At 37.1% G+C, this 112,292-nt stretch overlaps 2 protein-coding genes across 2 annotated transcripts; one reads left to right on the top strand and one right to left on the bottom strand.

Moving 5' to 3' along the window:
• Positions 1-27,873: 27,873 nt before the first annotated feature.
• On the top strand, positions 27,874-44,895 carry LOC119775940 (G-protein coupled receptor 26-like). The gene is made up of 3 exons (XM_038274098.1): positions 27,874-28,834; positions 29,977-30,090; positions 41,359-44,895. Exons 1-3 carry the CDS (start codon positions 28,167-28,169, stop codon positions 41,585-41,587), a joined length of 1,011 nt encoding a protein of 336 aa, XP_038130026.1. The 5' UTR covers positions 27,874-28,166; the 3' UTR covers positions 41,588-44,895.
• Positions 44,896-59,191: 14,296 nt separating this feature from the next.
• Positions 59,192-95,157, bottom strand: cpxm2 (carboxypeptidase X (M14 family), member 2). Its single transcript, XM_038274056.1, has 14 exons — positions 94,655-95,157; positions 91,552-91,653; positions 84,859-84,968; positions 79,019-79,158; positions 72,433-72,517; positions 71,421-71,571; positions 69,193-69,281; positions 67,323-67,446; positions 66,954-67,150; positions 65,198-65,377; positions 62,979-63,276; positions 62,634-62,773; positions 61,306-61,405; positions 59,192-60,363 (listed from the first exon to the last, which is right to left on the bottom strand). The coding sequence occupies exons 1-14, from the start codon at positions 94,920-94,922 to the stop codon at positions 60,107-60,109; spliced, it is 2,241 nt and encodes a 746-aa protein (XP_038129984.1). The 5' UTR covers positions 94,923-95,157; the 3' UTR covers positions 59,192-60,106.
• Positions 95,158-112,292: the final 17,135 nt, after the last annotated feature.

Raw genomic sequence — 112,292 nt, 5'->3', positions numbered from 1 at the left:
TCTTGGAAAGAGTATCTTTATCTTTAGAGATTCTTTTGATACTTCAAGTTCATATTTCTAGACAGCATTTGATGAAGTGAGGCGAAAAGGATAAATGGTTTCCTTTGTTTAGATACATCCCTTTAAGTATGGAGCTAATTGATCTTTATTATTAGGGGAACATGGTGGTGGCAGCATCATGCTTTGGACCATTTTTAACGGAGAGCGTTTTAGTATACGACGGAAGTAAGGCTGTTTAAGAGGAACAAAATGAGGCTATCATGCAATCATCTAATATCTATAGATTGAATTTAAATATTAGAACGACATTTAATGTGAAATAAAGTAAGCAAGAAACACATTTTTTGGTTTGTGCAACAGCATTAATCAAATTTTCAGTGTCCAAAATTGTAATGAGTTCAACTTTAAATCTGCATCTGAAACAAATAACTTAGTAGTGCCAAAGTAATCATATTTGCAAAAATAAGAGCAAGAATGAAAGGCTGTAGAGAGCAACACAAATGATATGATTTAGATAAGCAGAAGGATGAGATGCTCAGGGAAAATACATAAGACTTGGAGTTGAGAAATTTTAATAAGTTGCAACAAATACAAATATTGTACTTGCTCTAACTTGTGCAAGGACAGAGAAGAAACTGCTTTGGTTTGTTTTTAATCTCATTCTTATGGATCGTCTGTACAAACACATGCTGGCAAATCAAACATGAGCCTGCAAAGAGGATATTACAAAAACGATGAGGAATACTTAACTCAGTAGTAAATACAGTGCAAAAATCTCAGTGTGATGACAAACAATATCCGGAGAGCAGAAAATGCTGGGAAAGAGCTTAATATCAAAACCAGATAGCCAAATCAACTCATATGGGCTCAATGGAAGGCAATAAATGGAGGCACTCCGCCTCTCCTGACCTTCACTTCTGGTTTAGATAGAATCGATAAAAACAGGCACAACCTCAATAAAACCAATACAATGAAGTGAAATAAATAGATATTAAATTAAAGCAGAGGCGATAGGGCCTGAAATGCTGCAGGAATTCAAGGAGAAAAGGCCCTTTGTCCTTTTTAATACTGTGTAGAATCAGCGCCTCATGATATAGCCCCAATAATCTTCATCTCTTTCCTTCATGTATCAACACGTATAATCATCTTCTGTTTGAACTTGCAAATGACACATATATGAGATGCAGGCCATGCTCCAACAGTTCAGCTCTTCTGTTGGCATTGATATCAGATTCATCATCCCTCTTATCGCTGACCGCCTGCAGGGTGAATTTAGGATGTTGTTTGTTTATTTCAACATTTTCTTCATATTTTCTGGGTGCACTTTAATAGGTTTATAAAGTTTATTTGGATATAAATGAAATTTTTTTTAGAGATAACGTGCAAATAATTTTAATTTTCAGACTGATTAAAAAGCTGGCTCTTGGCCACTGCATTCTCAAAGTGGCACCTGAAGCAATTCATCCGTTTCCTGAGATAATTCAGTTTTCATCTAATGCACCTGAAGAGCTTACCGAGTGCCTGAGGGACAGCATCAAGGGAAATTGGAACTAAAGTGAAAATATATGGTAGATATACAGCAAAGAAGCTATATAATATAGAGAAAAACAATGATATACATGATCATTTCTTATTTATTTATATCTATCTCTTCACTTTTGTGGTATATAATTAGAGAATGATTACAAAACCATGAACAGAACAACTGGTGGGAAAAATACGGGAAACACCAACAGCATAAAGCATATTTTTCAATCAATTTAATCAAAATGGTCAGGACAAGAACAGTCTGTTAACTAAGTCAGGTGTGTAATGATTTTATAAAGCATGGAAAGAGAAGTCTGTTTTTTTCCCATTGAATTTAACCCCTTTGTACATATCTATTGTCATATTTCGATTAGGCTAAATTTTTTCCACCATGTTGTTTAACTAACAGCTTTTACAGTAGAAATGGGTAACTGCTCGCTCTGCTGCAGTGTCAGGTCCACTATGGTCTGGATCATTAGTCAAGGAATTAAGAAAGTGACTTTCATCCAAAAGTAAAAAGCAATGGACTGAAGTAACAGACTTATTTGCTATATCCATCCCTCCATCCATCCATTTTCTAACACGCTTAATCCCAAGTTGGGTCACGAGGGGTGCTGGTGCCTATCTCCAGCTATCAATGGGCAAGAGGCGGGGTCTACCCTGGACAGGTCGATTGTCCATCGCAGGGGAACACAGAGACAAACAGTACAAACAACGATTCATGCACACCTAAAAGGAATTTAGAGAAGCAAACTAACAGTCATGTTTTTGGACTGTGGGAGGAAGCCAGAGTACCCGGAGAGAACCCACGCATGCTCAGGGAGAACATGCAAACTCCATGCAGAAAGACTCGGGCCAGGAATTGAACCTTCTAGAACCTTCTTGCTGCAAGGCAGCAGTGCTACCCACTGCACCACTGAGCAGTCCTATTTGCTATAACATTTTCTAGAAAAGAAAATAAATAAATAAATCCTTGCAGCAGCTCATTTCTTAAAAATATGTTGAGAACTTGTACATCATAACACATGCTGCACACTGTATACAAACCTAAAATATTTCTTTGATTTGAGGGTTTACACATTTATTGCTACGGGCAAATTTATACAGATGTTGATGATTAAAAAACTAACAGTTAAACACAGTTAAAATACCAAAAAAATATTTAACTGTAGAGAAATACTGATTTAAACCCATATTACTGACATAATGTAAGATTTCAGCCAATTCAGACCTGCCTGTTACCAGGGGTAACAGTTGAGGGGGATGATATGAATTAATGACAGTGGAAAAGAAAAGGAAGATTTTTTCCTCCAAAGATGATATTTCCTGTCATCTGTCTCATTTGCAGAAGAAATGTCTGCATGACATTTTTTCTTCCAATGCTCGCCTCACTTATTTCTGCTCATTTCCATTGAATTATTAACATAAGAGATTCTGCAGAAGCTTCCACATGGGGCTATTTATTTTTGAGCAAATCAGCACATTTACTCTGACTGATATCAGGAGTCTAACTTCCTCAATCGAACAGGTCGATTTCCTACCTGTCTGATTGCAAAGAATAACTTTGCAGCAGGATGAGCTTAAGTGAACTGTATACACATAATTAGGGTGTTGATGATTTGGGACCAATGCAGCAAAAATACACACAGGCTATAAAGTGTTCTCTACATGCGGAATTACAAAACAGATAAGTGGCATTTCCTGTCACACTATAAATGTGAGATAGTATTACTTCCAGAGAAACTGTTATGAATTTGACCTCAGAGCGCTGTTTTTGTGTCCAGCTTGCGTCCATAATGAGTTCTGCCAAATGAAGAGCTAATTAGTATGCTAAAGTTTAATTGTTCAATTACAGCTGGATGTAAGTGGAGACCTTAGTGCCCTTTCCTCGTGTTTGAAAACAGTGTGGAGCATCCCGTGCAGCACATTGTAATTGCCGGCAATTACACAGAGGGCCCTCAATGTAAGCAAGGCCCTGCTGAAAAGCCTTTTCCACCTGCTTCATGCAGCTGTGTGCACCAAGGACAGGTCCCAATCAGTTTCAAACAGTGGCCAGGCTCTCGATGAGGGAGAAGGAGCGCAACTAGCTGAGAAAAACAAGCAGCACAAGTACTGCAGAGTACTATGTGTTAAAATAATATTATCACAAAGTAAACAAGAAAGCAGGAACAGAAAACTGTGTGCACTCTATTGTTAAGCGACGAGACACAGATTTTACTTCGATCTTTATAAGACTAGATTCAACAAATAAGAAGTATGGAGAGTCTGCAAGCTCCCAGTTTAACCATTGAACTTATAATTCAACTAATACGAAGTATTGACTAATGCCATTGTTTGGAAGAACTTTTAAAGATAACAACACATAATATGCCGCTCTCTATTTCGCAAGACCTTTATTGACTACCATTCATTTCTAAGGCATTTTTGGAGCATAACTGTGACCATTTGACACCTTATTACCAAATATGATCCCTGGAACTAAAACAGCAATTCCCCTTGTGGGGTCCAGGCATCAAACCACACAAGGCGCAGTAAGTCAGAAAGAGACATCGATCTTAATGACTTGATTTTTGCTGGTTGAATATAAAATAAATAATAAAATAATGTATTTAATTTGAAGTGTTCAATATGGCCCAATACACATGAATGGGCAAAAGTGATGTAATTTGTATTAGTAAGAAATACATTTCAGATATCTGAAATGTTCATTTTAGAGAGGATCAATACTATTAAAGATATCTAAAATACATATCCGGTCAAGCAAATATATATATTAAAACGGCCACTTAAAGTGAGTAAAGATTGGTAGATATCTGAAATGTAGTTCTTCATAGTACAAATTTGATTCAAAAGTACTTAAAATATAATTTCTACGGGTAGGAATATAATTAATGTTGTCTAAAATACAATCCTAATTGTGACTAGGTAAAATACTTTGGTGCTATCTCTAATACAAATGTGACATTTACTCGATTAACCTTTAAGAAAGAGATTTTTTTTAGTTTAACAACATATTTTTTTACTTCCACTTTAATAAAAGTATGATACAATATTACTGCTCTTACTTGGGTAAAATTTTTGGCCAAATCTATTGTGTGTAACTTCACTTAAAGAAAACAAGCTTGCTCTAAATGAATATGCAACATTTAGAGACACCTTTCTTATTTTTTGTACTCAAAAGCTTATTAGTTGTTTTTTTTATATGCTGCATCTGCGGTAAACAGTATATAGTATCCATCCATCCATCCATCCATCCATCCATCCATCCATCCATCCATCCATCCATCCATCCATCCATCCATCCATCCATCCATCCATCCATCCATCCATCCATCCATCCATCCATCCATCCATCCATCCATCCATTGTCTTCCTCTTATCCGGGGCCGGATCACGGAGGCAGCGGTCTAAGTAAAGATGCCCAGACTTCCTGATCCACGCACACTCCCTCCAGCTCCTCTGGGGGGACCCTGAGGTGACACCAGACCAACTCCGAGACATAGTCCCTCCAGCGTGTCCTAGGCCTTCCACAAGGCCTCCTCCGGATGGGACATGCCTACCTTTCCAGTATATGGTAACTTAACTTATTACATAACAATTGATTTTGGTAATAGTCCAAGCATTATTTTATTGTACCATTTCCTTTAGTTGACTAATCTCTGCAACAAATCTTGTTCTAGACATGTAGCAGTAACAGAGCACCTCCTTGCTGAATGATTTGTAAAAGTTATGACATCTTTCATTTCTCCAAGCAGCAAATGTCTCTTTCATATTCCCCCAACCTGCTCTCACCATCTGTAACACAACTATAACTGTGGATGTTACCAAACAATGACATCTTCTTCTTTCTTTTATTCCTAGAATTCCTCATATCATCTCCACAGAGACGAGCAATTTGTCTGTCATGACGTCTCAGAGGATTGGCCGACTCTGGGCCTATTTTACTGACAACACTGTCATTAGAGGTAAGCCGAGCCTGCGGTGAATGAATCTCCTTCTGTTCAGGAGGCTGGGGCTCTTTTCAACGATTAATTCGATAAATATATTAATTATGAATCTGGATGACAGTACAATCAGATTGTCAGGCTTCCAGACGTGGCCTTTTGTGATAATACAGCTTTGAGTTCAGGGTCTCCTCAGGTTTCAGGAGCTATCATTGCCTGGGCTCAACCTCTTATCAGCACCTGACCCATTCACTCAGTAATTTCCTGTGTGTTGTAATTAAATGGAGGCTTTCTGATTGTAAGTGAGTCCCTTTAAGAGGTACTTCTCCCGTTTCAGGCAGAAGGAACGGTCAGTGGTCTAGCTGTCTCCACTCGTCCTCTGCTGGAAAAAAAGGGAAAAAGATTATCAGACATGTAACATACCTTACAAAAGGATTTATCCCTCTTGAACTTCAATGCATTTTACTGTGATTTTATTAGTCAGTACAAAAATACATTTTAGTCAAATCAAATAAAGTATGTTATCGTTAAATATCTAAAAATCATGCATTTACATTCAGTGAAGGTACACTGCAGCTGCAACTCTTGTGGGGTATGTTTCTACCTGTTTTTACCCCCAAATTATTGTGTTTCTTCTCTTCCAAACAGCTCTAACAGAGCAGAAAGTGAGAACCTATGATGTTTGATTTTCACTGGTCTTATCTAAGTTCTTTCTAAACACTCAATTTCTTCTTTAGAGGCCAATTGAAAGCCAGGATTAACAGAGCTCACATGTCACAGAACAGCTGTTTGTAATATCAAGGTTAAATTACACACTTGTAGTCTTTTGTAGCTTGGGGAAGTAATAAAATCAAATACAAAGAAGAAAAGTTTGTGGTGGTAAAATGGCAAAAAGTTAATAAACTCAGGGAAAAATCACAGAATAGTTCGCTGGGTTTTATTGAATGCATTGGTTTTATTCCATTTGATTATGTTATGAATAAGTTGGGCCTTATTTGGCCACATTCAGAGGGTCATCTTTTTGACCTAAAAAATTTGCTTAAATTTTATTTACTTCTTTCTGAGACAAAAAAAAATCTACGGAGCTACTCCACTATTCCCTTAGAAAACATAAAAAACATAAACATAGAAATACCATACCCATAGAAAACATTACCAGATTATGTTCCTGTGTTCCTTTTGTTTCTCTCCATGGCAGAGGGCTGTTCAGCCTAAGCTTGGTTCTACTGAAGGTTTTTTTTCCTATTACAGAGGAGATTTTATCTCCACTCTTATGCTTAGTATGAAATATAGCTGCAAAGTTAGCAGCACAATGGGAGCAACCGTCTGTTGCCACATACTCATCCAGGAGCAGTGAATTCTGTAAAGTGACTATGAAATAAACTGGGTTACTGTTTAACCGATCTGTCTGGATGTTTTGATAATGCTGAATAAATTAACTAATAAAGCTGAAAAATTGTTGACAGACACCTGTTGCTGGTTGCAGCAAAAAAACAGCTGGCCCCAAATGGTGGATGTAGTTTTTGTAATACATTTCTGACATTTGAGTAGTTTGAAAGATGGACTTAAAGCCAGACAGGAAAGTGTGTATTACAGCCTAAAGTGTGTCTAAAACCATTAAATCATTGCATGTCCTCAAATGGTATATGTAAGATGAAAGGATAAATCATTATAATAAGGCACAAATTATTAATCATGTTGAGATTTTTTCACACAGCTGGTAAAGTTCAAATATTTATTTCTGAAGTGTTTTATGATTATGACTTTAATATGATAAAATAAGATTAATTTTATTTTCTTAAGTTGTGGCATTTGTCCAGTAATTACTGTAGACAGACATTGACACAAGGGTAAGTCAGAAAAGGCCACATAGCTGCTCAGACAGCACACTTTTTTTATTAAATAGTTTTTCCTTTGACTAAACTTTCCATTTATACGCCTTTATGCTCTCTCGGGAAGTTTTTTCATTTCACCTTCTTTTTGAATTATTACAATACAGTAAGTGTCTGTTTAATGAGCCATAAGGTAAATTTTTTCCATTACTCTTTATTTTTTTTGGCAATTTTGGGACAAAATAAATGTATTTCTAAATACATTAGGTTTAAGTCTTAATCGTGTGTGATAAGTTTAAATAAAGCTTCAACTATATATTAAGCTATCGATATACACATCTGCCTCTTCATTTAGTTTTTTTTTTAAACAGCCCTGAGGTGAAGTCCAGCAGCAGAAATTAGCTCTGATGAGCAGCCCATGATGACACTCAGAGTTTCCCTGCTGCTCTCTTTTGCCACTCGTCCTTATAATTAAACTCCCTTCTTTTCCATGCGACCCAAGAGACTCATTAATTCAGAAAATAGAGCCATTATGGAGGTTGCGACTCCCAGGGTAGCATTGAGAAAGAGGTGGGGCAGTGGCTCTTTAACATTAATGGCCCCCCAATGTGTGCTGGCTATTAATCTCAACAAGCAGTAAAGTGGCTTCATCACAGCTGCAGGAGCAGGGCCATGTTCCCAAAACACTGAAAAAATGAAATGTTGAGTCTTAAGTCCTTTATCATGACCTCTGATATTAAATCAGCTTCCATGTGCTTTTATTTTATTACAGATTTAAACAGATGCTTTGAAATAAGCGGCTTGTTTTAATGATTTTGTGTCATTTTATCAACTTGTTCCGATCACAGCACTGCTAAAATATTTCAGCTAATCAAGCTACCCCTTGACTGATCTCTAAGATTACCCTTTATTCAAAGCTTAAAATGATTCATGCATTTATAGAATGCTTGAAGGGAAATTTACAAAAATAATTCATTAAACAAACAGTAAATTACATGAAACTGAGGAAATTTAGCATTGGTTTGTTTTTACACAAGGTGGAGCTGCAGATTAGGATTTTAGTGAATTCATTGGAGCTGTGATTTGAGGTTTATGTGTAATACTTTAATGTAACGCTAGAGGGCATAGCTGAACTAAAACAGAATTGAAAGGATCACCTTCTTTTTTAAATAAACTGCCCACAAAAAAGGAAAATCTCTAACTATGACAAATTTTCTTCATATACAAAGAAGATCTTACCCTTCAGGGAATGGGTCAGGTTGCATCTGTAAGCTGTCACATGTGTCACAAACCATCATATCTAAATCAAACAGCCGCAGTTTCATAGGAGACACTGAAACCCAAGGGGCCTCTAAAGAGGCTTTAAATTGTACAAGGGCAATAGACCTTAATTACCTCTCGTTTATGTGTAATCATAATAAATTAATTCCCTGACATGAAAGTCTGCTGTCATCTTCCATCCGAATATGTCTGTGCTGCCTAAGTCAGACAGGTCACGAAAGAATACTGAGGAATACTGATTAAATGTTTTTATTTTTATTTTCTTAGAGGTGAAAGGAGGTAGTTGCAATTCTAAATGATCTATCAAAGTAAGTAAATTCAAACTAAATTGGTGTATTAATCCTTTTGGCAAATTAGACCAGATAACAGTTTTACATAAAGAATAAGGATTATAAGGGAAAACGACACAATTCAAGAGTTATGAGTTTAGACCATCAGTTTTGCATGTAAAAGGATCTGGACATACATCCATCTGGAATTGAACCCAGAAACTTCTTGCTGCAAGGTAGCAGTGCTACCCACTGTTCCACTGTGCAGCCCAGAACTAGACATATGTAGGACAAATATATAAAACATATAAGATGTGGGGGATTTTAAAACTTTTCTTTTCTTCACTTTTGTTGAACAGGGACAGTGAACATCTACAAAAACAGTCAATAAATGAAGAAAGTCGGTTTACTAAAAATACAATAAAAAATTTATTTTGAAAAAAAGTGTCAAGATCGAAATATATAACTTAATCAAAAAAAAAAAATAGATCAGATCAAAAGCTAAAAGCTCCCAGTTGTTTAAAATTTCCTTTGCAAAATTAATTATTATAATTAGTCGAAGACATTGCATTTAAAAGCAATGCCAAAAAACTAGAAAAGCACATGGAGACAGCAAATTTCTGCCAAGCAGCAAAAGTTTACCCCAAATTGTGAATTATTCCTATTGCTAAAACTGACCAAGGATATGGATATTTACCAAATTCTAACGAAATGTTCCTTGGCATGACGCAAACCTTAAAACATGTCCATAAAATCCTTTCATAAATTTTCAAATTAACCTGCCAGCAAACCAACCAAATTCCCTTTTCTTGTGTTTTTGTCTACAGTAAAATACCTCCTGACTTTTTGTGTCCGATGCTGAAACTGTCAATAGTCAATGCTGCCACCCTCTGGTTTAGTGGGGAACTTCTTGTTCCGCAAGATATCCCTATCTCACAATGTTAAAGAATCTTTAAACAAAAAGTTCCTGTATCCAGATTATGATCTGGTTCATCACCAACTTTTACGGAATGTTATTTGGACTTAGGTGCAACTTTGGTGTAAATTTAATTAAAATCCGCTCATAGCTTTTCAAGTTATCGTGCACACAGACAGACAGACAAACTCTCCTAAAAACATAACCTCCTTGGCAGAGGTAAAAAAAAAATAATAATAATAAATAAATAAATTAAAAACTACAACAGAATTTGCTGTTACCCTAGAAAAAATGGATAAAACGTGTTAGTGTTCAATATGTTATTTAAAGAAGATTTGAATTTGTTATAATGTCCAACTCATCTTTTATATAATGTCTATTTGTTTTTTTGTTTCATGTTTGTTTGGTTTTCCCTATCCTGTCTTGCAGTGTAACAATCAGAATTGTTTGCTCAGTGCCAAAAAGAATTGCAATAGATTAACTCTTACAAGTGTAGTATTACAAAAATACTTACAATATTTTTTATTGTACAATATTCAATATACAATATCGTATATATAAAATACTTAAAAAAAAACTCTTACAGGTATAGTTGCTTATGGTATAATGCTTATGGTATAATGCTATTTTGCTTGATATTTCCTAGCAGGTACTTCACGTTGATGTATTGGTGAAATAATGTTAAAACCCAACATTGGATGACCATTAGATTATGATGCGAAAATGAAAGTCGGCTTTTTCTTAAAATCCTTTCTTAATTGTTGAGCAGACATTGGATATTGGTTACTAGCCAGCACAACTTTAAACCAAGGAAAATGGCAATGTCCGATTGATGTTAAAATCTTCACATTTAACTGACGTTACCTTATGATGTTGCATCGCCACCGGCTTATCCAATGTGGCGACCCTTATCCAACCAAGAACCAACATAAATACAACGCCCAAAATGTTTGATTTTATATGAATAGATAATTTGCTGTACAGTCCATTCTAACCTATTGATTTTCTTTTTCATTTTTCTTGTTTGTTGCTTTATGCTCCCATTTGGCGACTTTCTTTGCTGAGGAAATCCCACAGTGGGACAATGAAATATATAATCCTATTCTATCTAAAGATTTAGGTCTTAAATGTGATTGGGCCATTTTCATATGTGGATAAGCTCAGTCTATCATAGTTAAAATGTACATTCAAAATTTTTGTACTAATAAAAGATTAAACTCTTCCCCAGTTTGTAATCTTTTGCAGCCTCTAATATGTATTCTTTTAGTATCTCCCTGTATTTAGGTCCATCCATCCTTACAACAGATCTAACCAGCTTCTCTATTCAAGCAGGACTGCTCACAGCATGATGGAATCACCATTATGATTCTCCATGGACGAAAATTCAGGGTGATGTGCTGCTCTATATGCTTTTCTATGTGGTTTCCATCTCTTTTACTCAGCTTAGCTTTTTACCCATGTTATGTATTCTAGTTTGTATGTACTGTATGGCTTCTGTCTCTGTGTTTGACACTGCCATTCCCCAATTTCTCTACAATAAAGATATATATTTCTATTCTATTCTATTCTATTCTATTCTATTCTATTCTATTCTATTCTATTCTATTCTATTCTATTCTATTCTATTCTATTCTATTCTACTCTATATTACACAAAACAGCACCCAGCTGAATGCCACTACCAATAGAGCTAAAACAAAATTTTACAAAAACATGCACACAAAACAGGGCCTATCAATATATAGATAAAATTATATCTTGAAAAACTATTAAAGAGGGGAAACTAGATGCCTACATCTCACACAGAGAGACACTTTGGGATTTATCTTATAAAAGGTTTGCATGTATAAAAACACATGCAAACTTTGATCATTGAAGATCGGGCCCAAAGAGTGTCATCTCTGGAATAAAGTGAAATAAAGCTGTGAAAGGGGTTTGATTCTGAGTTTTTTAAAGAGCTAGAAAACACTGAATATGTGTTATAGTTTGAAAAGGGTGGAAAGGCCCATCCTAAATAAAACAGCAAACTACAACTCATTCCACCTTTTTTGTTCTGTTTTGTCCTGCAGTTGTACATGTGGCTATAAATATTAGACAATTTTTAAAATCTGGACAGCAGATTCTGTGACAAACCTTTCATCCAAACTCTGTGACAACAGCTCAACAGACGTTTTTCAAACAAACAAAGCAGCTTGAGGTGATATCTCCCCACCCCTAATAAAATATCCTGCAAACGCTAAGCTCTTGTAAAATTCACCATTTTGTAGCTAACAGCACGTACTGCCAGCACTCTGCAGAGGAAATGAAACTGAACGTGTGTCTGGTAAGTGCCGACTATGAACTGTTGATGATGAGCTTAGATTGGGTGCTGGGTTTCTTCAACTTTGCCTTGGAATACAGATTAAAAGCAGGGGTAAAGCCTTTTATCAGAAAGGATTTTTGTAAATGCATTATTTGGGTTTTATTTGATGGTAGGATATTTAATGTTGCAAATGAAGCAGAAGCAAAGATTTGGCAAAATATACAAAAGTCTGTTTGGTCCTTACTGCAGCATCCATTTATAATTCTAATTGTGAGTCTCAAATGTACCTTACTTTTAGTAACTTTATACATTTCCTAATACATTATTGTTACATCGGTAATATTCCAATCTTTGCTGTAGAGGGTAATTAAAATGTAAGATTTATTAGCATATGGTTTCTAATTGTAGGTAGAGGAAAAACAACAGTAACATGTTGCATTTAAAAAAAAAAATGTGCAAAGAATCCTAGGTCCTCCATCATACTTCAAAGTGAGTGAAATGTGCATTTCTATACATTTGTTTTACTTTTTTTTTTTTTCAAGCAGCTCAAAGTTTCTCCAACTGACTGGAGCATAGGGTTCAGTTTAGAGCCAAACAGAGTTTATTACAAGTCATATATTTACATTTATAATGAGGAGACAAAAATGGAAAATGTGTCTAACCGCCGACATGGAGACTTGGTGACCGGACGATACCTCATTTGCTCCTTTCCTCTGACATTAAGCTTTGAGACCTGTGTTGGATATTATGACAGATTTGCTTTACCTCCCCTATCCTCTTTCAGGGTTAAACAGTGGCCAAACGGCAAGAGCCTCTGCATCAGATCCTTATACATCAGAGAAACAGAAAGTCATAGTATGTAAACTGAAAGATCCTAGACACTTGTATTATGCCTAAAACAGCAATAACATAAACCTTTGGCATGCATGCCAATGTTTTAACAGCAAATTATGCAGCTTTTTTTGTTTTTTTTTTCTAAATGGGAGTTTTTCCTTCCACCTTTGCTGCATGCATTCTTAGTAGGAGAAATTGATGCAAAATCAATGACAGAATGTGCAAATTGTTGCTAAATGTTCTTTCAGAGAGGCTGAAAGCGGCAAGTCAATAATCTGATGTGATCTCTCAGAAATGTCAAAGGAAATTTGGCAATATGAGCGTCACAACCCTGAGGAAACATATATAAAGCACAATTGATCCACTGGATTTAGAATTTACAAAACATTTTTAAAATGTTGCTGAGTGATTGAATTATTATATCTCATGCTGAATTATGCAGACACTTTGATTCACTCATCTTTGCATACTAAGGGCTTGGAAGGGTTCCAACCCATAGCAACCTGACCTACCTTCTAAATAATTCAGGTAACTCACTAAGCAATGCAATTTATTCCCCAGATGGTCAGTAGATCTTTAGATCTAGAGAAAAAAAAAAAAAAAAAAAAAACAACAACAACACGGTGATCTCACCAGCCTGGCTTGCCAGATTGACTTACGCCAGTCTGGGCAGAGCCCATTTTCAAAAGTGGGACCAAGGGGGACCTAACACAGTCTGGGCAAAAAATATTAGAACCAAACTGATAAAAACTTGAAAATGTAAAAAAAAAAAAAGAAAAGTATTAAAGTAAGAAAAGTAAGCATTATATATATTATACCAAGCTCAATCTGGACATAATGGGTTCTCCTCCTATGCTGTGATTGGTCGGAACTGTTTTAGACCATAGAGTCTGAGCCTTACGCAACATGTAAGTCAGTTCACCTGGTCAGGCTTTGATGTCAACACAATAATGATGTATTTATGCTGTAAAACACCCTGAATGCTCCTCTTTAGTCAAAGAAGGACAAATAGATTTCAAATAAATTTCAAAATGGACGTGATTTTCTGGGAAAATTTGCTTAATCTCCTCATCTTATGCTTATCTTATTGTTATTGGTGATGTTAGTATTGCAATAACAGATAAATTAAATTAAGGTATATTACTGTCGAATAAGGGATGCTAATAGGTGTAACGGCTGTAAATAATCCCAATACAGACCTTCTAATCATTTATTTTATCTCAACATGATTACATTTCTTTGTGATTTCCAAGAAGAAAATAGAACCTACACCTTTAAATCGGGTGTATGCTGGAAGTGAGATTATATTTTTGTTTAGTAGCTGAATTGTAAAAGATTAAAAGGGGAAACAGCATAGCTGTGCCGACATTCAATCATAGGAAACACTGCTCTGTGTGTCTAAGATAACATATTTATCAACAGGAAGAAAGCCACATTATACAAGTGATAATAGGGTTGATCTTCAAAGCATAACGCTGTTGTGGAAAAGCAACCGTGTTTTGTTCAAACAAGCAGTTAGCGTCAATCACAGGATGTAATCAAACACAAAGACACATCTAAAGGTGGCGTTTCGAGCCTTTCATCTTCAAATGGATTCTAAAAGCTTCATCAAGCCAGAAGCTGTCCTGCTCTTTTATTGACTCAGTCCATCTCTAATCAAGGCATCTAGAGCAGCTAGTGGGAGATGCCACAAAAACTCCACCAACAGTCCTTCCAAACTCTACTGCATGTTTTACCTTTATTTTTTTTATTGCTGGGAAATGTATTCATTTGATGCCAATTAGTGAAATATACTGATCGATTTGAATGAACTATAGCTGCTTAGGAAATTTAACAGTTTATAAGAGCTATAACATAGAGGCTCAGGCACATGCATGCCCATTTGGATGGCTAAGCCAGGAGGAGCAGGAAGCTGACCTCTCAGCATCATCGTAGCTGTGTCGACACCTTCACTTCTGCTTACTTACAGGCTGATATTCCACTCATTTTATATAAAGCTTCTTGTCTGATTGAGCATCTCTCCTGTCTTCACCACTGAAACCTTTACATGGTGCATGAATGTTCTGCTAACAGCGCAGGAAATTGGCAATTCATGCTTTATAAAACATACAACATATTTTGCTTGTATTTTTACAAATCTAAAGTATGATTTAGAAAGCTTTCTAGAATGACACTCATCTTATAACATGTTGCAAAGGTTTTCTTACCTCTTGAAATTTTTCATGTTTTGTCACATTACAGATAATCAATAATACTGGTATTTAAAGGGATTTACTGATCTCAGTAGCAAGGAAGCACAGTAAAGTGACAATAAATGAATGTGTGCTTTTTATTTTATTTATTGTTTACTAAATGCATTTTTTTTACATTTTGTTTTTAGAGCCACCTTTTTGTTGCAGTTAAAGCTTTGAGTCCTTTGTGGTATGTATCTTCCACACTTAAACCTATTCTGAGCCTATAAGTTCCATACGAAAATCAAATTTCAAGTTCTGCAACAAATTCTTTAAAGCATTAACATATGGTCTTAATATAGGCTTTTAAACACATGATTTTAATCAGCTTTAAATTTTTCCATCAGCTCTAACAAGATTCACCTGCTGAGCTTGAAAAAAACATTGCACAGCATGGTGCCACCATCACCATGTTTCACCGTGCAGCTGCTGTATTCTTGGTGATGTGAAGTTAGTTTACTGCTACAGTATTTGGATTGTCGGACAAAATTTTCTGCGTGGATCCCATCTAACTAGAGCACTATTTTTCACATGGTTGTCATTTACCATGCATGGATTGTTGGATACTTTGAGGACTTCTTAAGACCCTTCTTACAAAAACCACGTCCTTATTTTCATTCTCGAGTGAAAGCAAGTTTTTTGCAGTAAAAGGCCAAAAGTAGCTCTTTCCACATATTTCTCTTCCTAGGCTGTGGATCTCTGCAGCTCCTCCAAGGTTACCATTAACATCTTGGCTGCTTCTAAGATTAACAATCTTTGCTCAGCCTGTGGATTAATGGGAACTGAGATGCTTTTGCAGATTTGAAATAAAGATACCTATCTAATGTTTTCACTTCTGATAGGATTTGTTTAAATTGGATATCTATTATATCATCAATACAATTTCTTTTAAGAGGCTGTCATAAAGTATATTATGTATAAATGTAAACATGTTTATCTAAAAAGGCAGCATAAGATCAGTATAATGTCAGATAAAGAAAGTCATAAAAACAGTAAATCATGTTATTAGGAATAACCTTTGTTATTATTTTAACAGGAAAAGATGCATCCTGAAAAAAAGTACGCAAACTGCAGAGGTTAAAGTTGACTGCATTTATCAAATCAAAGACAGATACTCATAAACTGCTATTTAAGATATTTTTTTTTTTACCTAAATATATTTTAGCAATAGACTAAATACATTTGCCCCAAAGTGTCATGATCTTGGCGCTAATGTCTGGTCTGATTTCTTATTTTTAATCACCTTATTATTTCCACCCAGTTCTCATTACCTTTTATCTGATCCTGCAGCTTCAGCATGTATTTAACCAGCCTTCAAACCAGTCATCAGTGCTAGATTATTCTTGCTTTTGGTGTAAGTTCTGTACCTGAGTGTTTCTGATTGGCTGATCCTGACCTGTTCTGCCTTTGGACTACTGAGCCTGTCCCCGCTCTGATCTGTTTGCCTGACCTGTCTTTGGATTCCTGATGGATTTTTGTCTATCTGTGGACCAAACCTGTAACTGTTTCCCGACAGCGTCCTGGATTTAGCTTTGGTACCTCTTTGGCCATCTGATCTCCTGGCTGTGACTCCCGAGCAGGTGTTTGACCCAAGCCTTGGCTTCGCCCCCTGGATTACCCTGCCTTCGTTTTTGCTTGGTTCTGATCTCTTGCCTGTTCTCCGACCTCCAGGATTTTAGCATCTGGGACTCTCTGGGTTGGCAGCCGACCAGCTGGAACCAACCTCATCTTCTGGACACGGACTAAACTATAAGACCAGGTCGGTGCCTCACATGTTCATTTTCATCCTCCGCCTTACCGATGTGGTCCCTAACCTGTTGTCTCTTCCTGCAGAGGTTCCTGCCCTAGACACCGAGGCTGTTCTCTATAGCTCCGTTTCTAATAAACATTTTGGCTGTCTGTCCGCCTCTAATACTGGATTCTATTGTACGGAGATTGACATAAAGGATCACGCACATATTTTACCAATACCTGATCGAGAATTTCCTTAAATATCAGCACCAAAACTGATATTAATATTGCATAAGTGAATCTCTAACTTAAACTCTACAGTTGCATTTTAGTTTTTTTCATTTTTTTGATAACCGGACAATGCTTTTTATATTGTGTAACTGTGTTTTAAACCTGTTAACAACTTTCTAACTGACCTGTCTACTTTCTTCCTTGCTTTTTATTATACTTATCAGATTTAATGCTTTGTAGCAAACCTTTAGACCTTTACAGGTCGCAGAAGTTTTTATTTACGCTAAAACTGGATCACAGACCAGTGTGCTCTTTTATAAATTAGGTGACTTTTAGAAAGATTTTGTAAAAAAGAATTTTATGAAGGGAGAATCTGATATAAAGAAGGTACAAATAAAGCAACAGAGAATTTTTTAAAGAAAATCAAGACTGGAAAACTACGTGCTATTACGCTATTTTTCTTCTACCACTTTGTTCTGGTTTATTATGTAAAACATTTTAATCCTCCATTATATTACAATACAAGTTGTAAGAGTGAGAATGACCTAGAAGTGGAATTGTACAGCTATAAGTTTAGATTTTTTTAAAGTTTGCCCATCTGAGGGAAGTCGAGTGTGGAATGAGAACTGGCAGGAAATGTAAATCTACACTGATGCAGCCTGAAGGAGGAGCCCCACAGGCACTCTGTCGTTCCACAGTCAGTAACGGTCAAATCCAGCGTTTAGTAAATACTCTGACAGGAGTCGTTATCCTCAAAGATCGACAGATGCTGCATCTTCTTATCAAAAAAATAAATAAAGCTTTTCATTGTATTTAATGTCTCTAGGTAATAGAGACAAGATGTTTTACATAAAATATTTTTGACAACATTTCCTTACTTGAGAAAACTAAAGGTGAGGGCTTTAAGAAAGAGACAACTATATATATATGTGTATGTATGTACAGTATGCATCTCTCTAAAGTATAGAAACTAACACTTTTAAAAACATTTTCAAAGATTTTAAATTTCACTACCTTTCAGTTTTTAAAGATATCATTTGGCATATTTAGATGTTTGTGCAATATATGCAGAAATGATAAAGCAGCATGCTTTAAGATAACACCTCCACATGTCTTAACAAAAGGCAAGGCGGTGCAGGATCCAAGGAATAGCAGCTTTTAATCAAGGAAATTTGGTGTGGAGGTCAAGAGGCTTTGGAGGACAGGGAGACCCCTCTGAAGAAGTTCTGATGAAGGGCTCCCTGCAGCACAGGTTAGAGAAGGTCTAAAAAATAACCATGGGCCAGATGATTGACACCAACCGTTTACAGGATGAATAATGTGCAGAGACAGCTTGTTAAAGGCTCCTAAGAGATTTCTGGTACTGTCACTGTGAGAGGCAGGTTGACCCTGATACTTTGGGTGTTAGGAATCCAGTTTGTGTGGATTGTTTGTGTGTTTTTTTCTCTCCACCACCAGGTGGCGCCCCGTCCTCGTTGGGCCTCCCTGCACACCTGCGGCCTGTTGGATCATTATCTGGAGGAGTATTTGAGCAGTTGGCTGTCACTACCTTGACGCCAGAGTGTTTGCCAGTTTTGGGTACTCTAACCAAGCTGAGATTAGCTGGGTCTAACCTGAGTCTTGGTTTCTCTGAGTCTTACATTGTTTTTGTCTTTGCTCTTCGGCAGGAAGCCTTCCTGTGCAACTGGATGCCTGACCTTCTCCCCCTGGAAGGATTAACTGAGTTCACACTGAGCAGGGGAAAACATCCACATGAGCCGTTCAAGTCCCTTTCGGGAATCCAAGTGACAGTCCACTCCATTGCTCCTCCGGGTCCAACGAATGTCTACCTGTCCGCTCTCCATTGAGTTCCCTCTTCTCTGGATAAACCCACACAGACTGGATTCAAGGATAAACAAGAACCCCCTCAAATGTGAGTCCCACTCCAACAGTATTACAAGCTTCAGTCAACTTTCCTACGGTCCCTGAACTGATCACTGTGATCTCCCCTCCAGACTTTCCAGTTCCGGTTCACCAGTCCATTGAGTTCCAGATCCAACTCCTGTACTCATTCCCTCAATAAACCTGTTTAACATTTCCCCTGGTTCTCTGAGTGGTTCTCTGTATGTGGGTCAGATCTCTTAAAACTATCATGACATTGGGAAATTACAGAAGCTCTGTGAGGTTGGTCTCCCTAGGTTCCTTCTGAACACTTAAGAGTTTAAGTAGGTGGGTTAGTCGTGAATGCTTTCTCAGCTCAGAAACCTAACCTGTGACATGACGAGCCTTTAGGAGAAGTTAGGGCTCTGAGCAGTTCAAGTAAAGAGAGGGGTCTGAGAAGGAGGAAAACATTATACTGATAGTGATCATGGCAGCTCTGAGGGGTTGAGAAGCCAATTAGGAAGGATGCTCCATTGGTCAGGAGGGTCTGGAAACACTGATTATGGCCACTCTGATGATCATGATAATGATAGTGATGCTTGCAGCTCTGGATATTTTTTAGATCCAGGCTGGGGGAAGAGAGGTACATCAAGCTCCAGTGATGCCATACTTCAAAATACACTAAATGCAATATTGATCAAAACGTGTCTTCGGATGAGTAGGATGGTGATTTGGGACGCTTTAAAAAGGTTGATATAAAGAGAGCAGCTCTGAGGTTAATTAAGTTTAAGAATGAATGTCTAGAAATTCGGGAAAGATGGTACTGCTCCCTATAAAAAGTGTTCCCTTTACTGTAATAATAATAGGTGGACTGCATCAAGGAGTGTTGGATATTCTGTGCTGAATGACAGGAGAAGTTAAGAACAAGTAAAAAGCTTGGAGCACTGCTGGATAGTGAAATGAGGCAAGTTGCCAAGTTTATAAGGATCACAGGTGACAAGCAGAAACATATGAAAATCTATCCATCAATCAATATTTTTTTATAGAGCTCTTTACACACCTACAAGTGACCAAAGTGCTGAACAGGTCCATGACTTATGATATAACCAAAAGAATTAAACGATTATTAATAGACAAACAACTAAAATGAATCAACATAAAAATAAGTAGCTCAAATCAGTACATAAGGAACAATATTAGTAAAGCAATCATAACTGAAAACACACATTAAAAACAAAGAGCATGAGAGGATAGACTCTCTGTAGAGAAAAGGGTAATCTGGCTAATAGAGAACAGGGTAATCTGAGAGACACCGAAAACAGAATAACTCCAAAGTAAAAGGGAATTAAAATCAGAACAAATCCGTTGAAAGATACAATCGAAAACCTGAGAAGCCAAACCGACTCAAGAATTAGAATCATATTGCAAAAATAAAAATAGGTGATCAAAACCATGGCTGGCATGGCAGTGGACATCAAGGGAAATAAAGTTATTTAACTGCAAGGTTTTACACCCCTCCACAGAATTACAATCTTTATCTTTTATAAACTGACAATTGTTTTGATATTACTATATGCCCTTCTTGCTAAATATCCTCATAGAATTGTTTAAAGGAATGTTTTTTAATTTATGTTTTTGCAAATGCACCAACACAAGGCTATTTATATCATAAGTTATACAATAGAAAGAGCATAGGACAGAGCTGAACCATCTGCTCACTAAAAGAGGGGATTTGATGATGCACCGAGTAAAACATTATAATTTGAACTGTTCTCAGCCTAGCAGATTACGTCATGATCTTGGCACTGATGACTGGATTATTGATTCATTTCTTTCATCTCCCTAGCTCTGGCCAGTTTTCATTTTCACTCATCTTATTCACCTGTTGTGGTTCCTATATAAGGTGCTTGTTTCCAGCCATCAGTGCCAGATTGTGTGTAGGAGTTCTCTAGCGTTCCCAGGGTGAGTTTACTGATTACCTGAGTTTTGCTTGCCCTTGCTCTGGTCTGTTTTGCCTGATCTGTCTTCAGACTGTTATCTAACGACCTGGGATTTGTCTCCTGACCCTGGCTTTGATTTGCTTCGGTACCTCTTCGGTTCTCGGATCTTCTATCCTGGAAATGTGCTCCTGCATTGACATCGACTCTGGAATTTCCTTGCAGATACTTCTGTTCTTCCTTGTCTGCTGGCTTCTGCTTGTCAGTCTGCTTTTCTTCACTCCTGGAACTCTCTGGGATGCTGTGGAGAGATCATCTGGCTGGATTCACTCCTTCCTCTGGGCTCGGACTGAACTTAAAAACAAGAGATTCTAGTCATCCGGTCCAAGTTGACGAGCCGCAGATTACAGAGTAATCAATAGAATGTTTAGTTTGAAATCACTTCTGTTCTGTCTGCCAAAATTCTGGGTCCTTCATTCTGAATCCTTAGAGATTATTAGCTTCTAAGCTAAAACAAGCTCAGGTCATATAGTCACCGATTTGAATGGAATAACGTATAGTTTTGCAGGGTTTAATAGCAATTTTTAGTCCTCTGAAACACATTTTAATGAACAATTGACTTCTCCTTTTTAAATTCATTGAATCTAACCTTTCTTAGAGCAAGGCTCTAAACTACCAGTATGATAATCTGTAATCTTGTATTGCATTAAGAGAATTATGCAAAGCCCTCCAATCATAGAGGATGCAGAAATCACCCAGTTTAGACGGTTTACAACCAGAATTTTATATAACATTTCTGTCACACTCAGGTCCACTTTTGCTGGATATGATAGGGTGGTTTGGTAAAAAATTGTTCTTTTTCTCAGCATACCAACATCACTCTCATCTCCTTGAAAATGGCAAGGACCCAACAAAAGAAAACTAAGAGTCAAATGCTTTAATGAGGTCTAAATTTATTGTTATTATTTTTTTACCTATTATTTTTTGCTGTTGCAATCCAGTTTGCGCTACAGCTATGTGTTGTGTTTTGTTCCTAGTGATTTGAATTATTATCACATTATTCCTACTAAAATTTCCACACAAAAAAAAAATATTACAAAAACAAAAGCATAAGATAGTTGTTACACTTGAACAAATCAACTAGTAAATTACATGATGGTACTATTGTTAAATGTTGTTACAGCGGTTGTTAATAGCTAAACTATACTCAGCCCTGAATACTAAATTTCAGTAAATGTATCTACTTTTTGTTGCTAATTTCCAATGCGTGTGAGTCAATTTTTCCTTTAAGTTTGCATATGAATCAGATAATGATCATGGGTCCAAAACAGTATACTGAAAACATTACAATGCTTAGTTTTGCAAATCTTAAACATTTTCCATAAATGTAAAATCTTAGACTTTTAGCATTGATTTTGTGAACGAAGAAGGCTGATACTGCTTTCAGTTGTTAGATTCTCCAAATGCATTTTGTCACCACTTTCTGGAAAGATACAATATAAAGCTCCTTTCAACTAAGATGAAAAACTATGTGTGTTTATATGAATATATCTCTAAATGCATTTGTATGCATGTGTGCGCCTCTTAGGCAAAAATCTTTATAGCAAGTCTAAAATCAATCCATTACAAGCCATGTTTTCTCACACATGCACATTACATAATCCATCACTCATTATCCTCCGAGCTACAGAGACTAGTCACCGGTGCTAGTGTCTGTGGGGCTGACATTTAATCATGAAAAGAATAATCAACGAAACGCCTACAAATAGGTGCACTTGTGCCTAAGATCACCTGGTATCACCTGGCTCTGTGTTGATAAGGCCTGACAAGCATGACAGTGCCTTTTTTTTTTAGATTGATATACCCACTGCTTGTTGAATTTATGGCAAACTGTCACAGAGATCTTAATCTGGTGTTCTGCAGGGAAGAAATTAAGTAAAAACAACAAAAAAGGATTATAATATGGACACAAAAATTGAAATGCATATTGGATCCAACTCCTTTTTAAACAAACACATACATTAATTATAACTCTGTTATTCCACTTCGAAGAACAAGGTGTAGAGACCATAAAGGTCATTTCTGTTTCATTCTATGATCTCTTTTATTTTGAAAATCTAAATGTTTTGGTGCCTCCACTGTTGCACACATGTTGGGCAAAAAAATTTTTTTTTATTTTTCAATATGATACTGTCTTTAGTTTAGTATTGAAATAGTCATGTCATTTTCTTATTGGATTACTGGTGTGAGCATTTGCCCCAAAAACATAGCACTAGGCTGTTAAAGTAATGCTTGGTTGGCATTTAGTCTGAAAGCTCAAGGCTTGCATCTGTGGAAAATCCTATTTTCTTCAAGGATTTGCATTGGTGCCACAAAAATAAACACTGATGTGCACAAGTTTCACTTAACACTTATTTAAAAAAGCCAACAGGTATATATTTTTATGTTCAGAGGTAAGGAACAAATGCCATTGATTGTGAATGCATATTTACAGCACATGTAGGTCAAATGTAAATTGGTGTACATGCACTAGCTGTTCTGAGCTTGAATTTTCTTTAAGGTCATGTGTGCAGAACACAGTTTTGCACATGCAATCTGAGGAAATTAGCAACAGGCTTCGTCTAAAGACAAATGTTTTATTTTTCTGCTGTTTCTAAACAGTTCTCAGCTAAAAGCAGACAGGAGTCACATACTAATGAAAAGTCACGTTTTTTGTATTTGTAGCAGTAACAAAACATTTTTTTCAATTTATTTTTTACCTGCATCACCCCAATTATCACAGCCTCAGCCATCACCTAATCTAGCTCCAGCGCCTTATAGCTCACGTGCCTGAGCGGCAGCAGCATATTACTCTGATGAATCCCATGCTTCAGAGGACAGATTCTCCACGCTTCCAGTCCAGAGCGGCAGCAGAGTGTGGGGGCGTCATCCTGCTTCTAAGGAAAAGGAAGATGCTGCTTCTTATCAGCCTGATGAGGCGGATTTAACAAGAAAAGAGAATGTGATGGTAACGATGATGAGCAAGTGAAAAGGAATAAGACTAGTTTGAGCCACTCAAATATGAATACGAGAGGTATACAGCAATCAGTATGACTCAGTCTGATTAAATGATTAAAAGGATACTGTAACAAAAAAACAACAACACTTTTTTTGTTTGCGATGTCTAACAAATCAGACACATTTCCTTGTAAAAATAACGAAATAATGCAGATAACACTGCAGAATATGGTAAAAATAAAAAAAATACACATTATTTCATGGACACGGTTCAGAATTTTAAGGTGAGTAACAAGGTTGTGAGCATTTAATATCTCATCTGCCATAAACACACTTCTACACCAGTATACCTCTACTTACTGGTAGAATATACAGAGTATCAAATAAATGTAAATTGAAAGGAGCGAATTGCATGGTTTTAAAACCCCTTTGTAATAGCATAGATCCACAGTAACATTAACAGACAGCATCGAAAGGACCAAAAAACATCAAAGAGGAAATGTACAGTATAAGGCTGTGGAGAAGTTTTAAATAGGCTTCAGTGATAAAACAATGTCTCATACTTGGGAAATTTTAAGAGAGCTTTGTTCAGTCAATCTTTTGAATGCTCTAACTCCAAACTATACATCCAAAGAGTTTCCCTCTCCCAATACGTAAAGAAAACACTGACAGCTGTGATGATTTCAAAGTGTTGGTCAACAGCTCACAAATCACATGGGGCTGAATAAACTGCATGGGATATTTGAGATTTTAAAGAGACGTAATATGAGTTTTTACAGAAAAATATATCTTTTACATAGCCTTTTTATTTGACCTTTCACAATTAAAACTTTGTTTGACGAGCAGACTGACACCCCAGTAGTTCACTGCCAATGCATCTATAAGGTTATATTCCCTGAATTTATTTCCGGTCAGAAGTTCCAACTCTGTTTCTGCGGATGTGACCTTAAGAAAGTCCATGTTAAATTGGTCCAACCTAGCAAACGATGGAAGCATGATATTCAAGATGGATTTTGTGTAGAGGCCGGCATCCAGCTGAACTCTGACACTGGTGGCAACTAAGGAGAAAAAGCAAAAATTAAGACAACAGAAAAACATCTTAAGTAAGAGTGCATGCTAACAGGACAAGCAGAAGAGTACTGCAGTTCTGTGTTTTGGCCAAAAGTGGCAATATCATTTGAAAACTCTGTGATGCCTGTTTCATTTCTATAAAATTTGAAATTATAATGATAAGTTCCATTTAAAATTATACACTACTTTGAGTCGGTCTTACAGACAGACAGACCAAGTTCATGGGACATATGTGCTTTTGCAAGGCACAATAGCTCACTCGGCCTCATTGGAGTATTTTGTAAAAACAATGGGGGGAAAAAATGAGGGAAAACCAAAACAGACTTCTGACATCCTGTCTAACAAAAAATCTGTGGTTTCTGAGAGAACAACTTAATGAACTTTTGAAATGAAGCTCTAGCGGAAGTTCAATTGAAGAAACTCTGGCTTACCTCCATCCAATCAGAAGCCGATCCGTCTCCGAAGCGAGCCAATCAGCTTCAAACTACTCCACCACGAAGCCCAATCAGCGATCTGCTTTCACTTTATAAACTCTCCAAATCCTCATCCCAGTCCCGCTATCCTGCAAGCACTATGTCGGATTTCGATTCAGATGACAATTCACCCACCTCCATCCCCTCCTCCGCCATCGCAGCTGGATCGTCCTCCATGACACGACTTCACCTCAACCTCATCAGAGGGTATTAATCCCAGTTGTCACCATCCCTCGCCTCACTGCATTGGTCCGGCAGAAGACCACCATGTTGAGCCCGGTTCTGCCAGAGGTTTCTTCCCAAAGGGGAGTTTTTTCTCTCCACTGTCGCTCATGCTTGCTCATCATGGACAGTTCACGGCACCTGCATCACCAAGCAGGACCTCATATCCTGAGTCTCTGAGTGAAGCCCCGGCGTCAGCTCCCTCAGTCTTCTAGTCCCTCAATTCTGCTCAGCAGACCACCTCATCAACCAGCTCAATTGAACCACCACCAGTTTCAGGCCAGGGGGAACATCCCTATTCTCATTCATCTACTCATGCATGTTAAGCATAAATCAGCATGAATGTTCCTGCCGAGGTCTGAGCGCCAAAGACTATACCTTCTTATCAATAAAACTCTTCTAATTATTCTTTTTCTCTCTGTGAGTTTTTCAGATTGAACTGTCTTTGTGTTTACACATATTATTTGTATGTTGTAAAAAAAAAAAGAGAGAAATGGAGCATCCAGTTTTTAGTTTGAATATCTGGCTATGAAATGAAGACTGCCTAAAAACCAAGTTAACATTTGTAAAAGAAAGTTACTTTAATAGTACAAACTCCACATATTCTGCCCCATGTAAGGGGTTAACACAGGATGCTTCTTGGCAACATAAATGCCTTAAACGTCTTGTCCAAGTAACCTTAGGCAGATTAAGTTAACTTTTACTAAGCCATAACACGAATTATATAATAGGTTAATTTTTGAAAATATATTTTTACGTACTTTGTATAAAATGTGACATAACTCCCTTTTATTCTAAATTAAATCAGAATAAAGTTAGTGTTCCATATAGTTTATGAAAAAATTAATTATTTCTGTTTGTGATGTTCCTAAATAGTGATAACTTTTTTCAAAGTTAGTTTTAAATACAGGTCTATTTTTTCAGTATCACTGAAGTTTTGAGTACCTTGTACAAGCTTCTAAGTGCTGTAATTTTGTCCCATTCCTGCCTACAGAAGATATATAACTAAGTCAGGTTTGTAGTGCACACATCTTAACCTCTGTCAAACATTTATTTTATGGGATCATTTTGCATTACAAAGACCAATGCTGTCAAAGTGGGGTGGAGACAAAAAACTTAAGGTGGTTACTTGAATGTTTAATTAACCAAATGTTCAACAAAAGCAAAAATCCAAAAACATAAATCCACAACAATCCTGAAAACCAAGAATACTCACAAGAAGAAGGGCACAAAGTAATGACGACAAACCTGAACAGGAGGCGACTATATGGGAGAGAGAAACAAAGAGCAGGCTAATTAGCAGATTGGGAGCAGGTGTAAAAGAGGCAAGAAGGGAGCTAGGGAAAAGGAGACTGTCAAAAGAGGGCAAACAGGAAATAGGGCTATCCAAGAACTCAAATATAATCAAAGTACTACCTAGAACACAAGAATCAAAATAACAACAATGAAAACTCAAAATAAAACTTGAACAAAACCAAAACCATGACAAATGCCGAACTCAATTTCTTCATGATGCCTTATATTTTTTGAGGTACATCATTCCCCCTTTCTTTTTTTAACCAAGACATCACGGAAATGTAATACAGTCACCAATATTTAATGCATGTTACAGCTGGAATGATTTTCAAATTCTTGCAGGCTTCCACGATAAAAGGATATTCATATCCTTTTTTCTTCTTTCTACGCCTGCTCTTCAGAAAGTCTGTCCAAGCCACTGCCAAACAGTTAAATTACACTTTTATTATTAACTAAAAACATCATTGCTGTGGTTTTTGGGACATCTAAATAATTTAGCCAGTTTTAAGTCTCCTGAAAGGGGGAAGATGTGGTTTTGATGTCACATCTGAGAGTGAGAAACAACTTTGTCTTTAGGAAAAAATCCGCATCTCGCTTTAGATGTGAACGCTGAACTGATTCCATGCGCATTCATCCATCCAGACTTGAAAGATTTCCATATTCAATTTGATTTAATGTGTTTATTAAATCAAAAGAAATGTAAAAATAATTAGACGCATGCATCAATCAAATGACTACTAAGATTTAAATTCATATCTATATATTTATATTGAATTTACTATTATTTGGTATATTATGATCATTGGAAAAAAGCGCTTGACGCGCACAATGTTGTGTGCATGGAGGGGTGATGCCTGGAGAGCGAGGCATCACAGGATAAACTCCCCACTGCAGGGCGCAGCAGCTGTAGAACAGAACAGCTCTGGCATGAGACGCTTCCCGCAGCTTACAAAGGACACCTATACTTTCCAATCCCAAGATTTCCTTGAAATATACCGGAATCCCTCCATCATCTGCGAATCCAATACAATGTAGGCTGGTTGAGAGGGAACAAATGACGCATCTCCAAGTCTGGAGATATTTGAGAATGCATCGACACATGGATGTTGTTCTTTTAATTATTATTACTGTTATAAAGCAGTTATTCAGCTGCGAATGGGATTTGGATATGCGCGCTAAAAGTGTGGAGAAGTGAGTTTTGGGGGCCCACAGGATGGACACTGCGGAGGTAATTCTCTCCGTGTTGGTAGTTGTGATCATTATAGTGTCGCTGCTTTCCAACATCCTGGTGCTGATCTGCTTTCTCTACAACCCGGAGATCCGCAGGCAGGTACCCGGACTGTTCAATCTTAATCTAACCTTCTGCAACCTGTTGCTGACTGTGGCGAACATGCCGCTCACTCTGGTGGGACTCGTCAGCCGGGCTCAGCCGGGGGGACACGGCTTCTGTCAGATCGCGGGATTCCTGGAGACCTTCCTGTCCACCAACTCCATGCTGAGCATGGCCGCTCTGAGCATTGACAGGTGGATCGCGGTGGTTTTCCCCCTGAGGTACCATTCCAAGATGCGCCACAAGGACGCAGCTTTAGTGCTCGGCTACACGTGGGCGCACTCCATGTCCTTTTCCACGGTGGCCGCCTGCCTGTCCTGGGTGGGCTACCATCGGCTTTACGCGTCCTGCACCTTGTCCAACTCGAGATCTAACAACAGGACCCAGTTTATTGTCTTTACCGTGTTTTTCCACTCCTTCACCTTCCTTCTGTCCTTTATAGTTTTATGTTTCACATACCTCAAAGTTCTTAAAGTGGCTCGGTTTCACTGCAAGAGGATCGATATAATAACCATGCAAACTTTGGTGCTGCTTGTGGACATACACCCCAGGTGAGCTCCTGTCTTCCTTTGTAGTAATGAGCTGGTTAGAGTTTGTTGGTGTGGAGATGCATGTTCAAAGTGTTTAAATCTGCTTAGATTGTTTTTAAGGGTAGGCATCTGTCTAATTCTACAAAAAAACAAACAAAAAAAACAAACAAAAAAAAAGCAGTTATATGTTGATGCACTATATAGACTGTATATATCCCATGCACCTTTTTCTTCCTTTGGCACATTCTTCTTCTCCATTGACTTTTTGAGCCTATGTAACGAGTAAATTTCTTCACATTAGATCAATAAAGCCAATCAATCAACCTAAGTCATGTAGGGGACTACTGTACCAATGGGAAAGCATGTTCTCTGATCAAATGAGTCAAGAGCACAAATAATTGTTTGGTGTAAGCCCATTAATGTTATTTGCAAAGAGAGAAAAACCAAAAACACCCTAAATACCACTGAGATTAATTCCTTCAGGATTTAGCCACATTTTATGCTAAAACAAAACAAAGAAAATTTTTTGCACGTATTGGGGATTTTAAAACAAGATGGGGGTTCGCCTTGCAGCCTGACAGTAATCATAAACATAAAGCCAGAGTTGGGCTGAATAAAACATAAAAACATAAACTACATTGGAATGATAAAAGCTTGTGTGTTTGCAAGAATGGTCTAATCAAAGTGTAGATCTAAGTGTAAAGATGTGTGGATCTGTGAGAAGACCTCGCAGCTTATAGAGACTCTCATTCCAGTCTGACTAAAGTGGAGCTGCTGAGCTGACAAGGATTGAGAATATTGTCATTCTCTTAATGTTAAATGTTGGTAAAGATATATCTGCTACTCTAGCTGCAGTGAAAAGTGCTTCTACAATATGTTTGATCAGGGGAGCTAAAAGCAAATGCGGGCTGCACTTTTCAGAGTTTTAATTGGAAAAGAAAAAAAAAACATCAAGCATTTAAAGCAGTTTGGTTTCACAATCCATTCAAATGCAAAGAAAGCATCAAAGCTTCACAAATTATTCCACTAAAAATGTCACCTTGTTTTGAATAAGCAGCTTAACTCATGTTGAGTCCTGATGTGTAATGTCCTTATGATACAGAAATTCAGAATCCCCTCCTACTCTGCCCCACTGACAATAAACCAGCTGTCTTTCTTTCCAGTGTCCGTCAGCGTTGCCTTGAAGAGCAGAGGAGGCGGCGACAGAGAGCAACCAGGAAGATCAGCACCTTCATCGGCACCTTCATGCTTTGCTTTGCTCCCTATGTGATCACGAGGTGAGTGCTGTAACACAAACTAAACCTGACAGAGTTTTTTTGGTTACCACCCTCTTACACAGCAGCTCTTCCACTTCCTGCTTGTTTCCTCTCTATATGAGCTGAGTTTGGAAGATGAGAGTGGCTGACCTTGTGATAAGTAATATGCCTCTGTCCGGCTGTTGTTGCTGCTGCATTGGCACTTTCCTCCTCAAGTTCGTCCGGTGCATCCCCACTTTGATGAATTTACTGGCATCAATCACTACTTCAAGAGGGGATGCCAAAGAAGGCCATAGGAGAGAGAAAGGAGGATCTAAATGATGCAGGTGAAAGGATGGGTGTCAAAAAGATACATTCGTATAATGGAAAGAACATTTTTATCTATTTCTTCTTTGAATAATTTAATGCGTAAAAAAAAAAAAAAAATCAAGATAAAGACCAAATAAGTCAGTTAAGCCTCTGTGCCCAGTGAATAAACATTTCCTGTGGTTAGGTCTTGTCTGGAACATGACCAAATATAATTTATCTGTGGTTTTGTGTCTGGAAATAAATTTGATTTGTCTCCAAAGGTTGACTGTAATTTTCTGAAGGACAAACGGGAGTCATAGGGTCTGTTTTACAAGTGACCTCTTAGGACATTTACATTCCTCAAAGATCCTTGTCAAAATACCAGTACCAAGGCAAACCAACATTTAAATGTAACAGAACTGCTAACATCTTACTCCATATTGTTGCTATGATTAAATGGAAATGCAGTTTACTAAGAGGCCATAGAGAGTGCTGGGATGACTGGAGTTATCTTCTTCAATATGGAGTCTAATGCTTGAGGGGATGGCCCCTATTCCACCTATTGCTCTGCAGTGCTTGTCAACTGTCTAAATAAAAGCTGCTATAATTTTCTCCTGCCAAAATGGACTGTTTTTTATAGATTTTATTATAAACACACATGTTGAATCAGCATATCACCAAAGAAAAACTCTCAGAGAACATGTTATAAACAAATGTATCCTTTGCCCTTGCTTACCTTGTACACCACTACATAACTAACAATGACCAGACCAGGGGCTCATAATTGGATCACAGAGCAGTGCAGGGGCGATCCTAGCCCATCTGGGGCCCCGGGCAAACTACACCCTTAGCGTCCAATCCACCTTGCATCAGTTAACATACCAAAAAATTCTGAAACGGTACAGTACCTATTTACTGTAAGGGTATTGTTACTTTAGGACATTATCACTTATCTACAAGTAAAAATTATTTTGCGTTACGACTATTCTTTAAAGTGCAATTTATCCCAAAAATTATTCATCACTGACTTGCATCTTTTTTTCTGTGTTCTTTGCCACTAATTAATATAATCAAACAAGCATTATTTAATAGGTTTGAATAAATTACACATCTTGCTAGTGTTTTCAGTATATTAAGGGGTCTCTTGGTATCAAATGGCTGTTCTTACATTTCCACCTAGAATTAGACCAACTTGTTGCCTTACCCTGTTTATCACCCTTCTTCCCTTCTGTCTCTCCTTCTGCATCCTCACACCTGAACGAAATGAGTTTTAGCAGTCTTACTGCATTTTGGTCAGTAACAGAATTATGACATCAAACAGCCTTAGAACACTTAAGCATACATTATGAAAGGGCAGTAGGGTCCCACCTGGAAATGATTTACACATTTCAGACACTTTTTTAGGTTTACATGTTTTAGTTAACATATATCATCACCATTCCACAGAAAAACAACGTATAAAAACATTACATTTCTATTCAGATTATATTTTTAATGGATTGGACAATGCATCTATTTAGACTTATCCAATATATCACAACAGCACTGTAGTGTTATATCAGAATTAGGTTTAGCACATTTTGATTTCTAAAAAAAGAGCACACTCTACTTTGACATAATACTCAAAGTTTACTAAAAGATAAAATCTAATTTAAAAAATATAATTAAAATCTCCTCACTGTCATTATAAAGAACAAAATGAGATCTCTCTCTCTATAGTCTTCTCAGAAGTTAATAAACATGCTTTATTGTACCTAAAATAATATCTTTAACAAGTATCAATGGTTCAAAAAAAGGAAATTAAAAAGAAGAATCTGAAATCAAATAATTATACACTGCTCCAAAAATAAAGGCACAATATACAGCACCAGTCCACCTGGACAGATGGAGGAGGGTGTAAGAGGGCAACAAGGAGGAACAGGAGAAGCATTGCGAGAGCGCTGCAAAATGACCTCCGGCTGGCCACAAATGTGCATGTGTCTCCACATACTGTTATAAAACAAATCCATGATAATGGTTTGAGGGCTTGATGTCCACAGATGGGGCTTGTGATCACAGCTAAACACCGTGCAGGACGCTTGGCATTTTCCAGAGAACACTAGGATCACCACTTGTGGCATGTGCTCTTCTCACGTAAAATTTGGTTCTGGCTGAGAACATGTGACAGTCTTGAGACACTGTGGAGAGTGATCTGCTGCCTGCAACATCCTTCAGCAGGACCGGTTAGGGAGTGGGTCAGTAATGGTGTGAGGTGGTATTTCTTTGGAGGATCAATCAGCCCTCCATATGCTCACTATAGCCAGCATGACTGCCATAAGTTACCAAGAAGAGATCCTCAGACCCCTTGTGAGACTATATGCTGGTGTGGTTGACCCTAGGTTCCTCCTAATGCAGGACAATACTAGACCTCATGTAGCTGGAGTGTGTCAGCAGTTCCTGCGAGATCAAGGCATTGAAGCTAAGAACTGGCCCGCCCTTTCGCAAGATCTGAATTCCGATTGAGCATATCTGGGACATCATGTCTCCATCCATCCACCAACGTCATGTTGGACCAGCGACTGTCCAAGAGTTGCTGGATGCTTTACTTCAGGTCTGGGTGGAGATCCCTCAGGACACCACCTACTCAGCAAAAGCATTCCCATGCATTGTAGGGGGTTCATACAGGGATCTGGAGGCAACACATAATATCGAGCCTCATTTTGACCTGTTTTAAGGACATTACATCCAAGTTAACTTTATTTGCGACTCCAACTCCAATCCAATGTCATCAATTCAGAAATAGGATGTTCAATTTAATTATTCCCTTTTTTTGAGCAGTGCATAAATTATGCTTTTCTTGTATCAGTATTTCTCTTTTGAACTCCTGATAACTTCCTTTTATACGAGTCCATCTTAAGCGCCATGTAAACACTCGCTCCAGCTCAAACAGTTGCAAGTGCTCGAAAGAGTGAACGTGGAACATCAAGAGGGAGGCACTTGGCAAAGGTGCCTTGGGCTGTTACTAATGTTGCCCACATCAGACACCGCCACTGGGTGGAAGGGCTGGTGTCCTGGACTGATGAATAATTTTTTGAATGGCATTACGTTTACCTGTGGATCACAAGGCACCAGGATGCACTGTGGAATGTATGCAACAGGCAGCTTTAGAAAACTGGTCTGCTGAGAAACCTGAAAAATGTGCCCTTGTTGCTTACTATGACTTGTACAATTTTACCATTGTTGTAATGTACAAACTTTCATAGAAGCATAGCAGCATGTTTAGGAAATGCTGGGAGAGTTCTCGCAAAGCAATCTGAGATAAATCTGCTCGTCTAGTGACCATGGATGATCACTACTTTTTAAGGTGCAAATTTGAAAATTTCAAGTCCACTACTTTTTCATCCACAAGATGTTCAGATACATTTAAAATGGCACAACTTATATAAATATTGCCCTATATAGTTATTAGGGCAGATGTTCCGACACAGCCTAGCTGGAATTTGGCAACGGGTGTAATAGCAGGCCACTATTATATTGGAAAAAATACTTAAATGTAAGTTCAGCTGTTTTGCTGCATCTTCATCACACCGATACAACATCAAAATTTAGGGACAACAAAAAAGACGTTAATTCCAAAAAGAAAATGTGCACTTGGAAATTGTTTTATTTGAATGTTTACATATATTTTTGATAAATGGTCAAATGTTTGATTTCAACCTGCACCACAGAGCTACAGCCGACCCACATGGGGCATCAGTGTCTAGCCAAAGCAATGGCCTCTTTCCATTTCCATTGGAGGGCATCCCAATTCCATTAATTTCCCCCCACTTTCAATCAAGATGCCCTCCACAGCTGCAAGTATGACTTCATTGGGAGTGACACTCCATAGTAAAGGGGTAGTGCATGAAGGGGGGGCTTATAGAATATTCTGGAATAATCATCCAACTGGGAGCAGATGTGCAGAGAATAGACTAGAAGGGAAATAAAGGGAAAGGGAGAATGGCAGCAGGGAGCGATGGAGAGCAAACTTGAAAATACAACAGGAGTGAATGTTACTAGAATAAACTGACACAATACAAACAGGAACAGAGACTAAAGGGGCTGTCACACCTTGACGATTTAGCCAGCGTATGCCAACGTACAAAAAATCTGGCAAAAATGCTGCCATAGGTGGATAACTTATGGGTACTGTAGGAGACATAAATGGAAATGTGGTGTATGGTGTGCCTGGGTATGAATGTATGTTGTGGAGATGGAGACACAAATAGAGGTGGGTTTGTGCACCAAGGAAGTTTAGAACAGAATTTAACTGTGTTGTCATTCCACTGTCACAAGTACAGAGCAACAAAATTAATTCTCTGCATTTAACCTATGCCCTTTGGGAGCAGTGGGCTGCCATTGTGCAGTGCCCGGAGAGCAGTGTGGAGTTAAGGGTCTTGCTCAGGGACCCAGAGTGGCAGTCTGTGGGAGTGGGGGATCAAACTAACAACCTCAGGATTTGAAGCCTTATGCCCTGACCACTAGGCCGCTACTCCCCCATGGATGTGTACATAATTTTCTTTGACCGCTTCAACTCACTATGCTTCGTTTCACTTTGTTTTTTTTTTCAGTATTCATTCGTTTCCTATATTAATCTACTGATCTGACGTCATTGGCTTATTCATCCCTGCTGCGCTGTGCTGGTGCTAATTAATAAACCAAACAAATGTATCCTGTAGGTACGTTTTATCTCAGTTCCGAGCACGCTGAAGCATGTCGGCTAGTATGTCAAGACATTTTGACGTAAAATAGACGTATGCTGGATGTGATGGTCCTTAGAGGCAAGTATCTTGCAATCCTGAAATGTTCTCCTGTATCAGGCGCAGCTGATCTAACCTCTTCAGAATTTTTACAAGTTCTGCAGACAAATATCAGAATTCTAGCGATTTGATTTTAATTTGCCAATATAAGGAAATGCTAGCTCAGTAAATTAAAATCAAACTATGCAAACACTGAATTTACATGGTTGTTGATATCACAAATAAACACATTATACATTTTAGCATGAGTGTGATCCTCCTTCCATTTTGGGTTTCAAGCTTAGAGCTGGTGAGAAATCTTATTCTTTTATAGTTTATAGTTTTATTTATAGTTGAAATTTTGACTTTGGTGTTTCAGAATAATAATATGTAGCACTCAGTTGTAGTTCAACACAGTATTCATCTGGGACTGCTTCCATGGACCCCTTCAGCTTCGGTGAAGCAACACCTCGTGCTTCCCTACCAAACTTTGGTTATAGCCAAAGGTCACATGAAATACAAGCCGAAACCAGAACTAATGCTGTTACATTCTTGCTGTTTGTCTTTCTGAGATTAAATTGTAGATTCTTAAAAAAGATGTGATAGCAGCAGCTCTGAGAGCATCCTTCTGCTCTTCCATACTTATTTTGGTCTGTCTGTGGGCTCAGAGGCTTTTGTGTTAGTCACAGCTCTATGTCCCGACTTAAACCAACGTAGCTGAAAACCCGTTTTTGGCAGGACTTGAAAGATTTAGGTTGAAGTGCTAAGATGGGTAGTAAGTAGTTATATTTACTCAGTTACAATAATTATAGGAAGTTTAAAAAAATAACACTTTTAGGAGTAGTTTTACGGCATTGCACTTTAATTTTGCTTGAGTAAAAATATGATATATCAAATTACTGGCTACTCCATCCATTGTGAGGAACTTCACTAAATGGAAACAGGCTTGTTTTAAACATGCACCACTGAGAGACACACTTTCTTCTTTTTTGTACTCAATTCTTATTTGTTACATTTTATTTTCCATCTGCTGAGTGTAAGTTGGAGGTTGGTTTGAAAATACAGTGAACAGTTTATTGTAATGTAATCTATTCTACATACCGTAGCTATTCATTTTGTAAGTTTTGTAACCCAAAAACATATTTTGAAGAGTTTTCCTCCCTCCTAATTGTTTTATGTTTATTTATATCTTATTATTTTGAAACACCAGAATGTGCATATCAATTCATATTTTATTTATTTTAATTATTTTGTAAAGCACTAAATCAGTTGTTATGTTCATGGGCAGTGAGTAGATCAGTTACTCAGTGCTTCAGTATGTGTCTTGAAGTTGGTGCAACTCTTAAATGCAATTTTTGGGTACTCTACCCACCTCTGCTGTGGTGTTACAAGATGGAATATCTTGTGTTCGTGAACTTTTCGCGAGAATTCAGCTTGCAGGTGAGGTTAGTTCCAGGCGACTTTGATATCTCAGAACCCTGCAACCCCAGCTTCTGAGTTCAAATAGAGCAAACATTATAAAGTCTGTTACATGTCTCCCTTAAAGGAAGTACAAAAAAAAATAGCCATTTTCTCAGAGGACCAGATGTTCTTCCATGTCCAGATGGCTTCAAAAGAATTAGATTTTTGTCATCACAGAATCGGACAACTTTGCTTTGAGCAACTTTTGCTTCATGACATACTTTTCTCTATTCTGATCTTACTGAAACTAAACTAAACATTTTAAACTATAGTTTAAAATGGAAAATATACATTTCATACCTTTTTTTATTTATGATAAATCTTCTTCAGGTTTGTCGACTCAGTGTTTTCTGTTAACAAACTAAGTACACTAGAAGTTCAGATGGTTAATAAATATAATCTAAACAATAAAAGCCAAAGAGACCAAATGAAACCAATGAGTATTAAAGCTACCTTATTTAAAGCGAATATGCTCTGAAATGCTTTATAATGCAAAAGGAATTTCAAAACATTTTCTTTGCCCTAATGTTATGGTGTTTTCTGTCTAGATCACTGCTACCAACTTGCTGCGCCTCCTGCAATAAATATTGTAATAAACAGGAAAAATAACTTTTTTCCCCCCTTTTTTCATTTCGATTTACCGCCCATGCCTAACTTCTTTGGCTAAAAAAAAGTCCTCTCAACAGATTGTTCTAGTTCCCCCCGATATAGAGAATACTGGCCTTTTGGCTTTTTCCTCATCAAAGCTGTCCCTATCGGGCATGTTAAATGGATCTGCTTACATTTCTTTGATGTTGGTTTGAGACTGTGAAAAGCATTATTGTTTATTCTATGGCCAAAGACCCCAATTCTCTGAAAGACCCCAGTTATTTACCTCTTGCGGTATTCTAGACAAACCAAATTCGCATTTACACTTATTTAAATAAAAACTCAGCTAAAATAGCAAAGATAAGCATGGAAAGCAAGAGTTCCTGTATGTGTGTAAACCATGGTAAAATAAAATAAAAAAAGGGTTCTCAGTAGGGCTGTAACAATTAATTGAATTTATCGTGAATAATCGATTATTGAAATAATCGTTAATTAATTTAGTAATCGATTCTTTGTTAACTTGAATATAGAGACTGTAAAATATGCTTTTTGCTGACAGAGCAACCCTCTTAGAGCAGAAAATATATCTAATTTAAAAAAAAATGCATTGAAGATAAAACACATTTTATTCTCCTGCCAATATTCTTTACCCAAAACCCCTCAAGTGGAAAAGTTTTAGTTTCACCGGGCTTAATTTTGTTTAAAAAAAAAAAGATATTTTTTAAGGAACATTTGGCTATGCAATTATTAATCGGTTAATCTTAAAAATAATCGACAGATTAATCGATTTGCAAAATAATCGTTACAGCCGTGGTTCATTGATTAAACTATTAATTTGTATCAATTGCTTTCATAGACATTTTTGCCTCCAGAGCAGCTTCAGTACACTGGTACATTTGATTTTTTTTTTTAAAACATGCTTTACACCCCGCTTTATTTTGGTGATGGCGGAAGGAAGTGAAGCTTTTTGAAAATAAATTAGCTTGGCTTTGCTTTTAGATTAATACAGGCTTTCCATCTGCTAACACAATCAGAAAATGTGTTGTGTTATCGCATTCTGCCAGTTATGAAAAACACATGTTTTTCTGTAAATGGTCAATTTGTTTTTCAATATTAATTTGACATGTGGAGTTTTACTTAAATAATGAGAGGAAAACCTAAACCAGAATATGCCTTAATCCTTTCTGCCATGAAGAAACTTTGGGTTGCCCCACAGCAAGATGGGGAATTTCACTGAGAGGGTTTCCCTCCTAGATCTTTTCCTTTTAGACTTGCTACCTCTGTGACCCGAAATGAGATTAAGACTGACTACAGAGGATGGATGAAAGCTCATCTACTGCCTCTCTAGTTGTCATATGATTTTAGGGTCACCATACCAACAGTTTTTGGCCTGGCAGCTGATTTAAACTCCTCTGGGGTGTAGTGAAGCAAGCGTCCGTCAAAATCTCCTGGCCCATAAGGCCAGCTTTAATGTGCTGACAGAGCTTTACTTTGAACACAGTAATCACCCAGAGTGCAGTCACTCAGAATCCCTCATATTTTCAAAATTTAACAAGACCACATAAGAAATGTGAAAAGCAGTAAAGCTGAAGAAAGTTTTCATGTTTGCTCACTGATATGGAAACGACACAATTAAAGTTAATGTTTGTCCCATAATTACTTACTGGCATATTTTTAACTAGTGTATATAAACTGCTGTCAATAACCATTTTTCAGTAAAGCTAGCCAATGAAGAAATAGATTTTGTACTATTATCACATTAGAGACTGGGTAAATCCTGAGTGGATCCAAGCATTATTTTTCCTTAAAATTAAATGGTTTAGATACATATACAAAAGTTGAATAGGTCTAGGTGATCTATGGCATTAACCTTTTTTTTGTTTTTGACAAATACCTTTAAACTGCGTTATGTACAGCCATTCAAAATGGCCCTTCCCAGTCAAACTCCAGCCAAATGTTAGCCCACTTCCCTGCAACTCCTAGCAAAATCCCCCTTCTCCTGGGTGTGCATATTTTTTCAGTGAAAAAATAATAATTCAGTGAAAGGGCTCCACCCTTTCACTGAATTACAGGGTCTGACCAGGAGAAGGTTCTTCTCTTTAGATTTTAATGTCCACAAAATCATGACAGAAAAAATATTTAAGTAGAAATGTTGATGTTTAAAAAGGAATTGTAGGGGATCAGCCAAGTACTGTCATGAAAGGTCTATGGACTTAACCCACATGCAGAAACACCACCGGAAGCAAAGTAAAAGTTTAACAGAGTTTATTGAAAAACACACAGAGTGATTATGAACTTGTTCTGGTGCAGGTCCGGGACTGGAATCTGCAGAGATGGATAGTTTGATTAGCCAGGCAGCGAGATGGCTTGTCGAGTGTGTTAATTCAGAATGTACCTAGATGAGGTTCTGGCAGATCCTTTGAGAGAGGGTGGGAACCGGTTGGGTCCAAGGACTGTAGATTCAGCAGGGAGCTCAGCGGCAGCAGCGTCTAGCTTCTGACTCATGAGTTTCAGACCTTGACTTGGTTTCCTAGCTCTTCCTTGAGAGCTGTTGGGGAAATCCAGACTGATGTCTAAATCCATCTTATTTGTGAAAGCTTCAGAGCTTTGCAGAAAACATAAAGCAAAATGCATCATGATGACCAAGGAACAGAGATCATATGGAAGGGATAAGGTTTCTTTTTTTGAAGTTTTAAGAAGTATGGGGTTATATTACACTATTCCAATTTTAGAAAATTACTGAGTGAGAAAAACTTTAAATCTGAGAAAAAACTAAAGAGAATCTGTGGACCAGACAACCTTTACTATTATTATTAATAAATCTTCCTACAGTATATGAAAGAGTGGAGAGAATGATGCTATTGTTGAAACCCCTCCAAAAATCATTTGCATTGCATTTAGCCATAAAATCAAGTGGGTGTCACACCAAATATGTGGAGGACGCTGCTCCTGTCAGATGACAGTGAATGTTTCCTTTTGGATCTGCTATTAATAGTGAAAAAAAATGCAGTCTGAAAACACACTTACCACCAATTAAACATGGCGGTGGCAGCATTACTTCATTGAGATTGTTTTCTCCAGTAGGCACAATGAAGCTGGTTTGGGCTGTTTAAAAAAAAAAGATGGTTGAAACTAAATATAGCAAAAATCTGGACAAAAAGGACAGAATTAACAACATAAGAAAATGTTTGGGATGGGGAGGAGATCCCTCAGTTCTAAAGACCTTCTGCTGCTCCTCCATACTGGAAGCAGCCAGTTGAGGTCACTCAGAAGCTATGTCTTGGCCACCTCCTTTTGTATTTTTTTCGACACATAACAGGCTGGAGGGGCTATACTGAAATCAGTGGTGGCTACTCTCTGAAACAGGGGAGCCTCCGTGATGTTAATTAAATCCGAACATACCTTATTGCATTAACAAATATTTAAACACATAAAACACATTACTGCAACGGGGGAAAATTGCTGTTGTGAACCATGGCAAGAGTTCAACATACGATGACTTTTCTGACTGAATTAATACGTTTTCCTCTCGACTCATGAGGAAAACCTTCTCGTTGCCTGGCCGCAGCATCGAGCACCGAGCTTCATGACCTGCCCCTGCTCCATAGACTGTCTCAGAGGTTTAGCGTCACCTGAAGTGACTTATTACCTGTTATCCAATCAGGGCCCTACTTTCTTGCTCCTTACTTCAATAGGCCAAAGCTCAAACCTCAAAAGGGATTTCTCATAGACCCTCCCTAGTACTCAATCAGAAATCACCACTGATTGAAACCCCTTTTTTCCTGTTACATCCTTGGGATCTTGCAGAATGAACTGCAGAGTTTCCCTGAGGAGACTAATATAGGCAGAAGGAAATGGAACAATAATAGATTTGTCACAGATTATTCTTCAAATGACAACAACAGTAAAATTTGGATGATAAAAAAATGTTATTGTTTAAAATTAACACTGTGGGTTGTAAGTGTTACCGTAAGTTAAAATTTGGAGAAATGGAAACTTTAAACATAAGTTCTTACTTGAATTAATGGAGTTTTAAATACCAGGATTAGTAAAAACACACTCTTAACTTTCAAACTGGTTGAACAAGTATCTTTGCAATGTAAGCTCTGGGTATGCATACCTTTTCCATTATTGCCTTTTCACCTCCTCCTCTCATCACTTTCATCACCCATCTCTTTTGTCTCTCCGCCCATAGGATCGTGGAGTTATTTCCAGCAGTGCCTATCGACCATCATTGGGGAATTGTCTCCAAGTGTCTAGCATACAGCAAAGCAGCCTTTGACCCCTTTGTGTATTCCCTGCTGAGGCATCAGTACAAAAAGACATGCACGGACATCATCAATAGGCTGCTAAAACGGAGTTCGCTAAATACGTCTGGACGCCGGCCGGAGCAACAGGGCAACAGCATACCCACAGCTGAGTAAATGAGGTTGCATGGCAGCACAGATGGAAATACCAGCCTGATTCATTGCTGATGAAGATGAGGAACGATATTGCTGTTTCATGTCCATGCCTGCTTAAATTTGGTCCGACATGATAAAAAAGCAAGGTAAATAAAAAATAACAAATCATCCATGGCAAAGGCAAACCTCACTCAGGAGTACCAGTGAGTGCCCAGAGCTGCAGATCAGCACGGTGATCTTGCTGTGAGGACAATAAACTGCAGATTTTCTATTTACCTGAAATGACAGATGTGTTCGTACAGGAAGTACTGTCAGTTTTAAGAATTATTATTACATCTAAGGTAGGATTCCACTCATGTACAGTTATAAAGTGACTTTGTTGTATATTTCCTTTAATATATATATTTTGAAAAAAGTAGTTGGATGTCAATGTAAGGTGCTGAAAGTGACAAAATTATAAACTATTTGAGTAAGTATGTAGCACTGTAGTTAATATTATACTTTTCTCAGAAGTATTCTTGTTGAAAACAAACACAACAGAAAACATAGCTGCTCTGCTAGTAGACTCAGGAATATTGGCCTAATGGTGGAAATTTTAGAAAAATCTGGCACTTTTTTGTCCTTTTTCAGTTTATTTTGTTTACTGTTTCACATTTTTCTGAAGGTCATTCTACCTTTTTTTTTTTTTCAGTGGTTTTCTGTGAATGCCTCGGTGAGTCGGCCAAACTGAAGTTTGTTACCGTATATGAAACGTGTCTTTCTTACAAAATCTGGTTATTTTTTAAAACCTTTTTTAATCTATTTGTCTGCATCCATTTTTGATCCCTGAATACTAACCTAAAATTGATTAAAAAACTTTATTTAAATAAATTTAAATTACCTGCCCAAAAGAAGGTAAATGCCTGTTAGACTAAAGTGAATAGCTTTAAAACAGAAAGCATCCATGCTGTAACCAAAAGCCAGAGTCAAACGAATACCAGCAAACATGTAATCTCCAAATGACAGTCTCTGTGGCTTTTAGGTTTAAGTTTTCATTTTGTTCTACATCTGTAAACACGTTTTGCAAGTCTCTTAGCTAACTGGTCAAACTGAATTTCTTGAGGCATTATTGTGCAAATGTGTGCATGAATGGATGAATTACTAAATGTTGATAAAGCGCTTTGGGGTCTTTGGACTTGATATATATACAAGCAGAGGTCACTTACCATTTTATCATTATTACACCAGAGGCTTTTATGTTTACTGTAACTGTCATACTTTTTCAATTGCTTTTCTTAGTTTTGAACATCAGCTGTCTTGCACACATTTGTGCTAACAGTGGATTAACATTAACCTAGTAAAAGTAAAAAGCATATAAGATTAGTTCTTTTTTTTTGGACTCAACATAAGGAAAATAGTCCCAATAAATTTAAATAGTTGAGGCCCAGATCAAAGGGCAGCTCAGTTGGGGAGTGGGTAGAACTGCTGCCTAGCAGCAACAAGGTTCCGGGTTCGATTCCTGGCGGAGTTTGCATGTTCTCCCTGTGCATGCGTGGGTTCTCTCCAGGGACTCACGCTTCCTCCCACAGTCCAAAAACATGACTTTTAGGTTAATTGGCATCTCTTAATTCTCCTTAGGTCTAGGTGTGTGAGTGGTTGTTTGACCTGTTTGTCTCTGTGTTGCCCTGCAACAGACTGGCGACCTGTCCAGGTTGTACCCCGCCTCTGCCAAATGACACCTGGAGATAGGCACCAGCACCCAGGAAGGGATAAGTGTGATTGAAAATGGATGGAGACCAAAATCAGTAAAATTCATTGGAATATATCTAGATCACCATTTTAAAAAGCCAGATTGTCTCTCAGACATGATCCAGAATTAATGAAATTGGTGACAGATAATCATATGATGACGCCCTTATGATGATTTATGTTTCTGTGATCAAGTGAAACACAGTACCTCACACCATCTATCTAAAGTTGATAGCTTCTATTGTTGATATACCCTGGTCCCTTAGTAAGACTGGGATACTCTAGGGTTCATCATTATCTGCTGTATGGAAGCAATGCATATTAAGGAAGGAGTTAAAAAGAAGGAAGATATTTCAGGATAATGGTATCTGAGGAGCTTATACAGGTGCAGAACAACATAACGTTAAGCTAAATAAAAGTGGCTCCACCAGTTCTAGTTGTCTGTTTTATTAAAGGCATTTGGGGCACAATATTTATGAAAAGCTATGTATTTCACAAATCTTGCACTAAGTAATCCATCTCTTGCACATCTTTTGACCCCTAGGAAGTGCATGGTGGTATATTTATCTGCACAGTCACCTAATCTCTCTGCATTTTCCTTTATCTGCTTATTTTGCTGTGTGCAGGTTTTTTTGCACAGAGGCTGTGTAAGTGTGAGAACAACTAAAGAGAACGATTTAATGAACCAACTACTCTCAGTTTCATCTGCAGTTTTTTTTCTGTCATACATGTCTATACTTAAACATAATTAGTAAAACTAACTCATAGTTAGTTTGAAGTCCCCTTTGAAAAGTATCCTAGTTTCCGCTGTGTTAAACACATGAAAGCATACGATAAACCCAAATCACATATAAAAGGACTGAAAATATGTAAACATCTCAAATGCCGTGCGATCCTATTGGAAAACTTGAACAGGTGCAAAAATATTCAGATTCCTGGAATCTCTTTAGATTTATTTACATTGGTGAATTGGAAGAAACACAATACAGTAAGTTTTACCTCTTTTAAATCTAATCATGTGAAATGTATTTAGCTCCCTGGGAGTTGAGATTCTGTATATCAACATTTTGCTGTAGCCCAAGCTGCAAGTCTTTGGGGGTATGGCTAGGAAGGGCTCGACACACAGCAGATAATGTCGCTTTCTGTCCATATATTTATTTATTTTATTTTGTATGAGTAAAACTTTTTTATGAGGTAACAGTTGCTTGATCTCCTCCAACCAAGTGACCGTGTATGGGAAAATCTAAGATCCAAATTCTAATTCATGGCTTATACATGTAGAGGTTAAAACACAGGCTTCAGACACGACACAAGAAAATAGAAAATATTTTATCTCTGTCTAACTTTCCTATATGATATGATTTAAGCCAGTTTGGGTAAAAACCTCTGGGTCTTCATCCTTGAAGCTTTGTGTGACAGACTGCTTTGAAAATATCCTATTTTATAATCATATATCATGGAGACAAGTGTCTCAATATTGCAATTATAACTGCTGCTGTCTCTGTTATATCCCCATTAATGTTTTATACTTTGGTGGCGATGATTGCCCATTGTTTGTTGTCCCCAATGCGTCTAGCTCATCCTTGTGTCAATTTAGTTTTCATCACGCTAATAATGAGTTCCTTCTTTTAGTACCCTACTTTTAAAGGTATGAAAGAGGATTTTTTCTCAGAAATTAAGAGTCCAAATTAATCTAAAATCACTTAATTGATGGCTCGCATTCTTGAACATATGGTTCCCTCCCAAAAAAATTAAAATCCAAAAATCCCAGCTGTGGTGGGGCCTAAAAACCATTAGTCACGTTGCCTAATGGTCAATTGGCTAATGGTTTGTCAATTAAACATTTTACATCTGTTATTTCCATATATTCCAAGCATAACTTATATGCTGTTTGGCTAGCGGTCCACCATTACGCCAAAGCACTTCTACGCTTGTTTCCTGGTGTTTTTTTTTCTTTTAGCTATTTGTTTACTAACAAATTGTAAATATAACTTCCAGTGACAACGCCGGCAGACATCTTCTTATGGAGATATCCTGCTGACTAGGTGATTCCTGGCAATTTGCTGCCTCCCTAAGTGAAATACAAAATTACCGGCAGAGCCATTTCAAGTAGAATACTTTTGCGAAGGAGGGGGCACTGACACATGCTCATGATTAAAAAAGCCATTGGACATATTTTCCAACACAGAATCCTATTTCCTGGCTTTAACTCAATGCAGAGTTTTCTAATGATACTGCCACCTCTAGCCAAAACACAGAACTGCAGCACTCTTCTGCTGGTTCTTGTAGCTCATGCTCAAACTTGAATAATTTTTTCTCCTGATGTGGAATTGCCATTTGTCTCTTAGTTGTGCAGGTTGCTAGTCTCTTGTGAGTAACACAAAATCCATCTTGAATGTAAAGCTTCGATTGTTTGCTAGCTTATACCCATTGAACATGGAGGCTTTTGATGTCACATTCGCAGAAACTGCGCAGGTACATCTGACCCAAAGTATTTCAGGGGAAATAGGTTAAAGGCTTAGAGATGGACTGACACTGAACTCATTTTGCCACCACCATGCTTCAATGTAAATTTGTTTTTTGTTAAGAAGACGTGCACAGTTATTTTCTGCCATTTATAGTGTAAATCAAAACATTTTTCTTTGTTGTACTTATCTAGTAGAGCACCAACCTCCATGTTTTTTTTTTGTTATCTCCATTTGCACCATGTTAAATCTTTCCTTTAACAAACAAAGGCTTTCATTTTACCTCTCTTTACCTCTCTTTCCACATAACTACTTTAATAGCTTTCCTTTTTAAAGATTCTCCCACCATAGCTTTAGATCTCTGCAGCTCCTCTGGAGCCCCAAACTGACTTTTTGACTCAAGTACTGTATAAATACTTTTGTAAAGCATCACAATTGCCAAAATCCCAGCCTGAGTCAAGAAGAGAAAGGCCACAGCAGTTAATTTGCAAATTACAGTAGATAACTCTTAAATAACATTAATATATATATATATATATATATATATATATATATATATATATATATATATATATATATATATATATATATATATATATATATATATATATATATATATATATATATATATATATATATATATAAAGATGTATATATATGTATATATATATATATATATATGTATATATATATATATATATATATATATATATATATATACATATATATATATTTATATATATATATGTATATATATATATATATATATATATATATATATATATATATATATATATATTTCTGACATGCCTCAGATATTTAAACAATATAACAATAGGAATATACATATTTTTATTAACTTTGTTTCTTTTCATTAGTTGGATGTAAAGTTGTGTGTAATTTAATATATAGTACATGCTGACCAGTTTGATTCCTCAAATATCTGTAAGTGAATATCCAAGAGGTAACACTATTTGGCTTTGCAAATATACGGATCCTGCAGTCTGGTTTTTAGTGGTGTGATTCAATGCTTCGATGTTCAAACAAGCATTTGATTTTTGTTTTTTTATTACAATAATCTTATTTAAAGGTTCCTTTTGTGTTAAAAAATTCTCCCTCTTTACGTTTAAATGTATGCTTCCCAACTAAATGGAATTCCGTGATAGATTCCACAAACCATGGATGTCTTTATTATATTTTGTAATCAGGAAAACAATGATAATATTAACTTTTTAACCTGAATGAATATTATCTATTTTGTGATTATTGATTAAGGGCCTTGGCTTCTTCCATTGCCTATCAAAGTTTCCTGGTTATGTCAAGGACTCCTATGTCAGTGTGTGAGTCCTCTTAACCTCTTAACCTTAACCTGTCTTTCTCTCTGATTCAGGAAAGAAGCATCTTGCTAATTTAAACAATATAACAGATTATTATAGATACAGTGCCTTGGAAAATATGTTCCTTCTTAAACCTATCAGCATTTTCAGAAGATACCAACACTAACCTATTTTCTGTATATTCTAGTGGAATTTTAAGTGATGGAACTAAAAAGTAGAAATGGATGATGCACATAAAATAAAAAAAAGCTTTTGTTTATCAGACATATATATTTAGACCCCTTTGAAGCTATAAAGCCCCACAGAGAATCCAGTAAAGTCTTTCCATTGGGTAATGGAGTGAAAAGTTTAGTCTCAGTAACTGTTGAGAGAAAACTGTAAGATATCCTGTATGAAGTTTGCAGGAAGCCTTGCAGGGAGCACCATAAAGATGTGGGAGAAGCCGCCAAAATTTGGACGAATAAAGGGAGAATTTTGAGAGAAAATGGGCTACCGACAACTACGTAATCACCCAGAACATTTGGCACCGTGAAGCATGGTGATGGCAGCAGCATGTTGAGGGCATTATTTTTTTAGCTGTCATAGGAAGCTGTGCAGAGTTGAGGGAAAGATGGGTGGAGCTAAATACAGGGGAATCCTTAAATCCTGGTATGCGAGTATGCCAGACTTTTAGCAGAATGTGCTAGATGTGTTAGACTGACCTTACCTAAACCCAGCCCCAAATCAATATGAAAACATGAATAAAAATGTTAAAATTATTGAGTTTTTTTGTTACCTGTAGATTTTAGATATTTGGTTATGAAACGGGAGTTCCACGACACACTGCTCCGTTGTGTTGATTTATCATATGCAAACTGACAACCTTGGTTGGCCCTGGGGCAAGATGACTGGATATAGCCCCCTACTAATGACATTCATTATTCTTTACCCAGCCAATCCCCCACAACCACCACACGAAAATCTATTAAATGTCATTATTATATATCCAAATTAGTCTTGAATGATACATTAATGTATTAATTAAATGGATAATCTAATAAAAATTCTAATCCAATATTTGGTCATATTCAGCTTTATAATATGAAGTTTTAAATATACTTTTTGGCTTCCTCTGCTAGAGAACATCAGCTACACATCACAAATCAGACTTACTGTGATTGACTTTCCTGTAACAAGAATCAATTTAATTATATTAAAAAAAAAAGATTGCATTCCTCTTGAGCTACATTATTATTTTCACATTTACAAATAGAGATGAACTTGATTTTTAATTTATTAAATTTGTGGCACTCTTGGCCTACCATACTTGCTGTAGTGGCAATTGTTCTTATTTGTAGACTTCTGCTTGTGTGACATGTTTAAATCTTAACACAAATCCCATGGTCAAAATTTTAGTGAAACAATTCTTCATTAGTACAGAAGATGAAATGTTGCTAATGGTATTGCTATTAATCAGTGATTCAAATATCAATCCAAGACTTTACTTTCTAAGTTTGGATATTTGTTTTAAAACTGAATTATTAAACACTGATGCTCTTCTTTGCAATTAAAGACAGGCCATGCCTTAACTCCTTTAAATGTGTTGAACCTTACATTTATTTTAACAAATGGGTATTTGTTCTGCGTTGCAAAGGAGAGTAAATAACTGCCTTATTTATTTCCCTGTATTTTGTGACATTTGCCTTGTATTTATGTGTAAACATACAATAACTGTCTTTATTTTAAAGGAGTTAAATATCCTATTTGTTAAAAGACTGAGATTGATAAAAGTATTTTTGAGTCTTTGATTTCTTTACTTGTTATTATTGGTGGACGTTTTACACAAAGTGCTGTTTCAATTGTAAATGAGATTTTAGTTCATGCATATTGTGTAATATACCTCAATTTGTTTGTTGGTGACTCACTGGACCGTTCATTGGACTTCTTTATTTATTAAAAATCTGCTAAATGCTGCTAAACATGAAAAATGCTAACAATAGTATTTATTTGGAAATAAGGGATATTTTTTGTTGATTGTGTTTGCTTTTCTGATAAAAAAATGAGAACTGCTGCTAGGAGGTACAATAACGCTTTTTATCTATCTTGATTAAAATTTAATAAAAAACTGAGAGATAATTCATAAAGTAAAATAAAAACCATAGCATTAGCTTCTTTTTCTTCTTTTTTCACATTAAAAGGTGAAGATAAAGATTTTCTTTGCTTGTTCTAGCCGCTCAAAGTGGAAAAACATAATTTAACACGGGGTGCACATGTGCACATACATTAGCTTGCCCCTTTCAACATTAATTTATCCTTACAAACATTAACATGCATGTCGACCTGATTGTCAATGTATATAAATCACTCTCTCAGTCAGATTAAAATTTCAATTCAGTATATGTATATAGTGCCAATTCACAACACATATCATCTCAAGGCACTATACAATTCTACCAGATCATACAGTCAAATTGATTCTAAGTTTTCCATCTAAGGAAAACCAGTTGATTGCATCGACTCATTGACTCGAAGGCAATCTTTCACACTAAGGAATGCCCATAGCGACAGTGGAGAGGAATTTCACCATAATCTGGCTGAATCCAATGAGAATATTCTACTTGACAGGTTTACATGATTCATTTTTAGTCCGATTACTTATGTACATGTAAACGCAGCTTCTATTTTTAGACATTTTTGGCAAAGATAATAAGAACATTTAAAATTATTCTTGTCATTCTCTTAATAAAAATCCTTATGCATTTATATTAACTGACCTAAAATTGTACATTCTTAAGCTGGTTTGACAGAAGTGCCTCATTTTTAAAAACACAAAGCTGCATTTTTGTAATTGGCTGACATAAATAAACGGTTCAGTTGTACAGTATTTTAATCTTTTCTTTTGCTTGTGTGGTTATATTTATGGCTGAAACTAACAATTATTTTGCAATTCAATCAGTCTGTCAATTATTGTTTTCATTCATCGATAAATAATCAGGTAGCTAAAGGTTTCTTGAAGATTATTTGCTCAATTAAATCAGGTATAACTAAAACTTTTCCACTTGACGAGATCTGGATAGAGCACTTTGACAGAGATTTAAAGAAAAATCTTAAATACAAAATCTTTATATTTTTTTTTACAATCTAGGCATAATTACTGCTCTAAGTGGATTGCTCTATCAGCTAAATGCCTGTTTTAGAATCTCCATACTCCAGTTAAAGATTAATCAATTGCTAAAACAGTTGACGATTATTTCAATAATAGATTAATCACAATTAATAGTTTCAGCCCAAGTTATATTACATATACTTTACCTTGTTACTAGAAATTTATCTTAATAAATAGTTTCCAATTTCCTTTTCTGCTTATACTGTAAGCACAACAAAGTAACATATCCTTCCTATCTAGTTTACAGAGAGTTTAAAACAATTGTCTAAAATGCATGGAAAATTCACCACTCACAGAAATTACTTAATGCACTATAATATCTTAAAATGCACTATACAGTATGCAAACAATTAAAAAAAGTTGTTTTGTGATAGTTGATTACTCATGGTTTTATCTCTTGGGCTTCCGTAAACCTTTTACTACTCTTGGTTACGTTGGTAAGACACCACTATGTAAGACAAAACTACAGGTTAACGTTACATATTATTTAAAAAAGTCTGAATGAGTTTGTTGCAGTCATGGAAATAACACCAACATCCATGAACATTAAAATTCAGAGATTTTTAAACTTTTTGGGGACTTTTAAACATGATTAATTAGCTTTTTTTTTTTTTTTTTTTTTGCAACAAACACTTTTTTTCTCACAATCTTTTTTAGATGAAATAATATGAATATGTTGAAAATCATGCCAGGTCTTGAAGCTGATTTGTGATACTGTCAGTCTATTGCTCTACCAAAGCTACCGGGAACCACTATTGGGTCTTTCTTCAGGGCAATGCAGGATAGTCTCTACCACCTATATATCCATGTGAAGCAGACTTGATGGTGATGGATTTCAAAGGTGACAAGTATCACCCTAATCGCTTCCATCCCTGTGTGGTGCTCTCAGCTGCATCGCTGCTGGGAGGATAGCTCTGCTGAAGCGGGTTAAGGCGGAACAGAAGACTGTAGTAAGCAGCTCTGTCTCAGAAGTCTGCATATGAAGATGGAAGGGGAGGGTGCTCCGCATCATTAAGGACTCCACCCATCATGTACAACATATGCTTCCTGCCTCTCCTCTCAGGCAGACGGCTGAGGAGCATCCAGAACAAAAACACCAGACTCAGAAAGAGTTTCTATCCAGCAGCTGTTGGATTACTGAACTTGAGCTGTACTTTAATTTTCTTGAATATTAAGGCTCAAAAACCTAAGTCCAAATTTCTTACCACAAACATGCAAATGTTTATTGATTGAATAATGAAATAAAACTAAAATCATTAAAGGTTTAACTGTATTTTTATCTTTGTTATCTCTTTAATCCTTTATTTTATACCTATAATTTTCCTCTTTTTATTGTCTCACTTCTTCTGACATTTTTTCACAAACTCCCTTCTGCCTCCACTGACTGCAGTGTTGCATGTTTAATCCATCTCTGAAGGATTGTGTGTAACAGCAGACAATGACCCTGACAAACACAAGGCTCGGTAACAACCTGTCGGTCAGCGATGGTTTCAGTTAAACTGCTATTTGAAGTGAAGGCATTTTAAATGCTTTCACCTTCTCCACAGTGTGCTTTCTATAATTTTTATGGTCACTTGCTCTTTTTGTCATCAGGTTTTTTTTTAGCGAAACCAAATGGATTTATGTATGACCTCAAAAAAAGTAAGAATACTTAAAACATCAAAAGAACTCTTCTATGACACTATAAAAAAATACTGGCAGGGATTTCAAATTCTTTATCTCTACAAGACCAAATCAGGTCAGAAAAAACCCTAAATTCTGTGAAAGAGTAGTATAGTTAAGATTTAGGATGCATAAGAGAAGACAACCAACAACAGTTAAGATAATTTAAAGAAGGATCTGAATACTTCAAGCTTCTGCAATGTTACAGGAACATACTGCGTGCTGTCATGTTGTGAAAAGAGGGCTGTTTTGTGTTACAAGTATTGACAGCAGGATTACTAATAAGTCTGGCACCAGTGTTAAACACATATGGCAAACATGCTGCCATCAATCCGTCCTTCTGAGAAACATTTATATGGGCCTTTGCAAACATTTCTTGGCCCCTATCTGTAAAGCCAGCTTGGCTCCTTATTTTCTGACCTTTTAACTTTATGCATTTTTGGGAGGGTTTCCTGGGTCAGGGTAGCAGATGCTTCTCAATTAAATTTGTGCACAGTAGAGACCAGGCTATGTCCATGGCAGACCAAATCCTAGGAAAACTCATTGTGTTTTCATGACCTCTGACGCATAATCGAGATTTCCTTATAAGTCTTTTCTTTCTGATCAGTAAGATAAAGGATATCTAGATATTGGTGTTCCTTATTATTTTATTATGCCTTCATTTTTTTTGTCTTTTTTAAAACACTGGTATTTATTACCACATGTATGTATGTTGTATTTTCTTATTTGATGATGATCCAATTTCAATGAGGAAAAAAGCAGTTTCAAGATGAGGTGAGTCTTCAATAATAACTGAAAGTTTGTTATGCAGATGCATAAAGGACTGAGATGGAAAACGTCAGGGTCCAATAATGGATTAACTAAAAAGAGAGCTTAAAATACCAAGAACGATAATAGAATTCAAACAGATGGGATTGCATAAGAGATGCAAAAAAGTGTCGCAAAAATGATCACAGCACTGATGTCTGGTCTGATCACTCATTTCACACACCTGCTTAGCTTAGCCCAGTTCTCATAACCCACTCATCTGATCCATCTGCATTACTGTCTATTTAATCAGCCTTTAGACCAGTCATCAGTGCCATATTATTTTCAACCCGTTGGTGAGCCTTTTTCTAGCGTTCCTGTGTTCTGACTGCCTGATCTTGACCTATTTGGCTGACCTCTGTTCCCGTCTGATCTGTTTGCCTGACCTGTCTTCTGACTCATGGCTGTTTTTGTGGACTGGAACTGTTTCCCAACCACTGAGTCTGCCTGCCTTGGTTCAGCCTCTCAGCCCCATTTTGTACTGTACCTGGAACTGTGACCTGAATCCGACTTGGATTCTCCTTCGGCACCTCATTGTATCTCTGGCCTTCCTGGCTTTGACAAACAACCACGTACCGACATCGGCTTTGGGTTCACCCACTGGATCATCCTCCCTACATCTGTCTGCTCGGTTCTGATCTCCTGCCTGCTACCGGTACATCAGCGTCTGGGACTCTATGTGTTGCAATGGCCGCAATCGCTACATAGCCAGCCGGCCGGAACCATCCTCTACCGCTGGATTCTGAACTGAACTATCAGACCATGTTAGTGACTCACTCTTTTGTGATCATCCACTTCCAGAAAGACGTGTGCACTAACCTGCTGTCTCCACCTGCAGCGGTTTGTGCCTTAGATGTCGGCGCCACTCACAACGATTCAGTTTTCAATAAACGTTCTGATAAATCGTTTGTTTGCCTTGAATACTGGATCCTTCAGTTCTGAGCCTGACACTGAGAAAATCTCCAGGCTGCTGAATTGAGAGGGTAAACTAATGATTAACTAATTATGGAATAACAGGGAAAGAATACCTTGGAAAAAGGGGTTATCAGAAAGACAGCATCAAAGAGACAAGAAACAAAACAACAGGAAGTCAAAGAACCACACAAAGTACAGACAAAGACAAGTAACAAGATAAAACAGGGACTCAGAACTAGACTTAGGTTTAGTTCATGCTTTACACATCCTGCTACCTCATTACAAAAATTTAGCACCCATTCCCCTTTGCACGGCGTCTACACAGCCTAAATTTTCAGACTAAGCCCCAAGAAACATTTTTAACTATGGAGACATGCTGAATAAAATGATGGAAGTATATAAACATTTAGATACATCTCATGACTTGGCCCTTAAATTTCACTTTGATCAACAGGTTATAAAAAACTCTTAAAAAGAAATTAGTCACTATTGGATAACATGAAGAGGCTATGTATATTGTGCAAATAAGACATGCAGACAGAACTGTTTAGCACTTATACTGTGTTAATGTGCCAGTGATATCTATCCCACAGACAGACAGACAGACAGACTGACAGACTGACTGACTGACTGACTGACAAACTGACTGACAGACTGACTGACAGACTGACTGTGTTTCTACAGGAACTGTGAAGCCATGTCAAATTTTAATTTGACATATTTGTGCTCTTCTTAAGTTGGTCTGTCACATATAATTGTAATAATATGCATTAAGTATGAGACTATTAATAAAAAAAGGTTATTATTACTTTTGCAATGTATCAAATAGTTGAGGAATTAATGATACCATATGAGATGCTGATTTGTCTTCAAATAAACCAGAGAGAGCTTGCAGAAATGGTTCGAGAATACTTATGTAACTTTTATATACCTACAGAGAATCCGCCTGCAATCATTCTGAGTCACAGGGAGGCCATTTTTCCCTACACTAAAGCCCAGGTAGTAATGGAACAACACCAGCGGCTTGCTGAGATAGCCACGGCAGGAAATGGTTGAAGTTCTGTACACTGATTACCTCCCCAGGAATCAACGATTATCCTCAGATGGGTGGCTCTGACCCTGACACACAGCTTAATTATAGTTGGCTTCAACAAGCTCGGACAACTGATCCCCCTGGGAGACAAATAGACCTCAACTCGAAGTGAAAAGTGAACACCTCTCCCTGTAAAAGAAAGGAATAGGTTCACTGAAGCACTTAATGCATCGAGACAAAACTCTAAACTCTGATAATATTTTATAACAATGTATTGCTGTGATTCAGGGACTCATTTTTTTTAATTAGTTTGAGTCTATCTTCAGATATTTAATCTCTTTTTATCATAAAAGTAAAAAAAAAATAATGGCAATAATATACACACAAGAAAGAATAACTCTTTATTTTAGATATTTTTATTTAAGATATAAAACTAGTTGTTTTTCAATTAAACAAAACACCCAGAAGTTTCTGTGCCCTACATACAGAAGAACGTTGCAGGTGCTGCTGACTCTAACACTTCTCCCTCCTTCTGCCGTATTAGCTTTCTGTTCAACTCTGTGGCTAAAAATGGGTATAATAAATTCTCAATATGCAGTTAAATCAAGATACTTGCATAAGCTGAGCAAACAGAAATAACTATTATTTCATGCTATTATTTCTATAGCATACATTTTTCTCGTTTAGGGTATACAAAATCATTTTCCTTGCTGTATAAAATAATAAGAGAAATATTTTTCTTTTTACTTTCTGAAACGTCCGAAGTTATGCATTTACTTGTATTGGAGTTTATTTGTGTTAGTAAGTTTATCAGTGGTTTTAAAAAAAGAAAACGTCACAGAATGAATAAAATAATAAAAAGTGAGCTAATTATGTATTTAATCTTTCAAACAAAAATGTTTACTTTTGACATGCATTGCATACTAGGTTAGACAAATGTAATTACTAAAACTAAACTCGTAGAAATAAGCTAATCAACTAAGCTCTCATTGTGAGACATTAACCATCTGAAACTGAGCACATCTAAATGTTTTCAATAATTACAGCTGCTAATCTTAAACTGAATGGAATTTTGATTTACTTTTTGGAATAAGAAGCACCTCATGCTTCTTGTTGGTTGACATTCGTGCTACGCAGTTAAGTGCTTCAAAATATCAAAGACTTGAGCAATATCCAAAGAAACCTGCCTCTATCTGAACACTGGGCTAATAGACTGGAAGAAGGTGAGGAGAGTAGTGAGAACTGCAGAGATCATTGGGACTCCTCTCCCCTCCATAAAAGACATTTCATCCCAGTGTTGCGTGTCCCAAGCCCGTAACATTAATCAGTGACCCCTCACACCCCCACCATGGGCTGTTCTCCATGCTGCCCTGCGGGAAGAGGCTATGCAGCATTCAATGCAGGTTTAACAGATTCCAAAACAGCTTCTTCTCCACTGCTATCAGACAGCTGAATGTTGAAAAAACTGGGAAAAACAGAAAAAAACTGAAAAAAGCTGAATGCTGAAAAAACTCTAAATCATGTCATACAGTAGTCTCTGCATCAAACTGACCTTATCAATGCGCTTTTCTGCTCCATGTTTTCTTTTTTCCCCCCAATGTTTACATTTGATCACTGCTACACTTTAAGAAATGGAAATGTCATGCGGCCGTACAAAACGAAATTTCCTTTTGTATACACTCTGTGTATACATAATGACAATAAAGTTTGTCTCAGTCTAAGTCTAGTGGAGCGACCATACTACCCAGACAGGATATTGCAGAACCCAGCCCACCCCTCCTTATCACCCCACCTCCACTGACAGCAGCTTTACCTACAGCTTACAATTGTCTGCAGCAGTATGGTAAATGTCGGGACAATAACTTGTCCTCTAGGCCAGGGGTCTTCAACGTTTTCAAGGCAAAGGACCCCCAGACTGATGGCGAGATGGAGTGGAGAACCTAAATATATATATTGTACGAAATTGTGTTATATCAAATTGGTCCTATAGTCAGTCTATTACATATGGAGTAAAGTAACGAAAGTAATTTATCCCTGGGATTATTAAAGTATTTCTGATTCTGATTGCTGGTTGATGGGACAGGTGTTGTGAATGAAACGGTGCCCAGTTTGAAAGAGCTCCTGTGTGTCGCTAAATGTGTGCATTGATGCCTGAAACACATATTCTGCTTACATTTATCTTTTTACTACGGTGTGTTGAATTCATGTTAATGCGTATTTAAAGACATTTCAATTAGTGGAAAAAATTGAAGGGGGGATATTAAAAAAAGTCTAATCAACCAAAACTTTTGTGACCCCATGCAGTACCTCAGTGGACCCCCTAGGGGTGGCAGACCCCCTGTTGAAGACCTCCGCTCTAGGCTCTTAGAACTGCTGAGAATAGACACTTTAACAGCATATGTTTTGTTTTAAACACATTCAGGACCAGATCTTATCCTTATTTTATCTTTATTCAAGTTGCTTATAAATAAAATCAGTCCAAATTCACAACAGTCATCAATTATTCTTTTTGATTAAATAATATTTTTGTTGGGCAGAAAAATGACCAAGAATTTTAGGAGAGCATTTTAAAAAAAAACACACAATTGTAAAGATTTTTTCTGCAGATTTTGTGTAACTGAATCATTATTGAAAGGGGAGGGTTCACAAAAACTGCAGTGTATAGTTGGGTGAGGCCCGTTTCTTTGTGCCAAGATGAGCACAGTCAGTTGATAGAGGTGACAATGAAAAGATTTCTGACATGCCGCTTTAAAAGTCAAACTTTAGCTCCTTTATTAGAGCTGCTGGTAATTAAACCTAGCTTTCTATTTTTGCTGCAAAAACATAAAAAACCATGATGTTTTATCACCAAATTAATATTTAATGACCAAAAGCAGAAAAGACTTCACTCTCCCTCTGATTTACAAATGTGTTTCTCTTGCCTCACACCCAGACTTTGATGTTGAGCTGCAGAAAGCATTGTAATATTAACACTCTGACAAGTCTCACACAGTCCAACGCTTTGAGACGATGACAGGTGTGGGAGGCTTTGTTCGATACATTTTTGAGGATGGATAAGAGAGGCTGGAGTCTTTCCCTAATTAGATGGTGGCCGTACAGAAGGAAGCCAGAGTTGTCAGTGTAAGTCAGTGATCCGTAAAAGCCCCGGCAGAGCTCTGATAATGAGAGTCCTTCGATTCTGACACTCCGAAGATGCAATCCCACTTCTGCAGAAATCATATGTGATCTTTTAAACTACCCAAAGTCATTACAGTCAACTTATGGGAACATTGCTGAGTTGCTTTTTCCAATCTTAAATGTTCAGTCAAGCAGGATACAGGCAGGATAAGTAAGAATTAATGTAAATTGTACTTAAGTTTGCAACTGCAAATGTATTAGCCCTGATTCATTTTCTGGTTTTGTTTGTAATGAAGTTGATCCAAACCAATGCTTAAAATGATATGCCTTTCGATATCTTTTTCAAAGGATCCATTAGTTTAATTTATCAAAGTAGCGCTAATTTAATAAATAAACAATGATAGACTCTCACTTACTTTTCACTAATGGTTACTGCAAAAGTTTAAATATATATTTTTGTAGCCATCGATTAGCTTTGTGAAATCAAAGTTTTCAGAGTGAAAATACAACCTTTAAACAGTTTTATTTTAGCCCACTTTTTTGTATTAAAACTGTCTATATCTCTGCTGTAATGTAATATTCTAGCTTTGAATGTTTGTTTCTCATTAGGAAAATCCGTTTAATAACCAGAATTAAAGATGTGGATTAAAGTATGTCTGCCTAAAAAAAGAAATACCTCATGAAATTGAGATCATTTATTTGTGGAATGAAAAAAACTTAACTTGCAGTATTTAAATGGATGGATTTCGGTTGCAATGTATGTTACTTATTGTAAAATTTAATCTCCTAACATTTTTTAATTCTGAATTAGGAAAAAGTTTGTTTAACAATTTTGGTGATTTATTATTTCTATTCTAATAAATAGAACTTAGGTTCCTTAACCACAGAGTCAATCATTAAATATAAGGGTTTTATTTTTCTCTTGTGATGTTCTACTCATTTTTCATTGAAAGCTTCCTAAGTTGGATCAGTTCTTATATCTAGAAGACAAAACTATACTTTTAATGTCCCTTTTCTCCCACTTCAGCACAACCATTAGATAAATTTTAAAATAGTATATAATAGTTGTTAAGCAAATATTAGAATATGAATACATTGTACATTAAACATTTGACAAATTGTTGAAGTATAAAGAACATAGAGTCCTTAACTAAAGCTTTTATATAATCACTTCTCATTTTTGTGATTTGAGCACATTTAAAAACCCTTGAAAGTGTTTATTGTGTGAAAGATTATTTGTCTCTTATATTTATTCATATCTTTTAATTTTGACAGTGTATACTTTCTTTGAAATAATTTCTGGTATTTACATCATTTAATAAGCTGAATGTTTACCAAAGAAATGAGCTGCAAACTAACTCTGATAGGGATAAATATCTTTTTATTAGTAAAATCAAAACACAAGACACATTTAGCTTCTTTCATTTGTGCAAATATTTATTAAAATTAAAATAAACAACTAAAGAGCAAAATGTTTTTAAAATATACAATAAAAAAGTGCAGATAGCAAAGCTTCTATGACGATTTAAATACCACCGTGTTACATAACTCAGGCACAGGTGCACCCCAATAAATGTTATTAATATTTGTTGAAGACATTTCATTCAAAAATATTAACTAGATATTTAATCTGCGATTGTTACACGCAAGCTTATATATTTCAAATGTTAATCTCAGTTATCCTTGGTTGTTATAACACAATGCTCAAAAAAGGCCAAAATCCAGTTTTTATGAAATAATTTAACATTACATAAAGTTTTTTTTTTTGGTTCTATGGAGGGAAAAAGTTTGGTTTAAACAAAGTAGGACAACCAACTGGCATAAAAGCATTTATAATAAGTTATAAGCTGTATTTGACAAAATGGACTGAAATAATACTTTAAAATTTGTCACAGTGTGTTTTGCACAATACTAATTTATTGTGCTGCACCTTTATGTACATACTGTAATTGCAAATTTGTGCTGGCCTTTCCATTGATCACCCACAGTTCATGTTCAAATAAAGAAAATAAAAAGCTTTGATGTGACTTTTGCTCCCTTGTTTAGATTTAGTTGCAGTATTATGGATAAGAATCATTTCACTGACTTTGACAGTGGGAGGTTAAGCATAGCTATTAGAAAGGTACTGTATGTCTATGAGAGAACGACAATCAAATACTGCTCACATTTAAAATCAGTCATAATTTGAATCTATAAATGTGAATTAATTTTGCATCCATTTTGAAAAAATTGGACATACTTTACTGCATTTCCAAACATCTGCCTAGACTCCCCCCCAGTCCCAGGCAGATGTTTTAGTCTAAATTCTCCCCATGCTTCCTCATGTTATATTTATGTTCCTAAATATCTCTCTCTGGGCCTGTGAGTCTGAAACTGCCTTACAGGCAACCTGATTGGCTGCTTTTTGTATTTTTCCATTATTTCTCTGATTCGGAACAAATTACTCCGTCCAATGGTGAAGTCACACCTGGTGGCCCCCATCGCATAGCCCACCTCGCACTTCTTTGTGGCCAAGCTATAGCCCTCAGCTCTGGCTGTTACGCTGTATTCTCCAGGGTTCAATAGGCGCCAGTAATCACCATCAGCAGCTGTTAGGAAGCCAGACAAAAAAAAAAAAAGTGAAAAAAGTTACACTTTTGGATTTTGGGGTAGCCTAACTCAGTTGTTCTAGAATATACAACTTAAACTGTCAGTTCAACCCATAACTCAGAAAAGAGTGTCATTTATTTATTAACAGGAAAATTGCATTTTTCCATTGTGGCGCTGTTTGAATAAAGTCTTAATGATTTCTTGTACATGATGGGCAAAACGAGCATTCATTTTTGCATAGAATAAACCCCCCATTTGGATTCCACTCATTCTCAAAACATTATTAAATGGTTCTTATTTGTAAACTGCTTTGAATTTAAAACCAAATCATCTGCCACTTCTTAAGTATTTGTCAGAAATAAGGTAAAAAAAAAAAAAAAAAACACTTCAATTTAACTGAATAAGAAAAAACAGCATTAGGATTAATAGGGTCTCAGATGAGGCTTAATGACGATGGAAATACTCTAAAGTTTTCCTATAGGAGGCTGGGACCTAATGTTTTCCCTTGGTTAATGTCTTTTAACGGTTAATGTCTTTTAAAAACCTGATTTCATGCTCTGAGTACAAAACCACTTAAGCTTTAATAAAGGGTGAATACTGCTAAGCTTTAGAAGAAATCGCCTCAACAACTCCTAATCAGTAGTTAAAATTCAGAGTCGAGAGCCTTCAGAAAGTTGGCTTAGATCACAAGTGGACTCACACCCCAACGTTTAAGCACATACCGGCTTTCGCTTATCCTGTTTTTTTATTCCACCATTGCCTGAAATGTCATCTTGCTAGAGGAGTAACCCTTTTCAGGGCCTTATCTTAAGTTTTTTTGAATACAGAATAATAAAAAGAATGCCAAAAAATGTCATGATAAAACTCCTTTGACATTTTCATGAGTGACCTTATAAAGTCACTATTTTCAATCAAAAAAATGACCAAAAACAAAAGAATACCTGTGCGAATATCATGACCAATCCCCTCCACAGAGATGATGGCGTTGGCTATTCCTCGTCCTTGCAGGTCCCTTACAACGCCTTTTATCCCACGATGCACCTATGTACGGAAAGCATGATGCACATATTTACTTACTGAGGACGGTTTCTTGCTTTGTCTGTTTTAGTATTCTTTATGTTTTATAAAGCAGTAAAAATCAGAGCATCGTATAATGCTCATAATGTACCACTTCTCACTCAGAGTCAATATTCAAATAAAGATGTTGAGGTAGGATTGTGAATCCTCTAAAGATTATATTTCAAGTGAGAATGCAACATTACAAGCAAGTTTCTTTAAAAGTTTTTATTTTTTACTTGTTGGAAGTGCAATATGACAATAATGACTCTCATTTTAATGCTTTTGCAGAAGAAAAAAAAATGTCAAGGCCAAAAAAAAAAAGAAGGTATGGAGATAAGATTGTGATTGTGGACTTCCATAGCCCTTCCACAAAATAATTATCTCCCAAATCTTTATTTTTTTTTTCATATTATGTGCGTGACTTAAAAGCATCTAACAGAGTAGTGTTTAGTCAATTATCTGAATAATGTGAGCTGTCCCATTTAAAGTGATATCAACTGATATTAATCTGAAATAGCTAAAAGCTCAATGGTAGGCTACAGAGATTCATTGTTCAGATTGAAAAAATTAGTTGCTGAGGGGACGGTGGTGGCAGCATGATGCTGTGGGATGCTTGTTCTTTAAAAAGAAGTCGGTTAGAGCTGATGGGACAATACTGAAAGAAAACCTGTCAAAGGCTGATTGAGTTTACATAGTTGCTTCCTATATTCTATTTTGTGTGAAACACACACATTTAATATTTCATTGTTTTACTTTTTATTTCTATTTTTTTGTATTGTTTTATCACAGCAACTGGTCTCAAACTGTTCAGAAAACCTTTGTTATCATTGTATCATGAAAACACAACGATAACAGAGGTTTTCTGATTCTAGTTTTTATAAAAGCCAATTGTGTTTGGAATAATCCAATCTAAACCTTAATCCAGAAAATGCTGCACGACTGGAAATTTTCTTTTCACAGATGCTCCCCTACCAATCCGACTAAACTTTAGGTATTTTCCAAAGAGCACGGTATGAAAATCTACGTATCTAGATGAGTAACACTGGTGGATTTCAGTTTTGCTCCCCAAAAAGAAACGGGGTACTAATGACATGGGGGGTAAATAAGGGGAAAATATAATTTAAAAAAATGATACATTGCATGGGATGTGAAAACATTAGCAAGGCACTATGATCAAGTGAGTATCAGGGGGTCTGAGTTGACTTGGTACCTGCTCCATGAAAACAAGAAGAGACTCTCGATTGTTCTCCCACTCCTCTGGCAGTTCGCTTTCATGGGGGAATTTGTCACAACCCACATACATGGACAGTTCGAAGCAGTTGGTGTGCAGGTAGCTGAAATCATTCATACCTGCCAGAAAAGATACACACATTTCTGGTAAGTATCTGATTACTCCCCTAAAGTCTAAAGCTGTGATTAGAATAAGGCAACAGAATGAATTTCAGATTAAGTTTTTGTCTGATCCGTTTTGTTTTTTTCTGGTGTAAACAAAAAAAATCCCTCATAACACTTTTAGAATAAGTGAGAAAAGCCGCTCCTGGATATGGACACTAACTGCCGGCCGCTGTGTGCCAGGACGCCCCGTTGATTGTTCCGTCCTCCTTGGCGAAGTCTTCTGTGTGACAGACCCGTCGGCTGGCATCAGTCATCAGGCGGTGGGTGGAAGCATAGGAGAAGGCCAGCCACCGGAAGACGTGTTCATCAGGGGTGGGAGTCTGCTCCCTGGTCACCCCCTGGGGGCGAGTTCTGTCATATGGGAAGGTCACCACAAGCTCGCCTCCCTGGAGGTTCCCACCCAGCACAAAGGGCATTTTCTCCATCCATGCTATCAGCGCTCGTGTCTCCAAGGCAACCTGCAACGGGGGCACACAAGAGGCATGGATAATATAATTAGTACGATCATTTCAGCTCTGTGATTGCTAATTTAACTCCCTCATGCTAAAATAATCTGTGCTCTCCAGGGGGATTGATAAAGATATCAGAGCGGCTGTTTACACACTGCATAGGCATGTCAAGAGTAAATATTCTAATAGGTAAAACAGAGCATTTGCATTTATCTCTAAGGCCCCGCCCATCTTGCTGGGGCTCAAGTAATGAAACCAGCATTCCTATCTGCAAGCCCTGCCAGTCAGTGGGGCAAACAAGGATAGGATTCATGGCTCTGTGTGCACAGATGGGAATCCCAGCTCTGCAGCTGCAGCAGCTATACTGGAGGCTCAGTGTGACTCATACATGGCTCCTGCTAACGTCAAAATACTCTTGAGGGTAGAGCTTTTAATAGCCCACTCTGTGTATTTCAGCTCACGGCCTCTTTGTCATAGACATCAAACTCATCATCCACCTCTCCCAAAATAGACAAGTGCTGATGGGGCCTCGTGACAGCTTTACCCTTTTCAAATGGACAGTGGTCCCCACTGTGAGATGTGTTTGTTTTCTAGAAGGGAAAAAAGCAGGAAAAATACACAGTGGCACCCTTGGGTGAGCCTTTCATTCAGCCCTCTACATACATATACATATACATATATACATCTATACATATGGTTGTTTTAACCAATGTTTTGGTTAAAACAACCAATCTAATTTGGTATATCTATATTGGTAAAAGGGAAAACCAACACGAATTGATTACTTTGACCAAAATATTGGTTAGTTAGTGTGACAACATTGAAAGCCGGAGTCAGGGTGTTAACAGAGCTTAACACCAAGTGTGCATGCTGTACATGTATGGATCAGTAAAACTGTTCTCTAGGTCCATAACCATTACACACAACCCTTGACTACAGTCAAACAGTAAGATCAGTAAACCAACAGTTACATTTTCAATTCAATTAGTTGATCTAAAACCAATGGCTTGGTCAGTGTCTGTTTGGTCAACCTAACCAAAATTGATTTACCCAACTAGATTGTATTTTTATCAAACTGATCCATTCTTTAAGTGTGTTTCGAAACATTTCTAGTTTTTAGAATATTGTGAAAACTAAGAGAGCACATTGCAAAAATGGTCTAGAAATAAGTGAAAATTTCTTAAATTAAGTGTATTTAATCTTCATTTGAGTTGGTAAATAAGATGATTGGCCAATGGAATGAGTATTTTTACTCTTAAAATATTATTATTAGATAACATGCGCTTGAAATGAGACAATGTAGTTGTTTCTTTTCTTATTTTAAATGTAAATTGTCTTGTTCCATTGGCAAAATGTCTCACTTACCTCCTCAATTCAAGAAAAAAATACTTATTTAGATTTCAGCTTTTTGCAGTGCACCTCTCTCACATTACATGCTATTTATAACCATCTTTGGTAAGCTACTTGCTGGCTGGCAATCAAGTTTTAAATATAACAAATTGGATAATTCAGCTTCATTGAGTGCAGTTTAATACATGTCCTGATGCATCACAATAATGTAGGTAGAAAACGTTATCTCTATTTACTCTGCAGACTAAAGAGGTCTCACAGAGAGGAGACTAAACATTTGAACAAAGATTGTTAACATTGTTTCATTAATATTTCATTGCAGTTTAACAAGACCATATTAATTACAGAAATTAGCAGCTTTTGTAAGGATGCAAGAGAAAATATGGGTGTTACATATCGGACATTGGTTAAAGAACTGTTGCGGGTCATGCGTTCTACAGAATCTCAGCGAGAACGTCACTGTGGGAGTGGGTTATGACAGCAAACAAAATGGATAGTCAACAAAGAGAAAAGCCATGGGGCACATGTAATTTTAAATAAAATATAAAGCACCGCACAACATACGCTCAATATGACTTACTGAGGCATTCTTGGATAAGTACCAATCAGGGGTGGGGATGTGATGGTTGAGCATTTTGCGAGGAATCCATTTCTTTGCCTCAGCCTCCCAGAGAATAGAGTTGAGATCAGGAAAGTTGTGGTGAATATCGATGCCGTCATTAGTCCATCGTCCAAGAGACCAGCCACTGAGCTCTGAGCCCTGAGTCAAAGGGTACAAGAGCATGGGAATAATGGTGGTCTAAGTGAATTGTGTGGCTTAAGGTTTATTCAAAGTAAGTTAAAGAGTGGTATCAGGTAATAATTGTAGGCATAAATTAACCGTTCTCCCTCTGTGTTTTGGAATCTGATAGCAGACCACCTACACCAGCAGATAGTGGAAGTGAGAGCTCTCTGATCAGCTTTCTCACTGTGTGGTGTGGAGGCTGCAGTGCCTCAGTCTGGAAGAACGTGACAAGAGTGGTGAGGTTCTACTGCGTCTTGCACTATATTTATTTATTTTGCACTGCAGTGAACCTTTCCATATCAAAGCCTTTTTCACCATGACCTTAAAGTGGTTTCCCTTTTGTCCTACACTGTCTATATTCATGATCACTGCTGCACTTTATAAATGGAAATATCCGTTTCACTGCCAAGCTGCTCATTCACTGTTGAAAGACTGTATGCATCAAAATTTTGTTTTGTATACACTCTGTGTATACAATATGACAATAAAGTTTGTGTGAGTCTAAGTCCAAAGCCAGGCATACACATGGACCAATTCTCCAATTCTCTTTATGGGTTGAGTCCTTTGAGCAGAATTTTTCAATCAGGCTGATCATGTGTTGTGCATCATGTAGTGTACAGGGTGGTAACGAGGGGCGATCAGCCTCTCATGACCGGCTCAGAATCAGGAACCATAATGTTGGAAGAAAATCAAACATGTTTAAAATTTAGTTGGCTGTTGTAAGGTCGCATCTGAGCGTTAGGCCGCACAGTGTAAGAATATTCATCATGAGCTGTGAACTTTTAAAACCTGCAGTGACATCTTACGGTTTGAGCTGTAACTGCGTACAATGATTGAAAATATTGCAGTGTATACCCTGCTTAAGATTTCTAAAGACAAGATCTCGTTCACCCTTCTCAATTAAATTCTAGATTAGGGAAGCAGACATATGTCTGATCAAGTAAGTACGTTATCTGTTTTATTGGCTAACAACAACTTTTAACTTAGTTAGCTTTGGTGTTTAAACAGACCTCCATAAGCTGCATTCTGGGTCACGTTACAGAATCAGTAATGGATCCTCAAAAATTTACAAAGTTACGACTTTATGAGAAGAGCTGCCTTGAAAGTGCATAGGTGCAGGCCAAGTGCTGTGTATTAATCTAAAATCTAAAAAAAATCTTTGATAATAACCTAATACTTGGATACATCTGACTAAAGATGTACCTTGAAAGGTTATGCAGTGTTGCTTTAAGTGGATTTCTACATTTAAATTGATTAATCAATTGGTAATTGTGGGCAGAAACTGTTGAGTACATGATTCTTTATCTACTGATATTGCCATGGCCTTTTATTTTATTTTTCATCTCTAATTTAATCATAGCAACCACAAACAAAACAAAAAAAGAAAGCCCAGATGAAGTTTTTGTTCTCTTTACCTTTTTCATTGGATCACTTAAACTTGTTCTGATGCACACTATCTCACAACAGAGCTACTAATTAAGCACACACAGGCTCCTTGCACCTCAAACCATTTAATGAAATGAGGTCACTAATGGGTGTCTTGCAGACCTACCGCTTCAAAGGCTTTCTCGTAGCCATCAGGGTTGACGGATGGCAGAAGGTGGATTCTGGTCTCTTCCACGAGGTGACGTATCCGCTGGTTTCCAGATAGATACTCCAGACACATGAACTGCATGAGTAGGAGGAGGAGCTCTCGTCCCAACACCTCGTTTCCATGGGAACCTGCTGTGTAACGAAACTCCGGTTCACCTGATCAATGGATTCACAGGCGGGGAGCAAAGAGGAAAAGATTGTTAAATAAAAGCTACAGCAATCCTGGCATTAAGAATGTAAGCAAAATAAGTAAAAATGTTTTGATCTTTATACTTTACAAACTGTTCCTTGCTTTTTGTAATGAACATATAGTAATGAAAGAACTCACCGACCTCATGCTCCCCAGGGTTGTCAGAGATCTCTATGGCATACAGTTTGAGGCCACTTTGGGACTTTCCTATGTTGTAGATCCTTGTGATGTTCGGGCACATTTCATTAACCACCTTCATTAACTGTGGAAATGTAAATCATAATGCATTAGTGCACTAAAACTAAAACCCTGTTAAAATCGATGAAGTACTCCTGTACCCATATAGGTATGACCTTTGCGTGTCAAGCTGAACTGAGATATTGCAGAGGCAGATAAAAATTAAGGCATTTGGTATATCTTGGATGACAATATGGCCAGAATGGTGTACTTAGCTTTTATTTTCAACTAAATCAATTCTGGATATGTAAATATTTGGTTGTATAAATGTAGGTTAGTTTCATCTGATGATAAAATTTGTTTGTATTGAACATTTAAAAGTGACAAAAAATCTGTGAGAGGGTCTTTAGTTTTTCACCCTACATGCACATTGTCATAATAGTGGGTATTTCGACAAAATGAGCACAACTGGAACCTCCAGAGACAGTATCACCAGAGCTGTGTCTCAGAGCTTGTTTAGTTTCCCTGCAGCCAGCTTTGAAGAGGCACCCAAAGCAATTATATATACAGGCTCATACAGGAATTGATTAAAATAGCAACAATTATCATTTACCCACATGGATGTCAGTGGTCACACAAAGTAACGCTGCAGGAAAGAGAATTGCCAGCTCTTAGAGGAAGTCGCTGGCTTCATCAATGGACAAAGCTGCTGCCAAATTGGTTGGCCAGTCAGGTGTGACTGGGTTTTAATTAGGTGCAGGTTAAATCTAAACTTCACTGAGCAAGTAAATCACTAATCAAATATCAGGTTTTATAATGAGATAAAGGATTACAAAACAGTAACAAGACCTGCATTCCCCCTAATTAAACAGAGAACTCCCTGGATAAATATACCTGTACAGTATTATTTACCAAAGCCATAGAAGCACATCCTGTTTTTTCAGGAGCTATGTTTTCTGCTATTTTCATTTTTTCCCCCCTCATACAGACATATTAGAATAAAAGAAATAGAATAAGCTTTTAAGTCTGTGCCGCTAATATGAATAGACATCTTCCACTTAGGAAAATGCCCACAGCAACATAGTATCCCCAGACCTAGTGTGGATTTGGTCTAAGATGAGAACAGCCCTTAAGCAGTTAAAGGAATGTAAGTTACTGTCTGCTTCTGTTTTGGGGTCTGTGTACAGTATTTATGAAATAAAAAATTTCTGGAACAAAAACATGAGAATGTTGCATACTACAGTGATGTGATGGCCCAGACAAAGAGGCAAAATGTCAAGGATGGAAATGGTTTAAAGAGGAGTTTTTAAAAGTCTCCTTTCTCTTCTTTTTGAAGCTTTCCTCAGTCTGGACACATTATCCATAAAAGATAAAAAGAGAAAAGCAAAGAAACCCAGTCCATTAATTCTGATATTTCAGCTGAAGCATCTCAAATCCCTGAATTGAAAAAAAGCTGCTATTTTGCATTTTATGTGACACCAAATATCTAAAGAATATTTATTAATAAGGACAAAAACAACCCTGCACACCTCTCTCAACTTCATTACAGGAGATTACCATTCACAGCGCTTGGACTATCACAGCCACTCAGGCGCACCATGCACACTGACAAATACATCTGTCCCCCTTTTTATGGAAGCAATAGCTGTCTGCTTATGACAACTACATGAATAAGTAATGATAAAAGCCTGAGGATCCTTTATACATTTTTATACAGCTTGGCTTGCTTTGGCTCATAGTTGTTCCATACAGTGTTTTATCACTTTATGCTCCTGATTAAGAAATAAGATCCTGGTACTCTTAAGGTAGTAATGTCTTTTACATTGCTTACCTGCCTCATCTCTTTGTAGTTGTGGTGCCTAAAGTCCAGGTCATCAGTTGTTATGACTTCATTGCGTCTGTGATAGTAATTGTTAGGATCTGGAATCAGATTATAAAAAGTTATAGCTATTCAGAGATCTGAAGAAAAAGAATAATTGTTCTTATTTGAAATGCTACATCGGTCATGTAGGTGGAGAATGTTTACTTTACAGCCAAACATGTTTTCCTTGTTTATTTCCCCTGAGTAATGGAAGGATGTTTAGAGAAATACCATGCAAACCCCAGCAAGTTAATGAAAATCAAAACTTATGTGGAAGTTGACTAAATCAACTTTCTAATAAACAGAAGAGCTAGAAAAACATGGTTTGTCAATTTAAAAGTTTAGCATTTATTTTATTACCAATTACTTTACTTTTCATAAATATTATACATCCCTATTTATTTAAATGTTCTTTTTAAGTTTAAGTAATTCTTGAAATCAATGACAAAAGTTATGCTTTTCATGTGTGGTTTGTTGTGAGAACTGTATGATTTTTTTCAATCGTTGTAATCAGCTACAGCTCACATTGTACGACGAAACCACAGGGTTTAAAAGTTCACGGCTGTCGATGTATGCTCTCATACTGTGTGACCCGACGCTCTTATGCGATCTAACTGCTCACACTGTACGTCTAAAAACCACGTCGGACTCAGCTCCGCAGTGAGATGGCGCTACTCGGACTAGTCTATCTGAAAGCCAAACGAGTAGAAGAGGAATATGAAGCTCACTTAAGGGAAACATGCTACCTTAGCAATTTGTGCATTTTGTGTGCTGAAAGCCCTAAAAATAAAAGGTGATGCTGTATTGAATTGAAAACTGAATTGAATATTTGGACAAAGACATGGCTGAACAACTAGGGTCTGTCAATTTTTGCAGAAAGAACTCAATTTCATTCACACCACTGATTTGCCCACGAAGGCCGACTGAATTTCAAACACATTTGATTTTCTCCCAAATTAACAATTCCTGATTGGGAGGTGGTCGTGAGTGGCTGATCACACCTCATTACCTGCAGTACATTACATGATGAACGATCATGAAAGCCAGCCCGATCGAAAAATTCTTGCACGATTGTAACATCGTCCCAAAAAGGGCAAAAAATCCTACAGTTTATGCCCGGCTTTAAAAGATCTTCAAATTTAGCTCCCAAATGACTAACAAACTTAACAACACTTAACAGAGAATGTGTTGTTACTCTATTAATAATCACTCAGTCTGGGATGCTGGTTTTCTCAAACAGTATTAGAGTGATGTGCAATGCACAGTTTGACCACAATGCTAAACAATGTTAACATCCAACGGTGAACAGACACCATTGATTGTAACAGCAGTTTTACTTATAGGGTTGCAGCAATGAGGTCTAAATCTAACTTGATCTGAGCAAGGTTCCACCATATTTAACAGCTTAACTGTTATGCTTTTAATCCTATGAATAATAGATAATATAAATATATTAAATTATCAAGAATATTTTGGTCATTAGTTCCAGAGATGATTATAAAGTAAGAGGCTTATAACATTAGTACGAAGAAGAAGTTGATGAGAATTGAGTTCTGTTCACTTGAAATCTTTTAGTACTCTGAATGTTAGGTTTTACAGTTTAGATATGGATCTATGGGCTGGAACCTCTTCCTTTGTGTTGACATTGCTTTAAAAAAAGTACTCTCGATTTTCAAGTCCGTATACATTTTGGCCCACAGCTATGTACAAGATGAAAGATCAAGGCCCCATAAACAATCAGGTGTAATGCACTTCCCTGATTGGATGCCGGGGTTCAATCTTGGAGACCCAATTTTCTTCTTTAATACAAGCTGATTGTTTTGGTCACACCTAACTTGGTTAGGAATGGATGGATGGATGGATGGATGGATGGATGGATGGATGGATGGATGGATGGATGGATGGATGGATGGATGGATGGATGGATGGATGGATGGATGGATGGATGGATGGGTTTTTCCTTGATAATATTGACAACAACAGAAAGAAGGACCCAGCCCATTTTACCTTATTAGGATGAATGGGTAACAATTTAAAGCCACTACAGCATTTTGTAGAGATGTTTCCACTACTGTCCCTATGCTGAGAACAGAACATTAGACAAAGAGAATCCTTGAAATATTTTTCAGAAACTGTATCCTGATTAGCGAGTGGTGTCAACTTTTCTTCCAGACCAAACCTTAACACAAACCCATCACCTGGCAAAGGACAGCCGAGGATCTCCACTCTCATACAGATGCTGCCACCATAAAACCATGAAAGGGGGTTGACTCGAAGGTAACGCGCAACCACGGGGGATGGAAAGATGTTCCGGACCGGGATTTCTTTTTCTCTGTTGCCTTTGAATATCTACTAAGGCAAACACAGGATAATTACACAGTCAAGGTTTGAAGGACAAAGGATAATGCACTTCTTTCAACAACTGTAAATGAGGGGCACTCATTTCCCTCATAATCTTTTTAAATAAACTGAACACTTATGGAAAAGAAAGAAGAATGACCGAAACTATAAAAAGATTCCTCTCCCTGGTTTTAGAGGATGATTTATTGTCATGTATGCTATCAAGGAACTTTGACACCCAAAGGTCCTTAATGGAAATTTTAACACGCACAAATTGAGTTCTTTTTAGTACCATAGTGATGTTTTGAAAGGCTTATATAGGGGATTGGCATTTGGCAGAAAGGATGGGGGAAAGACATGGATGTGAATAAATTAGTGTACTGTTTATCACCTTCAGTGATTATATTACTTGCCACAGGAGCAAACTAAAAAAATATAATTTTCTAGGATATGAGTCTATGTTTTAAGACTTCTGATTAGTTCAGAAAATCCCACATTTCCTTCATCAGCAACAGAGCTGACAAAAAGAAGGCTCTGTGACACTCTGCATGCAAGGTGATATTCCTGTCCTTTTAATTATGTGAAGTCTCTCATTAGAGAGAGGAAAAAACAACTCTTGAAAGGATAAGTTACCATCTACCGGAGCAACATTAGTATTTTCTACCACCTCACAGTTCATTAAGCTTGGAAATAAGCAGGCATTTATATCTTCCCCTGTAATTACTTTCGAGCAAGACTTCATTTTTTTCCATTAGGGTTCAATCAGCAGAAGACACACAAACAAGACAAGATATTTAATTAGGAAAAAAAAAACAAGAAAAATAGGTTTTGTTCAGTTTGGGACATTTTTGTCTTTTTATAAGTACTCACCATGTCAGCTGAGCTATTCCTGAGAGTTATCCAGGTGTGGCTGTCGTTGCTAACCATGACCTTATAAGAGGTCACCCAGTCGCTCCTGTTAACATCATAGGAAAATCAGAGAATCATGTTAATTTCAGATTGAATGCAATGAACCTAGGTAACTAGGAAGATGCCTCAAAGAAGGATCAAAATCAGATATGTTTTCCAGTTCCCCCTCACTACTTCCTTGGGCATGTCAAATCTGTCGGCTTCCTTCTCTTGTAGTGTATTTAACTCAACACCAGTTGGTCATCAGTGGTCAGCTATGCCCTCAACTTCCCCCAAGCATTCATGGCATGGGATCAGAAGATCATTAGTAGGAAAGTTGATTATTAACCTCTGGCCTTGTTGTCCTTGTGCTAGGTGCTCTGACTGATATCTTTATGCATTAATATGGTGCTTATTATGGACAATACATGCTCTGCACAGAAATCCACTAATAAAACACCAATCAGGTTCAGAGCTGGGGGTCTGTTCGTCCCAATCACGTTCCCTCAGGTGTCACAGTTTTCTCCTACATGGGCTTTGAGTTCTCTGGCAGAATTATGGAATGTCCATGGGAGCCATTATCCAACACGCCTGCCTGGGAAACTAAGAAGGGCTGGAACTCTGCACCTAGACTTGGCCCTTAGGTATCTGGAGGATTTATGCCCTGACAGCATTGCCTCTAGGATTGTCTAGCATGGAAACCCCTCCACCACACTAAGGTGGTAGTTTAAGTTAATTTTTAAAATATGCAGTAGAATATGTTTTTTTAGGTCTAATTAGCCAAGTTAGATTTTTTGTCAGGACTTAACCACTCAAAATAGAAATAGTGACGTTATGGCACTTTTACCAGGAAGAATTGTTGTACCTCTTGCAACAAAATGTAATTCCATAAATATCTTTTTTTTTCAACATAGAAAAATAACTAAATCAATAATCCACAAAAAATAACCTCCAAATGTCTTTATTTAAATATCCAGGAGTTAATGCTACTGTTTTTATAATGGGTAGGAATAATAAATGGCAAATTAATAAGGGACTTACTGCAGAGTCTGGCCTTTAACCAGTGAGACTCACACCTTTGATGGTTTTCTGATTTGTTAACCCAGAAAAGTGAGGTTGTTAGGCTGTGCAAGCAAAGACACTCTTTAGAGTGGACACAGTTACAGAGTGAAGAAAACATAGCAACTGCTCTCTCCGCGAGCATGTGATGTGGACTTTTCTTCTAATGTAAAAAAGAAATGATTAATGATCACCCAAAGACTAGAAAATAGGTTTTAATTTCATCTGAACTTAAATCAAACTAAACTAAATGTTTAAAAAGGCACCGATATTTGCATTTGTTTCAAAATAGCTGAATGTACAATACTAATAGTGTCCTTCTTTATAATCCTGTAGATGTTAACTTTATCGGTCGCCCTCTCCCCTCCCTGACAGACATTTACTCCACCCGGTGCCTCAGCAGAGCCAGAGCCATCTCCAAGGACAGCTCCCATCCTGGCTCCACCCTGTTTGACCTGTTGCCCTCTGGAAGGCGCTACAGGCAAATGAGGATCAGGACAAACAGACTCAAGAACAGTTTCTTCCCCCAAGCCATTGCCCCCCTCAACTCCGATCTGCACTGTCGGTCACTTTACACCTGTTTTGCACTATCACCCCCCCCCCCCCCCCCCCCCCCCCCCCCTACACACACACACACACACACACAATCTGTGCCAGTACTGTTTACATTTCCTTTTCACTGTTTACATTTCCTTTTCCTTTTAATATATTTAAATATTTTTTAACTGTTTACATTTCCTTTTCCTTTTAATATATTTATATATATATATATATATATATTTTTTTTTTTTTCATTTTTTTTTTTTTTTTTCACGGTAGCTGATATGGAAGTCCCAAATCTCATTGTATCCGTTGCAGAATATAATGACAATAAAGGCTTTTTGACTTTGACTTTTTGACTTGACTTACAAAGTATTAAGTATAACGGGACCATTATTTGGTTAATATACTCTCAGATTACCTAATCTAAATATTAGTGGTTGTATTTGTGCTACATCCTCTGATAAGTGGCAATTTAGTGCCTTGCTATTAAATTTACCCCTGACCTGTGTGCTGGACAGTATCTTCATGAAAGCAACTGTATGTTTAGTGTTATTTAAACATCTGAGGAATTCCCAGCTAGATTTATACTGAGCTAAAACTACACACAACTAGATTATAACTCATCAAAATAACTGATAAGTTCTAAAGGCATCTGTATACCCATAGGAATCCAATCCTTACAGTGAGTGCTTTTGCCAGAGTGTACATTGTGTAGGTTGGCAGTCACTCCCATGTTTCTGGATAAGCAAATTCTCACCTAGCTTGTCCAGTAGGAATTCCCACTTTGTTAATTAAAGCTTTCTTACAGACAGAAAACCCCTGAGCCGCCACTGCAGACAGCTACATGCCCTACAGAGCTAATTGCTGAAAAATTCACTCTACGGCTATGGTGTCTTCTGGACTTTTAGATTGCACATCCTCTATAAGGAAAATCCCAAGTATAGTTTAATAAATAATCCTCCTTCAGTCTCAAACTTTGCAGTGGTTTCCAGCTCCCTTTCCAATTAAAGAGCTCAGAGGCATGAAGTCATTATTGCAGTGCAAAGGCAGACGAGTTGGTAGAGGACACTAGCTTCAACAAAGCTGTTCTCTCTGATTTGTGTGAAGGCTTAAAATACAATTTGCTTGTCTTTGGTAGTGATAAAACAATTTTTATATAAAGACTTGTTTTTAAACGTTAACTTTTATGTAAAGAACAAATTTCCTTATTTACTGTGCTGCATTCCATCAAAATATAAGTTAAAATCTACCCAAATTGTTTTTAAAATGTCAGGTTAACCTGAACATCCTACCTGCAAACCAGTCCAAATGACTGATTTGGAAACAGATGATTAAGATTATTTTATGATAAATTGACACTAATTAATACTATATAATTATATTAATTAACTAAATATTATTTTTACATTAAATTAATGTATTACACATTGTCTTGTTAAATATTGAAATAGTTATGGATACAGTTAATCATATAATGTATGAACCTTAAATCAGATAAAGTGCAGTTTACTAACTGTATGATTTTTTTTTACATCCGTGTCCCTAAAGAGATAAGGAGGTAGGTTGGTAAACCATACCATGACTGAATTTAAATGTTTTAGTGAAATAAAAATCTTCAGTTTTGCACCGAGAAAAATTTCAGCAAATGTTTTTTTCACCTACCAACTACTGTACATTTCATGAGATGGTAAAAAAAAAAAAAGTTTGATTAAGTCTTAATTCTGATCTTTTTTTTTTTTTTTACAACATACTCAAGTTTTCTTTAAAGAAAAAAATACAAACATGTTGAGCTATGACATTAGTAAAGACTTATGGCCTGCATGAATAACTTGATCAGAAAAAATTATGTATTAATTGACAAAACTGGAGTTGACAAAATATTATTTGTAATTATTGTTGAATTAATTTAATATGGAGTATTTTACTCATGCATATTAAAGTAATTTTGTGAGCTTTCTATTCTAACATTCTCTCCATACATTTATACACATATAGGTTATAATTATCACTCACTTTGAGAAACCTTGAACATGCAAGTGGAATAATTCACAGCTCAAATTATTTGGCATAATTTCATCATTAAATTCTTTTTTCAAGGATAATAAGTGATTTGTGAAGGGAAACATCATGGTTTTATAGGCACAGATTAGATCAATTAATCATACCTTCAGGATCACAATTACACTTTTTTTGAGTTTTTACAGCACTAGTGGCTTGTTTTTTCCAACAGTAGACTGACAAAGGGGAAGAAACATGTGGCAAAGGACCACCTGCACGCCCACAATTACATTTTGAATGTAATCCTGGTTCCATCTGGTATGCGAAAACCATAACAGTACTGCTCTGCGACAGTTCCTTGTTTAACAAGGCTGCCATGCTGTCAATAGGCTGACGTTTCTGTATTAGAAATCCTTTTTTAATGGTCTTATGCAAAATTCCAAATTTCTTAGAAACTGAGTCATTGGTTTTTCTTAGCAGTATGTTATAATCCTCATGATAAATAGAAATAGATGCTAACTACTTTATGTTTCAAAGCCGATATGGAACATATGTAGGATTTTTCACTGTTTAAATTGAATAGAATGTATATATATACAGTATATACATTAACCATTCATAAACTCATTAAAATACATCTTCATTTGTATATGAATTGTTAATATTCTAAGGTTTTTATTTTTCCAGATAGCAAACAAACTCTTTTATTATACTTTATTTATACTGCAGCACCTGCTGTCATCCTCAGGTTTCACAAAAACTGAGTGAGAAGCAGTGAAATGTCAAAAATTCAGAAAATTCCTTTTGGTGACTGTAAAACTTACAATACATGACCAGCCCTATTAAGGCAAATTTGAAATTGGTATTTTTTATATTAATGATTTTAGGACACACTTCAGAAAACCACCAGATGTCACTGTAGAAGAGCATGTTTCACATCAGCCCTGCAGTGTTCTGTGTTGTGCACCAGATGCCGTCTCTGGCACCAGCGGAAAGTTTTGGACTTCAGCTTTAGCGTAACAAACAAAAGAAAACATTTATGCTAACAGACCACTGTAACAAAGGTGGGGGAAATTGACCTTTCCTAGGTTTCCATTCTATAATGCTCAATGAGTCTAAAGTAAAATAGGTTATAATTCTCATTCTCAAGTTTTTTTTGTTCTCATTGTAAGACTTTGCATCCAATATAATCTCTTTTCTCCAGTGTTAATTTAATCATGTAGTGACCTTTTGAAAGGAGAGAGTCTGCACCCAATCAATCATAACCATAAGTCCTTAATCCTAGAGTAGAGGATCAGAAATGATTGGTGAAAAAGGGGACACATGGACAAAGGTTCAGACCCATGTGGGTAGGATTTAGTCCCTTTGCCTTTTTTCCTTTTGCAAAATTTCCACAAGGTTTCATACAAGATATGGAGTCATTTACCGTTCTGCAGCAATTATTGCCATCTTTTTTCCACTCCCAGTTCACGTTTCTGAATTATTGAGAGATTATGCTATAGATAACAATAATCAGCAGTTTGCAGTTTAGCCTATTTGATGACAAAAAATTTGTTTTCCTTTGGATGTGTCCACCTTTTGTTACATTATAGACTTTAATGTGTTTTATTTGAACTGAATTTAAAAAAAATATATACCAAGCAGTATATGATGTAAAATGGAAGGAGAATATTAGGTAACACTTTGTATATTGAGGTGCGTATAAGACTGTCTTTCTTTGCTATTAATGCAAGTAATTTTCAGTTCGGTTAATTTGAATCGTCAAAGAAAGGAATTTTTAATTATGTTAAATTTGCATTTAGTGTCACTTATGTCATGTTTATGACTATGCAATTAAATTCAGTATATCTATAAAGCGTCAATTAAAAACACATATCATCTCAAGGCATTTTACAGTTAAATTGACTGAAAGTTTCTAGGAATTAACTGGTTTTCTGACTCGAAGGCAATTCCTCACAATAAGCATGGTTGTAGCGACAGTGGAGTGGAAAAACTCCCTTTAAATAGGGAGAAACCTCCATCAGAACCAGGCTCAGTGTCTTTTATTGACCCTTGAACACCAGTCAGCCATCTGTCGAGGCTGGCTGGAGTTCAAGGAGACAGAAGCAGACATACAGAAAGAAGCAGAGAGCGCACGTCTAGCCAGTCACAGTCAGAGAAACAGGACTAGACTTGAAAAAAAGGCCAAGCTCAAATATCTATAAACAAAGGTGTTGATGACAGGAACAGAGCGAGCATAGAGAGAGCATAGCATTAGAATTTGAAATAAAAAATTCTGCAGAGAGGGTGAACAGAGATAGAATGAAGCAGAATGATGAAAAAGGGATCTCTATGTCCTCCCGCAGTCTAAGGCTATGGCAGCATAACTATCGAAATTGCAGTGGATAACCTTAGCCACTCAATGTCAGTCTTATGGACATCCCTCCAACTAAAGCGTTTCCAAACATTTATTTGTCGTTTAGATAAAAACCAAAAATGTGACCTGTGTATATTCTTTAGATAGTTTTCTTTGGTACCTTTTAACAAAATCAAATATATAATTCACCTATGTTTAATTTGAACCATTTATACAAAGCATCAATCTGAGATATAAAAAAAAAAAAAAAAGTTTTAAAGTTAGGTTATAAATAATTGTCTAAAAAGCTTATCAGGGTAAAGTTGGAAAGAGTTTGGCTCAGGTGCAAATCCATATCTAGAGAACTGACAGCATGACCGTGGATGTGTATGTATAAATCTGTTAATGAAGATAGTTTCTTCTCTGGGACTATAAAAATCTGTTTTTATAGGAATGGCAGGAATTAACCATTGTTGATAGTAGGCCACAAGTAGTAGAATATGGTAAATAAAGGCGCCATTTTCCTCAGCTTCAGTAACTATCATGATTTAGCATTGACATGGACAAAAAAGTTAATATTCTGAGTGTAAAACAATGTCATAATCTCTGCATGTTTGCAGGCTTCCTACTCACGACCAGAGAGAGCTCCTGCCTTGGGTGATGACCCCTGTGAACTTTGTCAGCCTCCTGGCATCCAACTCCAACCACTGAAGGGGGTCATCTCTCCCTGCACACCAGGCCCCATCGTACAGATCATCTTCATAAAGGCCAGCCTGCATGTTGTGGAAAACCAGAGATGGCAAAAGTACTCACTTTCCGTACTTGAGTAAAAGTACAGATACTTGTGTTAAAAAATACTCTGGTAAAAGTGGAAGTACTGATTAAACTTCTTTACTCAAGTAAAAGTAACAAAGTACAGGCTTGTAAATTTACTTAAAGTATAAAAGTAAAAGTAGAAACCACTTTTTTCATGCCGTTGCCTACATTTTAAATGGATGTCTGCCAATAGGACTAGATCTCCGTTGTGTTCATTTTCAATCATCTCGTCGTCCATGCTACTATGCTAACGCCGCCGCCACCAAGCTGCAATGATTTGCCGCCAATGAATACCGCCGAATCTGTCGATTCCTCTTGTAGTGGTGCGTCAACTGCAACGTAGATTCCCATCCAATTAGATTGAATTTGGTATTGATGACGTGAAAAATAATAACGATAACTCCATTGAAATGATTGAAACCAAAGTAACGAGCCAATTTTTTAAATGTAAGGAGTAGAAAGTACAGATATTTGTGTAAAAATTTAAGGAGTAGAAGTAAAAAGTCGCCATAAAAATAAGTAGTAAAGTAAAGTAAAAATATCAGAAAAATCTACTTTGGTACAGTAACGAAGTATTTGTACTTCGTTACTGTCAATTAGTGTTTTAATGTGCAAACACATACCATATATGTATGGTGTAAGATGAATTAAGGAAGAGTTGCAGTGATATGAGTTTTTTTAACCAATGATTGTCTAAAACACAACAAATGTTGTGTCAGGAATCCAGTTTGTGTGGTCTGTTTTTGTGTTTCCTTTCCTCCTCCACCAGGTGGTGCCTTGTCCTCATTGGTTCTCCCTGCACACCTGTAGCTCACTGCTTCATTACCTGAGGAGTGTTCTTAAGCTGCTGACTGCCACTGCCTCGAGGCCAGAGTGTTTGCCAATACAGGGTACTCTAGCCATGCTTAGTTTAGCAGAGTCTAACCTGAGTTTTGGTTTTCCAGTTTTGGATTCTCTAGCCAAGCTGAGTTTTTTCTGAGTCAAACTGAGTTTTTGTCAAACGGAGTCTTAACTTTGTTTTTGTCTTTGCCTCTCGGCAGGTAGTCATCCTGCAAACTGGATTTGTTTGGTCCTTCTGTCTCTGGAAGGTTCAACTTAGCTTCTAACTGAGCTGGGGTTCCAAACAGGAAGTTTGGATCCACTTTCCCCAAGAGGGGAAAGCTTCACACCAAGCAAAGGTTTCTTCAGCACCACAGCCCGTTCAAGTACCGCAGGAAATCAGAGTGGCAGTCATCTTCTCCATTCACTCCAAACAGGAAGTTTGGATCCACTTTCCCCAAGAGGGGAAAGCTTCACACCAAGCAAAGGTTTCTTCAGCACCACAGCCCGTTCAAGTGCCGCAGGAAATCAGGGTGGCAGTCAGCTTCTCCATTCACTCCAAACAGGAAGTTTGGATCCACTTTCCCCAAGAGGTTGTTTGAGCTTCACACCAAGCAAAGGTTTCTTCAGCACTACAGCCCATTCCAGTACTGCAGGAAATCTGAGTGGCAATAAGTTCTCCATTCACCAAGGAACAACTGCAGTCTGAGTTACCCAGTCCACCCATCTCCAAGCAAGACACTCTCTGGTACAATCCTCTCAGTCTGGATTCCATAAAGGACACCTTTCCCTGGAGAAGTGTGTCTGCAACCTTTTCCTCCAATTCTATGATTCAAATTGCCCACTGAGCCTGAACTAACCGCAGTGTCTTCCCCTCACCTTTCAGTCCCTGTTGAGCAGTGTTCACAGCAACACTGGACTCATTCCCTAGTGCTCAGAGCAGCACTGGATTCACCACATCATTACCAAATAAACCTGTTAAAACTTTTCCCTGGTCTCTGTTTGGTCTTCTGCATCTTGGGGTCAGACTTTAATAAAATCATGACATGTTGCTTAAGAGAAATATCTATTGTTTTTGAGTTTCCCAGATTCTATTCTGTTTGTAGTTTTTATTTTATCTCCACTTTACTTTAAATCAATTTGAAACACTTACAAAGCAGAATCAGGTTTTCTGGATATATAATGAAATCTTTTGTTTCACCAGTCAGAACTTTAATGTAGATCTAATGGATATTTGGCAGGCTTAAAACTTCTGCTTTGGAGGTTTCCTGCTTTTTTGACAAAATCTTTTAAGGTCTGGTTGGCAGCCATCTTGAGGTCTCACCAGAAACCTGAGTTCATTTAGAGATTACCAGGGGTACAGTCTTGCTTTCCAAATCCAATTCTGTGTTTCTTTTCAAATTCAGCTAACTTCCCATTCTCATGATGCTGCAATCATCATTCCCAAATTTACTTTATTATCCGCACTATTAATGCCTATTTTACCAGACTCACATTTTTTTCTTGCCTGTTTTATACTGATTTTAGCAATTACAGTTTAGGGAGGAAATACACTCTTTCATTTGGCTGGCTGTAGATTACCTGTCATACCACAGCTTCCCTATGAATAAAATCCTTCTAACAGTATCCGAAATGTTGTTTTTTTTGTACTATCCTAAAGATATCTATCACAAACCTGTTGATATCTGTAAGCCAAATAAACTATCGGGCCATATAAAGAGAACACACACACACACACACACTGGAAAATGACCAACTCTCAAACTAATCCTTTCAACATCTGCTCACTATGTGTTTCGCATGACACAATCTTTGTGCTCCTCCAAACAGTTCACTTTAACACACAAACATTCTCATCCAACAGACAAGTCCATTGTTTTGCTAAATGAAGAACAGGTGTTTTTGTGTTTTATTACTTGTGCAGCTGGATTTCGAGCAGCTTTTGAAGCATGCAAAAGATAACTTCCTTTTAAGAACATCCTGGTAGGCCTCTGGATGTGTCCTATGTCTCTAAATACAACAATCCAATTTTCTTTGGTAGCCTTTAGTGCAGTTCAAGGATAAGGCTCCCAAAATATTCAAAATCTGTTCTAAATTTAATCTTCTTTTTGTGGCCCAAATTGTGTTTTTTCCTTTTTTCTAATCTTTGGGATTCCATCCTTCTTCTACTTGTTTTTCGTCAGGGTCACCGGAGACTGGTGCCTATATCCAGGAATGTTTGAAAGGCCTTGGGCGCCATCACAGGGCAGTGGTAGGAAGCTGGATTACCCGCAAATAATTTATATTACATTTAAATATTGCATGGTCCAAAGCAGTATTGAAAATAAGCACTAGCTTTTGTTTGTTTGCCTTTTTTCTTATCATTTTTATAGATAAATCGAAATTTAACAATCAAGAGCTACAAAGCTATACATACTTAAAAAGTGTCACCGTCTTGGTTCTGTTATGTTTCCTTTTCAGTATTAAGTTTTACTTTGCTCCATGTTTTCTAGTTTTTGTGGTTTAATTCTTATATTGTTTTGCTCTCTGGTTATTTTTCAGTTTTCAGGTTTTTATTTGTTGCCCTCTGCTGCCCTCTCGTTCTCCTTTTTCCCTAGCTCCTTTCCTGTCTGCTCTGTTCACACCTGCTCCCAATCTGCTCGTTAGTCCTCTCCTTGTTCTGTCTCCCTTAAATACAGTCTTTGTGCAGTTCCTCAGTGCTGGTTCCTCGTCTAACTTCTTCCAACTCTGTCTCACTGAGTCTTCCTCGTCGAGATTTTTTGTTCCCCTGATGTCTCCATGGTTTCTGGTTTGTTTGAATTTTTTTCACGTTCCTGCCTCTGTTGTCTGTTAATAGTTAATTAAATCATCAAGAAACTCACCTCTGCCTTCCTGGTCCTGCATTTGGGTCCTCAACCCACAACCAAATCCTGACAAAAAGTTTTACATGAATTTTTTTTTTTTTATTGCCTTTAACAATTTATTGAAATGAAATAAGATGGCTTTCCAATATGTTTAAACATGTTCACCTGATGCATAAAGATTACATCTTTCCTCAACCATACTATAATACTTTTTGCTACTTTTGGGAGGAAAAAAATACTTTAAAAAGTATTAATTTTCAGGATCCCAGTTTTTGTGTTTGTCTGTTTGTCTTGTCTTTTGTGTTTCTCCCTTCCACCACCAGGAGGCGCCTGGCTCCGGTTCGCCTCCTCACGCATCTGCAAGCGATTGCTTGTTCAAGTACCACAGGAAAACTAAGTTGCAACCAGCGGCTACATCATTCCACTCCGTCCGAGTCCTGGGAAAACCCTATTCCGCCCTCCACCGAATCAAATATTCTCTGGAAGACCAACACACAGACTGAAGTCTAAGTGTCTCTTCTCTGGAAATGTGAGTGGCAACAAATCCTCTCCTTCAAGATTGAAAACTCCAATTTCCCCCTGAGCCTGAACCTAAAAGTCTGTCTTCCCTTCGTCTTCCAGTGTCCGGCTGAGCAGAGTTCGGAGGAACTCTACACCGAACTCAATATACACTTCAATAAAACCCGCTGAACTTTTATATTGTGTCTCTCTGTTTGGCTTCATTGCATGTGGGTCCGAGCCTTAGAAAGAATCCTGACATTAAAGCTGTAGTCTGTAAATTTTAATTAAATCACTTTTTTGTCATATTGGCTAAAACTGTCCCTATGCCCAGACAGCAGTACATGTGATATGTAACCTGTGAAAAAAACTGCTTCAATTGGTACCACCTACTGCCTGTATTTCAATCTGGAAAGAATAATTCGGGACGAGTCAAAACAACCAATCACAGCCAGAGGAGCGTCTGATGGAGTGTCAATCACAGCTCACACACGCTGAATCCCGCCCCCCCCCCCCCCCCCCCCCCCCCCCCCTTCTGGTCGCATGCGGTAGCCGCGCAGATGCTGTGAGAGGGGTGGAGCTTGGAAGTGGGGCATGAGTGAAGCAGAGAGGGTGGGGGAGTGGCGTGAAACCTGTTTTTCTTCAAATTTTCAGTAGAAGTCTGCTCTCTTCTCAATGTTACAGACTGCAGCTTTAATGTTATAATAAAAAGGTGATACATCTTAGTGGCTTTTATTCAAGCCCCAATAAATCCATTTAGTTTAACATATTATAGTAACACTCAGAGGTATCAAAAGTACTTCTATTCTTCTCTTAAATATAAGTACAGATACTGCTTTAAAGTAAAGGCTCAGTACAACAGCAAAATACATTTTTTGCCTTAAATAAGTTTTAAAAGCTTTATTCATTTAAGAGCATTTCTATGCAGTGTAAAAGGGTTAATTACTCTTTTCTCTCACTTTGTTGTTAAACAGATCATTATAAAATTGACCTGGTCTAGTTGTGCTTTGAATAGAAATTTCAGACTGGATGATATAACGAAGTACAAGTCCGGCATAATCAGTTGAATACTATTAGAACTTTGAAATTCACAGGACTAGAGTTGAAAATAGAGCTTAAAACATAATCAACAGTGAAAATCTGTTTTGATACAGAGGATATTGTCATGATCTGCTGTTCCATACTGTTTGGTTTAAGTTTTCATGTTATTCTGTGTTTGTAAAGATTTATCTAATTTTGAATTTCTTCTTAGTCTAACTCCTCCTTGGTGTTTCTTTTAGTTATCTATTTTTAGATTTCTTTTTACTTATTTAAACTTTGCACCAGTTTAATTTTTTTATGTTAGTAAGAATAGAGAGCACAGATATTTGTATTCAGGCAGTGAGTAAAATGTCATCAGAAAAATAAATACTTAAAGTGCAGGTATTGAAAAAGCTGCTTGAGTACAGTGAGTATTTTACTTGACACCTCTTGCGACACTTTACATTCTCATCTTGCCTGAATGTTAAGACGACCTCTGTGTGCACCGAGACCATAGCGTTTCGTAGAGGAAGCATGAAGCTGGAAATCATCAATCTTCAGAGTCTCCAGTCCCATGGGGGGGCATTCTAGGCATAGAGAAAAGACAAAATGCCCAGTAATGTTAATGTTTCGTGTAATGATATGTATTAATCCTAGACGCTCGAAATCTGTCTAAAGAATATAAAATAGCCCCTGTCACCAGGAACCATGACATGTTATTTCAACAATAATAAGTGTTTTAGAAGTTTGCACTGGGAGCTAAAGATGTGAGCAGAAAGCAGCTGCACCCAGCACTCTGTCATCAGGCCGCTTCCCTCTGATGCTAATTAAGATACTGAAAGCTTTGAGGCAAGAAAATTGTTTATATACTCATTGGAGTTCCTTTTTGTATGCCAAAAAACTACTTTGCATAGTCTATCCTCATTTTTAAGGAATGCATATCAATCTAAGCCCATCAAGCCACAACCTGAGCAAAGGATTAAGAATTGAAATTACTATCATCATTTTATAGCAAAACAAAGCAACTGTTACTCTGAATAAGACAAATACAGGCAATACTCAACATAGCCATAGGGGGAAAAAAAATTTTGAATTAAAGGATTAAAAACGTACCAACAAGCAGACATTTATACACAACAATGATACTGTAGAACAGAATGTTTATGAAATGTTTTTTCAGGGAGCCCCATAATCAACATACATCTATATATAACATTTATATAATTTATATTACAAGAGTAAACCGCAGAAAATCCATGATTATTGTATTATTATACGTTCGTCAAAAAGTCTAATTAAATAGGGGGAAATGGACCTCCAGAATAGTTTTTTTAAGACAGAGGGATAAGAGGATTTCATATAATTACCGTACATTTTAAGTTGTTCAATTGTCCTGAATAAAAAAAAACTGTTCCCTTAAAAACATGCAGTGCTACACATATGTCATGTTCCCTACGTACATGCAGTGGTGTCAAAAGTACATAAATTTGTTACTTAAGTAGAAGTATAGATACTACAGTTTAAAAAAACTCTGGTAAAAGTTGAAGTATCAACTTGACCACTTCACTCAAGTGAAAGTGAACAAGTATGTGCTCCAAAAACTACTCAAAGTATAAAAGTATAAAGTAACCTTTGAAAAAAAAACAGCCAGATGCCCTAAGTGAATTGAAAGCAACATTTTTTGATTATTTCAAAAGATTCTTTGAGATAGGGCCAAGGATGAGGGAGGTCTTGTTGGTCTCCATCTCCCGATACGCTCTCGCCTGCGTCCGACCTTTCAGACATTTCGGCATCTTTTTCTGAATCCGACATTGTACCATGGTATAGACAATTCGCGTTTGCAGTTTGAAGAACACTTGCTTGCTTCTGATGATTTCCTTTTGCTAACCAATGAGTGTTTGCGTTATATGACTCTGCCAATTACAATAGTTTTCACTAGATGAGGAGGCGCCAATGATCTGCATTGGATGCTTCAAATGGGATCCATCCTGAGAAGGCACAGCATCTCTAATTAATTTTATGCTGATAACAGTCACATATATATGCCTATTAAAGAGGAAAAAAAAACTTTTCTCTTGCACCACTACTGGCATGCCTTAATGACATTAAAGCCTGGTTTGGCTCTTAACTTTGTAGGCTTAACAAGGGAAAAAAACTCAAGTGCTGGTGTTTGGTCCCAGTAAACTTTGTGAAGACCTCACTGGTGACCTGAGCTTTTTCACAGGTTTTTAAAGCCTGTCATCTCAAACTTGGATTTTAACAGGGACAGTGCTTTTAAATTGGATCGGCAAATGAGCTCTGTTGTGAAGTCCAGCTTTTATTATATCAGCTGGACAGTGAGTGAGTGAGTGAGTGAGTGAGTGAGTGAGTGAGCGAGCGAGCGAGCGAGCGAGCGAGCGAGCGAGCGTGGCTAATTTTCAGGAAAAATATCACATTGTGTGGACCGACTGCTCCCTCTGGGGCCGGATGCCTGGACCCACAGGGGGATTGCTGTTGCTTTGGTGTGAATTGAGTTTAGGGTACGGTTAGGGTTCAGTATGAACCTGTAATGTTAGGGTTAGGGCTGTATAAAAGGAAGTCAATGGAAAGAGCCAATAAAGGTAGTGAGACAAATTTTGTGTGAGCATGTGTGTGTGTGGGTGTTTTGGTGTTGTTGTTGGGGTTATTTTGTTACCTTATGGGGACGATTTCCTAGAAATATGCAACATTTTGGGGACTTATGATTATTTGTGGAAACTAATGACCGGTCCCCATGAGGAAATGTTATTTTCTTGAGGTGGGGGTTAGGTTAAGGACTAAGGTTAGATTTGGGGTTAGGTATGTTTTGGTAATGGTTAGGTGAGGGTAAGGGTCTAGGTTAGTCCAGAGACGTGTGGGAAATTAATGGAAGTAAATGGAAATCCCAGCAAGGATTGTTTGACACAATGTGTGTTTGTCCTCTGTTACATCTTCCACCCCTAGAAATACAGTTAGGGTTTGCACAGTGGCAAAATTTTAAAAATATCTTGGAATATAAATCATTTTGTAAGGCAATGTACTTTCCTTCGCCCTAAGGAATGCTTTGGGGTACACCAGAATGTCAAGGAGAATGCAAACTAGGATTATTAGTTACTGGGCTATAAAACAAATATACATTAAGCACTCTTTTGTATATAGCCATCTTTAAAGGTATCTTGGTGAAGGTTAGTTGGAGTCATCTATATAAGGTGTTGAATATATTTGGTTGGCAAGTCGTTCATTTGGAGAGGCTTCCACAAAACATAACTTCTGGAGGAAAAAAAACTGCTCATGCCTAAAAATGTTTTCCTCTCATGCCGGAGGCAGTTGCAGTTTGTTTGAGCAATTGCCAGAATTTAAGTGACTGCAGAAACTGAGATGGTACTGACTAAATGCACCTCTTTGTGTAGGAACCTCTCATCTCTTTACACTACAGTGGATGTTAACCAATAAGGGCCAAACGGGCAAATCAAAGCTGACGTGTGAAATCTCTGTGGGTCGGAATCTCCTTTGGGTTAGCTCAAGCTGCAGCACAGCAATGGAACATCAGAGGAAGAATTTGGGATTGAACGCTGGTCTGTTTGTACACGCAGCACATGCCGCACATGTCGCTGTCACACGGCCAGAGCTGCCTTCATAAATGAACTCCACGTGGTGAAAAGTAAGGAGGACTAGGAGATTTAAGGGATGAATGTGTGGAATATTCTATTCAAATAATGTAGTGAAGAAAAAAGTAAATAGCTGTGCGAGACAAGCAGCAGACACAAGAGCAAGAGACAACAAATGAAGCAGAAAAGTTCCTGGTTTAATATCAAAGTATAAAAGTTATAAATCACTGCTCTGTCTTGTAGGGCCTTAGAACATTTTTCTGCCAATCATTCAGGACTGCCCATAAACATATTTGTCAAAGCCTTAACCCTCAGGGAAGGCCAAAAAAACAAGTATAGCTCCACATTTATACAAAGCAGTTAAGTTTCTGCCATGTTGGAAAGCCATAAAATCATTAACATCTGTGTACAATTGTGGAGACCCACACTGAAATAAAGCATCTGGCTTCAAGAATAATGTGTAATAAAATATTTTTATTTTGATAAAATGACATTTATATCTTCCTGTAAGGGTCTTGGCATACCAATCCACTTAGGTTATCCAGGTTATCCAAAGCAGAAAAAATTATTTGCTCCACATCTGCAGACTTACATTTAAACCTTGCACATCTTCAATATTTATAATGTGCTGTTTATTAAGTGGAAGCTTTAAACATCCTCTAGATAAAGGACTGTATATTTTATATTTGAAGGAATGGGGGCTGCACTGTGGCACAGTTGGTTTCACTGTTGTCTTCCAATTAGACGATCCTGCCTTTTGCATGGTGTTTGCATGTTCTTCTTGTGTATATAGGTTCTCTCTTGGTACTCTGCCTTCCCTCTACAGTCTAAAAACATAACAAATAGGTAAACTGAACCCCTCTAGGCAAACCAGTTTTAATCTTCACCATTAGCACCTTGTCTAATGTTAAAACCTTTATTTGCACCTCACAACTGGTTGTCAATGACAAGACACAGCTATCACCATGCTTCAAACATACAAAACTTTTTTTGTTGTGGTCTAATTTTCAATTTCATCTAAATGTTTGTTGTTTTCCTAAATGACTTTGACTATTATTGAAACCAGGAATGACAATAGATTTCTTTAAATAATTACTTTATTATTGCTAGACCTGTATAAAGGCCAACTGTCAAATGCTAAATCAGGTTAGCCTTTCAGCAGTTTGTACTGGCCTCTGCTGCCACTTTGATTAAAGCTCTTCCTCTGCTGGCTGTCACTTAAGTGTTACAAAAGACCCTCTGAGAATTAAGGGTTCAACCAGAAACAAAGTGTGCAAATAAAGGTTTATCAAAAATATTTTGTTCCTTAATGCAGGCAGGCATACAGGTAGCAAGCTTGATCCTGCAGGAGATAAGCATAACATAATCTGTTGTTGCCAAACAGAACAGAACAAGTTGTTGACAAGCAGAACAGATTTATAGCAGGCTTAAGATGACAGACGATGACTGAACAGAGTGAAGGTTGGCTTGAGACTTAGACGAGGCTTGGGGTCAGGCCAGAGGTTTTGTGGCTAGGGTATGGTCCAGAGGTCTGGTAGCTTGGTCCCAGGTGAGAGGACTGGCATCTTGAGGTTGGAACTGAAGTCAGTCAACCATAAAGCTTCATTTAGATAAACATATAACACAGCAAATGCAAAACAAAAAACATTAGATAGAATAGGAGAAAGGGAGTTTATTGTGTGCTATTTGGGTGGAAAGGAAGCAACGCTGTTCAGTCCGGTACGGCTCAGAAACCCGGTCCACCCGATCCAACCGGGTTCAGCCTGATGCAAAACAACAGGGGAATGTCTGCAGGGTTTAATTTGATGGATTGCTTACAGCAACAGCTGTTTAAGAGGAAGTCTCCTCACAGCGGCAGCTACGCTGCTTCAAAACAGTGAAACCAGTGAGGAGCGGTTTGGCAGCTTTATATCTACAACTTGGCAAACAGCAGTCGGGCCAGGACTGTTCCATGGGCGGTAAACAAAGTTCGACCAGGCAACCTGTTTTTTCTCATCTGCTTCAGGCAGGTGGGATTGCAATGAAAAGACATTGCGTTCAAATTGGCTTGATGGCAGAAAGCAATCTTTTTATTCCAGCAAAAATCAGACTTCTCCGTAACATGGCTTCAGCTGCTGTGTGCTGCTGTGTGTTGTGGTTTTAATTCTATCAGAAAAAAAGCAATGACGATTTAAACAAGCCTGTAGAATTAGACTCAGTAGGAGTCAGGATTGTATTCGGTAACTTTAAAGCTTGCTGTTCAGTGCCATTATCACTTATTTAGATTAATGTTCCATTAAAAATACATGCATTTTTTAGTTTTTAATAACACATCTACATTACAAAATTTTAACGGAAAACTTTTTCAGACCAACACTATTTGAAATGCTAAAAATTGTGCTATCTTCCACATTGGAATTCATAAAAACACTCCCTGCTGAAAAGGCATCACCTCTAATACAGATTCCATTTCACCTGTCCACATCACTGCAGAGACCAGAGTATTGTAAGTCCATCCACCTGTTGCACCGTTACTACTGTCTGTAGTAATGCATTTCTATTTTGACCAGGAAAAAAGGTTATAATTGGGCAGTTTAATTATTACATCAGACATTTTTTTTATTTCAGTATGCTTAAATATAAATATGTCAATAAATAAGTCACATTGAATTCATTCACCTCGTGGTTACCAGGCACCACCAGCTGGTTACCCCTTTAGTCATATCCTAGAAGGACAGCTCTAGTTGTCTTTCAGGAACAATTAAACTGCATTTATTTTCTTTTTTATTCAGTTATACTGAAGGAAGCTTAAGCAATGCAGCATAGCTACTTGCAAATGGAATTTGCAAGATAACTTACAGCATTGGTAAATCATACATTTAACAGTAGGACTCTACCCATGTTTAAATGCATCCCCAATTTTACACTAATGAATACTGTCTGGGTTAGAATTAGAGGGTCCAACTTTGAAAATAATGAATAAACACAGTGATTTATCACTGACCAATAAAAACACTCCTCTACTGCCCTCTTTTATGAAGTTCAATCTCCTTAATAGTAATTGCATTTCTACTGTATAAGCTATAGGTCAATGTTAGTATTTCTCATTTGTTGGCACTCTTAATAAAGCAACTTTACTTAAGCCATAAGAAAACTGTTGTGGTATAAGTGCAGTGAATTCATTGCAATCCATTTAAACCAAACTTTACACCTAACAGCCAATTATGACATTGCTGCCTCTCTGGCTGAAGTCCACTTTGTAGAATATAATTTATATATATATATATATATATATATATATATATATATATATATATATATATATATATATATATATATATATATATATATATATATATATATATATATATATATATATATATATATATATATTACCAGATTTATATTACTCCAAGGGATTTTTTCTTTTCCCAGCACACTGCACCTTTCCAAAATATTTATAATATCTGTCCTATTTTGCCATCCTAATGAATCCTGTGAGATGATTCTCTCTTTTGAGTAAAGATGGAGTTTTATGAGCTATGAAATTCCCTTAACAACAAAGTAGCTCTGGTTTTTCACTCACCCTCTGTCATCGAGTTGAACTCTTGGAATCCTTCTGAGATGCTATTCGATTCTTTCAAAGGGCTCTTTTTGGTTTTCACTGTCTTTCTGCTGAGTGCTTTCACTATAAAGAAAATAACAGGAAAAACAATAAAACTTTCAATAGCTAATTAATATATTGATATAGTGCCTCATAAAGGTTTCTCTGTCCCAGTAAGATTTTTTCTGTTTTATCACAATTAATAACCTTGTATAATTTTATAAGGGGTTAGAATTCAGTAAAAAGTGTTACCTTTATATACAGTATATTCTGCCCCTTTTCTCTTAATATATTTAAACAAAGTCTACTACCATTTACCATCACTAGTCACGTAACTGGTGAGAGAATCCTGCTGTGTTATTTAATAAAAGCATAAATACAGCTGTTTCGTGAAGACATCAGAGGTTTGTCAGAGAACATAAGTGATCAAACAACACCACCAAGGCCAAGGAACAGAAGACAGGTTAGGGATTATTACACAATAAATCTTACAAAACATTATTCAATCCACCACCACAGATTCGACAGAGGATAGCACGACTACAAACCTATCCAAGGAGAGCATTAATCAGAGAAGGAGCCAAGAGGCCTCTGGCAACTTTAATAAAAAGCATGTGCAAGATAAAGTCATTACTTATAGAGAGTTACCAAAAGTCTAAATTTGTATTTTACTTTCAGCCAAGCAGAGAGAACAGATATGGAAAGTTCTCCACTAGATGAGAATCAAAATTGACAAAGTGAAAATCTTGATATTGGAGTCGTTAAACATCACACTGAAAACACCATCTCCTCATTCAGATTTTTAGGATAATTTTTGTCTCAATGTCTGTACTAAACCCTGATAGGACCTACCTGTAAAGTGTCAAGGCTAATGTTTTCCCAAGCAGTTTGCTAAATAGTAAAAGGCCTGTACTTATAAAGCGCTTTGGTCAAGTCCTCTGACTTGACCAATGCCCTTTACACTACATTCAGTCATTCACGCACTAACATACTGATAATGGAAAACTAAATTGTAACCACAGCTGCTCTTGGGTTTACTGACAGAAAAGAGGCTGCCGTACACTGGCCCCACCGTTCCCTCTGACCACCATCAGTAGGCAATGCAGGTGAAGTGTCTTGCCAAAGGACACGTCGCGGAAAGCCGGAGCCCGGGTTGAAGCAACAACCCTCGGGTTGCAGGGCAAACTCCTTCATCCGACGCCACTGTCGCACCAGTTTATCTAATTAGGACAGTTCTTCTGCTAGGATAAAAAGTTATCACACTTATATATAGCAAGTACTGTAACAAGGGCTTTGGAATTAAATGGGAGCATACAGACATAGATGATGAGTGTTAACAGAGAAAAATCTGGTAGTGAGCATTGGATTGTCCTCTGAAAACACTTTGTATTATCTTGATATGATGGGGAGATGAGGGGCGCTAAAATACCTTATGAGGTAATCTGGGAAAAAATACTGTATACTGATGGTTTAGACATTGGGGCAGAGCAAATTATCTGAAACATACAGACAGAGCTACAGTACAATTACTTAAATCCAAGAATATCATTGCATTGCAGTTGTCCAGTCACTGCCCACACCTCGATCTAATTGAAAAACTAAAGCAAGACATGAATACTAATGGTCACAGACATTCTTCATCCAACCTGACTGAGTTCCAGATATTTTTTGTACGATGAATGAGTAAGGATTAAAGTCTCTGTTCCCCATCTCGTACCTCTATTTTTCAAGAGAAGAAATGGGGAAGAATGAACACATGGGAAACCACTTTTCCTCTCTACATGTCCACTTGGAGATTTCATTTACTAACACTTTTGATTTCCCCATTCTAAATAATTTGTTTTGGAAAACAAAATATTTAATATTGTCAACTTCTCCATAACTGAGTCTCTAAGCTCTTTCAAGTTTAAACTCTGATTGGCTGATAAGTGTCTTCTATTCTTCTGGAAGCTTTATCTACTTGTGCTAAATTTAGAAAGGGCTCAGGGAAAAATACTGAACCAACAAGGTGTTTTTCCCAATACGGTGAGGACCAATCACCTCAATGGGTTTGATAAACATAAATTAGATTTTCTTCGTAACGATTGTTTTTTGTTTTTTTGTTTTTTTTGTGCAAAGCTGTCCAAGAATCTGCTTTATGCGTCTCAGTCTTGTCCTGTCGACTATTTAATGACGCTTTCTTTTTTCATTTTGGGCTGACTTGGTTTTAAATTCAAAGTATCCAACCACCGATAAATTAAACAAACAAGGTTGATTATCAATGAGAACGGCTGATTTATTGTCATTAAAGTTATTTTATGTTTCTGACAGTTATTACAGTAGCTCATCAACACTATACCTAAACAACACATAACACAGCTGTGCTAATTAATGTTGAGGCAAGGGAAACAGTGTTTAATCCAACAGATGAGGATGAGAGGTTGGGGGGGTCAGCATGTTTTTCATCTCCCACCCACAGACCCACCTGCAGCCGGTCTTCATGCTCAAACTTGTGAAGCCACATGCCTTGTACATGAGGTCATTCTGACTCTGTTTAAACACCATCTGCCCCCAAACAGCAGCCATCACACCCCTCACCGTCCTCCAATCATCTAGCTGTTTGTGTGTTTCACTTCTTATGCTGACTTTTGTGGTGCACATTTCTGCCATTCGGATATTACATGTGCCTCAGCACCTTCTGGCCAACGAAAAGCTTTTGATCTTCCTGCAAACAGAAACACCCCTCTTTCCTATATGCACACTAGGAGTGAAAGGATCATAAAGGTTTGTATTGATGAGATAAATCAAAATATTTCTCCATATGAAAAACTTTACACAAATAATGTTTTTATTAAAAGGTTTTACAATTATTTTATACACCTTGAATTTACCGATGGAAAAAATTGCATTATGTCTTTATTGAGGGCTTATTGGAAGCACGTGTCTCTTTTAATTCATGCAACATGTTAACACTTGAATTGCTTCCCAACAACAGCAATAAAAATGGTAATCCACTGTCATCTAGTGGCAACACTGTTTCATAGAAGTAAGTTTAAAGGAAATTTTACCTTTCCATTTAACACTGTTTGAAGTTGTTTGCCTTTACCTGATTTTGTAGAATCACTGATTCTATCTGTCTTCTTGTCATTCCCTACTTCTCCTTTAGGAATTTTCCTTGCAGGGTTTTGTTTCGGCTCTTCCTGTGTATCAGCTGTCGAGGACTTCGGCTTCACCTTAACCTGATTGTAACGTTCCCTTGTAAGCATCTCCTGCAAGTAGTAATCCTCATCCTCATCAACAAAGCTGGGGTCTCCAAACCCTACGAGGAGCAGCAGAGCCAGGGGGGTCAGAAGGCTCAGGAGTTTACGTGTCATGGCCCGAGGAGGGGGATTTTCTCCTGTTGATAGTCAACTACAGATGAGCCTGCTGTTGCTGCTGGTGCCGCTTCTCATCAAGTGCTCATCTTTCGCTCCCTCTCCCCTCCAAGCCAAAGAGTTCAGAAAGTTGTCAGAGCACTCCAAGTCTGTAATAAAGGCAGTGGAGCCAGAGGGTCCATAGACGCCTCAGTCTGGGGAAAAATGCAATGAGGGAGAGACAAAGACAGCAGCAGAGGGAGCAGGCAGGAAAGAGGCAGTGAGACAGGTGATTCACATAAAAACTTTTTTTTCTCCTTCATTTCAAAACCCACACTTGCTGACACATTGCTTTGTCATTTTATTGGTCTGAATAGAGTTAATTAGCATCAGAAACACAACCCAACACCATCATCATTTCCTTCCAGTTTATTTTGCAAATGAATTGCTGTATAGGAAGACAATTTCCTTTTTTTATTAGGGCAAATAATTCAGGTTGAAAGAAACAGATCTCAGTGCATAATGTTTAAAGATATATTGTTAAATACTAACAAACAATAGTCGTCAATGTAGAGTTATTAGGGTTGTAGTAAAATATTGTGGGTTTATCAATGAAGATATACAAGAAGGCACTTAACAAGACAAATAAGTTATATTGACATCAAAGTTTATGCAGTTGAATTACATTGAATATAACATTACCCGTATTTAATTGAGATTCAATTTCAATTGGGGGGAGCTACTCTTTCCTTTCTTTGCCCGGATGAAACAAGAGAGTCGCTTGGCTTAATTTAATGAATAATGCTACGTTCAGACCGCAAGCACAGAAGCCTTTGCAAGAGGGAAATACAGCAATACCTCCTAAATGACTCTGTCAAGGAAAGAGACATAGTTAAACAAGCTCTGATCCCGAGAAATCCACGATGGACAAGCGACCTGTCCATGGAAATTTCTATGGGGAAAAAATACAGTGTGTACACACATCAGCAATAGCTTTGGCAACAAAGTTGCTTTTTGCAGAGAATATGAAATGAAGAGAAGGTGGATCTGTATTTGCTATGCCAATTTAACAGAATTTCATGCTGCTTTGCATGAAATTCTTGTTTAGGCCAACACATCTGAGAACCTAACAGCACTTTGCACATTAATAATCAGCTGAAATCTTCCCTAACAGTCTGCCAGTGGAGCTAAACATGTTACAACACATGGATGGCATGCCGCCCTGTTTGTCACTGATCATCACATCAGCGCACTGTTCAGAAAGCCTTTACCTCAGTTACAGCAGCTGATTAAACCTTGCTTTCACTGGAGTAAAACACCTCCAGCAAGCTTATAACTGTCACATAACTGAGTAAAGCAAAATGTCTTTGACTGTTTTTTTAATTGTAACAAAATTCTACTGAAACAAACTGTAATAGCTGCTTCATTTTTTTATGTTTCTATAAGTTTAGTTCTGAAAAGTGGGTCTGATGCATGTTGGGAGGAGTTACCCTATCCCTTCTTTGCCTGTAACAATAATACCACGCTCCCTGTTTATGTTTCAGATTGTGTTGTATTAAAGTAAAATAACTCAGTCAAGCTTCTGGAATTTTACCAACCTAATGCAAGCAGTCTGGCTGCATGGGTTTAAAATTCCATGATAACTGAAAAGAAGACCCATAAAGGCCCTAAAAGATGAATGGATGGAAACTCAACTCATACCTGAAACTGAGAGTGTGTCTGAACAGGCAAAATAAGGGGATTTAGTCTGCAGGCAAATCACAGAGGAATAGGATCTGCAGTGGGTGGACAGCTCAAGGCTGCCAGCCTCTGTGTACTGCTGGCACAACGCGTTGCCAGCCACACAGGCGCTTTGCATTCGCCCACTTCACATTGAGACTACACCCATCCTGAGCTGTCAGATATGGGGAGGGAACGGAAGAAGGGATGAGTAAAAGGCACATGGGAGGACGTTAAGACTTTATAGCATGAAGAAGGCTGTGAGAAATACAAAATCCTTCATCCTTGCACACATTAAAAACAGACTCAACAGTTTAGATGTTTTAAATGATCGGACACGTGGCAGCAAAGTTTGCAGAGAAATCCAAAACACACTGTTGGATAGCAATTCCAATGGTAAGCCAGAAATGGTGCATTACAGAGTGAGTTTGGCTCGTTGGTTTAATTAGATCAAATAAACCATATTTTAATGTTTATAAACTTGAATATCAACAACTTTGTCATCAAAGCCAAGGACATTTTATCTGACAAAACAGATAAGTTAAAAGATGTGTGGCTTTTCCTTTCTGGTGTAAAATCAGCCAACATCTTGATTTATGTTATTACTTTGAGCTGCAGAGAATAAAAATCCCCTTGTTTTTTGTGCAGCCTCTTATAGCTCTACTATGTTTCCATTTTTCCCTGGCTCACTCTAATGATGTTACTTTAATTGCATCTTCTCATCTGTCATGATGTCTGTGAAAAGAGTTTTATTTATTAATATTTTCATCCTGAAACAGCAAAAATTTTAAGGTTACTATATTTCATGAACATATTTTATTAATTATCAAACCCTTAAAGTGTTTTCTAGTTTTAACTATTAGAAGACCTTAATAGTATAAAGGTATACCAAAATATCAAGAAGTTGCAGTTTCTAAACTTGTTCATCATAATGTTTTTAAAGAGTATGTTTAAGAATCCAGAGAAACTGTCATACTTGTCAAGTTTTCTCTGTCAGTATAGGACATGGTTTACAGTAACAAACAACGTCATTCAGGTGGTATTTATAAGGCTACATCTTCATTTTTAAGAAAGGCAAAATTTGATATTTAAAAGTGTTTCTGTTTATAAATTATAAAAATTGGTGTGTGGAAAGTGAGGGAGAATCACCTTTAGACATCCTGCAGGCTAAGTGAGGAGATACATGATATGGAAAAAAGAGAATAAGACTACCAAAATAAATTATTTACCAGCTAACATCAACTTGTAAAACTTGTTTAAGTTTATAAAAAGAAGAGATTTAAGGTTCGTGATAGTTTGTTCAATGATCAAAATGTGTAACGGTTCCTTTTTTATTATTTCGTTCTGCATTTTATTTATTTTTTTCCTTTTCCTGTTTTATTTTGGTAGTCTTAGTCTATTTTTTCCATATCATGTATCTCCTAACACTTTGCTTTTTGGTCATATTTGCTTTAATAATGTTTTCCTACCTCTATTTTTCTACCTGCTAACCCCTGCTCTTTACTTCTCTTTTATTCCCATACCAGGTATATGCTGGTTATTGCTCTCTGATGGCAGCTTGACTTTCAGTTAATCAGATTTACCTGTTGTTTTGTTTGTACTGGTACAGTAATCACTATCCATATATATTTTTGCTGTCTTAATGTAGTGTTATTCAAATCCTGCTTTTTTCTGCCATTTTATGGTGGGTCTATGCATTTTTAGGCCACATGTTTTTCTTTTACTTTAAATTAAACTAATTTGATTATTTTATTAATTTCTATTTAATTTTTTTTGTCTTACTACACTTCAACTGTGTAATTTTTAACCAGGGTACCATACCATAAGAATGTTATACTCTGTCAGAGAGCATCACTCTGGTAACACATGCGGCACAAATATTTATCAGACCCAAGAAATTTGTAAAATAAGTTTAAGGCTTAAAAACTTTAAGGTTTTTGCATTATTGTGTCATAGTGGAACAGAGACAACATTTAACAGCACTTTTCTCGTCTTTCTAAGCCTTTCACAGTACTTTGCACTGATATACAGACAGGCCCTCTGAAGAAAAGGTCCTTGCAGCACATCGACATGTGGAAGAACGAACCTGGCCCACATCTGTTTGATTGCAAGGATACAGACTTTTTTTCAAAGTCTTAAAGTGAATTTGATTAATAATCCTTGGAGGTTTATGAAGGAGCCATGCATTTTTTTTAGTTTTTTTTTTTTTTTTTTTTTCTCGCTTGTTTGTTTGTTTTCCTGCAGAGTTGCATGCCTTTTCACTCATTTCCACTTGGAAGCTAATTGTAAACAAAAAAGGGCTGGAAGACCTTCATTGGAGGAAATCCATAAATCCAGGGCCAAACCCAGCAACAATTTTAAGCTGCATCTTAAGTGGAGAGGGTGCTGTGTTTCAAGCCAAGCTGAGAGTACGTACCCTATAAAAAGCCTGACAACCGAAGACTTTGCCCCCCTTTTGGAAAGGATCTAGGCATCCACAAGTCAATTTGAGAGCAGTTTTCTATTGGACCAACAGATACAACTGAGTTATAAAGTAAGGATTTCATATGGAATAGCAATTTTTCAAATCATCGTCTGGATTTTTGAAGCTTGAATGTTGAATAGGGGCACAATTCAAACGTTCTTAGATGAAACACCACAAATCATTTAACCAATTTATATAGACTTGTGGTTCAGCTTTACTTAGTAAGTAACAAAGTCCAGAAAATATTAATGTCATAATAACTCCTATGGTTGAATTCTGCCCAGATTTTTAATTCACTTTTATCTCCACCCCTTAGTAACATTTGCTGGAATCACAAAATTCTAAGTATTTTATTGGTACTTTAATGTGATAGACAAACACAAAGCATCCCAAAATTGTGAAGACTGAAGAAAAAGATAATAGTTATTTTTTTCATTCCTTTTTAAATAGATTCAACCTATATTTCTATGTATTTCCTAATTATTTAATCTCTTTTACTTCCTTAATAAAAATCCATTGTGCTCATAGAGTTTTCTAATAAACCTGAAAAACATTATTTTAAACAATCTTCAACCTAGCACCTAATTTTGAAAGAAAGAATATGGAAAAACTGAAACACCTTTAAAACATTGCAGCCCATTGAAGATGTATGGAGAGGAGTACTGAGACAAGCAAAGAAACTGCACAACTCAACTGCTCAGGAAAAAAAAACTAAAAAAACATAGAGTTTTGTTCTACATGCAAAATAGTACATGTGTTGAAAAACTAAAACTGAACACATCTTCTCATAGGTGAACCATGGTAGTGGCAGCAGTATCCTGTGGGGATGTGTTTAATTCTTTTACTGAGGTACATTGGTTTGAACAAAAAGGTTTAATAGGGAATGTTTTAAAGAGACTTTAGACATAAACAACAAACTGTAAGGCATTACAGGATTTTCCCACGTCCTTTAAGCCAGGCAGAACGTCAGCATTAAAATACCTTCCTTGGTCTTACAGAATCAGACCAAACTGCTCCTTATCAGGCTGGGAAGCAGAGCGGCTCAAGGATGGGCTGTTTTGACAATACCCGTCTCTCTATACAGAGAATGCTGAAGGAGGGAACATGATGGCTCAGGCCTCAGCACATAATCTTTCTTCAGAAGAAATAACCGCCTGTACTTCCATTAATTAGGTGCTAGTACCTACAGTGACAGTGTTGTGGCAACCTGCAAATGCCTTCTTGCTGCTACTTTTTCACCTTGTAATTGAGAATAAGGGAAGAGTGACTGAAAGAAGAAGGGGATAAAAGTGATGTGCCGTAATACTTTGCTGTTTGGGATCATATTGCATGGTGAAAGGGTTTTTATAGCAATAAAGTGCTGCAGTTCAACACAGCCATTCTGTAGTTTCTCCGCAAAGTATTCCTAAGCAAGTGATTATGAATTCTTACAGGGGATACAGCAAACTTGGGAGAAAAGGTGCCCAGATAAGGAGAAACTACCCTAAAAATGCAAACCCTTTGTAAATATACAAGTATTATGACGTATGACTTGAACCTGGGGTAGAAGTTTACCTTGTACTAGAACAACTTGGCTAAAAATAAAAAAATAACTGTACAATAATTTACTACTTTGTTTTAATCTATCATATCCATCCATCCATCTTCTTCCGCTTATCCGGGGTTGAGGGTGTAGCAGGTTCAGTAGTTAGGCCCAGACGTCCCTCTCCCCAGCAACTTGGGCCAGCTCCTCCAGGGGAATCCCATGTCGCTCCCAGGGCAGCTGAGAAACATAGCCCCTCCAGGGTCTCCCCTGGGCTTCTTCCCGGTGGGACATGCCTGGAACACCTCACCAGGGAGACGTCCAGGAGGCATCCTAATCAGATGCCCGAGCCACCTCCGGATGACTGAGCTCCTCACCCTATCTCTAAGGGAGAGCCCAGACACACTACGGAGATTACTAATTTTGGCCGCTTGTATCCAGGATCTCGTTCTTCTAATCTATCATATGAAAATCCTATAAATCTCTTGTGGAATATTTTCAAGAATTCCCCTACAAACAAAGCAGTGGAGCAAAGCTGAGAACCAAATAATCAACCCTGTTTCAGATTTGGATTTAAAGTCATTCTACCAAATAATGTCACAATAATGTCACAATAATTTCTCAAAGTTATTAAACAAGTCTGTGCAAAAAAGTATCCATTTTAATAAAGTATGTTTTTATTTACATATGTGACATATAATTATACTTTCTAGCTTATGTTGTTTGCTCTCCTATCATGTTTTCATTTATCTTTAGCTATAAGCTTTATGTTATCTTTAAAATTAGAAGGCTGTCACTGTACTACTGAGCTCTGATAGCAAATTCTCTTTCAGTTTTAACTTAGACTTTTTCTGGGTCACTTCAGAATAATCTGAACTAATTCTACAAAATGTAGGAAAATTAAAAGTTTATTTCATACCTAATTCTGAAATTGATTTTGAGCTTTGTATACGTATATTTCATCAATATTCCACACAAACGAAGGATTATGTTAAAATCACTTGACTGCATTTACATTTCAGAGTTGAGCCTGATTATGCATAGTATTTGTATTTTGCACACTAAATGATCAGATATTAGTTTTTTACACTATATAGCTACGAACATTAAAAGTGCATTCCTAATTTTCAGCAGACTCTACAACAAAAACAATGTTAATTTATTTTATTTTTTTTTACTTTTATTCACTTTTATTTACTTTACTAGAGAATTTAATGTTGTATTAAATGTAGTGAATTCATAAATGTATGAATAGTTGAAAATAAAAAGAAACAAGTTGAAACTTAAGCCTCTGCTCACTAAGTTAAAATTCCTCCTGCACTTCTGTGTAAACGCAAACTAACCAAACCATTGTGACCTTAGGAATCAGTCCTTTAAAGCAAATCTATATTTTTACTATGACACCAGGAAAATCAATATTTCTGATTTGTAGGATGGAAGGTTTTTATTAAAAGATGACAGTGGCATCCGCTTTGAAAATGGCCTTAACTGAGCTTTGAATATGTTTTAACGCTGTGTGATAAAACATCAGCGGTTGAGCTCCGTGTCCATGGAAACTGTGGGAAAGATGGCAGTGGTCAATTCAAACAGAAACACACTGAGAGGAAATCTTTGAGACATGAACCCTGTGTCTGTTTGTGTCTTTTTTCTGTCTTCCTTGGATGGACACCATGTTTCATCTGTCAAGATGTTGTTGTTATGCAGGAATATGGGCTGACATTTGTTTAAGACATCAGAGGACAGGTGATTTTTCACAGTTGTTTTGGGTTTTTTTCCTCTCTTGGTTTGAAACAAAGTGTAGTTGTTTTTTTGTCAGAGCATGGCATTTCTTACACAGCATTTTATACAATATAATAAATCAAACAAGCTTGTTCCCACTTCAAATGCATTCTTTATTCCTAACTTTTGAATAGTTTTGTTTATATAGGAACTTCTCTGTTAGACTCCAGTGCTCTTTGCTTTCAATTAGTTTTCAATCAAAGCGAAAGCCAAATTGATGAAAAATTATGCTTTATCTTTGTCCAAATTAGCGCTAAATCATAGCAGAATATTTTTTCATTGTGCTGTGGGAGCAAAAGGAATACACTGGCAAATTTACCTAATTCACTAGAATAGAATAGAATAGAATAGAATAGAGAAACTATTAGTATATGAATGTACAATACGATTGAATATCTGCTTGTTGACTAGCAAAATTAATAAGACTGGCAAAATCACCTTATGTAAATGTGTTAATGTGTTGCCATATAGCTTTTATCGGACTGCTATTGGAATGATTATGACCACCATGCAACATATTCAAATCTATATAATATCTATATATCTATATATACATTGATATGTTGCACAGTGATTAATAATAAGCTGCATGAGGCTAGTGAGCGCTTAGGGCAGTTCAGAGTAAAGCGATTTATCATTTTGATCTCATGCTGCCTCATACAGTATGTCCTTCAAATCACTCACAAGGTTTAGGCCTGCACAGAAAATATTGAAATTGTCAATCAATTCAGCTGGGAGTGACTCCATCTGCATGCAACAAAGCAGTGGGATTTGAGAACTTAAAGAGAGCATGATTGTGATTAAAGAAGAGTGTACTGGTAAGCTGAAGTAACAAAATAGATAAACCTAAGCCGATCTAGGGCTTTATTAATGTATCATGGGCAACTAAGCATGCCACACAACTCTGATAGTACCTTTTTTTTTTTACAAAGAGGAGCAAAGCTTGCATTCACTTTTGAACTGGAAAAGGGAAAGGACATCTGCTAGTTTAAGTGCTTCGGGGAGAAGGTCCGCCCAGACACAGATGTAAGCACATTAGAATTCTGCTGCTGTTCTGAAATGCTTGGCTCAACTCTGATAGGCAAGCTAATGCAGAGCAATGACCGTGGATGCATTCAACTTAGCTGAACAGTGACTCAACAGCAGGGACACAAAAAAAATCCTTGAGAAGAAAATAAAGGGAAAGACATCTAGTTCCAGTATAAGAATTGCTTAAAATAGTGAGGTGTCAATAAATGGGTGATTTCAGACATCAAAAGTGTATCCAAACTAATCAAAGGGAGGCATGAATAAAGGAAAAAACAGTTATTAAATCGATAAAGTCCTTGAAGCATCTGAGGGCCTTAAAGAAACTTTCCATACCATGTAAAGAAACACACAGGGTAGAAATCTCAGCCTCTGTCTAAAACAATTTTTGCTCCTACAGCGCATGTCCAAAACAGATAAAACAGCATAATGCTGTATATAACAAACAGATGTGTGGTGCAGGGCCTCTCCAACAAATGTATGGGAAAAGAACAGAAAAGGTTTTGCTTCTCCTGGTTTATATCATCAGCTTATACTTCCATTAACGCCAGTAATAAATGCTTTATGCTGCTGTTTTCTGATGTAAGGGGAGGGGGATCCTACAAAACAGAGACAAGTTATTTTCCTGAATTTATTTATTACATTCTTAGCTGTATCGTTCATCAGTGGGCATGACTGGGCATCATGGAGCCTGGTTTAAAAAAAACTGGCAGACCATCAGAGCATGCAATCTGCATGATGGATGCATAACCTTGTTTATTCAGAGCATTCCTTTTATTCTTTACTTTTTTGCAGCAAAGCATTCTCTATAATTAGAGCTGGGTAAAGATGTGAGTCAACTTTGTCTTTTTTTTACTACTATTGCTTATAATAATGAAACAGTTTGAGGATATCCTTTCAAAAGTGTGTGGGGGGTGCTTTTTTACTTGACATAAACAGGGGTTTTTTGCAATAAAGAGTAAAAACAGATGAGACACAAATCATCAAAAATATTCATAGAGGAGATTAAAATGTTACAGAGAAAGTTTATGCAGAATACTTTGTCTGATAAAAATAAGGCTGTAATTTAAGCAACATTATTTGTATATGGACTGAAAACTGTAAAATATTTTCACTAATGTTAAACAGATTAAAAATTTTAAATAATGCATATATTTTTATTTGTACAGCCCCCTAACTCTTAACTCCAACCAATAAAATCCAGTGTAAAACATACCTTTAGAATTCACCTAGTTAGTTTAACAGTCACATTTTTTGTTTGTGATCTGAATTTATGTATAGATATTTCTGTTCTGTGAAGGTTTAGATGTTGGTAGCAATATAAAACATCCATGATTACTCTGGAGAGGCTAGAGAAACAAATGTTTGTCTCATTCTCAACCAATCTGGCCTTGAGTGGGAACATGTTTGGTAAAAGTTTGACACAAGCCATGTGGGACTCTGAGAACAAACAGAAGAAGGTTCTCTGGTGAGATCAAAGCAGAATTGAGCTTGTTTAGATGACACACAGAAGACGACATAAAGGAGAAGCAACAATGAACACGAATCTGGAATTGGGGTAGAATGAGGCCACCTTTGAAAGCAGTGTTGAGACGTCCATTTGCAGATGGCAGCAGGCCATGTTGGGGCAGACAGCTAAAATGTAGAAGAAAGTCCTCAGGTCAGATAGGGCAAGATGCAAAACCTAAAATTTGTCATACTGTGAACATCTAGTCGCATAAGTTACATTTGTAAATTACTATTTAAGCATTTTTTTTCAGCCACTTGACAGTTAAGCATTTATGTTAATCTGTTTCAAACAAACACAGCTTGAAAAAAGACATGAAAAAAAATCCAACCCATCCAATTTTTTATAAAGTCATTCAATGAGAATTCCTTTCTGTTCCTGACTTTTGTTATTTTCACCTCCTTGTTATTTGTGCTTTTTTTTATTTTTCAAATCTTTTTTTTTTTTTTTTGCTTGAAAGAGTTATTTTCCATAACAAGCATCATTGGCTCCCTTTTATTTGGTTTGATTCTAATATAATAAAACCCGTTTTGCATTGGTTTTCAAAATGAAAATCTCTTTGAAAACCCAGTAAGACTGTTGCCAGATTTTTTTTTTGTTATAACCAAACTACGCAGATAAATTCCTGAAGATACTTTTAGTTAAGATGAAAATCAGTGTATTCTTGACCTGAGTAACCCTATTTTAAAAAAATATTAATGTTACTTTTGAAAAATGTAAAATCTCTGCTTTGCTGCTATAGGCTAATAATTATCTGCTATTTCTTCAGGTCATTTATCCTAATTTGTCTAATTTGACTAATGAGCTCAACATGAGCTGGTTGATTGAAAGAACTTCCAATGTCTGAACAAACTATAAATTCCCATGGCTGCATGTTGTATTTTCATCATATAAAGTTGAAAATTCAGCACAGAAGCAATAAAAAATGTCAGAAAAGCCAGATGCTGGAATAAATGTGCATTTGAGACAAGTTCTCTTGAGTTTTCTTCTGGAAGCAATCTTCCATTTTGCTGTCAGACACTAATATTGTGATACAACGCAGACCTGTAACCTTTTCTAATAATTCAGAGAAGATTAAAGTTTGTTGGAGGTATGCACTGGTATTGAATTTGTATAAACCAGACAGACAAATTGTCCAACAAATAAAATATGCAAATATTAATCAGTCACTTATTTCTACCCAGATGGTAATGATTTAGATAAGAATGAAGACCTCCTTGGTATGTATAATTGTATTAAAGACAATTCAAATATCTAATTTTGTTGTAGCAAAGTCCAAATCTTATGGTTATTCTTATGAACTTCTGACTGACTTTTTTCTGCTAGTTGTAAAGATTTTCCAGTAAAAACTTGGGAAATTTAGTCGCTTCCAGAGAGTGAAAACATCTGGCTTGTTTTCTTTATTTTGAGAATGAAGCATTTAGGATCTTTCTAAAGTTGTTTGTAGGAACTATCTGCCCTCTGCTGGACGTAGTAAAGATTCAAATACCATTCTGTTAATGTAGAAGCAGAAATGCAACCTCTTACATTCAAACACTTTTCTAAAATAGGCCCTAAATGTTTTACATGACCACTGTGCTTGTTATTTCAGTATATAGTTACCACCGTCGAGTTTTGTATTGTTTAATGGCTTATTATTATTATAGTATTTGAATTGTGGTTTGACTATACAAGTTAGCTAAGTTATATGTACATATTATTACTTATTGTACCTCATCAAAGTTATTTTTTATTGTTATTGTTTATTTATTATTGATGTTATACTTGATGAAATGTCTTTTTGTTTACAGGTGTGTATACAAAATGACAAAATAAAATCTGTCTGTCTGTTATTTTCAAATTTAATATGTTAAAAATTCTACATTTAGTCTCAATTATATCCAATGGGTATCTTAGACTTAGAGACTTGGAGGCAGATTTTATTTTGTCATTTTGTACACACAAGTGTGAACAAAAAGAAATGTTGTTAAGAACAGCTCTCTAGACTATTTCGTTTTTTAAAGTGCAGCCGTGTTACGGCAAGAAGCAGTGATAAAAAAAAAAACCATTGTGATGAAAAACAGCAATGTAAACATATGACTGTATACTGTATAATAGTGACATTCTTTTTTTTTGTTTTTGTTTTTTATCTGCATGCTTAAGTTGATATTTTAAGTTTACCTAAAAGATTTAAAAGCTTTTTTCGTCATGCATGTTATCAACAATCAAATCCTATCCAATTTTATTTGTTAGGCATTTAAAAACAACCACAGCTGACCAAAGTGCTGTACAGATAAAAAAAAAAAAAAACTAAAACATGGGTAAAAAAAAAAAAAAAACATTCACTTAATCAAATCAATAAAATTAAAAAGATAAAAGGAATAAAAGATATATTTTTTAAAAAGATAACAAAATAAAGACCACTGTCTTGCTAGGTGTTAAAAGCCAAAGAGAGATTGTGGCTTTTGACAAGAGATTAAAAAACTAATATGAACAGTGTACTGAAACCACTTCTAACCACCACTATATGGTTGGATGGTTAAGAGTCTACTAAATCATTTTACGTGTTGGGTTTTGATTCTGGTTTGGGTCTAGACCGTTGATGAATCTTCCTCTACCAGTGGAGCCATCCTTTTGGTTTATTTAGATTTATGCTTTATGTATTGCTTAACTGAGGCCACTGTTACTTCTGAAAACAAAAAAAAAGCTTATAATCATGATACAACCAAAACCCTTGTCTCTTTGTTACTGGTTTTTGTTTGTTTGACATTTTTGTGCCCTGCTTATCTTTTCAAATGATCGGAAAAAAAATGTAAGACTAGGACAAATTTTCCGCTGCATTCCTGGGACACTACAAATTATTGTTCTATTTTCAGCCAGGATTGGGGCTAAGATTGGGCTGTTCCATTCAACCTCTGTAGGAGAGTACTTGCCATCATTGCCTTTATTACACAGCCTGCACTTGATAGTTATTCCTGCAACACTCTTGTTCCAAGAGCCACTGAAGGCCTCATGGTGGACCCTTTTCAACAACTGTGAAGGGATGTTCTTAATAACATCTGCTGCATGAAATGTTCTGTATTTGATGGATGTTTTTACAAGTTTTCCGGGTTTATTTATTCCCTTGGAATTTCTTTCATACTCTTCATCCAACTGGTAACTTTTTACAGAGTGATTATTTATTTGCTCTGGAATCTCTGTTGGAGTAATGATTCCACTGTGAAGTCACTGCCAAGTGTCTATCCTGACAATGCTTTGTTTATCTTTTATAAGCCTAAATAGGACTGGCATAAATAAATGTGGCGCCATCTGCTGGCAGTAACAGAATGCCAGATGGTGGCAACACACAGCCACATAATAGAGCCAACTATCCTTCAATGCCTCAAGGAAAAGCAACAGCTGGGTGTGTTGAAAGACCAACCAATAATGATCAAACTGATCTACAGCAACTCTAGGTTTCAGCGATTCTTGGCCAGAGTCTCTTATCAGAACATCAAGGGAAAAGAAAAATTCCTGCAAAAGGAATCCATCAGATATTTAATTTAAATCCATAAAATGGTCATAGGCTGAAATCTTTTCATTAAAATGAACACAGATTAAACAAATGAAAAGGCTTTGACGATGAGCGATTAATTGAATCTGATCTTGAGTCTTCTGGTATTTGGCAACTGTAACCGAAAATCAATTAATATTTACTGACAAGCTGGTCAAAAACGACATATTTCAAAATAATACACCAGCTGCACATCAGTCTTACAAGAATAACTTTATGCAACTAGAGTGACCCAATGGCGTACAATTTTAAAAGAAATGTGATATAATGTGATTTTTCCTGTTTAATGTCAGACTGTCTCAGTCACAGATGTATTACACAGGTTGTTAAAACAATAAAGGACTATCTTTGTATTCTTAAATTAATGCGAAAGCATTCTCAAAAATAAGAATGATCTCTTTAGCATACATCCAAAGGGGATTTGAAATGGCTAAAAAAGGCAACTCTGTCCTTTAAAGCCTGATATGCATCAGAGAACCAGCCACTTCAAAATGAGCTCTATCGTTTTTTTCCCATAAAGTTTTATTTTCCTTTCTATCCAGATATAAAATATAACACGTATACAAATAAAAACAATATTGAAATGTAAATGTATTTATTGAAACAAAGAACTTCGGTTAAAGCGACCAGCTTTATGTGGGTAGTAATTACCCTCCAAATGTAATAACTGGTAACGGGACTTTTGGCAGCCACAGCTGTCATTATGGGGTTTGTAAAACTGACAATCAGCTTTAAACATCCCTCTTAAACATCTCCATGGAGGGACTTTATCACACCAGTCTTTACATGAGTATCTTTTCTTTGTCACAACGAGGGGTTTTTCAAAAGCCTGTCTAAGGTCATGGCACATCCCATATTTATTTTCTTCAGGATTCTTGATAGATATTGGAATTATATCAAGTCATGCAAAAAACACAGCAGTTTACTAATGACATGATAAATTAGAGTTGAATCTGAAATTATGGGTTTCTTTGATACACATCTTTTAAAAGAAGTTACCAGCTATCTTCTTCCCGATATCTTTTATTGTGGATCTGTTTTTGGTGGATGTAATGTTGGACCTTGTGTCCTCTTCAGTCAGTAATCCCCAGGTAGAGTCATTGATCTGGACCTAGACAGTCTACAAGCCCTGGAAAGGTCCATATTCTTTAGATCTTTCTCTGAATATGATTAATAACTCTGTCTGCGAAAGAGTTCCTGAGCCTTGGAAAATCATCTCAACCATTTTCATGATTAATAAGTGTAAATGATTTTTTTTATCTTCTCTTTATTTATCCTTGGATTATTTTGGATCTATATCCCTTCTTTATATCATCAAGGAAGTTCTGTTTCGCTGATTCTTGATTCAAAAGATGATCAGACCTTGTATGGTATGGCGGATGAATAATAAAATGGAAAATAAAATAATAAAAGTTTGATTGCAGTTAATATAAGGGAAAGGATTGTCATTTCTATTGTGCCCGGTTGATTCAGAAAGCTGTCATGATTGGTTTAAAGCTAAACCCACATGCAGAACACAAACGGAGGCTGAATAAAAGTTTAACAGAGTTTATTGAAAGAGGTTTTCACACAAAGACGTGAACTGGTTCAGGTACTGGTCCGGGTTGGGTTGACTGATGTCTGCAGAGACGGACATTTGATTAGCCAGGCAGTCAGATGATTAATTGAGTCTTTAGATTATTCAGAGTCTACCTTGAAGAAGTCCAGGCTTTACTTGTGAGAGAGGGAACCGTTGGGTCCAGAGACTGTTGGTTCAGCAGAGTGCACAGCAGCAGCGTCTAGCTTCTGACTTTGAATGGCAGACCTTGATCAGAGTTTCCAGCTCTTCTCTGAGAGCAGCAGGAGAAATCCAGATTGGAATCTTCAGGTTTGGCTCACCAGGGCTGGCAGGCAGGTTAAGCTCATCCAGAGCTTCAGACTTGAGACAGGTTTCCTGTGAGCAAAGACAGAGGCAGATTAGAATCAGGTTTCTCTCTTGAGATAACAAAGATTCTTTCAGGTAACAGAGGCTCAGGTTCGCTAACCAAACTAGGTCAACACTGCGGCGTTGAAGGAAGGTCTGGCAGCTGCTTATGTAGGGAAGGTCTCCTGATGAGCAGACGAGCTCCAGGTGTGCTGGAGGGCTCCAGCCCAGGAGACCCACGGCGCGCTCTGCTGGAGAAAGATGGTACATCCCCAGATCCCAACAGTACCCCCCCTCTCAACGACCGCCTCTTGGCGGTCCCGAGGATGTATACGGGAAGGAACTCTCATACTCCTCGATCAGGGATGGATTGAGGATGTATGAGCCAGGAACCGAGGTGCGGTCCTCCGGACCGTAGCCCTCCCAGTCGACGAGGTACTGCCAACCGCGACCTCGCCGACGGGAGTCCACGATCCGGCGAACTCTGAAGGCCGGATGACCATCGACGTCCAGGGCGGGTGGAGGGGAGTCGGATGGTGGGCACAGGGAGCTTGTAACGACAGGTTTTATCTGAGAGACATGAAAAGTAGGATGGATTCGTAGAGACGGTGGCAGGTGCAGGCGGACAGCAGAGGGGTTAATTATCTGATCTATCTTATAAGGACCGATGAACTGGGGTGACAGCTTCTTGGACATGGCCTTGAGAGGAATGTCACGTGTTGACAACCAAACTTCTTGGCCTATGGTATATTCAGGGGCAGGACGTCTCTTGGAATCAGCGAATTGTTTGGTTGAAGCAGATGAGCGGGTGAGAGTTGTGATGGTGTCCTTCCAGATACGCTGACATCGGCGGATGTGGTGATGGACTGATCTGACCGTTATCTCTCTCTCATCTGCAGGGAAGAGTGGAGGCTGATAACCAATGGAGACTTGGAACGGGGATAAACCAGTAGAAGCAGATTTCAATGAATTATGGGCGTACTCGATCCATGTCAGAAACCTACTCCAGTCAGTAGGATTGTTGGATGTTAGGAAGCGGAGAGTGGACTCGAGTTGTTGATTCATCCTCTCCGTCTGCCCATTAGACTGAGGATGATAACCAGAGGTGAGAGAGGACTTGCAGTTTAACGCTGAACAGAAAGCTTTCCAGACCTGTGAGATGAACTGGGGACCACGATCAGAGAGGATTTCTTGAGGAATTCCATGGAGGCGGAAAACATGCTTCACGAGAAGCTGGGCCGTCTGGAATGCAGTGGGAAGTTTCCTGAGGGGAATTAAATGACAGGCCTTGGAAAAATGGTCGCGAATGGTTAGAATGGTGGACATACCTCTAGAAATCGGGAGACCGGTGACAAAATCTACAGAAAGGTGGTACATCCCCAGATCCCAACAAAAGCTTTTTTAATTATTATTAACTGAAATCATTATTTAGTAAGTCTAGGTATCTTGTACTGAAAAAAAATTGTTTGATGATTATGACCAATTAAGAGAGTAAGTTTACCAAAGAGTTTATTTGAGTCTCATCATATAATTTTAAGTATATGAATATAAGAAAAAGAATCCTACCAATTCCTGATTTTGAAAATATAAGCATTTACAAAAAACAGGTTAGTATTAGTCCTAAGAAGTGATTAAAAGGCAAAAATTAGTGTAATTTTTTAGTGTAATTCAAGATATCTGTAATTGTACAGTATGCAAAGCACTCAGTTTAGGCAAAGCCCCATCTGGGAAATAATATATTTAACTTTGAAGTTTTGGACAACCAAAACAATTAAATGTACATTTAATCTCAACATCTTTTTATAAGCAAACAGTAGATTGATGCAGCTGGTTGCACTGTTACCTTATGGCAAGAAGATCCTGGTTTGAATCCTTGTATGACCTCTTTCAGCATCTCTTCAGGTAGTCCAGCTTTTTTCACAGCCCCAAAAACTAAATA

Source organism: Cyprinodon tularosa, unplaced genomic scaffold (genome assembly GCF_016077235.1).
Source record: "Cyprinodon tularosa strain WSP-4 unplaced genomic scaffold, ASM1607723v1 ctg90, whole genome shotgun sequence".
Classification (NCBI taxonomy): Eukaryota; Metazoa; Chordata; class Actinopteri; order Cyprinodontiformes; family Cyprinodontidae; genus Cyprinodon; species Cyprinodon tularosa.
Note: the sequence above shows the minus strand (reverse complement) of the source record. Positions and strands in the feature narration are given on the sequence as shown.

Coding starts and splice junctions, on each gene's coding strand:
- LOC119775940 (XM_038274098.1), top strand. CDS start 28,167: ATGGACACTGCGGAGGTAATTCTCTCCGTGTTGGTAGTTGTGATCATT. Junction 28,835..29,976: donor CTTGTGGACATACACCCCAG/GTGAGCTCCTGT, acceptor CTTTCTTTCCAG/TGTCCGTCAGCGTTGCCTTG. Junction 30,091..41,358: donor GCTCCCTATGTGATCACGAG/GTGAGTGCTGTA, acceptor CTCCGCCCATAG/GATCGTGGAGTTATTTCCAG.
- cpxm2 (XM_038274056.1), bottom strand. CDS start 94,922: ATGACACGTAAACTCCTGAGCCTTCTGACCCCCCTGGCTCTGCTGCTC. Junction 65,378..66,953: donor ACGAGAAAGCCTTTGAAGCG/GTAGGTCTGCAA, acceptor CCTTTGACTCAG/GGCTCAGAGCTCAGTGGCTG. Junction 60,364..61,305: donor TGGTCATGATATTCGCACAG/GTATTCTTTTGT, acceptor GCTTCCTAACAG/CTGCTGATGGTGATTACTGG.